Raw genomic sequence first — 133,689 nt, 5'->3', positions numbered from 1 at the left:
CTGTCTGCCATAACAGTATTTCCAAAATGCAGCTTTTAAAAATAACTGAAATACAAATAAAATAGTTAATAGTTATTATTGCCTGAATGAGCATGAAAACCACATAGAAAACACAACGTCAAGAAAGAACGAGCATAAAACAAGGAAACTTTGGCGTAAACCCCACATTGGTTGTTGTGAATAAATTTCTCCCATCTCATGAATGATGTCTGTCATGCATTTGCAGCTACGTGAGGAATTACAAGCAACAGTGCTCTAGTCTTGCACAAAAAAGATTTGCAATTAAAAACAATATTTGCAAACAAGACCATTATTATCGATCAACATCATTATTTTTGAGGATGCTGATGTCGTTGTCCTTGAGGGGATTTATCAACTACTTCCCCAGACATTCTCTATAGCGGTTCCCTGAACCCCTCATTCTCAGCAACTCTGAGGGTTGGCAGTCCTTCACAATGAAATTCCAAATAGTCCAATACATGCTCCCTGGAAGCCCGGGATGTAATTTCATGGAGAACCGCCACTGCTTGCACCAATGAATGCGTATTTTTGCTTCAATGGAGTTAAACTTTAGAAGGGCAGAATGTTTAAAAAATGGGTACATCCAGTGTAATATTTGCTTTAGCTTGTAGCTTATCACGGAACACCCGGTCATGTTACACAAACACAAGACATTTTACTGGGTGTCAAACGAGTGTCATTGATTTTTTTTACAAAGGTAAAGCATTGGATGGAGCCCCCCCACCCCACCCCGCCAAAAATAAAAACTGTTCCAACAAATGAAACAAATTAACGGAAATAGACATGAATGAAGATAGTTGTTTTAGTGTCATATTCCTGCCGTGTGTCTGGAGGATACAGAAAGATGGAGCGATACAAGGGCCTTTAAATGCCAGGAATGTGGGCCATTGTGTTGATCAGCTCCAGAGGATTTATGAACAAGCAGCCTGACCATGTAATGTGTCTGTGTGCTGTTTAGACAAGATATTAATCAGTGATAAAAGGAACAATGAATGGAAAAGGATATGGAGCGCTAGCCCCGAACTCGACAAATCCCCTCTGCTCCACCGTTACACAAACAACACAAAATAGATGTTATTTACATGAAGAAAAAACTAACAAAAACATGTTCCATGTGACATCACATTAGAAAGAATGACTTCACATGTTTTAAAATGTAAAGAATAGATGAATGCAGTTTTGTGCTACTAATACAAACAGTATTTCTGCAGTAGCATTCCTCACATGTTAATAAAACATCACCCACTCAGTCTCCTCAGTCTCAGTCTGACGGTGTGTCCCGATCTTAGATGGTCTCGCTATCATTCTCATTCAGGGAGAGGCTCCAGTCATTTTCTGGCCTATAGTTCCTGCTATTGTTCTTCGTCTGCATTATAAGATGCTTGTCTTGACCCCCCATTGCTTGTTACTTTGGAAATGACCTTGTCTATTAGGCTGATTGCAGTAGAAAAACCCCTCCCTGTGTGTGTCTCTGTCTCCTCACCTCTCCCATCCCCTTCCGGTCACTTCTCCCGTCCATCCATTAGTGCCTGTCCTTGTGTTGGCTGTGTATTTGCATTGTCTGCCTTCATGAATAATGTCTCCCAGAAGAATTCATCCTGTCGGCTCATGACTTTGTTGTCATTTTTCACTCGCAGTACAAAGTACTTGATTTGCTGTGGCGACCCCTCACGGGACAAGCCGAAAGTACAGTAGTAGTAGTAGTAGTAGTTAAACTCATGATCATATTGTTATTTCCATCTGAATCCAAGATCTGGTGGATTATGTGCTGCTCAAGCAGGAAGGTAATACATAAGACAAATACAGAGGTTGAAGGGAATAGGATTCTGGATTGATCCACTAGTGACTGCAGTATTTCATCTTGCGGCTCTGATGGAGTGGGTCCTTGAAAATCAGCAGTGCAGCCAGTTCACCTCATACAGAGTTCAGGACAGCTGTGTTGTCCTGTGCACTTTTGTTTCACATGTCAGCAGTTTTGGTTTAATTTATCTTTCTATTAAACATTTGATTGAAATTGAACACATTTTTGTTTGCTCTCATTTAAAGAGCAGCTTACGGATGTAACATTAATCAGCTGTTTAGCTGCAAAGCTGATAAAATTGACTGCTGAAAAAAAAAATCAACAACCACTCACAAACATGAAATGAGAATGACCGACATTTGCTATGAATCAAGAGCCCACAAAACGTGATTTTAGTTCGCTTATCATTTTTTATTACCACCAAAAAAAAAAAAGAGTCCTTTTATTCCAACACAGACTTATCCTGCCATCAGTCTGAGATCGCTGCAGGGTGGTCCAGACGGCCTGTGCTGCACGTACCAGGCTGAACGCTTCAGGGTGGAGGGTGGCGAGACGTGGACTGTGTCCATTACCGGCAGTTCCTGCCAATCCTTGTGCGACATCTCCTGCACACACATCTGAGCCCATCTGAGCCCAGACGACAAAGAAACGTTTTTTCTTCCATATGTCATGTTTGGCTAGAGGCAAACAATTAACATGTGATGATTGCGAAATGTTATAGCGTGTTGTTGAGCAGTCCTTTCAGAGCCGCATCCCTGCTGAAATCAGCAGCCTCTTTTTTTTTGGCTGCCAGGCGTATATCACCATTGTCAAGACAAAGCAACACAAAATTCCTGCAAAATTCCAGAGTGACCAGAGAGAACTTCAAAAGATGGATGAATTAATAGTCAGAGATGATGATGTGCCTCAAAGAAATGAGGAGAGGAGCTGTCGGAATGAAATCATGATCCATTTCCTGGAGAGGCTGCTGGTTCTTTGTTTTCACTGAGCTCCCGTGTTGTGCACCAGACCAGAGTTTAAATTTGTTCTGCAGCACATTCTCACCCTTTCATGCTCATGACATCAGCGTCAGTATTTTATGACGCCAATCTTCGAAGCAATCTCTCCTCTTACCTCTCCATCACCCCCCCAAACGTACTTATTCAGCTTCAAAGGGTGCCCGTGGCTCCAGTTGGATGGCCACTAGCTTCTCATTTCCCCTCATGGTCTCCAGGCATTCTACGGCGGCGTACTCCATCAGGGCTGAGCAGACCCCAGGGAGTCTACCAGAAGCCTCAGCCAGGCGCTCACCGCCACTTCCTGCTCATTTAAGAGAGCCCTCAGAATGGAGCACCATTGTCCAGGCTGTTATCTGATGGCCACACACAACATGCAGACAAAGCTAAGAACCTGGAGCACCCCACCCCCTACACACACACACACACACACACACACACACGCACTCACACACTCACACACTCACACACTCACACACACACTTATTGGATGTTCATAAGAGGGATCAGAAATTACGTACATTAGATGTCAGTGATGGAGCAGAATAAATAAAAGGTATCAATCTTATAGAGTTTGGTTTACTTTAAAGTATAAATTAAGCTAAATGTTTTATATAAACAGTCATTTTGATTGTGTACAAATGAAAAACTAACAAACAAAATGTCTTGACATACGAATATAATTTGTTCCTGGACTGAGCTCGTAACAATTTGAGCTCACTTATTATTGAGCTCACTTATTATAAAGGATATTCACAGATACAGCGGAAATGACTGAACAAGTGAAGCGTGCTTGGAGCTCTCGCCACGCCCGCCATCTAGCGCCAGAATCTGGAAGCGTGCTCACACGCTCGGATCTCAAATTTATACTCGCAAAGTCGAATCTTCAAGCAAAATATTGCTTGCAGGCTGGTTCGTATCTCGGAACGTTTGTATGTCAAGGTATTAGTGTACTATAAAAATATAAAACAAAAAAGTACATTAAATTTGACCCACATATACATATGTACGTTCAGTTTTGACAGATATTTGTGAACTTTTTCCAAGAGTATATACATTTTTTTTATTTTAACTGGATAAATACAACGTGTGTTGACCATTTCTTGCCTTCAGCGTTCACCAGCGGAGTCGGTTCGACTTGAGCTCCGCGAGATACGATGACAAACATTGTTTGCTTAATTCTGGCAAAGTTTTATGCCGGATGCCATTCCTGATGCAACGCAACCCTCCAGGCTTGGGACCATCTCAGGGGAGACACTACCCGAGCTGCATTCCTGCATTAGTTCTATTACAGGTAAAAAAATAAAAATAAAAATAATTCATCGATTTAATCTCTACAGAGAAAGTCTCTGAAAACTAAATGATCATCTCTAAACAAAGATGGGGGAGGCTCTAATGCTTCCACTTGTGTCACACACACACACACACAAACGTGTTCTCAGGTGCACACAGAGAGCAGTAAGGCAGGTTCTTATAGAGACACCATTGTGTGTGTGGCATCAAAGGGAGATTTGTTCAAGGAGCTTTGGTGTGCTGTGATATCACTGTTTGGTTTGTGGGGGGGGGCGTTCAACTTGCTCCCTGCTCCAATTTCATAGACCTCAAACCTGACTGAACATGTCTCCAGCAACAGAGGGGCCACATTTAGACTGGTTTAAAGTGATCTCCTCCTTCCTTAAAATCAGAATGTGAAATTGCCAATGTTCGCCTTCTGCAGAGATGTAATCATGAAGAGAAGGAGGTCTTCAGTCCATCTGTTGACTTGCTTTCTCATCAACAGCTCCCTCCAGTGGATAAAAGAAAGGCCAGAATTTGGGTCCCACGTAATGGAAAGAATAGCTGATCAAATCTATAGCGTTAATATTCTCTGCAAGTAATTTAGTTTTCTATTTCACAGTGGAGAGGTGAAACACTGATGGATTACCATATGTTGCAATAATATGCTCAATTAAAAAAACAGACATTGAAGAAATTCACCATCAATATATCTGAGGTCAAATTACTGATGTTTTTAAAATTTATTCTTTACACTTATTTGCATGTTTTGCATTTTTATTATATTGTGTGCATCTATATTATTGAGGTAAAATAAAATCATATTTTATATATTATTCTTTTCATCTCTTTTTTGGCAGAGAAATTCTAGAAGCTGAAATAATGTAGTAAAATTACTTGAGAAAGTTTTTAAAACATGTTTTTGACTATTGTCTAAGAAATAATAACATAACATTAGCATATTCTAAATAACATGCCAGAATTGAGTCATTAAAAGCACAAATGAAAACACGAGATGACAGAAAATGAAAGCTCATAAAACAACTGACAAACACTCAAACTGTATCACCCGTCTAACGCTCCCCTACTTTCTCCCTTCTTTTTGAAGATCAAGCAATGGCAAAAAGTTGAATAATTCTGCGTCTTTGATCTGCACACACAAGTGAGAGTTCATTTCCATTTTTGATTTTTTTTTTTTCCCCCTCCTTTCTGTAAGAGTGCCAGCATCAAGATTTACCTTGGTGTGCAAATGTGCTGGAATAGGTTAAAAGGAAATCTTGCTGCTCTTTCAAAGCGCAAGTGCAGATGTTGTGAAGTTAATTAAAAATTTAGCAATTCGTTTCTCCCGTCCCAATTTAGTCTGCATCAAATGGAGGAAAACAGATGGAAAAATTACTTAGAACAGAGGTCTGTGCTGCCTGTCTTTTACCACGTATGGCAACGTCAATAAGGAGGGACACTTAAGTAGTGTAAAAAAAAATTTAAAACACCAATACTTCATAGTCTATGATAATAAAAAGAAATTCAACACTGTAACCCTCTGGGTCTATTATTAATAGAGAAACATTTCATTAAAAGTAAAATTGCGATCATAATGCATCGTTTCTGTTCATTGAATTGTCTCATTTCAGCCTGTGACGTTCCTAAACTATCGGATTAGTCCACTTATCTGTGCTCCTGAAAAACAAACCGCCTTCCTCGTTTTAGGAGACAACTCCAGTCTTCCAATAACAGTAACCCGACTTCATCCATGTTTACTGAAATTGCATCACTATGTTGACATAGGCCTCGCATCTTCTACCAACTCTTCAATCTCCTCCCAAATAATTGCGGCATCCACAGAAAGGATGTCAAGTCTCGAGATGCTGCCCACCCCTCTCCACTCCCCCCTGTGTGGTTACTGCTCCAGGAGGGGGGGGGGGGTCTGTGCAGGTGTTGCAGCTACATTCGTACATAATTCCTTTCTGTGCAAGCAGTGCTCAGAGTTAGCCTCTGTGTGCTGCCCCCCCCCCCCCTCCCCCAGTGGGACCCCCTCCTCCGCTGAGTGATATTGCAACCGGCAGCCGTGCTCCTCTGATCTGCGTGCACTGGGCTCCCTCCTGGTCCTGGGTGAATAGCGCTTGACTTGTTCAATTTGTTTAGAAGCTGCGTTTCGATGCTTTGAAGCCACGCATTTTAGAATAAATCATAACCTGTCTCCTTGCTCACAACTGCTTTGAAACACAACATCTGCTTTGGAGTCCCCCCTGCTTTAAAAATAGTTAAACATCATCAATAGATTGACTCCTTATAATTTTCTTTGATAAAGAACTGCACACATGCAGGACGATAAATGTTACCCACATTTTAGTTTTACCCCCCCAAGGCCAAGGTGCCCAGACAAGATCAATCTTCATCAATCCTCTTCATCAAGCTTCAGTGCGAGCTTCCTGAAGTTCTCTCAGCATGTTCTGACAACAACCAGACATGTGTGTGTAAAATTGGGTTACCCTCCACGGTAGCCTACTTAGGAAGTGTCATGGTTGTGGGGCATGTTGCCGGGCCGTGTTGTTTACTCTTTCATCACACTCTTCAGGTTCCCTGTTTGTTGGTTTGTTTTGCAAAGCAAAGCCTTCTGTTCAGCTGTGGGAAAAGTGTGGAACCCTAATCCCAGAGAGCCGCCTGATGGTGACACTGATAAGCTTGGCCTGTCACTATCCGTTTGTCTGAATGGCATTGATGCTCCAGCTGGATCTCTAGAGGAGAGGAGGAACTACACGCCGAGGATCCAGGTGTGTTTGCTCCTCCTGAAAGGAGAAGTGCACTCCATTTGAGTTTGCTCAGTTAAGTTTGCATCACTTCATATCTATAAGATGCAGTGAATAAAAGGAAATATTCAACATTTTGACAGGAAATGTAGCTGCTCAATGCGCTTTATTAAAGATCAAACTCTCATGAACCGCCATCCATCAGTTAGAAACCTCTCACAAGGCATTAAAAATTCTTTTTGCAGGTTGGAAGGGAAAATAACAATCCCAAAGATTATTTTTTTTCTCCAAAAGGCGAGCATTTGATCAGTAGTCATCAATTAAATTACTGAGGTGCAAATTACACCACAAGGATCAGATGAAAGAGCCTCTGTGTCATATTCTCCCCTCCCCTCCTCCTCCTCCTCCTCCTCAGAGCTCGGTTCACAGCACTCACAAACAGCAGGCTGATCCTTGGCATGGCGGCTGCGGGGCGACACTTCCCCTCAGGTTAGAATGGCTGACCTGACTGAGGGGCTTAGCAGACAGCAGCGTCACAAACCTACCTTTGCAGATGAGTCGCCTGCTCTGGCTGCGAGGCCCTCCACTGCACATGCAGCCCTTGTTCCTCCAGGTTTTGAGGACATGACATTTTAGGCTCCTTTCCTAATACTACTGCAGGTCCTACACGAGAATACTTTTTATTTTTACACAGTAATTCAGTTTAAATAAGGTTAAACATGGTCATAGCAAGGCACAACAGAAGCCATTCGTTTGCTCACATGTGATCTTTCCTTTCTGGGATACAGTAGTTTAGATGCCATTATCCCTGTGACAGGTGCCCCCCCCCCCCTCCCCCCTGCTCTGAACAAAGCAACATTTACCTTTGTTCATCTTTGTCTAAATGGATTTGGCTGCGCTTTATGATTGATCGTCCCATTGTTTCCTTCTTCTTGTGTCTCTGCATCTTCTTTTTTTATTATTCATTTTATGTGGCATTGTACAGACAAGCAATTGTAGGGAATTCGCCTTTTTAGGGAATTTACATAGCAAACACTATGAATAAACAATTTCTTTTTCCTGGTAAATTAGTTATCATTAATGTTAGATGCTGTGTTGGGGTTTATGAATGAACATAAGCACCGTCACACTCAGATGTAGCACAACAGTGGATGCTTGCAGCACAAACAGGAAATTCACTGTCAGTAAGTACATTGATTTACTATGAAGCATCTGCTGTTATTGAGGAATGTGTTGCAAAAACGAATCCTTTAAATGAGAAAATCATTTCAAATAATGTCGTGCAAACAACGATTTTGGCGCCTCTCTCCCGCAGTGTCACTTTTATTAACCCCGTGATTGGCTCCACAGCTTCAGGAAACGTCACCACAAGACTCTTTTCAGATCAGGCGCATTTCATAGGTGGATACCTTCAAAGCATGTTACATCCTGTCTGAGCTGATGAAATGATGATGAAGCAGCATGAAAGCGACATTTGCCAGATAGACTGTATTCGCCTGTATCACTCCAGACTTCCTGTATTACGCTCCTTTGATTAAACATGAAACGCAGCCTCTGCACACACTTTCATTCCATGACAAGTGTTTTAGCTTCAGTCCTGAAACATAAGTTAACTGAATATATCGGGTTTGACTGACATTCAGTTAGCCAAGGCAATCTTCGTGTTTTTTTTTAACTCTATTGTACAGTAAAACTCACTTTGCTTCAGTTGCTATGTGTGATTTTAGTAGACTAGATTTGTAATGTTATGAGAATCTTGTTTTATTTCATGTAACATCGGCAAAAAAGGAATGAAGGCAGTGATTCTTTTTTAGTCTGATTCATTCATATTTATTGCTCTCTCTCTCTCTCTCTCTCCCCCCTTTCGTCTCTGAGAGTATGGGTGCATGTCAAGTGATTGTTCAATTGAAATATTGATGTGGAGTATCAAAGCGTGGCATAGCACTCCTGTGTTTCCAGAACTAACCACGAAGCGCTTTGATCAGATACTCCTGTGATCTGACTTCTGAAGTTGTTAAGAGAGCTGGGAAACAAAATGCAAACAAACTTCAAGTGCTCTTGGTATTGATAAAAGTTTTCTTCGACAAGTGGAGATGTGTGTTCTCTGCTGGCGTCTGCCCTAGACTGGAGATTTTGGGGTTTTCTAACATGCTGATGGACAAGAGATGAGGGAATTGTGATTTTCCTCTTCTCACACGCCGAGCCATGCAAGCGGTAGCACGGGGGTGGGAATCATCCATCCTTGCCGCTGTGACATCAAGAAATAAGGATAGACTATTCCAATTCTGTCATTTATGCTCGTTTTCTATTCGTCGGATTATGTGTTACAAGAATTATCACTTAATTTATTTGCAGGCAAGGTGCCTCAATTAAATTAATCTTGAATGAAATGAAATTTGAGCACAAATAAATCCATTGCACTTTCTTTTCAGAACACTGTGTATTTGTCACTTTTCGTTTGTCCATGTTATATGTTCACTGTGGTGTGCACAGCCCTCTACGGCAGTAAGCAGGTAATAATGTTGTGCCCTTAAACAACATAATCACCGGTCACAATAAAACTAATAAAATATGAATAGGCTAGTCTGCCAAGAGGGCAGGTGACGGTCACAATCACTATAAGAATAAAATTGCATAGAACTCTAACAGTGACTGACGTTATGTACGTTGTCACTGTTGAGCACGAATGCAGACAAGGTATAAGAAGAAAAAAAAATTGAATGAAATGAATATAAGTAATTATTGCCTCTCGTTAACTGAAGGCAATCAACACACCGACTTAATTTAAATATGAGCTATGTACAGCTTGAATTCATCACTGAATAGATAGATAAAGATAGGATTAAATTAGAATCATAATTCATCCCACAGGGGGGGGGGGAAATTCCCCAGTTAGAGCCGCATAGAACACAAGTCAATCAATATGCAACAATAAATAGCAGCAATAGTATAAAAATAGGAATATGAACTGAGATCATTCTGATGTTAAGCTTCTGAATGGGCAACTGAAACAAGGCCATGATTGGAGTTAAAAGTTTGATTGATTGATGTGATTTTTGTGTATTCCCCAGTGTCTGAGCGAGGCACATCAGAGGCTGCAAACACAAGTCTTTTCAGTATTTGTGTCAAATTGATCCGTTTTCAATGATCTCTCTCTCTCTCTCTCTGAAACTCCCTCTCAAATACTCACAGACTGACAGACTCATTTCCTTAGGAAAGAGGGGGGGGGGGGGGGGGGGGTCAAATTGATGCGCTGTAAAGTCCAGCTGTTGGCGGTGCTCCTCATCCTAAAGCAACTGTGTGTCATGGTAATTATAGCCCAGCTTGTCCTGCCTGGATAGCTGAATGGTTCAAGAGTGAGGCCCTACGGTTAGCAGCAGGCTTTTACATGCTGTCTGTCTCATCCATTAGGCCACATTTGTCAAATGAGGGCCATTGAGTCAATACAGTGCTGTAAAATTGGCTTTTTGACATGGCCACCAGTACAAAGGCTGCTCCTCCATTGCTGCCCCCTTTGAGTGCAGATGGTCAAGACAGCTGGGACAATTTAGTGATCTGAGACTTCTAAACTGCCCCCGAGGCATGATAATAACAGCTTGAACAGCCGCTTCCATATTCTGTGGGGAACAGAAGCAAAAAAAAAAGAAAAAGGCAACAACAAAAAATCTCCCACGATCACAAGAGCCATGTTGAGTTTCAACGCCTGTTGTCTCTGTGCTGGATGTCCCTGCTGTTTGTTGTTTCAATTTGTTGGTAGGAAGCCATTCAGAGCAGTCGGCAGTGAATGACAGAGCGGGCCTTGATTAGCAGCAATCTGGCCAGCTGTTTAATGAACGCAGGGACCTCTTTCTCTGGAAACGAGTTTTCCCTTGAACACTGTGGAAGCCGTATCCAGGTCTATTTAAATGAGGTAACATGGGGAAGGTAAGCACCACCACATGAGCATTGTTTTCACAGTTCAAAGTGAGGAGAGGGTACTTTGCACTTCAAAGCCACTCATCTGGGAGGCAGTACAGTGGGGGTGGGGTGGCGTGGGGGGAGAGGGGACAGGAAGTAAGAATCAGGGTAATTAACAACTTCTGCTCCGTAATAAACCACAGACTGAGTATACCTCAAGATGCAACTCTTATTTCCACGTCCTCTGTGCTCTTTTCCTTTAGTACTGTTTTATTTAATCCTAAATGATCACTTTGAGTTGAAATTTCACTGTTTTATTTCATGCTTTTAGAGTTCTATTTCATCTATTATGTTTATCACATACCAGCCATTGAATTTATTTATTTCCTTTTTTTTTTATCTATGCATTTCATTTATTTCTGTTTTGACCTGCAGATTTTTAGCCTTTGGGATTTTTTTTGTACTTCAAGGTATTATGATAATTAACCTGCAGCTTCACATTGCATCATCATTTTTATAGAGTAATATTCTTGTCAAAATAATTGATCAATCCAATAAAAAAAAAATTCCATTGCATAGTTTTATGTCCGCATAAGAAATCAGAATCGAAACCTGTAGCTGCATGTCATTAGGAATCTGGGGAAAATGTTTCCATTTTTCTATCTTAATTAAAACGGTGTGCTTTACTTTTACACCAATATTGTATAAGAACAATAACAATATATATACATATATAATTAATATATTAAGTCTAACTATCACAATGTGAGCGAGATATAAGAAATGTAATTGTTTAAATAATTTGGAAGGATTAGAAATTTCCAATTTTAGCTGGCTCCTCCTTGGGGTGTGTTTATTTAAGGATCACAGTGTGTGAAACAGTGAGAAGAATGTAAGTGAGGAACTAGGTATTTACATGAGAAACGGGTTCCCAGCCTGGATTTAAACTCTTAACATTGTAATGGTGAAGAGATTTACAGAATGAGATTAAGCCCCAATTTGCATTTAATAGAGCAGATCTGAAGCGGCCTCTACTTGACCTCTGAAATGTGAGAATGTCACACAGGGTAGTCTATTTGACATGTCACCTACCGGTGAGAACTCCGAGGCTTTGATTGAGCTTTATCAATTAGCTTTGTCAGGGAAATATTTTTGATTGCCTTCATGGAGTGTGAGCAGGCCGCAGAGCTGCCGCTGCTTCAAGGAATAACATCCGGAGAAACTGTTTTGAGTCTGAATTAAATCCTACATGTGTATTCATCTCTGTTTTATGATCATCATCTTCTGGATGAGAAATGATCAGTTTTACATATAGAATTATGCACTCGAATTTAATTTAGAATATCTGAATCACTTCTTCGGGTCGAGAGCAATCTCTAACAAAGAAAGGAATCATAATTCATCCAACTTTGTTACATAAAATTATGCTAAATCTATGATACCACATAAATATTTGCTTTTCTGCTCTCCTTGATGTGAGAGTCAATTATTCTTGGAAATCATGTTTTTCTCTTAATATTTGTTGACTATAGAAACAAACAAAAAATTGTCCATCTTTTAATTTTACACAGCATCCCTGGTTGTTGCCAAAAATAAAAACCCATGTATTTACTGTTTTTTTATTACTTAAATTCCCACCGCGGCAGCGAGGCAGTATGCAAATCATGACAAAGATGGCTTTTTATTTTTCATTTTAACAGACTCAGCATTTTGCTCTTGAGTTGCGGTCCCTAAATGTAGATCCTGTTAATTTGCTGAGGCAATAAATGTCCACTTTCAGATGTTCCTGATCTTGTGAAACACTTTAATTTCGTGGAGATACAATAAATACATGAAACTTATCGTTGCTTTTTTTTTTTTTTCAGAACAATTAGAGGAGGAGTCAAATTCTTGCGGTCAGCATTTGGTTGAAATTGAGTGAAATGATGAGAATCCCACCCATTCACCTATAACGCCTCCTCCTCCTCTCCACCCACATCAGCTCTCTATTGACTGGCTGCTGCGCATCACACTGGAGACCCCGTTGAGAGGATCTTTTCTCTCTATAAAGAGAAGATGCAGCCCGGGCGCCTTTGAGATGGTCGCTCGGATTACCAGCGCGCCTCCTTGCCTCTTAGCAGACTGACGTCCTTCAGCACCAAATCGCTGCCGAGTGGACCGAGACGCGTTAGAATAACACGGGATTTTCCACGGTACCGGAGTCATCCGACACCCGAATGTGATCGTTTTGTTTTGCTCTCCGAGCTGCGGGACAGACTTTGTGCGTGGACGCATCAAACGCAGATTGGTCGCAGGTGCGTGGAGAAGGCGCGCGCGAGGACAGATGGCTGCGTTGGCTATTCAAAGGGCTGACAACTTTTTGCACACCTTTTTACAGGTTTGTTGTTGTATTTTCTTTCTTTCTTTCTTTCTCTCTTTTTCCAACATGGCGTGCAGGACAACTTCTGATCTTAAAACCAAACTTCAGATAAAACGCTTCTCGTGCTTAATGAATGAATGAATGAATGCAATCTAACTTTTTATTTCCAAACTCAAATGGCAGAGTTAAAACTATATCATGTAATTGAATGCCTGCTTAGAAACGACTCAATAATTTGAAACACTTAAAGTATCTTTTTTTTATTGTACTTTTGTTAAAAGTAAGAGGTGATGAACATTTCTATCTTATGTGGTCCAAGTCATCAAGTGTGTGTGTGTGTGTGTGTGTGTGTGTGTGTGTGTGTGTGTGTGTGTGTGTGTGTGTGGCCTCAGGATCGGACGCCCAGCTCCTCTCCAGAGGGAGCACCCAACGCCCTCTCCTTCCTGGCCACCACCTGCAGTCAGGCCTGGCAGGTTGGAGGAGCTATGGGCTCAGAAGGCTCCCAGTTCCCCTACGAGGGCACCGTCAGCTCCACGTCGGGAATGTTTCAGCTCTGGAGCAATGACATGGCACCAAGCACGGCCCTCAGCACGCATCAGATGACCTTCACGGTGCCCAAGGTGCAGTTTCCCGGACACATGCAGGCTGGCCTGGGTCACCATCATCATCATCATTATCACCACCCTCACCCCCACCCCCACCATGAGCTGCCTCTCACCCCGCCGGCCGAAACGCCCTCATCCTACTCCTTCGAACTCTCCCCGGTGAAGGTGCTGTCCTCACAGCCTCAGGCCAATGGCTCCTATTATTCTCAGCACAACGTGGGACAAAACTTTCCCAGCTTCCTTCAGAACTCCACAGCCAGGCACCACCTGCCTACAGGCCATGTGGAGGACGGGCAGCAGTGGTGGAGCCTGCCCCAAACCAACGCCACCCCTTCCAGCCACCCCTTCTCCCTAAGCAGGCAGCTTGTCCTGGGGCACCAGCCGCAGATAGCTGCTCTTCTCCAGGGCACCTCCAAGGGCCTGCTGAGCTCCACGCGCCGCTGCCGCCGCTGCAAGTGCCCGAACTGTCAGGCGAGCGGCGGAGGGTTAGAGTTCGGAAAGAAGAGACTGCATATCTGCCACATCCCAGAGTGTGGCAAAGTGTACAAGAAGACCTCGCACCTGAAGGCGCATTTGCGATGGCATGCAGGAGAGAGGCCCTTCATCTGTAACTGGCTCTTCTGCGGTAAAAGCTTCACTCGCTCAGACGAGCTGCAGAGGCACCTCCGCACGCACACCGGCGAGAAACGCTTCGGCTGCCAGCAGTGCGGGAAGAGGTTCATGAGGAGCGACCACCTCTCCAAACACGTCAAGACCCATCAGACCAGAAAGAGCCGATCTGCAGGGCAGCCATCGCAGAGCATGGATTCGCTTCTCGCCACGATCAAAAGAGAGTAAAGTCTGTGGCCCGCTGCTAAACAAAATAATGATGAATGGGCAGACGGCGTGATGTACACCAATGGGCGGAGGCAAATATGTTAAAGCCCTACGCTTGGGTTTTTAGTAGTCCAGTAAAAATATATTGACTTTCTGTTCAAACTTTTGTGTTATTTGAGACGAGGCACCTTTAAGAATACTTGAAGCCTTTTTTTTTTTTTTTTTTGGTGATGCTGTTGGAGTTTTGCTGAATTCATTTTAAGGACTTGTTTAAATTTCAACTGATCAATTAATCAGATTTTTTTTTTTTTAAATTTCCAGCATTTCGTTTTTGTAAATATTTCATCCATGTCAAAAATACGGCTGACGAGGTTTCCATTTGAACGTGTTGTTCATGCTGTCGTGTTCAAGAGAAATATTTTCCTTTTTTAAACGGCTCAATTTGGTTCTTATATATTATGTCTAAATGAAGGAAGTGATCTTTCTTTTGGAGTGTGAGCGTTTGATCAACAAATATCTCACCTGCTCTTAAACGGCATCGCTGCGGCAGATTAGCAAACACTGTAATTGTTAAGTCCTTTTGTAAATGATGTATAAATATAGTGAAGTGATGGCCGCATGTAAATTTGAATAAACATTGCCATTGCTGAAACGTTTTAACGGTTTGTGTTAATGTTATTTTCCTGCATTGTGACGGCGGGCAGCGGTGACCCTCAGCGGCTCATCCTGCGTATGCGTGAATATCCGACACCCTGCTGCTCCAAGAGATCTGACATATTTAAATGATGGCTTTAACCACATTTAGGATACAAAGGCTGCTCATTGTGCTGCTGGTCTAGAGGAAGAAGACCCGAAAGAGAATCCGACATGGTGGGCTGTTGAAAGATTTTCCACACCTCAAAGTAAATATAGTCCATCCATTGATGGGGCAGTTTGCCTCGCCTGCTGCAATCAAGTTCACAGTCATGTGGTTTTTAATGAGTGTTTTCTTTCTCTCAGTGGAGCGAACCGAGTCAACAGATGCAACAGAAGGCACTGGAGAGGAATTCCCTGTGAATGGGACCCCTGTTGTTGAGACCCCCTCAGTGGTGACAGGAACTCCCTTTGATTTTGCACCCTTGTGAAAGTTAATACCCCCCCCCCCCCCCCCCAGTCTCCATATATCACAGCCGTGTTACGATCGGTCCAGTTTTCCTGCCTAGAATGGGGCTTTATTCAGCGGCCAGCCAGCCAGATGTCTGCCCATCCAGGGGTTTCTTCTCTTTTGTTTTTATCTTGTTTGAATGTTCTCCAAACCACGGCAAGCAAAATTCACCTGACGCTCTCTGAGGGCTCCACGGTAAAAAAGAATACGTGGGCTGGGTTAATTAAATTAACAAGGAATGAAAACAGGTCATGGAAAGGTGTGATTAATATTGTTACAGGTGGTCACAAAGCACAGAATGACTTTAATCAAGCTGAATATCATGCAGAGAATAGATGGTGAAACACAAAAACTGCCTTCAGTTTTAAAAAGTCTCTTTAATTTGATATAATACAACATTTTCTACTCGGGCAAACATGGCCTCTCAATTTACTTCATTTAATTTAATTTATTGTTTATAGGTCTGATTTCTGAGCAGGTTTTTCTTCACTGCAAGCAGAACCTTGAGAACCGATGCTCTTCGGTGGGCGGCATGGTGGCGCAGTGGATTGCGCTGTTGCCTCACAGCAAGGCGGTCACAGGTTCAAATCCAATTTGAGGCCTTACTGTGAGGAGTTTGCGTGTTCTGTCATGTTCATGTCCTTCGGCTTCTTCCCGCCACCAAATACATGCAAATTATAAGAGATTTTGGATTAGGAGAATGAATGAATGATCTTTAGTGAAGCTGTTGGGATCCAACTGAAAGTGAAAGCCTTGTGGTGACCTCTAGTGGTCACAAGGAAGAACAGTCAGCCCCTTCAGCTCTCCCTTTTTTTTTCATATATTGTAGCCGCAACAACCCAGACAGTAACACAGATACATCTACGATTGTCTCTTAAGATTAGTGCCACCATTGGGGACGTTTGAATTGTGAGCTGCTGATTTTGGCACAGAGGGAACGTGCAGGTTCTTAAGCATCGCCCTGTTTATCCTTCATTTTAGCCACCTGGAACAATTTATGAACATACATGAGTCATTCTTTATCCTTCAATGGACATGTAGTGTCATGGCGGTTTATGGTACAGTATTCAATCCATGAGGGCAAAAGCTAACAGAGGTTATAGAAATGGTGCACATCAGCCTCAACGTGACACCAGTGGACTAATAAAACAGTTCTTATTATAACCGATGCATTTTTTAAGACGTGGGCCCGAAAGTGCCCGACCTCAGCTTGGAAAGAAAGATCTATGTAAATTAGCATTGCAACAGCCAGTCACTAATGCTTCATGCAACAGTTTGGGTCAGCTCAGCAGTCCCTTTGAACGCACCTACTACATCCAGCAACTCCTCTGGAGTTACCCAAAATGTATTCTGAAATGACGTCAATACCCACGGAGACCCTCCAGGGGGGGTTTCATCAAACATTTTTTTGTGTGTCTAGCATCAAACAGAAGGGCCCAGTCAAACGGCATAGGAGAGCACACAAGAACTCCCAGCACTGTGGCGAGAAAGAAAGTTTTCACGTCCATTTGAAATTGAAGTGAGGTAAGTCTTTGTGGCATGTTCACATCAAGTGCTTTCCCCATTCTCCTCGACATGAACAAGCGAACTCAGTCGACAGCAGGGGAATGACAAAATGTAGGTGGCATCCTCACGATGGGGCATCAGAATGGGTACGAGGGGAGCTTCTGCTGCTCCTTGCACACACTCATGCACTCTCAGGACAAGCATCCGGACAAACATTCGCTCAGGCACACGCGTAACTCCAGTGACCGCCCCAAATAAGAATGAATATTTCTGCAGCAACCAAATTCCTGTTGTCCCGTGAAAGAGAGCTGCACGGCAGACAAACGCTCTTAATCACGTGAGAAGCAGACACGGAGTGTTCTTATTGCACCCCAGGAACATCCCACTGGGTGCTGTTCACGCACACTCAATGCAGCAAAGGCTAGCCCCCCCCACTGAAAGACTTTCTAAAGATGGGAGCAAAGTCGTAGCTGCAGCCCATAATTCCTTCATATGGAATTTCTTCAGGTTCCTTGATTATGCCCCTCAAAAGACAAAGACAAATCAGGTGAGCATGCAGCCTTGAATAAAGAAGCTGTTGCCGAGTCTTCTGGTCTCCGCAGCTGTCTCATGAGCTGCTGTCCTCCTGACTCAGGAAACAGTCAGTGTCAGAGTTCATAGGTCGTCCTCAGCGAGCTGAGTCAGGTTGCTGGGGCGGCGTCCAGCCAAAGGGCCTGACACTGGAGCCTGGATCCCAGCGTCTGCAGTCTGGCCCCTTCGACAGCCCTCTCCTGCCCTCTGCTGCAAAGAAAGGGAACATTCGTTTCAATTGTACATTTTGCACTGCCGCCACACTACCGATAAAACCTGGAGTTCAGTTTTTGTACTAGAGAAGAATAGAACAATCTTAATTTATCGGCTCAGTCTCAAAGTGCATCGGCTTAATTTCCGCCCATTTATCCACGTACAGGAAACAATTATCTGCCCTGATTGGCATCTTCCTGATTTCCTCAGCTTGCTTCCGGTTTTGTTTTTGTGCCAGGATATCCAAGCTGAACAAACACAGAATGAGGCAGAGAGCTGCATACGCTGGCCTGTTTGATGTCAGGGGGGGGGGGGGGGGTGTTCTTACTGCTGATTGGCTATGGACAAACTTCAAAATAAGGACGCACAGGCCTCAAAAAGCTATATCTTGTGCAGACGTGTGTATTTTTCTTCCTTGTGTTCACTTGAGTGAAACAAGGAGAGCTTTAGAATTTCCCTCAGAAATATCTGAATGTTATTTGGTTCCTTTCTCATCCGAGAGGGGGAGAAATAACTCTTTTTATGACAGAACAATCTTTTTGCTGCTCGTTAAAAAAAGGCACAACTTTTTAAAGGTTTTCTTTTTCATTGTCATTACGGAGAACTGTGGAATTATTATGAGGTGTTTACCTTCTCATTGTTCATTTTTGTATTATTATTATTCATGTTTGCAGTGTTGACATTGAATAATGGCTACCAGACTGACCCAGGAGCAAAGCACGCACAGAGCCTTGTCTCTAAATGTGTCCATACACACTACCTGTGCACTTTGTTTGGTTGGTTTGCACAGCCCATTTGACACAGCTTGACAGTTTGGCTGATCAGTGAAGCCCAGGTGGACATGCGATGGAGACACAGTGCGGGAGTCGGCGGGGCGTGGCTGGACGACAGTGGGCTGCAGACGCAAACGACAGGAGTGACTATTAACTATTTAGTTGATACACACAAAAGTATTTCCCATGTTTAGGATTCCATTCTTTAACAAGTCAGTCGACAAAAGCAAACCTACATCCCGCAGTGCGGACGCTTCGCCGGGCCCATGCCCCTGGCCTTGGCTGGGCAGGTAGAGTGTGGGTAGGGATGTGTTGTGGGAGTGAAGGGAGGGCAATTTATGCCTGTCAATAGAGGCGGAGGAGTGGGGCCGAAGGGCAGTGGCAGCAGAGAGGGGGGGCCTCATGCTGCGGCCCAGGCTGTTAGACTTGCTCTCTCTCCGCTGGTACTCAATAGGCGACTGTAAGGCTGGAAGACGAAGAAGAGCACAGACCGTTTTCACTGATACATCAGGCAGCATATCACATCATTTACGTTCAGCATTCGTTTTCAAGTAGCTTTCTATTTATCATTTATCATTATTTATATTTAAGACATTTTATAAATTGCAATTTATCACAGCCTGAATTATCTGTAACCACAAAGAGAGCAGTTTTCTGGGTGACCCCAAACGTTTGAACGATAGTATATACTGCTCATATACACAGTAAATTGCACAAGTGGGGTATTTTTATATTTGTGTTACAAGAACATGATAATCTAGAATTAAAACTAAAAACTAAAAAAGAGAAAGGTGAAAAATGAGAAATGACAGTAAATCATATATTAATATAAACTATAGATTTTTTTAAATTACAAGATCCCAAGTAAAAACAATAATTTATATTGTTTCTTATCCTTTTGATTCCTACTGCAGCTGTTTTTGGAGGGAATGGAAGTCCGTAAGACAAAAATACAGTGTCAAAAACAGCTGTTTACAATGTATTTGTGCTGACAACAGTAAATAAATATCAACTTTGGCAAGCTGAAGCTTGATCTATACATAAATCGGGGGGGTATATGGGATTGTCTTCAGCGCATGGCTGGGGGCTCACCGTTGAGGAAGTTACGCTGGGATTCCAAGATCTGAACAACATCATTGATCCAGGCCCTGCAGATCTCAGGGGAGGAAGCCTGCATCTGGAACCGCACCACATTCCCGTCAGGGTTACGTGATGTCAGCACAAAGCGTGCATCATCGCCGTCCACGCTGGGCTCCACCCCGAGGCAGCTCACCTGGAACATAGCACATCTGACTAGCATCTGTGAGGAGCCCAGCCTCCTGAGCTGCTTGTTTAATACTTCACTGACACATGCAAACCCTCTAAAAATAATATCCCTGCAGTGGGATTATATAACATTGTCTGATTTATGCAGGAATTAGAGCAGCTGGCTCATGACCTGAGATTATGTTATGATGTTGTATTTTGTAAAACACCATGTAGAGGCTCAGCGGTCGCCCACCTTGATGCTGCTCTTAAAGATGTACCCAGGTAGCGAAAAGCCTTTCTTCCTGTCAATCGGCTCGCTAAAGATGACGAGCTGCTCAAAAAGAAAGACCCGCCTCTCCTTTGCTCGTGACAGGAAGCTGCTCTCCTGCTCGGCGACAGTGAACGTGTCTTGCTGGAGCAGTTTGCCCTGGGCTGTGATCTTCCCCTGGTACCACGGGCGAGGGCAGACAAAGCGAACAGAGGATGTTGGTGCGTCGCATAGTTTTCATGAGCTGCAATACTTAGTATGGGAAATGTTCTGAAGGCTGTGAAGGATGGTCTAAATTCCCGAGAAATACCTCAAAGCCTTGGAGTCTGCCCACGTTCATCATGTCATTGCAACATTTTGGCACAAAGCACATCACTTCTACAGCTTTCTGTTTAAAAGACAAAAGTTGGCTTGTTAAAAGAAATGCAATAAAACCCGCAGCCAGCACACACGCACAAACAAACTCATTGATGAATCTTCAAATTCTTTGCACATATATGAGGACACCAACCTCTAACTCCTCTGTGTCCATCCCAGCTTTGGTGTAATACTTCAGGAAGTCCTGCTCAAATAAACACAGCATGGTCACCGGAGCAGGTTACGACAGAAACCCTAGACCCACCCCGCTAACCCTACGCCACCCAACTCCCAGCCGGACTCGAACCCAGCGCCTCCGGACACAGTGGGAGTCAATACCGCTACCAACTACACCACCGTGCTGGTGAGGAAACTTGAGGTATTACCAAAGTCATACCTGTCAAATAATAAGTTGAGTGTTGTTATGTTGCGCTTTTTCCTGATGTTCTGTGTGGAGTGGATGTGAGGAGACAGTCAGCTGGTCCAGTTTGGTGTGTTTTTCTGTTTATTTTGTGTGTTTAAAATAAAACCGCTTGTATTTTTCATACGTCGGACTGGATTCCAGTGCCTCTGGCCTAAAGTCAAAAGTGCGACGGTGAAAAGTAGCCGGGGTAAACAATACAGCCAGCGTGTCTGCCGTTTTTATATAGAGAGGGCCTCACGTGTGTGTGTGTGTGTGTGTGTGTGTGTGTTTGAAAGCAGAAAGGAAATCCATGCTTCACCTTGAGCAGCAGCTGGTACTTCATGATCCTCTGCACAGGTTTGATGAGCAGGTCATTGAGCTGCAGTCTGTGGCCCAGCTGCTGCCGAAGCTCCTGATGTCGGGCGCAGCAGCACAACACACGTCAACATGACAACAAACAGCTCCTAATACAATCACCGCTAATATCACAATATTTCAGAGGGATGCGGTTTGTCCATTTGTCTAATTTTTACCTGCTAACGAAACGGAATCGATTACCATGTGAATAATATATGGCACAATTGTGGCTGCGTGTAATATATGTAGCACGGGGGCAGTTAGTCGTGCTACGTGGCAATAAGCTACAGGCCTGGGTGTTGCAAACAAGGTGTCATGGGTAAGTGTTTTTCAATAAGTAAATACAACCTGAAGAACTTTTAGCCTTCTATTTAATAATTAAAGAAAACAAAAATTTGTTCTCATTTGTGGGTTTGAACTTTTGCCACTTGACTTGTGAAACTTTTTATTTTTCGCTACTTTTTTGTGATTTTACTGGCTAAATATAAACTAAATATTAACTGATTGGTTAGTTTTAAAAAGCATACAAATCAATGAATTACTCACCTCAAAGTAAGTCTCGATATATTCTGATACGATATGCTCCGACTTGGGTTTGTTCTGACAGTATACAACGTACATGTGCAGACGTCTCTCCTGCATCACAAGACAAACAAGCATCTCATTATAAGATCATTTAGCTGAACCTCTGATACAAAAAATACTTTAACCCTTTATTGCCAAATGTATCATAAAGTCTGGAAAATCTGCATTTTCCATGAAAAACATCCGGATTTTGCAAAAGACACAATAAATTAGAGCACTTATATAAAAATGTTTGGGGTTTTTTTTTTTGACAAGCTTGTCAGAAGGTTCCATTAAGACTTTATTTTCCAAAAGAATTTGAGTGTTCCGAAGATTAATTCATGTTGCGGGTTGTAAAGGGTTAATGTGTAAGAAAATGTGATATTTATCTTGCTGCAAACAAATCAAAATGCTCTGAAAAGAAGCAAAACAACCAACATCAATGTGCAGCATTTCAACAAAATGAGACAATAGTCTAATCCCGTCTGCCCTTTGAAGATAAAGCTGTCTGGTTCGTGCCTGCTCTTCTGTGACTAATTGGTGTGGCTGTGCAGATGTGGCGATCCTGAGGGCCCTAATGGAGCTTCATGAGCATCAGGTAATGGTTAATTTACCCAGCCTACAACTAGACCCTTTTAGAGCCATGCTGCTATAAGTGTGCGCCTAGCAACAGGCTGCAGCTTGGTAACCTGGAGACCAGTGCGCTGCTCCACCTGAATATGGACATGATGTTACATCACTGAAGACAGCTGCATCCATCTGTCTACCAGCATTCAGTATGTTCAGTATGTCCATATCTTTACATTGTGTATGTTTCATGTGTAAAAGTGAGCACACATCTCAGTGACACACCCCTTGTTTAAAAAAAAACTGATTGGGCCTTCTGCTTGTCATTCGGTCCATGTTCCCAATCTACTGGATTTAGTTGTGAGTTTCTTTACTCCCCCATAGGCTTTTAAAGTCGACTATCCAGTGGAGCGAGCCTTATCGAGTTGTTTAAAAAGTTACAGACAGAGCGTGCCTGAGTGAATAAGGTGAAATTACATCAATCTAATTTCAGCATAAGCCCTGTGATCCTTTGCCGATTATTTTCTATAACAATATACTAAAGTGTGACTCCGTCTGTCATGTCTTACTTTGCTTCTTACTTCAGCCTAGATGCGTGGGGAGAAGGCAGTCGTCTTTTTGAGCCTTTTTATGCCTCGTCTATGTCTCATTGTCTTTTCTGAGTGTTGTTTCCCTGGTGTTTCCTCGCACGTCCTGCTCGGTCTGGAAATGAGCCAATGTGTTGTGTTGCATGCAGTGAGTGTTTGCCTTGTTTGAACGCAGCCCGGACTGAGACGCATCGGTAACAAGGAAGTGGAAGGAGAAACACTCACAGTTGAGAGAGGAGATGAGTACGATATAGGATGAAAATGTTTAACGTGTTAGCCATTAAGTGTGTGTGTGCGTGTGTGTGTTTACACGATTGTCATACTTACATGCTTGATGAAGAGCTGAGCCAGTTTCTCTGGTTCCACCAAACACTTCTCCAGCTCTCCCAGGAAGTAGCTACAGAGGCAACCCCCCCAAATCGCACACACACGTGCACACAACCCACCGCCCACACACACACACACACACACACGCACACACAAGGTCAGTCTTGTCTGGTGACCGTTTGTTCCTTTCTCCTCCACTCAGCCATGCACACAGCAGTCTGCAAATCACTGTTAGATTTTTGCCTTGAATACAACAGGAGCAAACATGAAACTATCCACGAGTGAAAGTCAAATATATTTGCAAAATAAGAGTCTTACTCCTTGTGCCAGTCAAATATTTGGTGAATGTTCCCAAAAACAATCTTGTTTTTTCCCTTCATGTCCTCCGGTGCGCTTCTGGAGTTCATTGTGCTCAAGTAGCCCTGAAAGGAAACGACAGCGCTGCTCATCACACCCAGAAAAGCTACAGCCCATGACAGCGATCTCACCAGCGTCAAGATTTTACTAACTGTCAGTTGGCAAATATTCTTCTTAAGTTGCCAGCTATTTAAGGCACATGAAGATGGATTACCTAACATCTCTCGAGCGTAATAATTCATAGTCTGTTTAAGGTTGTAGACAGGGGGCGGAGCCTAACAACTACATGGTGAAAGTAGACGAACTGTACGACTAAGGATTCTGGGGTCTCTCTGAAAAAACTGGGTGGACGGCTGGCGCTCCCAGATTGTGTGTTGATTGCATGTTGTTCACTGGTAAACTGGGAGATGTACCTCGACTATGAGCCCCAGGTCGGCCACATAGTGCTTCTCCGTCTCAATAAGTTCCTTCAGCACATACCTGCAAAGATAGAAATTAGGAAAATAAGTGTTGTTTTCACGCACGCTGCAGAAATCTCGGTAAGACTGCATTTGAAAAGGTCCCATTTTCCTCACAGTTCTCCAGGAAGAGTTTCCAGATCATCATTTTATTAAATGTTTCCAGGAAACAATTGTATGATTTATCAGCGGGGAAATGGAGTTTGACTGGTAGACATTAAATCAATATAGTTAATTAGCATAACTAACTGAGAAAGATGATGCCAAACAGGCAACAAGTGAGTGCAAAATACAGATGAGCATAAGATTGTTCAAATATGACGACACAAGGACTCCAATAAAAGTCATTCAGATTTGCATGAATGGGCCTCTAATATTTAGCTCAATCAAAAAGAGCTCATATCCCTATAAAGCTATGCATGATCATAGATCGAAAAACACCAGGGGCCTCATGTAGCACGACTTGCGTGGATTTCCTACTGAAACACGGCATGAGGCCCCAGAGAAACACAAAAACACACTCTCCATTGTAAATAAGGATCCCAGGAAGATCACGCTCAGTCCCCGGGACTGAAACTAAACCAGCCAAATTAAAGTGAGCAAACTTTAATCTTGTTAATCACGTGTGTGGATTTACCAAGAAACGTCAAATGTCTTGTGTTTCTGGGAAATTATTGAATTAGCCGACATCCGCTGAAATGTGATGAAACGCTGGCTGACGTTTTAAAACTTCTTTGGAAAAGAACAGACATTTGTGCTTCCCAAATGATGATGACAAGAGTTGACTTTACTAAATGATGCTGGTAGCGTCTAGCGTCGCCACAAGGACAGCATTTCAGTTTGTCAAATACTAAAGCAATGCCTGCAGGACGATTCATGTAATGAGAGCTGCTCTGCAGCGTTCACCAAACACACTCTGTAGCACATGTAATACAATACACTTCACATGCTAAACCAGCTGTGTGCATGTTAAAATCGTTAATAGCAGCATGATAAGATGTAGATTTTGGGGTAAATATTCACGGTTGACTGTCCTCACTCTTCAGCTGTGCTCTATTATAATGTTCTTTGAATCAGGAGACACTTATTGACGGAATATTTTGCGGCATAGTGCTGCCGTGAGATTGGATCTGCTCAAACACGTACATGCTTTTCTCTAAGGCACTTCCCCGCTCCTCCTCTGAGTCAGCCACAGCTGACCATTGGCTAGAGGTGTCGTCCATCAAGACAGATCCGCCATCATCTGGCAGAATACTGGAGGACTGGGTGTCCTGAGGGTACCGAGGCAGACAGACAGACAGACAGACAGACAGAGAGAGACACTTTTTATCAGAAGACCATTGCCAGTAATTTGAATGATTCCAGGAATAAATTAAAAGGTAAACGAAAAAGCAGTGGAGGGACAATAACGATGGAGGCTGTCAACAAGGCAGAGGAGAGTGAGAGACATTCAAGGAAAGAAGATTGAATTATAAGAGCAGATTCAGATAATGACCGATAATGATCCATGTTGTGTGGATGAGCCACAGATGGATGGAGAGAGAGAGAAATTAAAAGATGGGAACATATTGAAAGGGAGCGACAGGCACCATCGGAAAGTTAAAAATAGTTAAAAATAATGATCGAGCGGCTCCTGGAGTTGCAGAAAGAGGAATACAGTTATTGCAAAGAAGCTGAAAATGGCATAGCATTACTGATTCTGATTCTGAAATGATATTTTCTTGTTTTGCCACCCAAAACACAAACATAAATACATCACACAGCATCGTCTTCCTATCTGCAGCGCCACCACAGCAATGCCGTGCTGCCTTGCCAGCTGCAAAAAAGAGTCCCATTCAGGGTCCAAGGTTTGACTAATGTAATTGATTGTATTCATGTGTTATATCATGGCCTCCTTTTCATGCTTGTTCCTAGAATTGATATAATTTCCTGTGGGGGTCCTGGTGCAAACACAGAGGCATTGTGCAACCTGCAACAAAGCCTGCAAAGAAGAGAATCATCAGCTACTCAAATCCGCATATCTGCATGTGACTCACGATTGGACAACCGAGTTCTGGCCTAAACATTTTTATTACCTTTCTATGGTTGTAAATTGAGTATGTGTAATCTCTCTGTCCCACTCTGTCTATACTTAAAACATATTTGTCTCTGTTTTTAGCCATGATTTCATCCTTTTCAAAGAAGGTCTTTTTCTTTCCTGACTGTGCACTCAAATAGGGCAGCTGTCTGTCTTCACCTAAATCCTTGTGTTCCATTGTCTTAGTCAAGCAGAACATGTCCACCTCAAACATACACAAACCTGCACACTCGCTACAGACACGCTAAACCTCCTGCGCTCTCTTGGCAGGCAGCTGTGCAGTAAAGAAATAAATAGATAGATCAGATCGGTAGACCGGTACATAAATAAATGGAAAGGCACAGTATATTCGCGTTCATCCTCTGGCTTACTTCAACTTCTTCTCCTCCCATCCTCATGATAACATTTGCTGTGTCTACAAGCTTTCAATGCTGTCACACTGTTGAATGGAAAGGGTGGAAAACAAGAGACAAAGCAAAGGAGAGAGACAGGAATGAATGGAGAGACTCCACAAATACCCCCCCCCCCCCCCGCTCCGCAACTCATCTACCACACTAGGAGTCCTCCAACCGACAGGTCTCCCTAGCTCCCTGATCCCTTCCAGATGTGCTGTGGCAAAGCCCACAGGAAAAAAATCCCCATGTCTCCCTCTGTTTTGTTTTTCCACTCCGAAGCCAAGAAGAAGAAAACAGGCTGACAACAGCTTGAGTAAAAGCTGGGATCTTGCAGCCGTGCAGTGTACTTAAAAAGTTATATCGATCCCAAAATACGAAAAACTGTGGGCCTCAAAAATAGTCCTGAACATCCCGTTTCAAGCAAAACGTTCTTAAACCTAAAAGAATCTTGAAAAGAAAAAAATGTAAAGAAAAGACTAAAGGGCTTTACAGAAGGAAAAGTGAATGTTTACGTTGTTGTGTTTACTATTCAAGCAGCAAAATGCTCCTCGTCTGTGATTGGATTAGCAGCTTTGTATTTATTTCTAACTGGGGAACAGGTTTTGCCCTGATCATTTTTGGGGGTTTGAACACAGCATTTGAAACAGGACATATTATGAATAGCTCAATTTTCCCATGTTTCTACATGACTATTTAGGTGGGTTTTGGTTATCATCAACACAAAAACAGAGAAATAAACCATCTAGTCAATCCTGCGTAGTTTTGTAATCAAGTACAGAAACGCTTCTGGAAGAAATCTCTCTTACTGTGATGTCACAGTAGGAGAAAGTGCACAAGATGTGTGTGCTCTCCCTCTGTCTGCGCTTCGCAAGCCCCCCCCCCCCCCCCCCCCCCTTCAGACAGACAAGAGGGATGCTGTCCTGCAGCATCTGTTTGCTATTTTGACCAAAGACTGTCAGAGATATTTCATATAAGTGCCTGGGAACTGCATTAACTTGTGGAAAAAGGGTAGAATATGTCTCCTTTAAAACTAAATGTATGGATGTAATGTGATGTCTTCGACACTGATCATGACACATGATACTGGAGTTTCCTGCAGTGAGAGCAGCCCGTAGAACGGGTCCAACTGTTCTTCATCATATAAAGCACTCAGAAGGAGCTCAAATGCTGATGGCTGCCATTTAACAGCAAGTTAAGCAATACAAGTTAAGCTGTGATTGTTTGATCGTGCAAACTGACCTGAATGTTTTGCGCCGACTTGCAGCCGATCAGCGAGTCGGTTATGTCGCTTGGGGACTGCAGCGTAGCTGGCGACAGGTCCTCGGGGCTGGCGAGGCCATCTTTCCACTCCTGGAACACACAGACACAGGAACGCATACACAGTTTCAGAATAACACAATATACCAGCAAACGTGATGCAAAATGCCTCTCGCCTGCCCTTGCATTCGAGTGCACAGCATCAAGCAAACAAGGACACAGAATCTGGTGACACGAGTTCCTGCATCGTGAGCCTGCAGCGCTGCTGTCATAACACTTTGTGCCCCATGGATCAAACCTGTGCTGCTTATGATACTCTTGATAGACCCAATATAAACAAGCCACAGGCAGGACGCTGGCTTTAGTTTGTGTTTTTATGAGCGTGAAGCCTTGGCTGTTTAGTTTAGAACCGGTTTACATGGAGGCCTTGTGATGGTTAGCACCAGTTCCATGTAATATGTTTACTTTAGAGGTGTTTCCATCTCTTTTGTGTAAAAAGGGAATGGAAGTGCAAAGCATCGTGCAATGTTTTGTTTGATTAGTTCATGTGACCCAAAAAAAAAGAGAGAAAACTTTAATACATTCTAGCTGCAGCATTTTACATCTCACCAGTTCTCCGTGAGTGATGGGTAAAATGGTGAGAGACTCCTCAGGCCTTGGGGGGCTTCCCACATCCTGGCTATGGCTATAGGATGGAAGGGGTGTAGGCTTCCCCTCAAGCCTGCGGACCTGGCGCTCTCCTTTGGCTGTTCCCCCGGCGCTGAGTTTGCGGACAGGGTTGGTGAGCCACTTCTTCAAGGTGCTCACCGAGCGCCTGGAGCCGGGGGAGCTGGGAGCTGAGCTGCTCGATGCCTGCGGGGGCAGCGACACCACAGAGGTGGAGATGCTGCCCTCGCTGCCTGCTGCCGAGTATGAGTCTGGAGAGAGGAACCAGAGATGGATAGAGGGCAAAAGGTTAATGGTCAGTGGTCTGAGTGTACAAAATAATGGAGGGCAACAACTTAGCAATAACAGTTCGCAAGGAAGCATAAGCTGACGCTCCACATTCACACTTTAGTGGTCAAGGAATCCATTCATCTAAGGACAAAACAGAGCAAAAGGAGCTTTTCTGTCAGCGGAAAAGAACGCCTGATTGACAAGTAAATTGGGGCAATGACTGGCGATGGAGTATTTGAGGTCAGGAGATGTGTCAACACCACGAGAGAAGAGAAGTAAGGAGAGAAATGAAACAGTGACTGGACATATAAATAGCCTTCTTCTACTTCAAACACAGCTGTGCAGCTGTGGGCAGCACCATAAAGGACACACTGTTCTTTTAATGTCAAGCGGGCCATGGTTTTCGTAGAGGAGCTGAGTAGCCAATCATATGACCAGCAGATAACCAATGTGAAAGAAAATACTCCAGACCACTTGCAGGCTGGCTGCTGAACAGTGATGTCAGGAGGACATGGGAAGTGGGCTTTGAAGGGGGAGGGGACTTCTGACCTGGGGCCGGACATCCACTTTAATTCCTTTGTATAGGAGGAAGACCGTTGCTTGGGACTGTTTGTTTTTTCTGTCTTGTCCTCTACCCGCATCCTGTCTCCTCCAGCGAATACTACCACCCCTTCCTCCTGCCTCCCCGAACTCTTCCTCTAGTTGTGTGTCTGCAGTGTTTAATGCAAATTCAGTTAAGTCGTGCTTCAAATCCAGCCTTTGCTCTCGAGCCGACCTCTGACCCTTGAGCGCGGCTTTGTTACAGATGAGGAAACGCTCTCTCGTGCTTCCAGCCCATTAAAGAGGAATATGGGATGAATATATTCACATATATTCTTTGTATAGAAGATGTCAGAAAGGTGCCGTCTGTTTTCTGTATCCATCCCGTATGTAATCGGTTCATATGTTTTCTGACTGACACAGTTTGATTTTGTTTGAATACAGCTTTGAAGAAAAATTAGGTGGGAATTAAGATATGCATCTTTTTACCAGAGGACAACACACTGTCCTCCGTTTGGTGTTCTTAATGTGAGGCACAGAGGAAGCTATCAAAGCAGCAGTCCGACCCCCACACCGCTGACACCGCTTGGCTAATTTTGTGCGTGCACCTTCTTCAAAGGCAGAGCCGGAAATAAATCCGCAATCCCGTTAATTCATCCTGAAAACAATTTAGCTTTTTCCACCACGTTATTCATTCAGACATTTTTACAATCCTCGCCACTGTGCCGGTCGATGAAAATTACGCTTGTAAGGTGTTTGCGTTCTCTTCAGTGCACAAGCCTGTCACTGTGTGTGTGAGAATGACTGAACCGAAGCAGCATCACAATACTGCTCGTGCAAGTTTGGGTAAACCGCTTCGTAGATGCAAGCAATAATGTATGTGTGCATCTTATCCTGATGTCTCGACCCCCTCGTCTATCGATCTCAGCTCTCTGCGCTCGAAAGAGTGGGATGTGACATGGAGATGGGGGTGGGGGGGGACAGGAGGAGACAAGAAGCCAGGAAGAAAAGACACTGCTAAAGGTCATGGAACCCTGAGTTCAATCATTTGCCTTCTCTTAAATGTCTCAGCTTTAGACAACAGGATATCAAGAACTGTCTGAATGTCATTGCATTTATGGCTGGTGCTGTTAAAATACCTGAGGCAAATCATGAGTCATTTATAAAGGTCCCCAACCAAAGAGAAGAGGGAGGGTGTAAAAATGATGCTGAGTTCATGTAATAACGCCTGACCTCTACCAAGGGCCAGGCCTGGAGGCGAGTGCTTCCCATTCTCTGGTCAGGTTCAGACAGACCAGCGTTTTAGGGGTCACAGCACAGAGACCCAGTGAGACACATCAGCTGAGGTAGCTGATGGGGAAGAGAGGCTGACATGCTCTCTGTGTCTGCTGGGAAATTAAAGTAAGCTGAGACAACAGTAGAGCAGCATCAGAATGAGCATAAACTGTGCTGAGTGTGCAAACTTTACTGCTTTTATAATGAAGATCATTGCAGACACATTTTTCAAGAATTACTATTTAATAAAAAGAAAAAAGGCGTTCAAGAGCAACATGCCATCGCTCTCCCTGCTCAATACATGAGTGAGGCACACCATTACTTTGGGAGTGGAAATCTGATTTAAACCCATTTTTCCCACGCTCCCCTGTCTTGATGAATTCTGAGAATGCCCGGTGACAATCAAATTGAAAAAAAAAAAAGGGGGGGGGGGGTGCAGAGGCAGCAAACAAGAAAAAGTTCAAATTAAAGCAACTCGATTACTATTTTCTGTGCTTGTGGCAAATAACAATAGAAATCTGTGGTGGTCAATGAATGCTTTCACTATTCACCGGCTGAGCAGCAGACTCAAACTAATTTTATTCTTTCTATGATGATGCAAAGAAAATCTTATTGCTCTAAATCAAGCTTTTGAGTCCATGACTAGTATAATCATCGAAGTGCCCTAAAACAGGTAAATGCAGGAAACGGTCAGCGTGCAGAGAAAGCGGCTACAGCTACAGTACATTAAAATATTCAGAGAAGATGTTTTATTTTGCACAGCGTTACCAGTCATGCAAAAAACAGAAACATCTGCTGTAATATTCTCATTTTTGTTGGATCATTGATAAGAGGTTGAATATTAAAAACTAATCGGTACATTTCTGAAAACCAGAGAGGAAAAGAAAAGCACGTTCGACTGTAGAAATAGACAGTGTGTTGATCCACTAAAACAAAAACTTCTGTGAAACTTCCCATTATTGATCTGTTGGTAAGTGAATGCTGCTGAGCCAACAATTCAGGCTGAGAGTGCTCGCTGTAATGGAGCAAACTTGTTTCGCAGCCGCTCTCTGGAGCGCTCTGTAAATCTTTCTGCCTCATGGGAGATAGATAGACATGCAGATGCCAAGGCGTTGGTGTAAAAACAAAAGGCAGAAGCATATCGTGTCCGGGTCTGCGTCCAGATGGGTGACTCCCGTGCTGGTCCGTGATCAGGCCTCCCTGTGTTTGTCAGAACAAATAACACATTGCACATCAGAGCCAGACAACCTGCTAGTCTCCAGTGCCAATCATGTCAAATGTGCATGTGAGACTTGTAGACGTGCCAGTCAATGCCAACACCAAGCATTGGTGGTCAACACACAGGCACCAGGTACCTGAATGAGTCACTGGAAACAGCACCAATCAGATCCCCTCTGGACCTCTGTTTTTTATTGCCCTCCCCCACCTTACACTCTCCAGGCCGGGCTATGCATTGTATATTGCATTTCACCTACTCAGAGGAAATGGACACTTCCCATCAACTAGCAGGACCTCATCTACACTTTGGCATTCAGACGTGCACTCTGAAAGACCTGAGACGACGAGGCACTTAGTACCTGAAGCTTATGGCCGGAAGGCCGCTAATGTCCTCTGACGAACCTCTGCAGGAATACTGTGCAAAGCTGTGTGAAATTAAATATCCATGATGCATCTGTGTGGTGAAAATGAAAAGACAATTGTCAGACCATTTGAAACACCCCACATTATGTCTTCATCCTTTCGTCCCTCAGCTGCCTTGTATGTATTTTGTTGCTCCTGTTTCTTCTGTCCTCCCTCTCCTCCTACTCTTCATCTTTACTCTTTCCCCACTAACAGCATGCCCACTTTGTCGCCCCCCTCCTCTCTGATATATTTGCTTGCTGCACTGCAGTGCTTTAAAAACTTTGGCTTGGTCCTGCTCTGGGATCAGGTCAAACAGCTCCCTCCCTCCCTGATGCAATGTCTTTATCTGCCCCAAAGCTGCTGAGACCAGTGAAGCTCAACATGAAAAACCACGAGGCAGAGAAGACAAACAGGAAAAGGAACACGAGAAGGAAGAAGATAAGCTGTAAGTATCCTTGAGAGCACGTAAGCAGGAAGTGTATGCATAGAGACACGGACACGCTGTCATTGTGTTATATAGTAACAAATCTACGTGCAGTTTTTTGGGGGTCATGGATTGCAGTCAGACCTACAGTTGCAGAGACGTGCTGTCCTCCTCGTGACCTGGTTTCTGCAGACACGCAGGTACGCAGACTTCGAGACATCATGCACAGAGAAGGATGAGCTTAGGATCACACACAAACAAGTCGCTCTCCCGCCGCCAGCGCTCACACACACAGGCTCTGAGAGAGGTGACGTACTTGTCATCAACGTAAATCATCAAATCAATGTCAGTGTCAGAAAAACAGTGAGTGAGTAGATGACACTGGCGTTTATCCCGTTGTCTGTGGAACAATGAGGAAGAGTGATTCAAAAAAAAAACCTGTGATAAACGGATTTAAACAGTACTCAAGTCATTGTTCATCAAAAAAGCAGGTCAAAATGAGTATCATGATGGATCTTGTATGGTAAAAGATATGCATTTATGTCACGGTGGCTGCTGCTGGTCAAGCTATGGCAGTCACCATCTCATCTGAGGTTCTGAATTTCATCCCACTTCATTAAAAGAAAAGGATGGCTCAGCAGGAGAAGACAAGAGCAATCGCACTAAAACTGTTGCTGCGGTATTCTGGCCGTGCCAGACTGGAACCATGTCCGTGGTCGGTTGGTCAGAAAACCCCAGACAATTGTCTCGAGCCATTCTAAGAGAGATTTACAAATTTCCTGCACCATCTCGCTCTAATTTTTTTTAATGTTGGGACCTGAACACACACACACACAGATTAAAATTCAGGGTATTAAGGTTCCAGTGCATCAAAAAAACGGCAGCTGGGTCCCTAAGGCTCAAACGATCACGCTCTTCCGTCAGGTTTGCTTGTACGAGGCAACGATACGAGGTCGAGGTCTCATTAGACATTCTAAACGAACGTCTGTTCACAAGAATTTCACACATTATGATGTATTTTTGACCTTTGAGTTGTTGTTGACTTTGTAATAATGGTTGAACAGTTAGAGTTACTTTAGTTTGAGGCACAAAAGACTACTTTATCTGACATGCTGCGATTAAGAAGAGGCCAGCAGAGAACAAAACATCATGCCTTTGGATAAAGCAAGCTCTAAAAATAGCTGATCCATTATGCACCTTGATGTGCCTTTCATTAGAAAGACCTGCCTGGCAAATGCCCATAAACCAAATAAACAACACAGGTTTTCAATTAGGTGTAATTGTGAAGCCCAACCAGATTTGTCTTTTTAAAGATCCATTCAAGGGGCAATAGAAGAATATTTGACAAGACTTATTTTAATCATCATATATGAGAACGCTTTCAGCTCTGCCCTCTCGCTGGTTTTTCATGCTATATAAATAGAAGGTTGTTGTTTTTTTAACTGTAAGTTGTCGAGGTTATTGTATCAGATGTGAATTGTCAGTCAGAATTCTTTGATGCATGATTCCAAACAGCAGATGCTTTCACGAAGAAAATCAGCATTTTGCACATTCTGACAAAATGGTTCTCCGTTTGGGGAGAAGTTTAAATGGTGTGGAAAAACAGAAATAAAACAGAATCTCTTCCTGCTGCTCTGATGTAAAGATCTGCGGGTACAGTTACTGTCACTGAAACTTGATTGGCCTTTCAGACACATACTTTCATTCCTTTTCACTGCTCTTCCACCCCCACCCCCCAGTCTGACTCCTCCATACAGTCTAATCACCATAGAAACTAAAACCAGAATGAGAGACAGTAAAGGACACAAAAGATCAGGAAAAAACATGAATTTAGCATACATACACACACACACACACACATACACACATAAATGTAATTAACTTCACTCTCATGTCGACATTTGCACAATAATGCACCGCTGAATGTTTTCATGCCTTGTGGTCATTTGGGAAATAATTCTGTGTAGAAAAGAGGCCTTTGAACAGCTACTTTCAAATTCAAGGAACTATCTGCACATCAGCTTTTGTCTTCTCTCCGATCAAATCCTGCATTTGGGGCAGGCAAGAGTTCTCCACCAGGCTATCAAGAGGCTGCCTTATAAATACTCAAAAACCCACCTGCGTTGTGTGAAGGTCTGCCTGTAAATTATTGGTCCATACTAGCAGAGCAGAGTGTAAGTACCGACGGTAGGCAAACCTATAAAGTATTAATACTGCCATCTCTTTTTCTTTCTTTTAAAAAAGACAAATTTATTGAAAAAGAAAATATGGCACATCAAAATCAGAAAAGTAATAATTCAAGAAATACAAATCTGACAAATATCAAAACTGTTTAGTCACAAAATGAAAAATAAATAAAAATCCAGATCCATACTTAGACTTTAGAGAATACTGCCATCTCTGAAAACTATATTGTGTATTTGTTTTCTGATGCAATACAAACATATTCAAAGCTTGAACATTTAGCAATCGGGACCAATCAGAGCAGCGCTGAACACCATTGTAGGACGCTACCTCATGAGAGGCAGCACGGTGCTATGAAAAGAGCAGGAACGGCCGAAAACATCGAGGTCACGAAAATAAAAGCATATAAATGTCAAACACATTAACTATTTAGTACATCCCAAATCGATTAAATCAACCAGGAGTAATGAGAATGTTCAACAGGGACCTGCTGACATAGAAGAGGAGAATAAATGAGTTTACGCAGGACTTCAGGGAATGGGAATGTTTTCTCTTATCATTTGCTCTCCACTGGATTTTCCAGGAAAAAAGCGGTACAATGCTCCGAGCTACACGAAGGCAGTATCACTCCAAAGCTGTCCATGGTGCAAGGCTACCTTGAACATATGACGACTTCACCATTACAACCACTGTTTGAGCTGTAAAGTTGATCAAATAATTCTCAGATAGAGGAGGTGCAGAACCACCATGTTCTGTTCATCTGATCTGTAATCAAAGCTCAAGCCCACTTCTGCTGCACTAAACCATCAACGACCCCGATAGAAAGACGAAAGGTTTTACCACTATTGGATAAGAATGATAAAAATAAAATAAGACAATTTACTAAGTTTTGGTAAGGTGAGAACAAATGTAATAGGAAATCAAAAAATGTCCACATGGGGCAAAAGTAGAGGTAGAATCACAATGGAAAGTGTTTCCTCCCCCCTCTGCGCTGTAGGAGAATTCTTTCTAAACAAGGTATGGAATGTACTCCTGTGTTTCATAATTTGTTCCCTCATTCTTCTCCTCTGTTCATTTACAAACAGGAAACTGAGGAAAAGGAAAACGGAGGGAAAGAGTGGCAGCGTGAGGAAGAGAAGTGCCCCGAAAATATGTTGGGGCAGAGCAGTTAAGTGAAGCAAAAACAGGAACGTTTTAATGAACAAGCGTGACATGAATGAAGTGAGAAAAAGAGATGGTTAAAATAGTGGAATGGGCAAAAGACCTCTGAATGGCTGTATGCCTGCCCATCTGGCAGAGAATGAGGAGGAGGAGGAAGCAAGCTGAGAGTACCCCAGGATTCCAACCTGGCAAATCATGTAAGATCCAGATTACCCCCTTCTCCAGTGGGAAAACTGGGAGCACCAGCTTTCTATAAGTCTCTTTATCCTTTCTCCCACCTCCCATCTGTCGCTACTCTCTTCTCTCCCTGTCAATTTTGTGCAACACATGTAAAAGGGAAGCTATATGGATGAGATCAGTGCCACAGCAGAGAGGAGACAGGGGCTGGGGGTGGGAGGGTCAGTGGAGAGGATGAGGTGGAGGGTGGGGGGGTGCAAAGTTTAAAAATATCTCTGCAGCCAAATGCAAGGCTGGGTCACAGCAGTCCAGCAGCATCCCTTCAATTTAAGCTATTCCTGTTGCTTTTTCCATAATGCCTGAAGTCTGCCTTATAAGCAGATGATAAAGAAACTAAACATAAAAAAGACCTGCTGTTTCTGTCACAGCAATTTTCCCTTATGTTTGCCAGAGGTTTTGCTTTCTGTCAAAGGCACACTCGACTCGTTATCAGATTTAGTCATCGGGCCTTGGGGGTCACACGCTAGTGAAGTATGTGCCTGTGCGTGTGTGTTTTATTTATTTAAATAAAAAATACTGTTCAAGTGCCCCGATCAATAACCAGAAATCTATGACCAATGATGAACGTCATGATCAAGTGATCAAGCATTTTGTCTTAAATCACTTCGAAATTGCAGCAAAAAGGCTGTTTGTCGAGGCTAAACATGAGACAATCACATCATTGATTAACCCTCTTTTTTCTTTGGACTGTTGTTCAGTCAAAACATCCCAAGCAGATGATGAGATTTCTTTGAGTCTTGGTAACATGGATGGACCATTTTCAATATAAAAAAACCAACATACACAAAAAAGATTGTTACTGGTAACATTAATTAATTACTAACTCATCTTTCAATCAAAGTTAGAATGAGATTTTTAAAAAAAAATGAATGTGGTCATCATAGCATCATGTAAAATTAAAAATACATTATTGCCCCCACCGAAGACATAATGAAATGTCTGCAAGATTATTACAAAAAGTAAGATCAGATTTTCTTCTAGATTTTTGAAAAAGAATTACATTTATAGGACATACACAAAATTCATTATTATGAGATATCTAATTAAAATACTACCGAACCTTCAAAAGGTTGCATGTGTGTCTCTATATGAAGGACACATAGAAAAACAGTGTAGTGTGTGTGTGTGTGTGTGGGTGTGTGTGTGTAGGTGTGCGTGTGCGTGTGGGTGTGTATGTGTGTGGGTGTGTGTGTGTGTCATTGCTGGTGGGGATCTTTGTCCTAACTCTTTGCATGCACGAGCTAACATTATTCACAACACACAACACACAACACAGAAGGGAACACATATGAACAACGCATGCACAAAGCAGTGCGTCATCATTTACCCCCAATTGCTGGAGCGTAAAGAAGAGAATGTCAATAATATATTATAGTTCATATTGTCAAATACATAGAAAATGCATGAAACATTGTTTGTTTTGAACAACATGCTTTATTGTTGTGATGCTTTTCCATTCAACAGCAAAGCTGGTTAATTATTGTTTCTCAAACTCTTTTTGTAGCAGTATGACAAATCAAACTAATTCTATTAGCCTTTATTTTGATATTTAAGCTGCTCAAATGGATTTTTTTTTTACCAGATTTTCATTCAGGTTCTATGTTTTAGGCCACATAGAAATACTGTGCATTTGCCTTACTCATTCTGATGAGTCAATTCAATGAAAATCTGTAAGAAGCTACAGATCCCAAACATATTCCTTTCCTTATGACCTGACTGCTTTGTGTAAGTATGATCTCACCACGTACTTTTATTGCTTATGTCTCTCTGACGGTTTTAAATGTGCATCAGATTTACCACTGGGTGAATCCCGAGTATCGCTATGTGTGTGGGAGGCTGTGCTGCAGAAAATATATGTGGAAATGATTGTGTGCGCTACAGCATAAAGCATGTTTAATATTACCATTTATGTATCGGGAAAACAATGCGTATGTCATCACCGTACACATCTTATATGAATTCCTTCCTAAGAAGTATAGAACGGAAAATGTCTTCTTCTTCATCTTTTTGAAAGAGATTTAACATTTAAAAAGATACTATCTTATACTTGTTTAGCATTTACACCTTTCGCTTACACATTTAAGACATTTCCCAAAATGCAGCCCTCCTCTCAGATGTGAGTCAGCAAAATCATGGGTTGTATTTCCACCCTCTGGTACTATGCAAGCAATTGACGGAGGACAATACCTAATAGTAGCACACTGTCTATTTTTAAATGGTTTGTCAACAGCATGTGTCAGAAGCCCCCTCGATCAATGATCCCAGCCCTCCCCTATGCTCCAGACGACAACAACACCCTGTGCTCCTTTGCACATTATCATGCCTTTGGATGCTTCTTTTTTGTGTTTATGTGACAGGATGCGCATGTACAAAACAGCAACAAAAAGCTATTTGTTCGTTTATCTTTTTTTCAGCATAAAGGTTACGAAACATGACGGGTGACTATCATTTAGTCACTTAATCGACAGAAACATTACCTTCGTCATTTACTTACTATTTTCTTCATAGATGCTTGTCAGCGCGAGCATGTGAAGGCGGGCATAAGCTGGGCATGCACATGGTGTGACATAACGGCATACAGTAGTGTGTGACATCATGCAGCAAACAAGTTAGTGTTGTTATGCCTAAGTAGGAAACGAATCATGCAGTACACTATAATTTAGCTTTGCGTCAGAGGAGTGGCTCTTTATAATCAATGAACAGTGTAGCTGCAGGCTCTGCAGCTGAGACTGACCGCAGGGAGGAAATTATTTTTCTGCCGATGCCAAACTGCTGCCACCAGTTCATTACTCTGTTTGACCCTGACCGCATCAGTTTACCAACAACAGTCACAGTTCCTACATCGTCTATTGTCCAACATCAACATACAATATTTGATTATTTTGCATACTCTAGCAGGAATATTGTCTCTAGGCCACCAAAAGTGCTGATGACCTCAGCTGGCGCGTTCAGAAATGCATTGTTCAGTGTTATTTTATTTTTTTCTGTGAATAGCACAACAAAAGCCGGATATCACAGTTTAGCTTTTGCTCTCTTTGGACAATTTCCTGACGCAGAAAGATGCAGTAAAAACTCACAGATACCAGATAAAATACCATGACATAACCAGTGTCAGCTGGTTTTTAACTTTAAATAGCACTTTCTCCTTCGTCTGACATGACATGACGTAGTAACGCTATACGCAGTGCATCTCCGGTAGAGGAAGTACAGCGCACACTCCAAGTTGCTCTGCAGGCGAAACTCAGTTTCCAATAAAACTAAAAGTGGTGAAATATGTACCGCTGTGTGTAGATTTCATTGACTAAATATAATACCATAATACTTTCATCTTTTGTTCTTTTGTTATTTGTGAAATAAGAAAATCAGCGATCTTGAAGCATAAAACACCCCGAGCGTTTTCCAAGTTTTTCATTCTGAACTGTTAAAAACGACTAGCTTCCCCTCCTTCAATGAGCAGCAGCCGCCACAGACGGACTCCAAGCCAAAACAAACATGGGAGAGGGAGGGACTTCCCCTTCTACTTTGTCCAATCGACGAGCGCCCCTTTCAGCCATGTGACGCTGCATCGAAAGTTCGCTTCGCGAAGAAATCACAGTGTGAAAGCAGACCTTTCAACTAATTATAAATGCAACAGTTTGCTCCCAATCGAACCGAGTCCTCTTGGTGCACCAAACCAGCAGTAGCAGCATAGAAATGCACATTTCATGCTGTGTGAGAAGGTTCAATAGAGAGCACTACTTCAAATGAATAGTCAAGTCATCGTGATTCACTACGGCAGCTTCATAATGTTGCATCCCCAGAGGGGGTAGAGCGCTTATATTTCTCCTACTCTTATTGCAAACTGAGATCAAAAGGTTTTCTTTTCCACTTCTAACGGCGCAAATACCTCATCTCGCCGTCTTGGACCAAAAGGATCCTACCGATACAGCCTGTTTCAAGAATTCCAGAAATGTTCAGTCTTTGGAATGATGCTCTTCTTTTAATAGTCTGAAATGTTTCATTTCTCCCAATTCCTCATATGTTTACACATTTTGATCTAAGTGTGTGTGTGTTTGGTACGATAACGTGGTAGAGGAGCAGAAGGGAGCTGCAGGCTATGGAAAAGGAGAATATCCATTACATAAGAGATTAAACTTGAGGAATCTGAGGTATGTCTCCAACAGCGCTGGTCAGGAATATGAAAGCCTACTTCAAGCGCCCCCCCCCGTGAATGGAGCCTCAGTGGGTACGTCCACTGTTTTTCCCTTTGATGTGGGCTTGCATAAGGGAACAGGCATCCAGCTTGGCACTGTAGTACAAGCTCATAATGTACACTTGTTGTTTCGACTCTACAGTCACAGAAACACGGACAGAGAGGAAAGCAAAAATGATGGAACAGAAACAACGATATGACACGCGACTTTTCAGGATCTCGGCGAGATGTTGCTACGACACCCGAGTATTGACTGCGCTCTTACTCAACCACACTATTCTAATGTGCCACTGCTATTGCTGCTGCACTTCATTACACCAAGCAGGGTAGCTTGAGGGGGGCACAGAGAGGGAGAAGGGGGACGATGACTGCTGTTTTGTTTGTCTCTCTCAGCTTGCCCCCCCCCGTGGGGTTCATCCATCCACGTGGTGACGCACACTCGTCATAATGATGACACTTTCCAAACACACTTTTACACACTCTTTTGCTTCTGGATTCTAATGGCAGAATATGCGCCGCATGCCCCCCCCCCCCTGTCCTACTTCTCAATGTGCAGCCATCTGCAGGAATTATGTTTTTTTGTTCTCCCGCTCTGATGTGTGTGGGACACGCATCTGTTGCTTTAGCTGCAGGCGGAGAAAAACCAGGATTCTGATGCTTAAGCCATTAAACTGTGCTCACGGGGATGGAAAGGAAGATAAGGGAGAGGTAGGCAGACATCTAAGAGGACATGGAGACGAGGACTCGGTGAAGGTGGACGTATTAAATAATTGTTTTGTGTCGATCAAAAACAATATGAAGCCAACAGCCCTCGAAGGACTTTTGAAAGTACACAATCAACCTCAGGGCAAAGGTGACAAACTCAGTGTGTGTGTGTGTGGGGGGGGGGGGGGGGGGTCACTGACCTCTGACTCGGGCATAGCAGCAGCCACACTTGGCCAGGACTTTGCGGAACAAGTGTTGGCAGCCACAGCCTCGGTGATGGCGATGGTGATGGCGGCCCCCTTTCATGCTGTTGAACCATGAGCAGAGGTGGGCATGGCCCGGCACTCACCCCCCCCCCCACCCCAGCCCCAGCCCCAAGCCACCCCTGCCCCTTTCTGCTACCCTCAAGTCACCCTCTTCCACCCTTACAACAAGTAGAGGCACTTGTCAACGTATATATCCCCAAGAAGCAGTCAGATGATCCCCCCCTCCTCTGACAGAATTAAAGCCCATACAGCCACACTGGGAAGAAGGGAAAGTGTCCACAAAACCAGCAGCAGCAGCAAAAAAAAGAAATCCACACACGCCTGGGTTTTGTTCCCCCCCTCCGGTCCAGGAAAGCATCCCAGCGAGCTTATCGTGATAGTGAATGTGTTCTCATCCCTGTCGTCTCAGCTTTCGCTCTGTTTTCTTTCTGGTGCTCAGCGCTCTGCCTCTGTGAACTGCCTGGTCAAATGACTCACTGGGAGATGGCTTGGGGGGGGAGAGAGAGAGAAGGAGAAGGAGAGAGAGGAATAGGGGAGGAGTGAGAAGGGTGGAGTTTGCAGCTCTCGTTGCTGGCTGTTCCAGGAGAACATTCTCACTCCCCTAATTTTCTCTCTTCTCAGCTGTTTCTATTTATTTTTCCCCTCCTGTTTGTTTTCTCACCCGTCTGCTCTCTCTCTCTCTCAGATGAGAGCTGACCCTGGAAATAACACCCAGGTCTGTCGTGATACATGATGCTATTTAGAGAGGGGAGGCCATGCTGGGTTGGTGTCCTGTGTTCCACAAGCAGTGTCATCACGGCGGTCTGTAAGTGTGTTTCACTTTAAAGAGCGGCGTGTTCACTTTATGGATCACAGACCCGTTTCCTGGCAGGGGCAGCTTCGGCTTTAACTTCTGTGCTCGTTTATTATCAAGGGGCCAACATCATGACTGCCCCCCCCCCCGCCCCCTTGTGTTTCCATGGAGCAGTCTCAGATTTCACAATGATGGCAGAGTGGCATTCTTGTCTAGTGTGTGTGTGTGTGTGTCATCGAGCCAAATAATTCCTTGTAGCACGTCTTGGCTCAGTCGAACCACTTTCTGGTAAAATGGACTAAACTCCCGAGAGATTAAATAAAAGGTAACTGGAGTTCTTATTTTTAGCCTGAAGTTTTTTTTATTTTTTTTCACCTTTGTATCCCCACAGCCTGGAGAGAATGATGAAACGCATTGATCCGCTGAGCGACGGACTGATAATAGCACAGATAAAATCATCACTGTCTGCATGTCCTTTCCATCCATCCTCGTATAGATGAGTCGATCGTCTCGTTCACAGCCGTTTTATCCACAATCAAATGCAGCGTGTGCTCCAGACACGTCTCATCAACTCATGGGGCAATAGACCATCGCAGGACAGTTGGAGTGAAATTCTCCACGCTTTGAGCCCCAAGCAATAATCTCTTGACTAACAAGCAGCAATTCCCAGGCCTGACGCTGCCGGGCCTGTGACTCAGTATGTGAGCTCATTTCACTTTTGCAGCACACATCATACCAACATTCCATTTGCACAAGTGAGACTTCAACACACTGGAAATTACAAGCTGGAAAACCTGATCATTTCAGGTTACTCTTTGGGTACGTCGTCGAAAATCAGCGAAGTTAGAGTATCGGCTGGCGCTGAACAAATATCTGTGTGTATCTTGGAGCGCTTCATCCCTGAGGTGTGTTGTCAGGTGCTTCAATGGTTGTCAAGCCTGTCTCCAGCATCCACATTACTGCAGTGACAGGGTGTTGGTAGTTACATTAGACTTTACTGTTTATTTTCCTTCCCTTTCATACAGGGCAAACTAAAGCAGCCATGACATGAAAGAGTTCTGGCCTGTACCACGCGATACTCGCACTCACTGTTACAGATAACGATGCTCATCTTTTTTAGCCTCCTGTCATCTCCTCATTCTTTTGTTAATAATGGTTGACTTAAGAATGTGATTGGGAGGGGAATATTGATCAGGGGCTTCTGATTGTCTCCACTTCTATATGCCTGCCAAAAACTCTCTAAGTTTAGGATCCAGAAGGCTTTATAAAGAATAAAATAAATTCCATGTCAGGAATGGGAAGACAATGCATGTACACAAACACATAAAACTCAAAGAAGATAGTCGAGAACTATGCTCTACTGATGCATTTAAAATGAACGAACGGAATTCAGGAAATCCTTTCATGTGCTCTTAAATTAAGTTAATCCTTTTAAGAGGATACCAGCTTGTGTTCTTCCAGCAGGGGGCGTTTTTATTTGTTGCATAAGTTTAATAGGTGCATTGAAGGTTGTCAATGCCGATTCAAAGTAGGATCATTTTGTTTTATTCTGCTTTCATTGGTCAATACTTCATGCATTAACGAGAGCAGATATTCAGGATATGAATATTTCACTGAGGAACCAACATGATTATACACAGACTCATCAAATCTGACCTTCAAGGATTTTAGCCTGTAAGGTAAATACTTATCCCTGTTAGTATTATCAGAGAGGAATTAAGCATCAGAGTATCTAAACACTAAAACTAGCTCAGGAGACGTGCACGGCCCTGTCAACAGAAATATGAAACACAAATTCTTCCCCTGGCTCAGAGGGGAAAGCGGTCGATGTGAGGTGAGGCGCGTATCAACACCCATTTATCTTCCTCTTTTTATCTGCACCCTCGCGCCGTGCCTCCTACTCCGTCTCCCACTCAAGACACATACACAAAGATGATTCCCCTGAGACACATGTGCCTCTGCATGTGTTAAAGAACAGGATCTGGATGGTCAAACGATGCAGGATGAATAAAATCTGTGGCCGTGCATTCACACTGGACTGGATGCAAATGCTCGTGTGAGGGTTAGTGCATTAGCAGATGGGTTGTGTGTTTTGGCCTGAGCCGAGCCAACCCGAAGACGGTCGGTCACACTGATCGCGGGTCTGCAGGAGCCTATCCCAGCTTGCTATGGGCAAGAGGCAGGGTACACCCCGGACAAGACGCCAGCTCATCGCGGAGACACGAGAAAGACCAACACACGCGCTCACACTCACACATTCCACCTAAGCTGGGAGAAAAGCGTAGAACCAGGAGAAATCCCACGCAGAAACGAGAGGAACATACAAACTCTGCACAGGAAGGAATCAAACCCTAAACCTTCTTACTGTGAGGCGACAGCGCTAACCAGTGCGCCAGAGTTCTGCACCAGTTGATTCAAAAATGGAGAAACTTCCCGATGTTTTATTGTAGCAACCCTCCCATAAAAACGTCACACAGAATGCAGTTCTTATAATATGCATGCACTGAAATACTCAAATATGCATAGTAGCTAGAACCAGCAGGACATTCTGTCGGATATTTGCAGTACATTGCCAGTCCCCCCCCCCCCTATTGATAGCCTCTCCTCACCCCATCAGCCAGCTGAAATCTTGCCAAAATATGTTCACTTAGATTAAATTGGTCTTCCTTTTCCCCTCTCTTGATTTTTCTCCCATAGTTCCTCTCTCTCTCTCTCTTCCTTCCACCATCTCTCAGCTGAGCGCCAATTACGGAAAAACAGCTTTCTGGAGAAGGAGGTGTGAGGGGGAGGCTTTTGGTTTTGGCTGAGGTCCCATCACGAAGCAGAAGTCACAGAATGAATGTCTTGTTCTCTCCTCTCCTGCTCGTCTGCGGAGAATGGCTGTTTTTGTCCAATTAGACTAAACAACACTACCGGCATACAACAGGGAGACAGAAAAGGTGTGTTGCTCTGTGTGCAACAGCAACAGTTCATGATCACACCTACTTTTACACGTCCCCTGACTTTTTCTGACAGACCACAACAACCGTACAACAGCAGCTCTTCTGTCTCTCCCACAGGTTCCATCCATCTTCTTATGTTTGTTGAATCTTGCTCAGAAAGCCACATGTGAGCACAGAGACAGTTAAAGAAATGGAATTCAGTCACAAAGGGAGTGGCACTGCTTCTTTATCTGTGAGGAATAATTGCAGATACTACTATTTTGTTTTTTAAAGGGGGATATTCTGTTCTGAATCATGCTACAAGTTCTAAAATACAAGCTAATAAAGATGCAGATCAGTGTCCAGTTTGGTTGAGCGTTGCTGCAAGTTGTTTCAGAGTACCTAAGTACTTAAGACTGTTTATGTGGCTCCAGGGAATAATGAGCCGCAGGTGGAAGCCCCGGTGAATCTAATCAGACAATCAATGGAGGGAAAACTCAGAGGAGGCCTGAAAGAAGAAGACAAGTGGGTTAAAAAAAAAAGAGATGCTTAACGGAGGTCTGTGCTCTCCGGGTGCTTTACTAGTCTTCATCTCATGCTCCTTCATCTTTACTTCTGTCTTTCTAACCAGATATTGTGTTTCATACAAACACAAAACTCCACACTAACATGTGTTTTCCGTTGCAAATGACTACATTCAGATGTAAATAAAAGCATGCATGGTGTGTTCACACATGAGGAGTGACTCCATGTGTGCTTCGGTGGGCCAAATACAATTTTAACAGGGTCAGTCCAGCTTCTTGTTGATGTGGCCGCATGAAATTTACCTTGAAAGAGAGCGTGTAGAATGAGAGCATGAACTAAATGACTGGGAGTCTGAGGGGGCAAAGAGACGAAGAGAAAACACAGATCAGATTTGAGAGAAATACGATCAGCAGCTCTGCATGCTTGGAGGAAAAGCCAGGTTTAAAATACCTCTGCCGGAGACATCGCTTTGAAGAATAGTAAAGGAAGAAATATGTAGAGATTGGAGAAGACAACGAGGGAGACAAAGTGAAGACGGTCCAAGAAAAAGATGTCAAACAAGCATCAGTGAGTGTGTCTGAAAAAGGATGAAAGCTGGAATTGGAAAAATGGGAATAACTGGTGGGGGAAACGGGGTTTAAATTCATTGAGGTTGACACTGTCCTCTGATTCCTGGGAAGCCACTATAAGGCGTCTTGTTTCCAACATTTAGCCGATGGCTGTGTGAAGCATCTATTTATCTCCCATCTCCTCCACTGACACAGCAACAGATGGAAACGACACGACGGCCTCTGAAAGTCATACCACGACACAATCACGTCTCCTGCTGAATGAAACTGTTATGAGATTCATCACCAAAAGAAACCTCTCAAAACTATTTAAAGCATGACAAATAGGAAAGAATACGCTTTTAGCATAAATAGTTGCAACTCTTTAAGCTACAAGCAGAATATTTTAATTGAGCTAATAGTGTAATACCTATCAATAGATGATATTTCTACAATTGATATTCTCTAAAATATAGAGTTACACCGAAAAGGCTGGGTTTTTTTTTAGTTCCTAATATTTTCAGGTGTTGCTAAAATAGCTTTTTTCAATTAGACAAAATAATTTCTCATAATATTTCAACATGGTTGCATCATGTTAAAAGCAGCTAAACTAAAATGCTCCTCTTTCCTTTGCGCTCCAGCCTACTATTGCACCTTTTTGGTGTGACTGACCTTTTCTAGCTTGTGTTTCAATGATGTTCCTTCCTGTGTTTTACATCAAATTGAGCTACACAAAAACAGTTGAGCAAAGACACTTGTCTGGGGGGGGAGCAATGTTCCTTTTGATCATCACCTTTACACATCATGCCAGGATAAAGCATTTATTTTCCCTGATAAGCATCGCTGACTGCTTCCTCTGGACTCACACACACACCATTTCTCATGTATGCCATGAACAGTTGTGCATGTCAGATAGCCTAGCGGTCAAGCTGCATAGTGCGTACCGCCAGATCCCCATGTATACACATGCTCTCTCTGTAACTTAAACCCAGATCGAGCGACAAAGCTGCTTTTGTTTCATTCCACTGAAGGAAAATATCCATGCACGCAATCCTTTCACAGCAAAATAAGAATAAGTGTAACCAAACCGTGTTGGGTCAGGGAGGGAGGGAGGGAGGTAGCCGAACATGTTTTCTAGACCCATCTGGAACGCGTTGCATGTGTATACACAAACAGTGTGCACACGAGATCCTTCTCTCACACACATGCTTATGTATGATACATCACAGTAAAGGTCTTTTCTGCTAGCAGTTGATACACGTGGTGGAGTCTAATACGAGAAAACAGCCAAAGTTCATTTCCAATCTGGTGCTTTTCCTGAAGTTATTACTGCAAAAAATGGCCACTACCAGATATTGCCACATGGGACTACAGCCTGCAGGTGAGAAATCATCTCTGTATGCGTGTCAACAAGTAGCAAAGACTGGAGCAAGGCGTTTCTCAAAGACTTGAGCAATGAGGGGCTGATTTAAGCGCAGCTGGTGTGAAATCTGAGACAAGAGTGAAAACTGCGTCAGGAGGTTTGCGTTTCGGTGAGTGTTTAAGTTCTGACTGGTTTGATGAGGGCCAGTGTTTGGACTTCCATTGTAGATATGGCGTCACGAAAGGTCCGTCACGCTCAGTGCAGCCCTTTCAGGTCTTACCTGTTCGTTCTCTCCACTCTGGGTTTTCGGCCAGGGTGGCCCGACGCTCCCACGCCGCACCCTCTGGCTCCCACTGGCTCTGCGTTGGCCCCTTGTCCTCTTGGCTTGATGGGAGGTCCACCTCTTCCCCCTCCGAGAGCGACACAAACAGAGATGTACTTGTCAGCAGCAGAGCTGTGCTCTCCAGAAGGAACTGATGGAAAGCTTGGGCATGATGAGTGAACCATCATTGCATAGGCTGATTCTTTTCTAATCTCTACATTGCTTTTAGATTTTTTTCCCCGCTTTTATAAACTGAGTCAAAATGCAAATCAAATTATTAGATAAGAACTTTTGAGAAAGTACATTTAAGCACAGCAGCAACCAGTGTATACTTTAATAGAAGCAAGCAAAGCTACCAGTAGAAAGTAGAAAGATGAAAGGCGGGGGGGGGGGGAATTGTAAAGTAAAGAAAATTGCCCCGTTGCGCTACAAGCCAATTGACCTGCATAAGTTGTGATCTAATCGCCACTAATCTGTTTCCTGTTCTTCTGACATATCCGAGATGAAGCGCTGATCTGAGTGATCCCTCCATTCTGCTAGTCTGACTCGACTATTTTAGGTTAATGACATAAAACAAACTTTGTATGCAGCAAAGTCATGAGTTGGTCATCGTGCCCTTCGGCCACAAACAACATCTCCATTTGTCTGTCTGTGGCTTTCAATTTGAGTGTGTGGTGTTATGCGTTCATATAAACAGCCCCTAAAAACGCAAACAGATCCACAACTCACCCCCTGCTGATTGGGCACGGCCACAGAGGTAAGCATGTCAGCCATGGCCCCCAACATCTGGTCAGTGCGCCCCTGATTCATCCTACCCCAGTGCCCAGCGACTGCCCTGAAAGGATTTCCCGTTGCCGGTTGTGGCCTTTGATCCCCGGCTCTGACACAGTCTTTCCCTGCGCGTGTCTTCGCCGTGTCCTGTCCGTCCGTTCTCTGCTCCTCCGGCTCCTCGCTCAGTCTGCACTGTGCCACCGTTTGGAGCTGAGGCACCACGGCCCGTCTTCTACCCAGACGCACAGGAAACCTCGTGCACATGAATAATTAATCCCAGAGGGGAGGGGTGTCTCTGTTTGGACCTGGAAACATGAGCTCGGACAATAGCATGGGCGCTCTTCCCTTTTTGTCCCTCTGTTGGCTACCTGGATTGAGACACAGGTGTGCTGATTTGAGGCGTCTCTATGCGACGTTCTACTTGGGCCCTCCTGTTTGGAGTCAGCGGTCCTCCTTAATAAGGAAGCTTTTGTGGACGTATGTCTCTGTGTGGTTGATCCTCTCATGTCCTTCTGTCTAAATATAGGACCGGTGAGGCATGACTTGAGGACTAAACGCAGCACGTTGAAATCCTCATTTCCTATTCTCCATTGGCTATGTAGGAGCCATCCCCCTCATCCAAACCTCTCCTCCTTGGATTACTCTTTCTCCTCTGCCCCCCCCTTTGACTTTACTATAGCTGGATTATTTTCCCTTCTCAATCCCTATGTATTCTATAGCTCTCGCTCATGTTCTTTATTTGAACTGTTCGGGAATCTGAAACAGTCCATTCATCTTTGCCCAAGTCTCAGGCAGTGACACATGGATCGTGTGAACTCGAGCGGCGGGGCAGCCCCAAATAAGGTATGAGCACACAGCCCACGACGCGCAGCCGTCTCAAAGACCGTCACTGATGGCACACACACACACACACTCCTTACACTGCTTCAGCTGCGCAACTGCTGATTAACTGACCAAGTATCCTTAGTTTTTGGATGCTTGGAAGATTATTTTTTTAAAGCCAAAGTGAAAGGTCAGGTTTTAAGAGTGTCTGATCAGGTGCTCTTCAGAATGAATGTCAATGCCACCCCATAAAGAAAATTAAGATGCTAATTTGTGACTATTTTTCATCTCTGTGTATGAATATGTCTTCAAAAAAACAAACAAACATGCTTTTGCAGCTTATTATGAATATGCACTTTGCATATTTCAAAGAAACAGTAGGCATTTATAGTTGCTGTACAAGAACCAATACAATAAACAATTTTTTTAAAGGCATTAGCCAACAAAAATACAATAACAACATGCCTTCATCTCTGATACTATGTTTAAGTCAAACAAGCACAGTTGAGACTGATGGGAATGTCAAACGTTCTGCTGGTATTTGGTCAGAAACCCAACAATTATGAGTTTACGGCACATCGTTCCATAATAAAAAAAAATAGAAACATCAAAGTCGTTGCATTTCATCCTAAGAGGAAGTTGAATTTCTGAATCTCATTCAATGGTGATTTACGCAGCGGGCATCTTAGACTCTTGTAAAAAAAAAAAAAAACTTTTTTAAGCCCAGAATCTTAAGGTCTTGCCAAGACGATAGAGGTCGTCTCATCTACAAGAAGATGGATGGAAATACAATGACTACTATTATAAACACACATCTTAGAATTAAAAAAAAATATTGAACAAGCAAAATACAAATTACTGAACAAGTGAAACAATAAAAATGTTTATCAAAAATATTAGATCATATTTTGATTTTTAAAGTGTAATAGAATACTTGTATGCTTCTATAAAGGGTGTAACAACTGGTCCGTAGCGTTATGAAGTCCTATTAATCTCCCTCTTTCAAATCTACCATGAAGGGTTTGCACTTATTTCCTTTCCTCTCTGCAGCTTTCTCTCTTTCTTGCTGATGTATTCTTAGGATGCTCTGCGAGTGAGGGAGTTAATTAACAGGTGCAGCTTTATATCAGGGCTTCATACATTAAGTCATTGTCATCAGAGAGAACAGATGCTGCAAATGCTAAATGTGGAGCTAACTGCAGCTCCCATTGCTCTCAGTAACCACAGTGTTCAAATTCAGCTGGCTTTGGGCTTGAAATGCTCAGAAGTCCTGATATGCATGATCCATATCACTGCAGGGACATTTGTCTCTCTCCCTCCCCTTCTCAGTCGTCTCTCAGCTATAGATTGTTTGGGTGCTTGTCTTACGCAGCACTAACTTAGACCCTAGTCGGTTTCCTCGAAGTGCACCATAAAAATAAAAACATTTTTCACAAGCTATTATCCTCTTTTTGCCTTTCCTGAACAGTTCTAGCACTTTCCTCCGTGCTTCCTACCATTCACCCGATCCCTTGAGGTTTTCAGACGCTTTCCATTGAGCAACAGAGTCGGGTGGATTCTGACTTTTAGCCAAACAGCTGGCAATGAGATAACAGATGCTCTTAGAGTCTGGGCAAAGTGCTGGAAAGACCGGTCTTGGAGAGACGGCCAACAATCTAATATTAGTTGAGCACACGGCTGTCTTTAGAATCAGTCACTTAGCTGCTGTACTGTGTTCATTGCTTCCCAAGGCCCTATCCAAGCCCTTCAGCTCTACCACTGACCTCCGCTGGGCACGCTGGCGTCTGGGGAAAAGCTGGACTGCGTTTTGCAGTGAAGAGCAAATGTCTCTGTTTGGAAGTTGCAGGATAGGGGGAAAATAGCCCTGACCCTAAAAGGAAAGTTTAAGTAGCGTCATGAGGTGGGAATCAGGAGAGAATTATTTCTTCAGCTCATACATTTTAGTAGTAACCTTTTTTTTTTTTTTATCTGTTGGATTTTCTTGGAGATGGCAGCTCTGGCTTCACAGATAAACACAGACGTGATGTTAAAGGATGCTGTGCTGCCCTCGTCTGGTAAAGCAGTCAGGCCCATTCTTGCATATCTAATGGGTGTAGGAAGCCGCTCACACTGCCACACCACACCCTGCCCTACCAAACTGACTTCCCTTTCCTCTGTATTTCTTCCGATCAACCTCATTTCTCTTCTGGCCTTTCACAGGCTGTACATTTCTCCTCCCACCATGTCTTTTCTTTCACCTCTTCCTGTGCTTCCTTTCAGCACAGAGTTAAGGTCCAGCCCAGGCCGCTGTGTCTAAACATAGCATGTTTTCACGTAATGATTCGGTGTGCTGTTATCGTTCTAATCTCAGTCCTCTACAATAATGGGATTATTTTTAGAGAATAAAAAAATAAACAATAACAATAACAGTGCTGATAAACACCAAGATGTAGTTTATTGTAAGTTCCAGGGAATGTCACCTCATGAAGGTATAACGGGCACCTTAGACTTGAGCCGTCTAAATATATTCTTGAATCACATGGGGCTCGTTTCCAAGCAGTGCGTTACCCACTAGGCAAACTGTTGCATAACAAAGGCTACGGTCAAGTGAACAAAGTGTCAGGTGGATCGATCAAGCCAGGGTTAACCTATTTACAAACACCTTTCCTAAGTGATTGAGACTGATGCTGTAAATAAACATCGTGTTATTTCTGTCCACATTTAAGCATGCAGGCGTACAATAAGCTGTTTGTGTGTGTGTGTGTTCAGGTCTTGAACATGGACGTCTGTGTTGTCGATATGTTTAATGCATGTGTCGTCCCTGTCATGTGAGTAATAGCCGCCAACGATCTCTTGCCTACAGTGGCCCCACGGTTAGTTTTGGCGTCCCAGACAATTGCATTTGCATGGGAAAACAGGCCCGTCACGCGCCAGGGCCCTGTGGAATTATTCATGCAGGACATCAGTAAGTCACAGTCTTCGTGATTCAGTTGCAGTATTGATGTGGACAACGAGAGGGGTTTGCTCCAACTGCAAAGAGCTGTGGAGGGACAGATAGGAATAGAGCTGTGGAAACGAGCGAGGGAGAAAGAAGAAAGAGAATCCGCTTTCTCAGCAGAATGTGAGGAGAGCAAGGTCGGCTGCTCTTCCATTCTCCTAATCCTTAAATCTTCTTTAATCAGGATGAGAGGGCGCGAGAGCATGTTGCCTGACTTAGGACAGGAGAGTCTATGTCGGGACCTTGGTGAGGGACACTAACTGGCCAGCAGGAGCGATGAAAGGATGTGAAGCCCCTCCGCTGCAGTCAGTTTGGGAGATTTAAACTTGCATTTCAACCGAGGGCCATCGGGAGGGCTGGAGATCCAGTCTATGAGGATATGGTTTAACCACCAAAGGCAAGAGAAAGAGAAGAGGTGTTTCGACCTATGGCTGAACTGTTTTAGGGTGAGACTTTCTATTATTATTTGTTGTAGCTGGAAAAGGCTGCATGTTTGTATATTTTCAATCCACAAGTCAGAGACGCAATAGATTGCAGCTCGTGTTGAGGGTTCAGAGAAAGAAACTCTAGCAGATTGTCCAACAGGAAGTGTAGTCCACAATGGAAGAGCTAAAGTAGGAGCTTGCTGTGTTTTTCCATGAGCCAAAAGGGAGATGTTTAAATACGACAGAATCTTGATTCTTCTGCCTGAACAAAAGCTGAAATGTTTTTTTTGACATGTTTCTCCTGGTTTGTTTCTGGGATTAAAGCAGTTACAGTATTTCTGTCATTTGATGGGAGTTTACACAAACATTGCCATTATTCTAATAACTTGGAATTGTAGTTTTAAAAGAGTGTGTTCCTGTGGCCTGTGTGGATATGGTGCAGTGATGTGTGCAGGACCCCAGGCAGCTCGAAAGCTGAAACAGTAAATCATTCAATGAAACGCAATCAAGCTCTCCTTATTTTCTGCAGCTGCTTCCAAAACAAAGTTTAAGAAAGAAAAAAAAAGTCTCATCACTGGTTTCAAAATAGACTTCATGCAAACGTCATGTATGTGTCCATTACTTTGTGTCAGGGTTTTTTATACCATGTAGTGTGTCATGGTTAACATTAAACTCCCAGATGACACTTCTGGAAATGTGCAGTTTCTTGCAACAATTACGTTATTACATATATCAATGGGTCTTTTGTTTTTTTCAAAACAGTTAGACGGTAGTTGGTGAACAAATAGTTAACTGGGCTATCTTATGAAACACAGACTTACAGTTCACCCACTCTGACAGGGAAGCTTCTTATCCTCTTTAGTATGTCTTATATATGAGGCCCATTATGGGCCACAGATCTATTTCATGCCAATGTGAAAGCCTGGGAGCGTTTGTATTTGTATTTGAACTGCTGTAAGAAGCAGACTATGAGGAGAAATATAACATCTACGGTATGTCCCAAAAACAATATTCAGTTGTAATGAACCTACTGGAAACACGTATATCAACAAATGTCTTACATGTCAGGGATATTTTTCACAAGTCCAACATTCTTCTGTTTCAGACTTGAATGTCTGAGTTCATTTGAGCTGCTTTTAGTATTAAGGTTATTTAAATGAAAAGAACTCTGTCTGGAGCTATTTTTAATTTAAATAAAACCAGTGTTACAGGATTTGCCTCGCCTCATGTCCACAAAGATTCATTATACTAAGTCAAGCCTTCAACGACACTGTTTTTTGGTGCACGATAGCAACACTTGACTCTTCTCTATCTCTATTCAACACCCAAGTGCGATCCCAGGCAGAAGGGGTTGCAATGGCCGTCGCAAATTATGACCCCCACCTCGGCGCAGGTCCGTCTGAGGACTCAGACGTCCTCCTGGATGAATCCGACTGTGGCAGTTTGCTTTCTGATGACTCAATGCTTCCTGACTACGATGAAGATGAAATTAAAGTGGAACCGGCCAAAACGCTGTACGAGGCCTGCACTAGGAATGACCCCACATCCCTGCGGAGGACACTGGAGAGAGGCATCGATAAAGACGAGGCCATGGAGCTGGACGTCAACGGCAGGGTGAGACGGATTTATTGCTTCTTTAATCAGTCTCTGACACACACACCAAAAAAGAAACACTTTTACAAGACTATTTGATCTATTTCTTCCTGTCAGAATGGACTGATGGTAGCTGTGGCCAAAGGATTCATAGACATCATCACGCTGCTTCACACGTGTCCATTAATAGACATCAATCATCAAGATTCTGATGGCAACACCGCCCTCATGATCGCCGCTCAGGCAGGCATGTCGGATGACTTCACAGCACTAAAATTCAGGGTCTGTGGCCTCTACGCCAGTCTTGCCATATTCACATCATTGTATCTCTTCTTTAATCAGGATTCATCACCATTCTTAACCACATTATTAACCACTATTCTGGTGTGGACACCGAAGTCAGGGATCCTCGTGGCTTCACAGCCCTCATCAAAGCTGGCCTGCAGGGCCGAGAAGAGTGTGTGTCTGCCTTGATCATGCATGGTATGTTGACACGACTTTAGGAACTGCTTTCATCATCACAGACCAGTCATGGCACATCTTTAAATGTACATGAGGAACCCACATTTGCAGTTATACGCCTTGTTAAGTATGTGGGCAGCTCACACATGTATCTGTTCTGTCTGTAACCCACAGGGATTAGATCTGTTTTAACTATTTAACAGGGAGGCCTTTATAAGAATGCTACAATAAATAAATAGAAAACGCCCACATGTTATGTTCATTTATGTCAGAGACAGATTTAAAACGTCTGCATTTAGTTGTATGTTCGGGCAAATCTCGTCATGTGTGAAAACCAAATATACGTCCAGGACTTGTGGGATTTCTTGGGAAGACTTCTTTTGATTCAAATAAACGTTTCAGGTCGAGATATGCTCCATAACCTAATTATTAAATTATCTCCAAAGGTGACCACAAGGTGGCGTCGTTTGCTAATTTGAAGGGTCAATTAATCCCCCCATCCCTCGTCATGACATGATTATCAAGTTGTTACCTTTTCCTGTGCAGGTGCGGATATTAATGCGATAGATCTGGCCCAAAGGAGAGGTCTGAAGGATTGGATCCTTAGGACGGGGGGGTTTGAGACTTTCAAGCGACTACGCCGCCTGCAGGCTCATCCCGTTGCAGAGCAGTTCTGTGAAAGCTATGTCCCAGAGTGGCCTGAACTGAAACACCTGGTAGCAAAGGCCAACACCTCCAAAACAACCAGCCAGAAGCTGAGGCAGCGCATAAGAGACAGTCTGTCATTCAGTTTCCCTCAAGACCCCCAGGACAATGGGGTTATGGACCATATGGTAAGGATGACCACAAGCATCCATAGCCCCCTAATAGCCACCGGCTGCCACCCACTCTGTCCCAGCAGCCCCCCGAGGATTGGGAAAAGAAGGCTCGCTGTCCCTGAACTGCTTGAAAAGTACAGCAGCAAAGAGTTGGAGGAGAGCACAGTGTCCCACAGTGAAGGCTCCATCACCTCAGCTACTCCTACTCCTGCCGAGGCAGTCTTTGTTTCCCTGGCCTCCCGCTGCCGGGATTCAGAGCGCAGGGAATGCACGGCATCAGGTGGCACTAGGAGTTTTATTCCTCGCAACATTGCACATAGAAACAGCATTTTCCCCTCAGGCGGTGTTCCTAAAATTGAAGTGACAAAATCCCGTGAACCCACTCCGAAGAAGGAAAAGAAGAAGAAAAGACAGCGAGGCTACCTGGAGCCTCCGGTCTGGAAGTACAGGGAGGTGAGGGAAGAGAAGAAGAGAGAGAAGAAACAAGAGCAGGAAAAAGAAAAAGAGTTCCAGAAGAAATATAAAGGGGCCAAACATTCACCGAGCAAAAGATGAAACTTTGAAGATGTTATTTTCTTCAGGGAATTTCACTGCGTCAGCATCGTGCAGGATAACTTTTGGATTCTGCCGTTTCTGAAGCCGCCATTAATAGAAAATAAATAGAAGCACATTTGTAAATGAGGAATAGATCAAACCTAATTTTACCAGCCTGTGTAATATGAACAACGACAGAGTTGTGTGCCATTGTAGAATTCAAATACCAGATAGCCAAAGCAAAATAACTTTGTATCCTTTTTTATTATAAATCCATCTTTTTTTTTATATAATCCCAATTTTTAACTGAGCCTCAAAATTATAATTCCTTTGTGAAAGTCAAAGGGAATTAATTGAACCAATCAAATCAGTTTCCTGGTTGAGTTATACCACATAGAGCTCCTTATTGTACACGGCGTTACTCAGGAGTTTTGGTAATAATAAGTTGGGACAATTTATTTTGAATGTCTATCAAGAGAAGCAGAAAAATGAGTGTGGATTGCACTAGAATCTAAATGTTCTGTGTATAGATCAAAATGATAAAGACATCAACACAAACTTGTGCAGACACAACAGCAAAGTATGTTTTACTATTCTACGAAATATATTGCATCACGTGTTTGTTTTTTTTATGTGTGTGAAAGAACAGTTCATACAAAAACTGGAGGATCATTCTTGTGGTTCTTGGTCCTCAAATTACAGAAAGAGACTCAGGTTTGTTTTTTAATAGCTTGTCAAAATGTATGTTTGTACGCAAGGTCAGAATAAATTTACTGGTATTTGAAATGAAGAATTTTTTTTATGTTCCTTTGTATGATCGTTTCAGTAGCAACACGTTGTGATGTTATATTTTCAGGATTGTGGTTCACTTCCTCTTCTCAGTAAAAAAGAAAACCCTTCAGACATCACTCAAACTGGAGATGCATATTCTGATATTGTTGAAACACAAGGAGTGTAGATTTTAAATAAGGCCTCGTCACATGACCTTATGTGCTGCTGCGCTTCATGTTGTCCTCTGCAGAAATATGAATAATTCATCATTTTTAAGTGAGAGTAAAACAAGTCTTTATTTTATTTATTTTAGAAGCTGACATTATTGCAGAATATCTGGTAAAGCAATATCACATTTCCAGCAGATTACACAATAAATGCAGACTTCCCGGTAAATCCCTTCAGGGAGTGTATAATGAAATGTATCTGAGTCACCAGGAGAGAGAAATGAGAACTGATTAAAAACAAAAAACCGTTTGTGCTTTTTTTCTCCGTGATAGTTGATGTGAGAGTTTCCAGCTGTTTACTCAGCCGTTTCCAGCTGTTTATTCAGCCGTCGGCCAAAAAAATGAGAGATTATAGAGCCTGAAAATGACAAGAGGAATTTATATTAGAGACATGAAGATATCGCTCTCATGCTCTGCTGAATGAACTCTTACAGAATCTGTTCAGCATCCCAGGGACAACCGTATTTGTCATCTACAACAGACACACGGACGAACAGAGTTCATTCAGTTCATTACCTGCGCCAAAGAGGTTAGGTTCCTGCCAGCATCTGTCTGTCTGTCTGTCTCTGTTAGCAGCATAACTCAAAAACTTACAGATGGATCTGGATGACATTTTCAGGGACTGTTGGGAATGTTACCATGGGAACAGATGATTCAATTTTAGTGATCATCCAGAAGAGATCCTGGATTCTGGTTCTCTTTGAAATTTTCGTGAACACAGTCATGTAAGGCCGTGGGCCTCTATCTTACCACCGAATTTCAACCGGACATGAAGTATTCATCATGTCGTTACAAGTTTATCTTTTGAACCATAGAATTATTGCATCTGCAGCCTTGATTTTTAGCACATTCTTTTTCTTCTAAAAATGTTTATAGGGGATCTTCAAGTTAGTCCCCACTGATAAAGCGCCGTAGTATAAAAGCCACCACTGGCCTCTGAAATGATGGGAAACAAGACTATAGATGAAATTAGAGGCACTTCTTTTTTGTTTTTCAAGTCAGATAAATGTTATTGTGTCATGGAGGAGTCTTTGAAAGTGCATTCCTGACAGCGCAGTGCAGTGCAGACATCAGTCCACAAGGGAAAGAGGAAAAAAGAGAGGTTTAGTGGGCAACAGGAAAACCGCTATGAGCGCGCATTCCAGGCTGCGTCTGTGTACGGGACATTTTGGGGGTGGGACAAAACTCTGAAGTATTTTAAAGTATGTAATCTCGCCTTTGGATCGGGACAATTGACCACCAAAAAAAAAAGCATGCTCTTACTTTAGCCCAATGGGAGTGGACTAACAGAAAGCGCCGAGCCGGGAAGGAAGCTGCTGTGGTCGGATGGATCGTGGCGCGTTATCAGCGCTGATTTGGGCTGAGATGAGATAGGGCACAGCCCGCGGCCAGTCCTGCGGGAAGTGCGTTGTTTTTTCACTTGTTCTAGATTTAGATACCTCGTTATTCCAGGGAGGGAGTAGTTTAATCTTTCTTTTCTTTTTTTTCTTTTTTTTGACCAAAGAAAGCGAACGTTTCCCAAAAGGGACGGCCGGTTGTCACCGAGGCAGGAGAGGATGTGAGCTCTCTGGATGACAATCAGCGATCGATCCGCCCGGACAGCGATAACCTTCCGCCGTCAAATGGAGCCAGCGGGGATATAAATCCAGCTTTATTCGATATACCGAGCTTTCAAGCGACTCTTGATATGGGAGAGGAGCGGCGACTGTTCAGATAAAAGGCAGATCAGAAAACAGGTAAGAAAAACGGAGCTTGCTGGAACTGCCTGGGTTTCGATCGTGATGTGTTGAGTGACACGTCACCTTTGACCCCCACGTGTTTCCAGATGTGAGGCAACAAGTGTGAGGAAGTGCTCTACCTGAGCCAGGTGACAGAACTCTGTCCAAATTTAAACCTTTTTTGTGTGTGTGTGTGTGTGTGTGTGCAACGTTGTAGTCATGGTGACCATAACAAATTAATGTCACATTTATTCAATTGGAAATGGAAATAAATTTAAAGCACCTACGGGTTTTTAAGGAACTTTACTACATTGAAGTATTTATACTTACTTGCGTGTGAATCTTCTGACTTCTTTTCCTCCGCATTCTCCTGGCAAATAGCGAGGGAGCTGCCATTTTATTCCTCTGCATTTGCATTTGTTACAGGTATGGCTAGAAATGGATGAATGCATTGATAAATCCAATCAAATGGCCAATATTTTCTCATCACAGATAATCACGGTTATCAAAACCTATTTTAAGTGTTCTGCAGCAGAAATAAACACAGTGTTAAAGTATACATAAACATATGATTAAAAAAGGCTAGTATAAGGAATTAGAACCATGGATGATTAAAACTACAAATAAAAGACAATGATAAAATCTTAAAATAGCAACTCCAAGACTTTAGTGCAATAAAGTACAGTATAATCCAGTCAAGGAAAGAAGTATACCTAAAAACACGAGAGAGAGAAAACGAGCGAGAAAATCTTTAAAGGCCTCTTCGTTAGTGATTCAAGAGATATCACTGCTCTAAAAAACTAAAATTGTCTGACAGCTCCTTCCGCAGTTGTGAATATCCTAACAGTAAAGGCTCATCCCTCTTAAAACATGGAAGGGGAACAGTCAGGTTCCGACCTGAAGCTGTGCATAATTAAAAGCTTTAAATAAACAATAACTACAGTAAATAAATAAAGGGGCAGCACATTTGGAGCCATTACAACTATTATCTTGTAAGGCGTGAATCATAGTTTGGGTGTTGTTAAAGTTGAACATCAATCATAATCTGGTACCTGCTTTAATTTAACTGATAGTTGGCAAAGTTAGAATTTAATATGCTCCCCGGCAGTCATGAAACCTGACTAATGAATCCCCTGGACTCATTCATAAAGGAAATGCCAATACTCCTGAGTCTGATTGCCTTTGTGGTTTCGGTCTCTTCTTTGTTTCATTTTTTTCTGCTCCAACAGGAGTATATACTTATATCTAAACTCTCTACCAGTCTCTCAGAACTGAAGAAGCCTCTTGGATGAGAGGCGAAACGTCTTCGATCCACCCTGAACAAGTCCAGTCGACTCTTCTTTTTTGCTCATCGTGATTTACCGTGACCTGGATGACTCAGAACCTACACAGGCATAGAGGGGGAAAGTTCATACCTGATGAAATATGCAGAAGTTGGATATTTTCTGCTTATTTTGATTTGTGCATTGTATGAATTTAAAACCCAGCTAGCTTTAAAACCTATTTCTTGTCCCTGTATAGTTTTCCCCGCTCCATTCAGAGGAGGTATTTAATCTTTATGTGTGTAGTTTATGATGATGATGTCTCATGGGCTCATTCTAGATGGGTGTTGTTGGTCTATTATATAAGTTGTGTGTCACTCATACATACCCAAATCTCATTGTATTTTCCATTTTGATCTATTTGTTCCTTTAGCTGTTTGGATGCAAAGATGAGCATGCGTGCACATACCTTTTCTTTCCTGCAGTTATTGTTGGTATACGTGTGAGAACATGCTGGCAGCAGCTGAGCCGCAAAAGCCTAACAAACTTAGCTTTGCTTGTGAAAAGATAGAATCAGTCTGTCGCTGCAACCAGCAGAGTCACAATCTGTGGTTCACGGATTTGGGGTTTTCCCACTTAAATAATGCACAGAACAAAAGGCTAAGTCATCAAAAGAGTTGCGTGCAATTTAGTTGAGCCATTTCAACAACATCACAACAGCTTTAATTTTGTTAAACACTTAAAGTTACTTTGCAGAGACATTAATAGGACTTTTTGGTATAATGAGGCCCCAGTGGGGGGGGGGGGGGGGGCTGAAGGAGGTATGTGCTTTGTCATGCCCCCACCATCTACCACTGCAGCCACACAGTCATCCAGATGGAATGAGAGATCTGCCTCCCTGTAGATGAGAGGAAGAGATGACGATGGATCTTTTCCCCTTGGGTCACACGGGTGTAGTTTAGGACAAAATGGAAACAAACAGGAGAGAGAGCTCAGAGAGGAAATGTTTGGAGTCTAAAGTCAGGATACCCATGATGGAGGGTGTGATTACCACTCTCTCCTGTGCCGGGACAAGTGAATGATAAAACAAAACTTATAACTGCAGATTCATGCACAAGTTTATTCAGTCGGGGGTATTAATATTGGGTATTCCTCCACGGGACCCACGGATTGGCAAATGCTGACTTGTAGCCTGCATGATACAGGAAGTTTGCCGTTCTTTTTAATAAAAAATGACTTGTGGTTTTTTTAGTGACTTGTCATTGTTAAAATGGGGCCTTCCAGTGATCCCACGTGAGAGGAAAGTAGATATCTTTTCAGACTGGGGGAACAGATCAGAGGTTTCATAATTGATTCGAAGTTTCGATAAGCGTGGAATTTTCTGCTCAAAACATGCTCTTGTTTGTCATTTCCGAGACAAACGTCTATATTCTCCAAAGAGATGAAAGCGAAGCAGACACTGGACTGACTAATCATGCTACTCATGGAAAACACCTTCGTTCCTGTGCTGTGTCTTCAGTGACATGTAGTTTGAGTGATAAGAATACTTCTAGCCATGTGCTTCATAACTGAAGGAGGATATCCGTAGTTTTGTGCTGACAAGTTTGAGTTCTTCTGGCAGATGTGTGCAGCTAGAAATAAGGTAGGATAACCATTTCTATAATTATAAGAACATTTTATGATAATATATACAATATTATAAAGCATTTTTCCATATTGTGTTACATTTTGTTTGGGCTACATAAAGGCTATATAGAATTTCCCAATCTCATATTTTCCTGTGATATAAATTATTATGAAGTGTTTTCACTTTTGCCGATGTCTGACTGGTGTGAGCTGTTCCTCTTCAGTGTGCTACAGGCCAATGGGCATGTAGCAGCCGCTAAGAAGTTCCAAGTACTCGATTATTGTATGACATTATTGACTTTATTATCCTGTTTTAAGGGATTTTTAAACGAGGTTGTGTTGAGCTAACTAATGGCAAAAAATGGTTTGGAATCTAAATCCTGCAGACAACAAAACAAAATCAGGGCTTAAGGCTTATTTAAGGTTAAACAGTTGCATGAGGTTTCTTTACTGCATTGTGTGTACAGGCTACAATACAATAATAATATAATATAGCAACACATAAAACAGAATTTGTAACAATATATTTTTATGTTGTATTATTGCACCCATTTGGCCTTTTATTTAAAGAAATAAATGACATTTAGTCCTCTTATAGTATTTTACTTCCAGTAAAACAACGTTACACTCACCTCAGTGCAGATAACTTGCAGCTGGAATGTGCTTCAGTAATGAGAAAGGCTGAATTGTGCATGGCGGCCCTCCTGCTTGCGTGACCCTCAGCAATGCAGCCCCAAACAATGGGCAGACCCGCGTCTCGCCGGCCAGCCGGGTGGGGCCGCTCAATAGCAGGAAGCGTAGCCATCAATATTTACTCTGCGAGCGGGGCAGTGGAGGAGTCGACAGGCTGGGAGCCTGGGTATAGCACTCAAAGTCTCAGCACACATACACAAACACTCTGGAGTGCTGTTAGGGCCTCCTTCCCCTCGGCCCCCCGTATTCCCACCCGATGCAATTATAACACAGGCAGACAGGCTGGGCCCTGGGACTGTTGTTTTTGACCTCATTGCTTCCTCAGCTAAAGAGCTTGGTCTTTAACTTCTGCTCAATTCCTTACAGACAACACTGTTATGTTAAAGTCTGTACGTGCCGATCAATCAGTAGATAAAATGTCAGAAAAGTGGCTAGTTTAATGTCCCACGGTGAGCCGCGCGGTCCTCATTACGACAGTCCCTCGTGAAGAGGCAGCGCGAATTGCATCGGCTTCATTTGGATATGTTGTTTTTGTTTGTTTTCTATTTCACAGAGATGGGAAGCTCTGCCGTGATCACGCTGCTGCTAGCCGGGGCGCATCTGTCAATCTCTGCTATCCAGGCCGGTGAGTTCAATGTCAGATGAGGAAAACATGTGAACACTTTGATTGATGCGATCAAAGATCCATTAAAAGAATGTTGAAGCTTACACTATATCAGAAGACTCTGACACAAAGAAGTCACGAGTCTTCCGCCTGTCGTGCCACGTTTTCACTCTTCAGCTCGTATTGACGCGGTGGATCAGTCTCACGGTTCTTAGCAAGCCTCTAGTGAAAAACAGCAGGCAGCTCTTTCCAACATGCTCAGACAGGCAGAGCGAATGCCACCTTCTGCATGCAGAGCCAAAGTAAATGCGTGACTGGCGAAGTATTGATGGGCCAAACCTCAGGTAAAAAAAAAAAAAAGGCTCAAGGAATAGTAGCCTTACATTTGATCAAAAGCATATCTTACTTGTGTCTGGGTCCCTCTGCCTCCCAGTGGTAAAAAGAAAATGTTATGAAACTTGATTTTGAGTCGCTCGTTAATTTGTGATAGGATTTGTGATTCTTGTTTCATACACAATGTGAATATTTAATACACAATTTGCATAACTCAGTCAGACGCACTCTGTAGTTTATGACAAACCAAAAAATACCTCTCCTGGTAAACCACAGAGCTGCCAGGAGATTCTGCACACATACGTCTGTCTGTTACCGCGTTAGGAAGCCAGGGTTTCTATACTAGCACAGTTTATCATGATGAACTGCTTGTCTGTGGTTAATGGTTGTAAAAAAAAAAACATATTTATAATGTGACGTATTTAACTTTTCCCAAATGAATCACCCTTGATATGTTTTAATGATCAGTTTGCAATGATTTGTGAAGATACATGCACGCGCCTATTTATTTTGTGTTCTTCCTTGTACCCCAGACTCCAAAGATGATGGGAAGTTGCTGTGCACATGCGAGAATGAGAAGGGCACATGCGTGAATCGAACCTGCAGGGGCGACATCTGCTTCTACACCTGGCTGCACAGCAATGAGGAGAGGGGCTGTTTCTCCGCAGCCAATTACAGGGAGCAGTGCTACACCTCCTTTGTTGGTTTCTTTGTCTCCTGCTGCAAAGAGAATCATTGCAATGCCTTCACCACGCCGCCGACGCATATCAGTCAGTACCCAAAGCTGTTGTTTCACCATCTGATTCGTATTCGTATCACATCTGTTCATCTTTAAGCGCCATCCTGGTACTGAGTCTATTTATAGATTGCAGTTTAGTCCTGTCAGGCTCAGCCCACAGTATTTTGTACTGGTGGGATTGAAAGCTCACTTTCAGGTAGCAGCTAGTTCCCTCTTGTGGTCACAAAGAGTACGTGCATGCTGTGTGGCTTCCATTTTTGGGCCTCACGATGCCGTGGCTGTCAGGTTACTGAGAGTTTGCCTTAGACTAAAAGCAATAACAATGTAAAGTCTGTGCACATCCACGTATTGATATGCTCTCAGCTCGTTTCCAAACTATTAACGTGTGTTTTGCCTGAACGCTTCTGTGTGTGTCCAGATGGAGAAACAACAACAACACCCCCAGAGCCCAGCAGTCCAGAACTGTGGATTACGGTTTCTCTACTGCTGCTTATCACGATTGCCAGTGTGACTGGCTTAGGGCTGTTCCTACGCTTTAGACATACGCAATGCAGACTGAGAAATCCTGAAGACCACGATGCCACCATGCTCAAGGTCCCTAACGGAGACGACCCCACATATGGCGTAAGAGGCATTCAATATATATGACTCAGCACTGTCGCTTTATGCAAGATGGTTGTGTTTATATTTTTCTTCCTCTTTGCTCTTTTGCAGGATATCTTTGATGAGTTCTGTACGTCAGGGAGTGGGACAGGATTGCCTTATCTGGTCCAAAGGACTATGGCCAGACAGATTTCACTTGTCGAGTGTGTTGGTCAGTCTCCTTCCTCACTTCTGCTGCTCTTCCTCCACTCGGTTAATTTCCTGGAGTGTAATTATGTCTCTCTATTTCCAGGTAAAGGCAGGTATGGGGAGGTGTGGAGGGGAACCTGGATGGGGGAGAGTGTAGCTGTCAAGATCTTCTCCTCGAGGGATGAGCAGTCCTGGTTCAGAGAGACAGAGATCTACAATACAGTGCAGCTGCGGCATGACAACATACTGGGTACGGCATCAGAGTTTTCTCTATAAACTATTCCACCGCTACATTTGGTGAAAGTGTAGCATCACTTCAAACAACGTTGAAACCTGAAATCTCTTATTCCGGCTTTAGGATTCATAGCCTCTGACATGACGTCCAAGAATTCCAGCACCCAGCTGTGGCTCGTCACCCACTTCCACGAGCTGGGCTCGCTTTATGACTTCCTCCAGTACAACAGCTTGGAGCCTGAGGCCTGCTTGAGGATGTGCCTGTCTGTAGCCTGCGGCTTGGTCCATCTACACACCGAAATAGTCAGCTCCCAGGAAAAACCGGCTATCGCCCACCGAGATCTGAAGAGTCGGAACATCCTGGTTAAGCGGAACCGACAGTGCTGCATTGCTGACCTGGGTGAGGGCTTTTTCGCTTCACTAGAAGTTTCCATGGCTACAGTAATTACCCCCCCCCCCCGAGGCGGGGTTCATGCAATCACCGGTGTTGGTTTGTCTTGTTTGTCTTTTAGCAACTTACCTCAAAACGTTGCAGATGGATCTTGATGACATTTTCAGGAAGTGTTGGGAATGTTACCAGGAACTAATGATTAACTTTTGGTGATGATCCAGAAGAGATCCTGGATTATGGATCACTTTGAAATGTCCGTTAACATTTTAGTCAGTGGAGCAATCAACTCCGATTCACGTTTACTTTTCACGGTTGGTGTAACAAAAAGACACCAAGAACAATTTAGAAGCTTTTGGTGATGATCCAGATCACCATGTGGACGGTGTAAATCCAATTAGGAGCTATCTGGGGGAATGAGCTGCTCGGCGGAGGTCTGCGCTCTCTGAGTGCTTTTCTAGTTGATATATTGAGACAAACAGCAATTTAATACAGATCTTGATCGTTTCATATCCTTGCTCTATGTCTCATTTCAAGGCTTGGCTGTCATTCACTCCCAGTCTCACGACTACCTCGACGTGGGCAACAACCCTCGCGTCGGGACCAAACGCTACATGGCCCCCGAGGTGCTGGATGAGACTATTCGCATGGATATCTTTGAATCCTACAAGCAAACCGATATCTGGGCACTAGGCCTGGTCTTCTGGGAAATTACCCGCAGGACTACAGTCAATGGTAAGATGACAACGTCCCATTTAAATTCTGTGCTTTCGTTCATTCGCAGAAATAGTTTTTGTTTGAAGCTGTTCAAATTAATCCGTGGATCTTTTACACGTTGTTCTGTTGCCCATCCACTCAGACACGTCATGTTGAAATTCACTTTCTTTGTCATGTCTGCCCGGATCTGGTTGAGTATGCAGTCGGTCCCATGTCTCTCAGCACTCCAGTGTTTTTCTAGTCTGTGTCTGTCTCTCCTATCCTCTCTCTCCTGATTAGCACCACAGTAATTATAAACAGTCTTATCTGGTGTCAGCACTCGCTGATGCATAGTCCAGATGCCTGTGTGCACAGCCTGTAGCTGCGAGCACATGCATTGGACCGTGCACACAAACACGTTTAGCTCAGATGGATGGAATTTCATAACTATGCCTTTGCATGTGTTCACACACTACATATACGTTCATCAGGCCTTGCAGAGCTCCGTCCTACTGCTGTCTTTCAGGGAATTCTTATCTCTCCCTGCTTTGTTGTTTAGCCTTGCAAAACCCCAACTATAGACTATCTCTCCACCTGAGCTATTTCAGGCCTTATATGTTCTTAAATGTTTTCCATTGATGAGGCTGACAATAAGTTGTTGTTTTTTAAACAATAATTAAATGAAACATTACAGATTTGCACTTGATTGATCACAACAACTGTTGTTGCCCAGGTCAGCTGTTGGCTGTTGCTCCTCTGCTCGACTGAGGATGAAGCTTCACACTGAGATTTATTTGTTTCGTTTTTCTTTTGTAGGAATTGTGGAAGAATACCATCCTCCCTTTTTTGACCTGGTGCCTTTAGATCCCAGCTTTGAGGAGATGAAGAAGGTGGTGTGTGTGGACCATCAGAGGCCTGTCCTGCACAACAGGCTCTATTCCCATCCGGTAGGGACTTTTGATGACATAAGGAACACAAACACATCCACACACATGAGCAGACACGAAGTGTAATTATATGTCTCAGAACTGCAAAAAAGATTTTCACAACTTCTCACCTAGGTGATCTAGTCAGACCCCAGGTTGTGTCCCAGCATCATTCTTCTTCCCGGAAGTGAACACTTTCCAACTGCCCTGTGATTCCTTAGCGTCCCGTTTCCATAGACCCATTGCAGATTGTGCCTGCCTTGCCCCCCTGCACTCTCCCATGACCTCCTAGTACTCACTCCCTCTTGGACTTTGAAACAGTTATCATGTTTGGCCAAAGCAGAATAGATGACATCCTGTCCGGAATTTGCAGTTGCTTGCCCAGTTCCTCTTCACATTGCCAGTTGCTGGAAGTGGTGAGGACCCTGGATTGCCCAGGGTTGGAGGTGGGACTTATTTCCAGGACTGTGAATATCTATGGGTTATGGTGACCTTTGTTGGTGTTAATGGCCGAGGTCACACGCAGCAACAGCTGTAAGAAATCAGCTGTGGTTCCAGCATTGGAAATCATTCCAAAGAGCTTTTTATCCAGCTTCTTCCAGACCTAAGAGGGCAACAGGATGCCCTGCTTTTTCTACAGATGTGCAAAGTTAAATCTTTAGCACCCACAAATTCTCCAATTCACATCTTTTCAAGATAACACATAAACAGTCACGTTTGATTGTACCATAACGATTTAGAAATGAGTCAGGGCAGGGTGCATTGTCTATAACAATGATGTTATATCATATATTAAAAACAACAGCGACGCATTGGCCATGTGGTGCTTGACATCGCTCTATATCTGTTTGTAGATCCTGTCAACGATCGTGAAGATCATGAAGGAGTGTTGGTACCAGAGCCCACAAGCCCGCCTCACCGCCCTGCGGGTGAGGAAGACGCTTTCCAAGCTGGACCATGACAGTGACTTCAGCATTGAAAAACTCAAACAAGATGTGTAGAATGAGGACCATAAAGAAACTTGGACAAAAACTTGTACATGCCAAGAAGGGCTTTTATACCACTTTCCTGCGAGGTGCCAATGATTAGTAGATGTTTATTAACTCACACAGTCGCTGCTTTATATTAAAATCATCTGTTTTTGAGCAGTAGCTTTCCGCTCACACACAAGACTTTCCCCATTTATAATAGCCTGATTTTCACTGGTCCATTTCTTTTGCTTCAAAACGACAAGGCCTCAAAAAAGAAAGCTATTAAGCTCAAGGCATTTTGTTGTTGTTGTTGTTTCATTCACCTGATGAAGGCTTTCAGATGTTTCTACAGCAGGATAACGCACTGAACAATGAACAGCCTGTTCTGCACATGAAAGGCATGAATTATTTTTGTCCCCATTGCCGTGCAGAAAGGAGCACCTATTACTCGTCTCATTGAAGATTAATTTCTGTATAATGTCACATACATCTCACTTCATGAACAAAGTTACAAAGAATACAATGGCTTTGATTTCACGATGAATACAGGAAATGCGTACGTTCAATCATGCTCTCACCAGTATGTTATTTGTTTTGTAAACATATTTAACTTGTATAGAATGCTCATTTTATTATTTGCATGCAGACATATGGAGATATGTAGTTGTACATACCATTGCCTTAGTTCAGCATTGGGCTTATTGTAAATATATATATATTTCCACTATTCTACAATGAGACACATTTTATATAATAATTTTTTATGAAGCAACTTTTTCTAATTATTTTTCCACTTTTCTGTAGGTCCAAAATGTACTTTCGCCACTAATATGGCCATGCAGTAAAGGAAGCAGTGATGTGCTATTGTATATGTTGAATAAAGGATTGTACGTTTCAACAACGTGCGCTCCAGAAGCTTTTTTAGCCCACTGAAGTTTGCAACTCTCTCAAAGACCTGTAGATGCCGACAGACCACACAAAACGGTGAGAGATTCACGGCACTATCAGTTCTACAGACGTGTTATTATTACTAAAACTATATATTCACATTTTGTGAAGTTATATGGTGAAAACTGAATGTAGAAAATATGAATACATTAATTCAAGGCGAGCCTGATTTAATGCAACTTCTTAACTTTAATATTATTTTCATCACATTGTTCTTCGTAATTTTTCATGCAATAATTTCTAAAAAAAATACATTTCAAATAACTTTCTATCTGATGTGTTTTAAATTGTACTTACAATGATGCAAACATTCAGGTCTCTCCAATGTCAAGTGTAAAAAAATTAAAAATAAAGCTCAAAATCCAAACTACAACACGAACCAATATTAATTTATTTTACCTTTAGTCCTCGTAGCTACAGTGTAGGGTTAAGTATCACCCATATTTTTGCTTTATAATCATTATTATGTACCAGTGTGAGCAACGTTCCCTCTCAAGTCGCTCGTGCGTAATTACGCACAGCTGATGCGGTCTTCGCGCAGCGAAAATCTACGTTGCGCACAAAAAAAATCCAACCTAAATTGAAAATAACATAAGCACGTAAACATTCATTCCGTGCTATTTCCCACTGAGTCAGTGAGTGTCCGGTGACTGGCTGCTCCGGCTAATGATGAGATTCACATGTTTTTATGCATCTAATAGACGCCATTGTAATCGGAGTTCCAGGACTCTCTCGGGACCACAGTACACACATCCTTTGATTGTTCATTTTACCTGTTTTTTTATTGTGTACTTTGAGATTTGCTTTCAAAGGTAAAGTGCGTTTAAAATAAAATGTATTATTATAATGTTGCTCAAAGTTGTCCGAGGGACTGCTCGGGGAGTTTGTGTGTTTGCTCAGACGCATGAACAATTAGAGGGAGCATTGAGTGTGAGTATGTTTTCCATCTGCACAGTTGTTGAAGCAACTCCAGATAGATAATACTCCCTCAAAGCCCCAGTCTGTCGTCTGTCTGGGCAGTCAGATGATGGTTATTTTTAACACTGGGGGGGGGGGTTGTTCAAGTATCAGAGAGACAAAACTCCCTGTCTGTGAGTAGAGGGGCCCATCTTACTTCTCCCTCTGTGTATTCTTTTTCGCAGTGGGATCAGTCCAAATAAAGACAGGTGGATTTGTTTAACAGGCGATGTGCAGTCAAGCCATGTTGCGAAAAATTGCATATGGTCGCTAATGAACAGATACAAAGCCACAGAGGAGATTCTGCAGACACGATTAGGCTCGAGGGTAGATCGGTTAGAGTCCTAGCAAGAGGACAGGAGATGACAGGAAGCACAGATCAGGTCCCCGAGTTCAAGTCCCAAATGCACCAGGCTAAAATCTGAGACACCGCTTCCTGGTCTGTATTCTGAGGCATTGGCAGCTGGATGCGTTAATGGGACAGGCTGCATCTGCAAGCTGAAAGAAAAACCTGAAACCCTCATTGATCTTCATTAAAATGCATTTCATGATCTTGTTTGTGATTATTTCACATTCTGTCTGAATCTGCCCTCAGAAATCTGATACTGCAGCGGATTTGATAATTGTTTTGTTTGTTTGCTTGCTTTTACAGAGCCCTGCAACAAACTGGCGACTTATCCAGAGCGTACCCAGCCTTCAGCCATCTTAGTCTTTTGATAACTGAGATGGATGAATACAAACATTTATTCATTCACTCATTTTCTTGAAAACTCAAGGTAAATTGGTCCCAGATTTTGATGGCGGAACTACTGATGCGTTTATAGAGCAGAGATGAAAATGGATTTGTTAGGTAAAGTCACTGATTAATAATTGTGTGCTCCTTGAGATGAGACTCAGAAGACGCCGTTTCGTGGAGCTTTAAAACCAGAACTATCTTTGATCCTTCCCTAAGAAGCTGTTGCCCAGACAGGCATCGCTTTTGCAGAAGGTCACATCAGAGACCTCTCCCTTCGACGTGCACGCGCGCACCCCTTTGAACGGGTCACGCGCCGGGCTGGCTGCTATAGATCTGCTGGCGGTGGCGCGCGTGCGTGCGTGAGTGCGTGCGGGTGGGCTGTGGTTGCGCTGCAGGTCTGTTCGCGTTGGTAGCGACACACTCCGGACGCGTTTCCTCGCTGAGACATGGGGATTCGGGGAAGATGTCTCTGAAGCGGGTCGCCCCCGCGCTGCTGGCCCTGCTGGGGCTGGCGGCGGCCGGTAACGGTGAGTCTCACCGCGAACGCTTCTCCGGCTTTTGTCTCTCTCTCTCTCTCTCTCGGTGTGTTTTCTTGGGCAGGACAGCGCCTGTTTGTCGCTCCCTCGTCATGGCGCTCCGCGTCGGGGATTTGGCTAACCGTGCCGAGCTAGCGCTGACCTCAAAACGACGAGCGCCGTTACTGCGCGAACAAAAAGCTCCTCTCGTGTGTTTGTTTGTGGCTGATTTTCACCGACCGACGACTCCCCGCCGTCTCCGTTGTCTCTACCGAGCTCGTTGGGAAGTCGCGGATCCACAGACGGGACCGCTTGTGTCGAGGCGCCAGCTAACGCTGGCTAGCCAGGTGGAAAATGAAACGACTCTAAAGTTTAATGTGGATAGATGAAAGTGCTAATTTAAGACTTTAATAACAATGTGTCACCGTGTGTTTGGAATAATCTACACTCTGCTGTTGCTGCTGAAGTTTTCTGGTACATTCCGGTGTGGGCTTATCGCTGTGAGGATAGCAGGCTGGTTAAACCCGTTCATGCTGTCGATCCGGGGGGGGGGGGGGTCACGATCTGGGCCGAGCCCACTCCGATGTAAACACAGGCAGCTTCTCCTTTGTTTTGCATTTGTAAAGGTTGAATAGGGCGCTGGGGTGCCTCCAGCAGAAAGTGAATGCTGCAGCGTATTCAAAGGTCCCAGACTGGAGTCAAAGTCGGAGTGTGGGTTCCTTGTGATTTAAATGAGGGGTCCATTGAGGTTGTGTGGCTGCGTCCACTCCAGTCCTCTCTGCTGGGCCGCTTGATTCCACAACACGCGTTGGGATCCGACCATATGTTGCACTAAACCTGTGTTGTGGTAACATAGACGTTCACTTGAGGCACAAATGGTTTGTTGTACGCCCATCCAAGGCGTTTGGCCCGTTGGGATCTCTGTATTTTAATGCTCTTTTGACTTGTTATATTTCTGTGCCAAACCAAATAACCTTTTTGTCTTCTATTAACATTATGATGCTTGAAACAGTTATGCTGGAATATGTGCATTATATACTGTTGATTGACCCCCCCCCCCCCCCCACAGGGGAACAAACTCGCACCTTTAGTGGGTGGCAGGGTTACTTCGACATTAACAGCGATGTTGGATAGTTGGATAGGAGCGTGAGGTTTGTGTGTGACTCAAACAGACTGGGGCTGTGCTCTTCCAGCTGGCCTGGTCTGTTGTGCAAGGGGACCCACCAGTCTGTCAGGAGCCATGGTTCCATGCTGGGTAATGGATTACACCGTGCAAGGACTGGAACCGTTCAAATCTCTAAAAGTAGTTTCTGCCCCCGGGGCCAGCGTAATTTGTTTTTCTGAGACGAGTGTTTGATGCGTCGTTCACGTGTTCCAACCTCACCAGGAATTGAAGTCGCTGGTATTCTAGTCCTTCCGTGCCTGAGTGATGCAGTCTTCCTGGGTGCTTTAAACACAATAGCAATGTGATATATGCTTGGGCACCTTCAACCACACAGCCGCGAGCTAGGGCGCGTCCCTGTCTTCCTCCCGCCCCCACCATTCTCTATCTCGATCATAAATGTCCTGGTACTTTATCAGGATTTAATCTGTACTTTGATATCTGTGGTCCCACTTCTGCCTTCTCGTCACTTGAATGTGCTATTTTTCCTCCTACATCAAAGCGAGGCCTTTGGTTAAATAAAGTCCTTCAAGTACTACATCAAGAGAATCCTGTACTACCCTTTAGTAGCCAGTCTTCATACTATCAAGGCTGTATCAGTCTTGTCATTTCATGAGGCGCTTCCTGTGCAGAATGAAAGAGAGGGCAGTCTGACAACAAAAAAGGTCTTGCTTGGGTTCAAAGGTATGTATTGGTTGAGAGACCAGCGTTGGGATGGGGACGGTAATATTTACAGCAGGCTTAAGGGACAGCATTTTATTTTGCATCCCTTAAATTGAATGTTGAGGCCTGTTGTTGATGTTTTAGTACATAAATTGTGCTAAAATTAAGTTGCATGTATGATGTGTGCAATTTCTCCCTGCCCCAGGCGCTTCCTCGCTGTAGACCTTTTAGTTTATTTCCTCACATTTTCTACAATATGGCACCGAGTCAGTCAAGGTCAGGTCAAATAATGTCTGGGGTGGTCGCCCCCCCCCCCTAATAGCCAGTGCTGTTAATGACCTCGGTTGGCCCAGAGCCTTAATTGCTGCTGCAGACCGTGTAGCCTCCGACTGACCCAGCGCCGCCATTACTGATGTTGGACAACAAGGGATTATTACTGCTTTAGAGCCAGCAATTTCACCTTTAGTTGTCTACTTTGTCCTGTGAAGTTACTCCAGACGTGTGTAAACATATCATGTGCTGTTAGAAACAAAATTATCCTACACTGTGTTGTTTATTCACAAAATATTCAGCTGTAAATAGCATCTATTTGTAATAAAAACAAATGGCTAAAATGATTAGAAGCAATAGATATTACAAGTGTTTGTCCTAAATAAGACAATGAAGGCCATATTTACAGACGACTGCAGTTTCTCTTAAAATAATGAACATCTGTAGTTTGCAAGGCACCATTCTGCTGCTATAAGCTGTAGAAAATGTAATGTATAGCCAGAATGCATCTTCTGGCACTATTCCTGAGGAATATTTGCACGTTCCTCACGGGCCAAGCGTGCCAGTTTTACAATATCCCTGATTTAGCGTCCCTCTTTAGGTTTTATACAGGATTTGCTGCTTCTCTAGCATATTCCAGGATTTTTTTCTAAACTGAATCCTTAGTGAACTGAGATATGCTTGGCGTCAGTGTCCCTTTGGAATGTGCAGTAATGCCCAAGCTTCAGCTTCCTCACAGATGCCAAGATGTTTTTCTTAAAGGATTTCCTGATACATTGGAAAACATCTTATCCTCTAGGTAGGTTCTCAGTGCAAGAGGAAGCGAATGAGCCCAGAGCACCACTGAGCCACGGCCATGTTTACTATGTGGGGTGTGCATTTCTGCCCGTTTCATTTCTCCTCCTCCAGATATACACTTGATCCAAAGAGCTGGGATCTCTGTTTTGTTTCATAGTTTCACAGAACAGGACCCAAAAGCTTCGAGGATTTAATGGTTCTGACTTGTATTTGAAGACCTCATCTGACATGTGACTCCGTAGTATAGTTTGACCTGACAATTGAACAATTATCCTGACAATATACTTCCACTGTGCACAGTTTCTGGTTTTTATTTTATTGTATTTTATTTGAAATCGGAAGATTTAGACATGAATGTTGCAAGTCTATTTGGGGTTTCTGTGTATTTCATTTATCAATGTTTATTTTGGCTTTAGAAGATGCAAAATATCAAATTTAATTATCTGTTTTTGCTCAGCAGCATTATCTATAGTCTGATGTTTTTGTTTCAACGTCACTTGTATTCTACATAGCAGATGCATTCATGGATGAATGCACCGGTGTCATAAAGTGTGCCTCCAGTGAGTGCTGCTTGCTTCCGGTATGGATTTATCCAGCTTTGTGATCAGAGCTGGCTAACCTTTTGAACAGCTGTAGACAGAGGATTAGTAATTATTAAGTCTGTGGTTTGCTAATGATTGTTAGTGTATTAAAACTGCAGTCACGTGCCAGATGCTGAGGCTCGTAGTACTGCAACATGCTTTCCCATAATGGAAGTGATGCCGGCCAGTTTGGGAATTTGATGAGCATTCCAGGGCGAGCCTGTGCTCACATTTGTGTGCATTTGAACACACCCGTGGAGGTCGACGACCAGACAGACCGGATGGGATGTAGCCACGAGGCTGGTGGTTGGTCCAGACAGAAGCAGCCTCGGCCCCAGAGACTTCACTTTAGCATCAGAGCAGTAATCTGACCCTGAGATGCAGACAAAGGTAATGACTTTCCTTCTTCCCAGAGCATTGATTAGGACACGTGTGTGTGTGTGTGTGTGTGCGTGCGCGCTCGCATTCACTCTTTCTGGTGGCGTCTGCTTGTCTTGATCAGCTCAGCCTGGAATCTGTATGGATCTAATTTAAGCCAGTGCATTTTGGTAATGGTGTTCTGCTCCCCGTGCACACTCACAAATCCAGTGACTCCGCCTGCATCATGTGGCCTGGTAGTTTGTGTAACCGCCACCTTTTGTCAAGTACACTTGACGTTCTCTTTATTTCCAACAGACGTCATTATTTTTGCAAGAAAATAAATAAATGAAGCCGACCCCTGTTTTTACAGGTTTGCCCCACGAGTCTGTCAGAACAACACGTGAGTGAACTGTTATGCTCTGAGAACATGGTCATCAGGGATAAAGCGTGACGGTGTTTGGGATGGGGCAAGGCAACAATGTTTTACTAAGCCCTTTCTCGCTGTCTGCAGTTTCCTGTCTCAACACGAACGGAATGATAGGAACTTCTCACACTAGCAGCTCAAAGGAATCCCTCTGCACTGTTTACTCCATGCTTTCTTCTACAGTAGTCCCCCCCCCCCCCCCCCCCCCTAAGTCAAAGTCTAGACTGGGCTTTAATGATGGCTGCAGCTGGTCACTTAGGCAGAGCGCTGTTACCGTCTGCCTGCCCCCCACCCGACATATTGTCCTGCGCAATTCGGGGACCGGTCCCCATCCTGTCTGGTCGAGGGCAGCCCCCCCCCCCTCAGATTTTGAGGTTGTCTCACTCTCGGCCTGTCCCCTGTGTCCCACCATCCCCCTCTGCTCCATGCAGAAGTGCGCTCCCCCCATTCCGCTCTGCTCTTTGTGGCTGCAGGGCCAGTCCAATCTGTCCTCCATGTTGCTTTAATCTCCACACAAAGGACCAGTGTAAAGACCACCAATTATGTGGATACAAGAGCACTTTACTAAAACGACATACACAACTACACATGCTCGTGTGTTTAGGCTCGGCATTATCCCCTCAGGTTTGGTTTTGTAACACTTGTACACTGGTTACAATGTGATGCAAACAAATTCTGGCAGACCAGAAGTTCTTTCTTGGACATTGTTTTGATTTAGTTGTGCTTTCTCCTGTGACATGGAATTCACCACAGCCAACGAGACATTGTTGGAATAGTGGCTTCCATCATATACATTTTGGTGTTTGATATTTGTCAGCTGGTAGAAATCTTTACATTTTAATGCAGAGACCTCCTGGTTGGATTCTGTCCTAACTGGCAATGTTGTGAAACTTTAAAGCATTTTAAGTACCGTAATTCCTTTCTGCCTCTTTTGTACCGAAAATTAACCGAACCGAGCGCCTCAAAAAACTGGACTGAACCGAAATACCATTTTAATGTACCGTCGCACCACTAGTGTTGAGGCGTGTCGCTGTGGAAGCTTATGGTAGGGTCACAAGGTGGTCTTTAATGAGGGCTTTCTTGCCACAGACCAAACTCTTGGTTGACCACAAACCATCCCTGATAGATTAGAGAGGGAACCGTGTGTTTCAGCCGTGTTTAGCTTCTTATCTGCGTTTCTGTTGGTATGTCTTTGGACCGTCTGTCTTGCCACACACGGAGTCTTCGTGTGGGATGCGCCTGTTCATGTCAGGTCACGGTGTTCCTGTCAGATCGCTGTTAATTTATTGCTGTATATACTGTATTTATATGTGGGAAGTTTCTCAAAGAAAAAATAAACGTCTAGTGAGGACGGTTTGGACTCACCATCTGGTGGGTTTTTAAAAAGTCACTGCTTGCATTGAGAATGGATTTGTTCAAAAGGCTTCTGCCTGGACTGGATTCAGTCGATTGATGCTTTTAACGTAACCGGTAATAAACGTCTACCAAAGACGGGTAGGACTGTCCAAATGTGATGATGTTTTGTTTCCACTTATTGTCCAGCTTTCTAACTTACATCTGTTACTTCTCTCATCTGTTTGTAATTTAGCTGAACTATTTTGCACCATTATGTTGCAGATTAGAATGCTGTTGCGCAAAGCTTGTTTTTCCTCTCTTCATTCAGTCCAGCTGCTTTACCTCTGCGTAATCCGCAGGAAATTCCATCTATATGCAAAGTTAATGGAATTTGGACGAACTTCGTCAAGAGTTCCTGCCACTTTCCCCGCTCACCTCCTGCAGAGTGATGCATGCAAACACAAAACAGATAAGAAATGTTACTGAAAGTGCTTCATGTTTCCAGTAACACTCAGCAAACAATCATAGATATGTGGAAAAAATATCTTCCCCACTGGACCCTACCTCCCAGAAATTGTCTTAATCATTCCTGTGACACAGCGGGTTGTGGTTTTTACCATTGGGGTGTTAAATGCTGATTACCCAGTCTGTATTTTAGTCCTGCATTAACTACGGTAGTCTTATCTTATGAGTACTATGTTCAGGAACGGGCTAAAACATGCTGACACCTTATGATAGATAGTACACCAACAGGAAAGGTCAGTGAGCTGGACTGAAAGAAACCCCTGAGATAAAATCATTGGGAGCTTGCCACTCTGGAATCTTCTTTTCCTCTGGACCAGACATGATCAATGGTCCGGCTGATTCTGAGCCGCTTCCTTTTGCAGGTGAATTGGGATTTGAAATTTCTCTCTGCTTTGATTCTTCCTGTGTGTACTTCCTAAGTAGCCTTTGTTGTCCATTAAAGCTCCGGGCCCACCACGTCTCACTCTCATCCCTGTTGTCAGTCAGCTTGAATTTTACCCGCGGGGGTTCATTCAAGTTTAGCCACTCTCTCGTTTTTTTTCTTCTTCCCAATGTTAGAATGTTTTCCTCAGTTCCACAACTACCGAGCCATGCCTGGTTCAGCTTTGTGCTCTGGTCACAGAAAACCTTGGAAGAACGCTTTTGTGTTGATCTTACTCTTAATGAGAAGCAAGTCTTATGACTCGAAATCACATTTCTCTCCGAATCTAAGAAGGGTACTTTGTCTCCTGGTTCTCTTTGAGAATAGTTTCATTCCTGCACACTGGCCTCAATTTTGAGCGTGTAGATGGGCCAGCATAGTCTTATTATGTAAGTGGCATTTGTTCCATTGTGTCGCCTTTTAATAGGTCCCCCAGCAGGATTGTGCCGCGTTCAATGAAACTCTTGTCTCTTTAGTTTGAACAGGGACAGTTCCCTGTATCAGTGTGAGACCTACAAGGGAAAGGAATGGAGCAGAACGCTGCGTTGGGGATTTAGCAGGAGCCCTCTCCCCGCGTTGGGTTTCACTTGGTCTCCCCCGCTGTGCAGGTCTGTCTCCACTCTGCATGTTTGGGTTCATCTGCAGTGACGGATCTGATTTCAGGGCTGTTGCTCTTTGTTAGTCACAAAATGCCCTCAATTGAATGGGAAACCGTGCTCCTTACAGGCCATTGAAACGGTTAGGTCGCCACCTACTGGACAAAAGGGAAAGCCGCAGTCGATAAGTTTAACCTGGTAGTGCTGTCTGATGAATTTGTATTAATTCGCTTCTCTTGTGTCCTCCAGCGCTACGCTGTAACTGCACAAACTGTGAGAAGACGGGCTACGTGTGCGAAACGGACGGTGCCTGCATGACCTCCACGTATTTCATCCAGGGGAAGGAGCAACACTTACGGATCTGTATCGACCAGGACGGGTTGCTTCCTCCTGGACAACCCTTCTACTGCCTGAGTGCTGGAGGATTCCTCAACACTCATTGCTGCTATGAAAATTACTGCAACAGTATTGATCTGAAAGTCCCTGGTGAGGCGCAACCATCAGTTACCAGATTTGAAGGAATTCAACAACAGTAATGTTTTGTTATGTTAAAGTCAAAGTTACAAGTTGTGGTTTTCCACCTGTTCCCTTTTGCCCCCTTAGTCCCAACCAAGGAGGGGCACTGGTCAGGCTCGGGCGGCTCTTGGGGACCAGTGGAGCTGGTGGCAGTCATCGCCGGCCCGGTGTTCCTTCTCTGTGTGCTGCTGATGGTCGGCGTGTTCCTATTCCAGTATCACCAGAGGGCATACAGCCACAGGCAGAGGCTGGAAGTAGAAGACCCGTCCTGCGAGCATTTCACATTGCCAGTTGCTGGAAGTGGTGAGGACCCTGGATTGCCCAGGGTTGGAGGTGGGACTTATTTCCAGGACTGTGAATATCTATGGGTTATGGTGACCTTTGTTGGTGTTAATGGCCGAGGTCACACGCAGCAACAACTGTAAGAAATCAGCTGTGGTTCCAGCATTGGAAATCATTCCAAAGAGCTTTTTATCCAGCTTCTTCCAGACCTAAGAGGGCAACAGGATGCCCTGCTTTTTCTACAGATGTGCAAAGTTAAATCTTTAGCACCCACAAATTCTCCAATTCACATCTTTTCAAGATAACACATAAACAGTCACGTTTGATTGTACCATAACGATTTAGAAATGAGTCAGGGCAGGGTGCATTGTCTATAACAATGATGTTATATCATATATTAAAAACAACAGCGACGCATTGGCCACGTGGCGCTTGACATCGCTCTATATCTGTTTGTAGATCCTGTCAACGATCGTGAAGATCATGAAGGAGTGTTGGTACCAGAGCCCACAAGCCCGCCTCACCGCCCTGCGGGTGAGGAAGACGCTTTCCAAGCTGGACCATGACAGTGACTTCAGCATTGAAAAACTCAAACAAGATGTGTAGAATGAGGACCATAAAGAAACTTGGACAAAAACTTGTACATGCCAAGAAGGGCTTTTATACCACTTTCCTGCGAGGTGCCAATGATTAGTAGATGTTTATTAACTCACACAGTTGCTGCTTTATATTAAAATCATCTGTTTTTGAGCAGTAGCTTTCCGCTCACACACAAGACTTTCCCCATTTATAATAGCCTGATTTTCACTGGTCCATTTCTTTTGCTTCAAAACGACAAGGCCTCAAAAAAGAAAGCTATTAAGCTCAAGGCATTTTGTTGTTGTTGTTGTTTCATTCACCTGATGAAGGCTTTCAGATGTTTCTACAGCAGGATAACGCACTGAACAATGAACAGCCTGTTCTGCACATGAAAGGCATGAATTATTTTTGTCCCCATTGCCGTGCAGAAAGGAGCACCTATTACTCGTCTCATTGAAGATTAATTTCTGTATAATGTCACATACATCTCACTTCATGAACAAAGTTACAAAGAATACAATGGCTTTGATTTCACGATGAATACAGGAAATGCGTACGTTCAATCATGCTCTCACCAGTATGTTATTTGTTTTGTAAACATATTTAACTTGTATAGAATGCTCATTTTATTATTTGCATGCAGACATATGGAGATATGTAGTTGTACATACCATTGCCTTAGTTCAGCATTGGGCTTATTGTAAATATATATATTTTTCCACTATTCAACGATGAGACACATTTTATATAATAATTTTTTATGAAGCAACTTTTTCTAATTATTTTTCCACTTTTCTGTAGGTCCAAAATGTACTTTCGCCACTAATATGGCCATGCAGTAAAGGAAGCAGTGATGTGCTATTGTATATGTTGAATAAAGGATTGTACGTTTCAACAACGTGCGCTCCAGAAGCTTTTTTAGCCCACTGAAGTTTGCAACTCTCTCAAAGACCTGTAGATGCCGACAGACCACACAAAACGGTGAGAGATTCACGGCACTAACAGTTCTACAGACGTGTTATTATTTAGCTGAAACCATCTTAAAATTAAGCAACTACAACTAAAACTATATATTCACATTTTGTGAAGTTATATGGTGAAAACTGAATGTAGAAAATATGAAAACATTAATTCAAAGCAAGCCTCATTTAATGCAACTTCGTAACTTTAATATTATTTTCATGACATTGTTCTTCGTAATTTTTCATGCAATAATTTCTAAAAAAAAATACATTTCAAATAACTTTCTATCTGATGTGTTTTAAATTGTACTTACAATGATGCAAACATTCAGGTCTCTCCAATGTCAAGTGTAAAAAAATTAAAAATAAAGCTCAAAATCCAAACTACAACATGAACCAATGTTAATTTAGTTTACCTTTAGTCCTCGTAGCTACAGTGTAGGGTTAAGTATCACCCATATTTTTGCTTTATAATCATTATTATGTACCAGTGTGAGCAACGCTCCCTCTAAAGTGGCTCGTGCGTAATTACGCACAGCTGATACGGTCTTCGCGCAGCGAAAATCTACGTTGCGCACAAACAAAATCCAACCTAAATTGAAAATAGCATAAACACGTAAACATTAATTCTGTTCTATTTTCCACTGAGTCAGTGAGTGTCCGGTGACTGGCTGCTCCGGCTAATGATGAGATTCACATGTTTTTACGCAGCTAATAGACGCCATTGTGATCAGAGTTCCAGGACTCTCTCGGGACCACAGTACACACATCCTTTGATTGTTCATTTTACCTGTTTTTTATTGTGTACTTTGAGGTTTGCTTTCAAATGTAAAGTGCGGTTAAAATAAAATGTATTATTATGATGTTGCTCAAAGTTGTCCGAGGGACTGCTCGGGGAGTTTGTGTGTTTGCTCAGACGCATGAACAATTAGAGGGAGCATTGAGTGTGAGTATGTTTTCCATCTGCACAGTTGTTGAAGCAACTCCAGATAGATAATACTCCCTCAAAGCCCCAGTCTGTCTGGGCAGTCAGATGATGGTTATTTTTAACACTGGGGGGGGGGGGGGGTTGTTCAAGTATCAGAGAGACAAAACTCCCTGTCTGTGAGTACAGGAGCCCATCTTACTTCTCCCTCTGTGTATTCTTTTTCACAGTGGGATCAGTCCAAATAAAGACAGGTGGATTTGTTTAACAGGCAATGTGCAGTCAAGCCATGTTGCGATAAATTACATATGGTCGCTAATGAACAGATACAAAGCCACAGAGGAGATTCTGCAGACACGATTAGGCTCGAGGGTAGATCGGTTAGAGTCCTAGCAAGAGGACAGGTGATGACAGGAAGCACAGATCAGGTCCCCGAGTTCAAGTCCCAAATGCACCAGGCTAAAATCTGAGACACCGCTTCCTGGTCTGTATTCTGGGGCATTGGCAGCTGGATGCGTTAATGGGACAGGCTGCATCTGCAAGCTGAAAGAAAAACCTGAAACCCTCATTGATCTTCATTAAAATGCATTTCATGATCTTGTTTGTGATTATTTCACATTCTGTCTGAATCTGCCCTCAGAAATCTGATACTGCAGCGGATTTGATCATTGTTTTGTTTGTTTGCTTGCTTTTACAGAGCCCTGCAACAAACTGGCGACTTATCCAGAGCGTACCCAGCCTTCAGCCATCTTAGTCTTTTGATAACTGAGATGGATGAATACAAACATTTATTCATTCACTCATTTTCTTGAAAACTCAAGGTAAATTGGTCCCACATTTTAATGGCGGAACTACTGATGCGTTTACAGAGCAGAGATGAGAATGGATTTGTTAGGTAAAGTCACTGATTATTCATTGTGTGCTCCTTGAGATGAGACTCAGAAGACGCCGTTTCGTGGAGCTTTAAAACCAGAACTATCTTTGATCCTTCCCTAAGAAGCTGTTGCCCAGACAGGCATCGCTTTCGCAGAAGGTCACATCAGAGACCTCTCCCTTCGACGTGCACGCGCGCACCCCTTTGAACGGGTCACGCGCCGGGCTGGCTGCTATAGATCTGCTGGCGGTGGCGCGCGTGCGTGCGTGCGTGCGTGCGGGTGGGCTGTGGTTGCGCTGCAGGTCTGTTCGCGTTGGTAGCGACACACTCCGGACGCGTTTCCTCGCTGAGACATGGGGATTCGGGGAAGATGTCTCTGAAGCGGGTCGCCCCCGCGCTGCTGGCCCTGCTGGGGCTGGCGGCGGCCGGTAACGGTGAGTCTCACCGCGAACGCTTCTCCGGCTTTTGTCTCTCTCTCTCTCTCTGTGTGTTTTCTTGGGCAGGACAGCGCCTGTTTGTCGCTCCCTCGTCATGGCGCTCCGCGTCGGGGATTTGGCTAACCGTGCCGAGCTAGCGCTGACCTCAAACCGACGAGCGCCGTTACTGCGCGAACAAAAAGCTCCTCTCGTGTGTTTGTTTGTGGCTGATTTTCACCGACCGACGACTCCCCGCCGTCTTCGTTGTCTCTACCGAGCTCGCTGGGAAGTCGCGGATCCACAGACGGGACCGCTTGTGTCGAGGCGCCAGCTAACGCTGGCTAGCCAGGTGGAAAATGAAACGACTCTAAAGTTTAATGTGGATAGATGAAAGTGCTAATTTAAGACTTTAATAACAATGTGTCACCGTGTGTTTGGAATAATCTACACTCTGCTGTTGCTGCTGAAGTTTTCTGGTACATTCCGGTGTGGGCTTATCGCTGTGAGGATAGCAGGCTGGTTAAACCCGTTCATGCTGTCGGTCCGGGGGGGGGGGGGGGGTCACGATCTGGGCCGAGCCCACTCCGATGTAAACACAGGCAGCTTCTCCTTTGTTTTGCATTTGTAAAGGTTGAATAGGGCGCTGGGGTGCCTCCAGCAGAAAGTGAATGCTGCAGCGTATTCAAAGGTCCCAGACTGGAGTCAAAGTCGGAGTGTGGGTTCCTTGTGATTTAAATGAGGGGTCCATTGAGGTTGTGTGGCTGCGTCCACTCCAGTCCTCTCTGCTGGGCCGCTTGATTCCACAACACACGTTGGGATCCGACCATATGTTGCACTAAACCTGTGTTGTGGTAACATAGACGTTCACTTGAGGCACAAATGGTTTGTTGTACGCCCATCCAAGGCGTTTGCCCCGTTGGGATCTCTGTATTTTAATGCTCTTTTGACTTGTTATATTTCTGTGCCAAACCAAATAACCTTTTTGTCTTCTATTAACATTATGATGCTTGAAACAGTTACGCTGGAATATGTGCATTATATACTGTTGATTGACCCCCCCCCCCCCACAGGGGAACAAACTCGCACCTTTAGTGGGTGGCAGGGTTACTTCGACATTAACAGCGATGTTGGATAGTTGGATAGGAGCGTGAGGTTTGTGTGTGACTCAAACAGACTGGGGCTGTGCTCTTCCAGCTGGCCTGGTCTGTTGTGCAAGGGGACCCACCAGTCTGTCAGGAGCCATGGTTCCATGCTGGGTAATGGATTACACCGTGCAAGGACTGGAACCGTTCAAATCTCTAAAAGTAGTTTCTGCCCCCGGGGCCAGCGTAATTTGTTTTTCTGAGACGAGTGTTTGATGCGTCGTTCACGTGTTCCAACCTCACCAGGAGTTGAAGTCGCTGGTATTCTAGTCCTTCCGTGCCTGAGTGATGCAGTCTTCCTGGGTGCTTTAAACACAATATCAATGTGATATATGCTTGGGCACCTTCAACCACACAGCCGCGAGCTAGGGCGCGTCCCTGTCTTCCTCCCGCCCCCACCATTCTCTATCTCGATCATAAATGTCCTGGTACTTTATCAGGATTTAATCTGTACTTTGATATCTGTGGTCCCACTTCTGCCTTCTCGTCACTTGAATGTGCTGTTTTTCCTCCTACATTAAAGCGAGGCCTTTGGTTAAATAAAGTCCTTCAAGTACTACATCAAGAGAATCCTGTACTACCCTTTAGTAGCCAGTCTTCATACTATCAAGGCTGTATCAGTCTTGTCATTTCATGAGGCGCTTCCTGTGCAGAATGAAAGAGAGGGCAGTCTGACAACAAAAAAGGTCTTGCTTGGGTTCAAAGGTATGTATTGGTTGAGAGACCAGCGTTGGGATGGGGACGGTAATATTTACAGCAGGCTTAGGGGGGAGCATTTTATTTTGCATCCCTTAAATTGAATGTTGAGGCCTGTTGTTGATGTTTTAGTACATAAATTGTGATCAAATTAAGTTGCATGTATGATGTGTGCAATTTCTCCCTGCCCCAGGCGCTTCCTCGCTGTAGACCTTTTAGTTTATTTCCTCACATTTTCTACAATATGGCACCGAGTCAGTCAAGGTCAGGTCAAATAATGTCTGGGGTGGTCGCCCCCCCCCCCCCTAATAGCCAGTGCTGTTAATGACCTCGGTTGGCCCAGAGCCTTAATTGCTGCTGCAGACCGTGTAGCCTCCGACTGACCCAGCGCCGCCATTACTGATGTTGGACAACAAGGGATTATTACTGCTTTAGAGCCAGCAATTTCACCTTTAGTTGTCTACTTTGTCCTGTGAAGTTACTCCAGACATGTGTAAATACATCATGTGCTGTTAGAAACAAAATTATCCTACACTGTGTGGTTTATTTACAAAATATTCAGCTGTAAATAGCATCTATTTGTAATAAAAACAAATGGCTAAAATGATTAAAAGCAATAGATATTACAAGTGTTTGTCCTAAATAAGACAATGAAGGCCATATTTACAGACGACGGCAGTTTCTCTTAAAATAATGAACATCTGTAGTTTGCAAGGCACCATTTTGCTGCTATAAGCTGTAGAAAATGTAATGTATAGCCAGAATGCATCTTCTGGCACTATTCCTGAGGAATATTTGCACGTTCCTCACGGGCCAAGCGTGCCAGTTTTACAATATCCCTGATTTAGCGTCCCTCTTTAGGTTTTATACAGGATTTGCTGCTTCTCTAGCATATTCCAGGATTTTTTTCTAAACTGAATCCTTAGTGAACTGAGATATGCTTGGCGTCAGTGTCCCTTTGGAATGTGCAGTAATGCCCAAGCTTCAGCTTCCTCACAGATGCCAAGATGTTTTTCTTAAAGGATTTCCTGATACATTGGAAAACATCTTATCCTCTAGGTAGGTTCTCAGTGCAAGAGGAAGCGAATGAGCCCAGAGCATCACTGAGCCACGGCCATGTTTACTATGTGGGGTGTGCATTTCTGCCCGTTTCATTTCTCCTCCTCCAGATATTTTATTGTATTTTATTTGAAATCTGACGATTTTGACATGAATGTTGCAAGTCTATTTGGGGTTTCTGTGTATTTCATTTATCAATGTTTATTTTGGCTTTAGAAGATGCAAAATATCAAATTTAATTATCTGTTTTTGCTCAGCAGCATTATCTATAGTCTGATGTTTTTGTTTCAACGTCACTTATATTCTACATAGCAGATGCATTCATGGATGAATGCACCGGTGTCATAAAGTGTGCCCCCAGTGAGTGCTGCTTGCTTCCGGTATGGATTTATCCAGCTTTGTGATCAGAGCTGGCTAACCTTTTGAACAGCTGTAGACAGAGGATTAGTAATTATTAAGTCTGTGGTTTGCTAATGATTGTTAGTGTATTAAAACTGCAGTCACGTGCCAGATGCTGAGGCTCGTAGTACTGCAACATGCTTTCCCATAATGGAAGTGATGCCAGCCAGTTTGGGAATTTGATGAGCATTCCAGGGCGAGCCTGTGCTCACATTTGTGTGCATTTGAACACACCCGTGGAGGTCGACGACCAGACAGACCGGATGGGATGTAGCCACGAGGCTGGTGGTTGGTCCAGACAGAAGCAGCCTCGGCCCCAGAGACTTCACTTTAGCATCAGAGCAGTAATCTGACCCTGAGATGCAGACAAAGGTAATGACTTTCCTTCTTCCCAGAGCATTGATTAGGACACGTGTGTGTGTGTGTGTGTGTGTGTGTGTGTGTGTGTGCGTGCGTGCGCGCTCGCATTCACTCTTTCTGGTGGCGTCTGCTTGTCTTGATCAGCTCAGCCTGGAATCTGTATGGATCTAATTTAAGCCAGTGCATTTTGGTAATGGTGTTCTGCTCCCCGTGCACACTCACAAATCCAGTGACTCCGCCTGCATCATGTAGCCTGGTAGTTTGTGTAACCGCCACCTTTTGTCAAGTACACTTGACGTTCTCTTTATTTCCAACAGACGTCATTATTTTTGCAGGAAAATAAATAAATGAAGCCGACCCCTGTCTTTACAGGTTTGCCCCACGAGTCTGTCAGAACAACACGTGAGTGAACTGTTACGCTCTGAGAACATGGTCATCAGGGATAAAGCGTGACGGTGTTTGGGATGGGGCAAGGCAACAATGTTTTACTAAGCCCTTTCTCGCTGTCTGCAGTTTCCTGTCTCAACACGAACGGAATGATAGGAACTTCTCACACTAGCAGCTCAAAGGAATCCCTCTGCACTGTTTACTCCATGCTTTCTTCTACAGTAGTCCCCCCCCCCCCCCCCCCCCCTAAGTCAAAGTCTAGACTGGGCTTTAATGATGGCTGCAGCTGGTCACTTAGGCAGAGCGCTGTTACCGTCTGCCTGCCCCCCACCCGACATATTGTCCTGCGCAATTCGGGGACCGGTCCCCATCCTGTCTGGTCGAGGGCAGCCCCCCCCCCCCTCAGATTTTGAGGTTGTCTCACTCTCGGCCTGTCCCCTGTGTCCCACCATCCCCCTCTGCTCCATGCAGAAGTGCGCTCCCCCCATTCCGCTCTGCTCTTTGTGGCTGCAGGGCCAGTCCAATCTGTCCTCCATGTTGCTTTAATCTCCACACAAAGGACCAGTGTAAAGACCACCAATTATGTGGATACAAGAGCACTTTACTAAAACGACATACACAACTACACATGCTCGTGTGTTTAGGCTCGGCATTATCCCCTCAGGTTTGGTTTTGTAACACTTGTACACTGGTTACAATGTGATGCAAACAAATTCTGGCAGACCAGAAGTTCTTTCTTGGACATTGTTTTGATTTAGTTGTGCTTTCTCCTGTGACATGGAATTCACCACAGCCAACGAGACATTGTTGGAATAGTGGCTTCCGTCATATACATTTTGGTGTTTGATATTTGTCAGCTGGTAGAAATCTTTACATTTTAATGCAGAGACCTCCTGGTTGGATTCTGTCCTAACTGGCAATGTTGTGAAACTTTAAAGCATTTTAAGTACCGTAATTCCTTTCTGCCTCTTTTGTACCGAAAATTAACCGAACCGAGCGCCTCAAAAAACTGGACTGAACCGAAATACCATTTTAATGTACCGTCGCACCACTAGTGTTGAGGCGTGTCGCTGTGGAAGCTTATGGTAGAGTCACAAGGTGGTCTTTAATGAGGGCTTTCTTGCCACAGACCAAACTCTTGGTTGACCACAAACCATCCCTGATAGATTAGAGAGGGAACCGTGTGTTTCAGCCGTGTTTAGCTTCTTATCTGCGTTTCTGTCGGTATGTCTTTGGACCGTCTGTCTTGCCACACACGGAGTCTTCGTGTGGGATGCGCCTGTTCATGTCAGGTCACGGTGTTCCTGTCAGATCGCTGTTAATTTATTGCTGTATATACTGTATTTATATGTGGGAAGTTTCTCAAAGAAAAAATAAACGTCTAGTGAGGACGGTTTGGACTCACCATCTGGTGGGTTTTTAAAAAGTCACTGCTTGCATTGAGAATGGATTTGTTCAAAAGGCTTCTGCCTGGACTGGATTCAGTCGATTGATGCTTTTAACGTAACCGGTAATAAACGTCTACCAAAGACGGGTAGGACTGTCCAAATGTGATGATGTTTTGTTTCCACTTATTGTCCAGCTTTCTAACTTACATCTGTTACTTCTCTCATCTGTTTGTAATTTAGCTGAACTATTTTGCACCATTATGTTGCAGATTAGAATGCTGTTGCGCAAAGCTTGTTTTTCCTCTCTTCATTCAGTCCAGCTGCTTTACCTCTGCGTAATCCGCAGGAAATTCCATCTATATGCAAAGTTAATGGAATTTGGACGAACTTCGTCAAGAGTTCCTGCCACTTTCCCCGCTCACCTCCTGCAGAGTGATGCATGCAAACACAAAACAGATAAGAAATGTTACTGAAAGTGCTTCATGTTTCCAGTAACACTCAGCAAACAATCATAGATATGTGGAAAAAATATCTTCCCCACTGGACCCTACCTCCCAGAAATTGTCTTAATCATTCCTGTGACACAGCGGGTTGTGGTTTTTACCATTGGGGTGTTAAATGCTGATTACCCAGTCTGTATTTTAGTCCTGCATTAACTACGGTAGTCTTATCTTATGAGTACTTTGTTCAGGAACGGGCTAAAACATGCTGACGCCTTATGATAGATAGTACACCAACAGGAAAGGTCAGTGAGCTGGACTGAAAGAAACCCCTGAGATAAAATCATTGGGAGCTTGCCACTCTGGAATCTTCTTTTCCTCTGGACCAGACATGATCAATGGTCCGGCTGATTCTGAGCCGCTTCCTTTTGCAGGTGAATTGGGATTTGAAATTTCTCTCTGCTTTGATTCTTCCTGTGTGTACTTCCTAAGTAGCCTTTGTTGTCCATTAAAGCTCCGGGCCCACCACGTCTCACTCTCATCCCTGTTGTCAGTCAGCTTGAATTTTACCCGCGGGGGTTCATTCAAGTTTAGCCACTCTCTCGTTTTTTTTCTTCTTCCCAATGTTAGAATGTTTTCCTCAGTTCCACAACTACCGAGCCATGCCTGGTTCAGCTTTGTGCTCTGGTCACAGAAAACCTTGGAAGAACGCTTTTGTGTTGATCTTACTCTTAATGAGAAGCAAGTCTTATGACTCGAAATCACATTTCTCTCCAAATCTAAGAAGGGTACTTTGTCTCTTGGTTCTCTTTGAGAATAGTTTCATTCCTGCACACTGGCCTCAATTTTGAGCGTGTAGATGGGCCAGCATAGTTTTATTATGTAAGTGGCATTTGTTCCATTGTGTCGCCTTTTAATAGGTCCCCCAGCAGGATTGTGCCGCGTTCAATGAAACTCTTGTCTCTTTAGTTTGAACAGGGACAGTTCCCTGTATCAGTGTGAGACCTACAAGGGAAAGGAATGGAGCAGAACGCTGCGTTGGGGATTTAGCAGGAGCCCTCTCCCCGCGTCGGGTTTCACTTGGTCTCCCCCGCTGTGCAGGTCTGTCTCCACTCTGCATGTTTGGGTTCATCTGCAGTGACGGATCTGATTTCAGGGCTGCTGCTCTTTGTTAGTCACAAAATGCCCTCAATTGAATGGGAAACCGTGCTCCTTACAGGCCATTGAAACGGTTAGGTCGCCACCTACTGGACAAAAGGGAAAGCCGCAGTCGATAAGTTTAACCTGGTAGTGCTGTCTGATGAATTTGTATTAATTCGCTTCTCTTGTGTCCTCCAGCGCTACGCTGTAACTGCACAAACTGTGAGAAGACGGGCTACGTGTGCGAAACGGACGGTGCCTGCATGACCTCCACGTATTTCATCCAGGGGAAGGAGCAACACGTACGGATCTGTATCGACCAGGACAGGTTGCTTCCTCCTGGACAACCCTTCTACTGCCTGAGTGCTGAAGGATTCCTCAACACTCATTGCTGCTATGAAAATTACTGCAACAGTATTGATCTGAAAGTCTCTGGTGAGGCGCAACCATCAGTTACCAGATTTGAAGGAATTCAACAACAGTAATGTTTTGTTATGTTAAAGTCAAAGTTACAAGTTGTGGTTTTTCACCTGTTCCCTTTTGCCCCCTTAGTCCCAACCAAGGAGGGGCACTGGTCAGGCTCGGGCGGCTCTTGGGGACCAGTGGAGCTGGTGGCAGTCATCGCCGGCCCGGTGTTCCTTCTCTGTGTGCTGCTGATGGTCGGCGTGTTCCTATTCCAGTATCACCAGAGGGCATACAGCCACAGGCAGAGGCTGGAAGTAGAAGACCCGTCCTGCGAGCATCTATATCTGGCCAAGGACAAGACCCTGCAGGACCTCATCTATGACATGTCCACATCCGGATCAGGCTCTGGTCAGTACCAGTCGCTAAACCACGTGACGTGGTGTAAAAGAAAAGCATGTGCTTTGTTAAATACCTCTATGAACTGTTTTTGTCAGCAAGACAAATTAGCAGGACCTACTTTTATGTTGTTCTATAAATATGCCTTGATTAATTATTCAGCTAAAGCACTGACCCAGAATCTGCTGAGGATACTTGGAGCGTTCCACACCTGCACATGGGAGTTAGCCGTCGGGGTTTTCTCGCAGAAAGCGCTTCATGTCGCGTAATCAATGCTGCGAACGGGTTCGTTTTAGCCCAGATCATGAGTAATCAAGGAGGATTGATGATTGAAATGTCTCCAAACTCACCAAAACTTCAATCCCCTTGTTAAAGTTTTGTGCACGAGCCACACGCGTATAACGGGCTGCTCACATTCAAGATGGTGCCTCCTTATACCCGACTTTATAATGTTTTTCTTGCAGAAGGCTGCATGAGTGATATTTAACTAATAATAGGACTTCTGCACACACCTTCAAGTCTATGGAGGATGCCTTTAAACATTCTGTCTACTGCCCCCTGCAGGTTTGCCCTTGTTCGTCCAGCGGACGGTGGCTAGAACCATCGTGCTGCAGGAGATAATAGGAAAAGGCCGCTTTGGTGAGGTGTGGAGAGGGAAATGGAGGGGAGGAGACGTGGCAGTGAAAATCTTTTCGTCTCGAGAAGAGCGCTCCTGGTTCAGAGAGGCTGAAATCTACCAGACAATAATGCTGCGCCATGAAAACATCCTCGGATTCATTGCTGCAGACAATAAAGGTGAGGATTTTGAATACAGTTGCAATTGAGGCTGCATTTTCAATGTCAAACTACATACCAAAAGAATAAGTGCTTTCAAAATGGAAGGAAAAGGAGGAGGAGAGGTGGATAGGATCCACATCTGCCTCGTTGCTGTTTAGAAACGGTTTCGGTTTAGCTTTACTCTTGAATTGTCCCCCGTGTGACGCACGCCGTCCGTCTTTCAGACAACGGCACGTGGACTCAGCTGTGGCTGGTGTCGGACTACCACGAGCACGGCTCTCTGTTCGACTACCTGAACCGATACTCTGTCACCATTGAGGGCATGATCAAACTGGCTCTGTCTGCCGCCAGCGGCCTGGCGCATCTACACATGGAGATCCTCGGCACTCAGGGTGAGAAATGCTTCACCCCAATTAAACAAACAAATAACCCCCCCTGCAGGAAGGGGGGGGGCGCGTCACACCGTAGTTATTTACCTTCAGCGACGTCTTGGTGTGTAGTTGATGTTGTGTTGTCCGTTCTCCAGGTAAACCAGGCATTGCTCACCGGGACCTCAAGTCTAAAAATATCCTGGTTAAGAAAAATGGCATGTGTGCCATAGCTGACCTCGGCCTGGCGGTCCGCCACGAGTCCACCACAGACACAATCGACATCGCCCCGAACCAACGCGTCGGCACGAAGAGGTAAAAGCCCCCCCCCCCCCACCTGGCTCTCTGTCTGCAGCGATGTGTGCTGTGTTTGACTTGCTGTTGATGAATGCTCGACATCTTGCTTTTTGTTTTTTGGTCACCATCTCTAGGTACATGGCTCCAGAAGTCCTGGACGAAAGCATCAACATGAAACACTTTGATTCCTTCAAGTGTGCTGATATCTACGCGTTGGGCCTCGTGTACTGGGAGATTGCACGTCGCTGCAACGCAGGAGGTGAGACCACGAATGATGCCTGATGAGAATGAATCGTTCTGACGCTGTTGGGGGGGTGCATGAGACAGGGATTGAGAGGGCTTCCTGTTTGCTGCAGGTATCCACGAGGAGTATCAGCTGCCCTACTACGACCTTGTGCCCTCTGACCCATCCATAGAGGAAATGAGGAAGGTGGTGCGTGACCAGAAGCTGAGGCCCAATGTGCCCAACTGGTGGCAGAGCTACGAGGTGCGTCTAAATATACTCGGCGACAGCTTTACTGGAGCTTTTCTAAAGTTAGTCGGCTCTGCAGGAAGGCCGGCGGGCGTTCTTTACGCGCCTCCTGCAGCATGAGCTGGTTTGAGTAGGGGAGTGCTGGAAAACGGGTTTCTGAGCTCTCATGAATTTAATGAATTGTTTTATTTCATTGGTCCGACCTTGCATCCTATAAAATCCTGTAAAATGTCCAACGGTTCGCTCTCACTCAGGCCTGATTCCCTGCTGTCGGTGAAAGAGCTTTTCGTCTGTGGCTTGATTGACGCATTCTCCAGATGTATTTTTTGTGTGTGTGTCTCACCCGTGTTTGTGTCCCGTGCAGTCCCTGCGAGTGATGGGTAAGATCATGAGGGAGTGCTGGTATGCAAACGGGGCAGCCAGGCTGACGGCCCTGCGTATCAAGAAGACCCTGTCTCAGCTCAGCGTGGAGGAGGACATCAAGATGTGAGCGGGCGAGCAGCATAAAAAGCGCTGGAGAGAGAGAGAGAGACCCGCCTCCTGTAGGAAGCAAACTGTAAAGACGGAGTGCAACTGAAAACCCTGCCAGTTTTAACGCCACGTCGTGGCGAGGCCTACCTCACCTTTTTAGCCAAAACTACTGAGTCTCCCTCCCCCCCCCCCCCCCGCTTCCCTTTGTTCCTCGTGTCCCTGTTCTCTTTGACCCCCATTTCTCCATGGGCCACAACACTCCGCTACTACCACTGTTAGTATCACGCGTCACCCTTTTTTTATTTTTTTTCCATGTCCCATGGCAGGAATTATTACTGTTTTACAGTGACAGGAATTTTATCTTTGATCTTTATTACCTCTCTTTAGCCAAGTCTATGAAAGGCGTCTGAACTACTAGCATGTTTCTAAAAGCCGAAGATGTCCTCTGGTATAAGGCTGTACTTTATTAGACAAAAACCAATAATGGGACATTTTAAGCATGAACAGAAAGATTCCATTTCGCAATCCCTCACTTGAAAACCCTGAACAGAAATTAGTTGCACTCGACTGTAGCTTCCTCATGAAGTGTGAGACCTGCAGTTATCGCGTAACAGATGTGGTCCAGTCCTTAGTGTTAGTCGAACTGTGGCAGGGATAATGTCTGGGATGGTTTTACTTCTATTTATTTGTTGATAGTTTTTATTTCATATCGTTGAACACTGTGAGATGGGATGTGACAACAAGCCGTTCGAGTCTTCTCTGTCTGAGACTGTAAAAGGTGCGTCCCTTTAAGATGAGATGGATGCAGCCAGAAACCCTTTGGGCTGCAGGCGATAAGATCATGCATGCTGAGCAAATAATGGCAATGATTTCTTTTTAATTTAAATCTATATTTTTTTGTTTTGTCTAGACATTATGGTAGCTGTTTTCTTTTGGCATTAGACACTACTGATGATGGGTACATGTGATTTGTACATACATTTGTTTTTACTTTTTTGCCTCAAATACCAGTGTGACATTTAAACTGATTTATTACTTTTGCTTGAATGGTACTTTCAGAAGTCTGTGTTTTGTTTTTTTTAATCTGTCTGCATGGACTCCAACTGTGCCAGGAAATAGACTGTGTCATCTGCTGGAATTAGTTTTTAACTTTTAACTTCTTTTATGACAGTTTGGTGGTACTACTGATCCCAAATAATGTTGCTGCAACTTCTGCTTTTTTTTTTTAAATGGATAATTATTGAATGATTTGAGTTATTTTCTCAGTTTTGTGCAAATCTGTTTCTACATTTCCACTGGGGTAACAGACGAGCTGTTCGCTTTGACACTGGAATATTTAGGAGCCGCCTGTATCCTTGTTAAATACTGCCAGCAGCTATTTATTCAGATGTAATGACGACTGAGACGCAGAAAAATACTTTTGTCACCACTGGGCTCTACACTGTTATGTCAACACTTGATCTCAAATCCATGAATCCTGGATTTCTGTTTTGTATCAAACACTGGGTCCTCTTCACTGAGGTCGATGAACTTAACTGTCTTTCCCTCTTCAGATTTGTTGCTTTCTTTCTTCCTTTTTGTTCAGGTCTTGGTTTTTGTACCCCAGAAATGTCGCTGCTACTGATAACCTGGATAGAAGTAGAGCAGACAGATTGGAGAAGGAATGCTGGGGGTGGGAAAGGATTGGGTTTGTAAATGGGGGGGGGGGGGGGGGGAGGGGGTCAAAAACACACTCCTGTTTGTGTTTGGTTGTTGCCGTGGGGATGTGACCGTCAGACATCCTGTTCATAAGTAATACTTCAAATCACGTTGTGGAAATCTTTTCAAAATTAACTGAAAAATGTATATAGGTGATACACAATAAAGACCTCTTTCTTATCTCTTTTTTTCTTTAACTGCTGCAGTCGTTCCGTGTGTCAGATCTGTCACATAGCCTCCAGCGTTCAGCACGGAACAGTTTGCCTCAAGTAGACATCTTTCTGGGTAATTTCTACGACTTCGTGGAACAAAGTTTATCTGAGGAGACATCAGCAGGAAGAATTGGTAAAATCACGTGGAAAAATAAAATCTGCTTGTTTTTAACCTAGAACAAGAGTCAATGCTTAAATTAAATCTGTTTTTTTATGGTCCACTCAGATGTTTTTAATCTGATGTCCATGTGGTTCCACGCTTCCTGTCCATGACCAGCTGTAATCTCATAAAAAAAAAGACTTCCAAGGGCAGGACTGAACCCTGGTGCTCAGTACAAACGCTGCTTTAGTTGAGGCCTAAAAAAAAAGACAACAAATGGGCTCATATTTGAAACGCATTTTATTTTCCTTTACAAGAAACCAAAGCTGACAAAAAAAAGATGACGGGGGAGAGGGAGCAGGAAAGCTGCGTATAAAGAGATGCAATCTCTGGCGTACTGAGAAAAAATCTGTACAATTCAAAATAAAATTCATACAAAACATGCCACATACAATAAAAATGATTATATTTATTCATATTCCCTAAAGTATCTCTGCTGTACAGATGCAACATCTTTTCAAAAAGGTGAGGTTAAAAAAAACCTTCAATTTGAGCAAATTCTTATTAAATTATAGGATATGCAGAGAATTTAAATTAAGATTCAGAGGTTACTTTTTTTTTATATTCAGGCTAAAAATCCAGTGAGCGGCATGTGTTTTCATGATCTCCCTGTGACATAAGAACAGATAATAGATCACTGCTTCAAATACTTGATCAATATCAACCACTTTAGAGATGTTCTCCGTTATACAATGAGAGTGCAATTCAATACCAGGTTAAGTATGGGATTAACTTTGAGTATTACGTAACATACATTAGGCCAAGTAACCATTTCACAAGGTTTACCAACACATTCACTTCTATAGGGAAGATTTAAAAATAAAGCACTAACAATATTCTAGAAAGTTCGAGATTTTCCATTCAGGAGTATATTAATCCAATTGTGATTGATAAAGGGATAGGTTTTGGTAATCAACAAGCAGTAGCATAAATAATGAACACAAACAAAAATAATAATACATAAATACAAATGCTATGCACCATAGTACTGCTTTACGCAAGTGATTTTCATGTCTAATTAATGACCTCCACATGAATCCAAACAGTTTCATAATCACGTCGGCTTCTCGTCGCCATTGATTGGAGAAGACCAAACATTTCCTTATAACTATTTTTAACAAACTCATTTGAGAGAGCTTATAGCATAAAAACACTAATAGAAAAACAGATAAATGCAAAACACTCTGGTTCATATACATAAAGATATTAGTTTGCCATTTTACATATATTTATATTTATTTACAGCTTTTATCTTATGTTAAAATGATATCCAGTGGTTGATTTCTTTTTTCTTCAAATGTTATTTCTCTAGACTTTTGACTTTGATTACAAAGGAGCTTGATAAAGAGCCGCTGTCCCCATAATGCATATAATATATACACATTTTGTACAACTTTGCATTTTTTTTTTTTTTTCAATCATGTGAGGTCTTAGGTTAGGGAGGAAACAAAATAGAATGGGAAAGGGGGGAAGTTTCCAGAAAGCTCCCTTTAAAGAGTTTTTCATTCATCTTACATAGAAAAGAAAACAAATGCCCTTTCCTCCCCCCCTAATTAAGTCTTTCCCTGCCATTAGTTCAGCCTCGAGAGGACAGTACCAGCACTAGAAAAGCACACTACAGGGAAGTAGAAACACTGCAGGCTGTACTCAGGCAGAGGAAGGACTTATAGTACAGTAAAGTTATCAACAGTCCACGAAATAATACAAAGAGGAAGAGGCGAGATTCAAAGTTGTAAAATTGGGTTTGGAAAGATCAAGTTGTTGGGGATAAAAAATAAAAAAAACATTTAATGGGACAGTAGTCGTGCGGCCACCGGCTGCTTTTCAACAAGTGGAACTCATTCCGTTTGCAGCAGCGAGCGTTGTGTACTGACTTCATAGTCGTCTCCATCCTGTGATCCTAGAGCCGCTCTCACTTACACCGGCTTTCAGCGACTTCTAGCAGGTGGACGTTATTGTGCTTTCACACAGCTGATAGCATGATCCGAAATACATAAATTAACATAAAAAAAGAGAAAAAGCTACATTAATATTCCATGATGATTTGGTGGCATAGAGGGCACCCGCTAAGCTTCTGATTGTGATTTTAATACAATATCTTATCAAAACTGTCATATATTTCCTCTGTATAAACAATTCATGAATAATAATTATGTTGGCTCATTATTGTAAATCATCACCAGCATAGAGTCGATGGAGCAAACCTGCTGCTTAATGGTTCCCTGCTTGTCCGAGAAGGCTAAGCCCATAAAAACACTCCCCCGCCCGCCCCCCCCCGCCCCGTTCCACAGTAGCAGTTAACAGTTTTTATACAAAGCAGTCACTTCCCGTTGAATCAATGAGGTAGACTGGGTCCAACTAACCCACCTTGGGACTCCCACACAGTCGCAACATCTGGAGCCTCTGGAGCCAGAGAGCTTAGCTTTTATGCTAAATTGCATCTTTTGTTTTTCCATCGATCACACGCAGTTCTTACACAAAAGCCACGTCAGGATTGTCTAGCTAGCCAAATAACAGCGTTGTCTTCATTGATGACTTGATGGGGAAAGTGCCCTTCGGAGGGGAGGGGGGGGGGGGTATGGTCAACGTGGGACAGGAAATAGGTCCAAACATAGAAATGCATCATTAGTTCATTCTTAGTATTTTAAAATGGCTTTTTGTCGACGCTCCAGGCGAGTGTTGATATCAGAGGGTCAGAATCATTTGGTAGTTTTTGAGGATTGTATTCAAGCCACTTTAAGCTTGTTGAGAACAGTCTAGGGGGGGAGGGGGGAGGGGGTCGGCTGAGGAGGGAGGAGGCTCACTAGTCCAAACATGAAAGTTACTCCCATCACACTGCTGCTGACGGAGGTGGTCGGTTGCTTAAATTGATTAATGCTCTTCAAACCTTTGGCTACGGGTATCAACGGTTGAGTCTTTCGATGACGGAGGCCTGCCTTCCTCCACGACATTCCCAACAGCTTATACACTGGCTATGTAGGATTCAAAGGCTTTGGCGCGAGATGGCACCAATGAGAGGGGAATTCTGTCATTTCCTCTGGTTAGTTCATCCACTTTCTGCAATTCCAGGCTCCGCAATGGCAAGGGATCTTGTGCTGGTCGTCCTCGAAATCGAACTGGTAGTCGTAGGTTAGCTGCAATTGGAGAATGGAGACAGCGTGAACTTCAGATTAGAGACATAAACCTATACGTAGTACCGGTCTGCCTTCTAAAGCGCTGCACCTCTTCTCCTTTGGGGATTCTGCGGCTGGAAATGATGATAATCTTGTCCTCTTTGTCAAACGTCACAACTTCAGCAACGCAGTTCGGAGCGCAGGAATGGTTGACGTAGCTGGAAAGAAGACAAGAATAGGTGCGGATAAAGAGGCCTGATGGAGCTAAAGATGTCCAACGGGGCTTATATATGTGTATCTCGACTTACCGAGCTGGACCACCGGTCAGAGTGGCATCAATCACCTGCTCATTATTGATGCGGAACATGTAGATACCGCGGTTCTAATTTAGAGAAACAAAAACAGGAGCCTGTAACCACTGAAGCGCTGTCCTCGTCTGTACTCGGGTAAGCTACTTAAAGTCAAAGGTTTAAAACCCAAAGCGCTTATTTGTATTCATTCCCCCCACCCCGCCTCCCATTTCAACCCAAACAACTGCTTTCCGTGCCGCCCCCCCCCCCCTCCAAGTCCCCGTGTTCAATGCCAAACCTGGAACTCGTAGATCTTCTCGCGGCCGTTGGCCACCTCGTTGCGGATGACCGTGCCGATGTACTCGATGACCATGGTGTGCTTCTCCAGATCCTTAGCAGCATATAGACCCAGGCCCTGAATCCGAGATCTCGCCAGATAGACATTATTCTTCCACTCGGTCTTCAGACGCCGATACTGGGATGACTTGGAGTGGACAAACTGCTTGCTGTATGGCGTGTTGAGTTCTCCCGTGAAGGTGCTCTGGTAGGCCTTCGACACGCTGGTGCTATTCAGAGTGTGAGGCCTTGATGTGGAAAAAATAAACGGAAAAGAAAGAGCTTCAAAACGGAAACTGCATCGACTGCGATTAGTGTCTGACAACGACGCTGTAATGTTCCAACGCATTTCTGTTTAGCGCAGAAAAGTATTTTCCACTGTGGACATTTTTAACTTACAGGATTACTTGGAAAAATATGTTTGTTCTTTAAAAAAAGAAACATTTATTTTATAAAATATAAATTGAGCACCTCCAAAAAGACCTGATGCTTCATGATCAGTCAGGTTTTCCGGGTTAATAATCAGCTGTGTTGTTTTAAGCTAGCTGCTTCACCTCTTGCACTGTGTGGGGACCTTGGGCTCGGATCGGGCGGAGCCGCTAGGATTGATCATCAGAGGCAGCTCCATCAGAGGATGACGGCCATATCGGAACTGGTAGTTCTGACAGCTTTCAACTCCAGGCAGCTGAAACACAACAAAGAGGAATGAATCATCAGAACCGTTTGATCAGAGTCCCTCTCAGCCACCGGGATCCAGTCTGAGTCAGACGTTCTCTCTACAGCAGGGGTGTCAAACTCATTTTCTCCAAGGGCCACATTAGCATTATGTTTGCCCTCCAAAGGCCAAATTAAACCGTAACATAGTAAAAATGTAACTAAATGTAATGTAATTTAATGTAAAATAAATGTAGCTACTCCTTAACATGCGGTTAAATAACTATTCTTTTTATTTAACTCTTTAGCCGCCACAGTAATTACAATAAAATATTCCGTTTTGACATCACCTTTTTTTTTTTAGAGAGATAAAGCCATACTGTAAATGAGAAAAATCATAAGTATGAACCACAGTTTGTGATGGGAATAAATTAACATCTAATAATGTGGAAAAGTTCCATTCAAATGCAATCATCACGCAGGAACAAAGATAATCAATACAAAATCAAAGAAAAACCAAAAAGCCACCACCTTGTCTTGTCATGGACATGCACAAACCAAAAAAAAACAAACTAAGTGGGCAAAATAAAGAACATTCCCCGAGTCAATGCCGCGGAAAAGACGTCACTTTCAGGATCAGCACTGGACAGCTCTATGTCTCAAAACTTTGATGAAACTTTCACAAAAAAAACACGAGCAGCATTTATTTTATATAATACTGGTACTGTGTTTTATATGTTGCAATACTGTGTATAATAACAATGTGCTCTAATATGTGGGGTTTTTTTTTTCATTTTTCTAAGATAGAAAATGCTTAATATGCAGAATCCTGCGATATATCGGAAAATCCCTGATAAATTAATGCATATGTTGGGCAAGAAAGAAACTCCATGACAGTGAAAAGTGAAGGGCGATATAGCGATATAGGGACGACACGTAGGAAACGATCGCACACATTTGTTCGGCTGCATTTCTTACCGACTCGGTGATCCGCATGACGGCGTGAACGGTGAGGCCGTACATCTCCTCTCCCTTGAGATGCTCCGTGAACAGCTTCAACATGCAAGACTCGTCTCTGAGTTTAGCCACCTGCTGGACAACCCGGTCCCAGATACCTGAAGAAAGAGACGGCGGATGTTTACGAGCGGCGCCAACGCGGCGGTGACATCGAGTGGGAGCAGGCGAGACATTTATTCTCACCGTCTGGAGTCATGTCAGAAAACTGCAACTCCTCCATGCCTTGCTCCAGAACGCGCACCTCGAACAAGGGCCGGCCGTCATCCTCGCTGATGCGGCAGCGGTAGCGGCAACGCTTATTGGGTCGGCGGGTGCTCCAGTAAATGCGTGTGGCCTCGTAGCCGGCGGGGAAGATGGACGTGGGCGAATGGAAGTTTGCCATCTGGGAAGGCAGCAGCTGGCCAACGGCGTGAAAGATGAGGCCGCCGACACGGAACAAGTGGACGCGGTCCCCTCGCTGCAAGATGCTGGCGATCTGCTTCACCTCATCGCGCTCGATGTAGACGCGGCGTAAGACGGCGAACGCGCTGAGCTCGTCTTCGCTGGGGCCCTTCAGCTTGTGCTGCGTGCACAGCATGGTCTTGTCCTTGAAGAACATGCAGCGTGCGCGGATGGCGCAGGCAAAGTGGTAGACGTTGGGGCAGCGGATTCTGTTGCAGCTGTTGGTGGCGCCCGTTTTCTGGCAGCACGCACAAAGAGTCCGCAACCCGCGCCGCAGGGCTACCTCCACGTTGATGAGAGCGCCCCCTTGCGTCTCGTACACCTCCGTGGACCACAGGGCGCAGTTCAGGTGCACCCACAGGTCCACGTCGATGTTGAGCAACCGCGCGGGTCCGTCGGTGGCGCCGTCGCCTTCCTCGTGGCAGAAGCAGCACTTGCGTTTATCCCGAGGGAGCTTGTCTGGCCGGAGAGTGATTCGCAGCCGTTCCATTAATTCGGAAACCTCCCGGCTGGTCTCCTTCTTAGAACCGCCCTTACGTATGGAGATGACAATCTGAAGACGTTTCCAGCGAATCCCTTTCCACTTTTTTATTTTAGGATGCGCCACCTCGTCGGGAGAGAGGGGCCTGCGCTGCTTGACGGTCTTAGGGGACTCGGCATTGGTGGCAGAATCTTCATGGCGTTGAGCCAGACCGCCAACCAAGTCCTCCTCCTTAGCAGGAGGACTCACACGAGCCTCGGTAAGAGCAGCGGACTCCGGTACCGCAGGGGCCGACGCTTGATCCATGACTGAATCTGCAGCAGCAACATCAGACTCTGTGACGTCAGTCAGCGGAGCAGCGTCAGTAGGTTGACCGATATCCTGCTGTTCAGCCTCCATCTTGATCTGGACATCGGTGGGGCTGGATGGAGGTTCAGCATCACCAGATAAAGCTGGGCCAGAGACCTCAGGGTGCAGAGGGGCTGGCGATGGGGGAGGAGATTCCTCCACTGGTAGGCTCGGTAGGTGACGCACATCCAAGTCGTTCACGTTGGTCGTGTAGCAATGCAGGACCGCCGCCTCCTCCGTTTCTGGGAACTCCTTAGAGACAAACACACGGGTCAGAGCTATGGGCTTCATAAAGTTCTTGTAAAGAGCGTAAAAGACTGACCTGTTTGATGAGTGCGAGAATGTCCACTTGTTTCTTCAAGGTGCAGCCGGGCAGAGTCACGTCAAATTGTTTGAGCCACTCGTCCTGCGTGAGGGAAGCTCCATCCTTGGCACACAGCACCCCTGGAACACAAGACCACCTTAGCAATAGTCCCGATATAGGAAGGAACACAAGACCACCTTGGCAATAGTCCTGATATACGAAGGAACACAAGACCACCTTAGCAATAGTCCTGATATACGAAGAAACACAAGACCACCTTAGCAATAGTCCTGATATACGAAGAAACACAAGACCACCTTAGCAATAGTCCTGATATACGAAGGAACACAAGACCACCTTAGCAATAGTCCTGATATAGGAAGGAACACAAGACCACCTTAGCAATAGTCCCGATATACAGAGGAATGAGCTTCAAAGTTCCGCATGGTCCTCATTTAACGACGACTTGGGCTTTCCGAAATGTAAGAGTACATGTTTAGTAACAAGGAATCGCCGTTACGGCGAGCAGAATGCGCAGGCAGCAGAGTTATGAGTGAGTTCGTACATACGTACGGTATAAATGGCATACAAGTATGCAAACATACGCATTTTTCATTCATCGCTTCATGTTCATGTCCTCTTTATCCGTCTTCCGACGGTCGCTGGAGACTATCCCAGCCTCTCTATGGGCGAGAGGCGGGGTACCCCCCCGGAAGCGTCGCCAAGTTGTCAATCAACGGGGGGGTTTCGTTTAACAACGGGGTCTTAAGAACGCAACACAGTCTACTACGATCCCACAGACACTCCTAAATCCATCACGACTGGATCAAGCCCCATCATGAATACCTGACGGGTCGGGTCCCTTCCCCGGGCCGTCGACCCCCGGCGTCTCTGGGTTTTGGGGAGGGAAAGTCACTTCATAAGAACCTGGCATCCGTATGTTAAGCAGCTGGGCCATGGCCATCATCACGTGGTTCAGCTTCTGGACAAAGCAGTCAGTTCACGCCGTGATTAGCGTCGCAACGAAGCCGAGGAACGTTCAACCTGGGTGAAAGCGTTGTCATGGCTACCTTGGCTGCAGCAGAGGACAGCGTGAAGGTGACGGACACCTCGTTGCTCCTGGCCTTGTCCCAATGGTTAGATGTGGACACTTCCCTGCCATCGTCCGAATCAACTGGCCTGTTTTCTGGGAATGCTATGAAGGAAAGTGTGCCATTTTGCATTTTGGTCTGTATTTCAGAGAAATAAAAAATAGACTAAATGAGAACTACCTGGGATGGCAGTACGAGGTATCAGAGGGATGATTGGGGATATCGCTCGCTCCGTCTCCTCCTCTTTCGGCTCCCGTAGGTGAGGGAAACGGGGCGTTTCATCTCCGACAGTACTCTCGGGGGATGACGCCGGGATGATGCTTTCTGGGGCATCTTCGTCGTCGCTCTCCATCCTGTTAAAATTATATTCCCAACCATTCTAACCACTCAGGCCTACATATTTTGGGTTGACAAACAACTCAAGAGAATTCTCTCGTACCGAATGTCCTCATTCTGGTTGTGCGGCGGTGTGGGGAGAGCTGCTAGGATGTCGACGCTCTTCACCTCCTCTGTAACAGAAGCTACAGGGAAAAAGGAGAATGAATGCACAACTGCAGACTACATATATAACGGCGTTTGTAATCCCCCAGGTGTTTACCCATTGGCTCTTTCTGTCCCTTACAGATCTCCTCCCCAGGAGTCACTCCATTGAGCAACTTGTGCTGCACAGAAGGCGGAGGAGTCGGCGGCAGAGAGGATGGCGGTGTCGGCGGGTTGCTGAGGTTACTCTGGAAAGGCGCAGCGTGTCGTCAGAAAACAACTTGGATTTTGTTACAGCCTGTAAAGCTAAAAAACAGGATTTCAACTTAGTGACGATACCTTGGTGAGCAACTGAGTGTAATAGTCTGGGATATTGTCCAGCGCAGCATTTCCAAAGGACCCTTTGAGCGGGGCTTTCCCATTGGCCGGACTGCTTCCGAACGGGGAGAACAGATCCAGACTGGCAGCGATCGAAGGCTCCATCAGAGGAAGCAGAGAGAGACCCTGGAGGGCAAATCTCCGTGAGGTCAAGCCGCAGACATTAAAAGTGAGATCATCCCATTCTGCCACCCTCGTACCTGTTTGAGCTGCTTTATCAGGGCCTCTGCACCTTTCCCAACGTCGTCCTTCTTATTCTTCTTCCGTGCGTTTGGCCCCCGGTCTCCAGGCGCCTTATTGGGACGCTTTGGCTTTTGCACCGGAGCCCTTTTTGTTATCGACTGCAGATCCTGTCGGGGTTGGCAGAATGAATGAGGATTTATCAACACACGCACACAGACAACAACAAACGGGAGTAGAAGGAAGTAATGGCGCTGAAGAACTACGTGCCTCCATGTTGCGCGGCGTCCCTTGGAGCTTTTGCTCCAGCATTGCCAGTTTGGTGTTGATGTGACCGTTTATCTCGTTGTGAATGCCCTCTGAAGGCCTCTGAGCAGCAAGCTGGAGGTTTTTCGTTCTCAGGAGCTTCTGAAGCAGCTGCTGTCCAGTCTCAGTCCGGGGACTTTGAGTCTCGCCGTCTCCGGACACAATTCCAGCGTTGATCCCGCCCGCGTTGTTCCCAGATGTAACCAGAACTCCTGTCGTTTCTCGCTTTATGCAGCCCTGATGAGCCTCCGCTGCTCGGTCACACTGAACCTCTCCGGGTTCCTGCTTAATGTTCTGGAGGTTGATCTTACACAGGTCCGCTACTCTGGAACTATGTTGTGCATGAGTGGCATGGCTCTCGGTGACCGGCTGGAGAACATTCGTGCCCTTCTGCGGCCCATTAGGGATAAACGGCCCAGAGTGAGGTCTTTCATGGCCCGATGTCTGACTCTCCAGTTTCAGTCCTGGAGAATCAAGTGGGCTCTTGGCTCCGGGCGACCTGAGTGGAGATGCCTTTATTTGGGTGTAAGGACTCTCCCCGCCTCCAGCCCTGCCATCAGCTACGGAGGGCGAGGAGACGTGCGACGAATGGGGCGAGACCGGGTGGGCCGGGTTAACGCCGAAGGGACCTCTTGGAGAATACGCATGAGACGGAGAGCCTTGCATGCGTCCGGCCGTGGCCACCATTAGCGCTTGTTGGTTCTGGTTGGGAGTGGGCGGACACATTGCCATGGCTTGACTGAATGCGTGACGCTGTGGATCTCCAGGAGCGCTGCCTGAAGATTGGCACGGAGACATCGGCTTTGCCATGCGGCCATTGTCCACGGGAGAAGGTGGGACTGGCGCCTGATCCCTTGCGATGTGTTGAATCATCTCCCCTGCTTGTGCATGCTGTTGCCCAGGGACCAGCATCCCCGGCTGCATCTGAGGAGCCACGTTGGGCGGCTGAGCGCCTCCTGCTGCTCCTTGCTTCCTCATGGCCCCACACGGCACCTGCTGGCCTTCCATCCCTGGCATTCCGTTCCCGGCCTGCGGCGCCTGCCCTCCTGGCATGTGAGACCTTAGCTGGCTTTGTTGGCCTTGAGCCACGGACATCCGCAGCATCTGCCCCTGTTGGAGCTGCCTCTGGGCGATCATGGCCTGGATGTGCTGTATCTGCTGATTTGGTGGAAGATTGCGGAGCTGGGGATGTTGAGCGATGATCGCCTGGATATTGATAGGAGTCCGGATTGGTCCAGGTGGAAGTGCGGGCCTCTGCGCCATCATGCCTTGCTGCTGGGCCCTAATCATGCCCATCATCGCCTGCTGTTTTTGCTGCTGGGCCAGGAGCGCCTGCTGTTGGCTCATTAGAACTGGCTGTGGCTGGCCAGGATGGCTCTTGGCAATTATTTGCTGCTGAATGTTGGAATCTTGACTTGACTGCTGCATGGCGTTTTGAACCGTTTGCTGCTGCTGCGGTAAGAAATCAGCTGGTTTCCGTTCCTCTTCTACGGCCATCAAGTTGGGCTTGTCCACCCTGAGGGACGCTTGCCTCTGGAGCGCGAGTTGCTGCTGCTGAAACACAGCGGACTGCGTGTTTCCAATCAAACCCGTTTGTTGTTCAGGTAGCGACTGAGGATTTGACTGTTGCTGCTGGCACAGATAACCCTGGTTCTGGTTCTGGTTCTGGTTCTGATGCTGTAACTGCTGCCTTCCCAAGTCCGCTTGATGATCATTTGCAGAGCTTATTTGCGTCGCCTGATTGGGAACGGAGGGTCCACTCTGTTGTGGTGGTGTTCTTGAATCAGAGCTGAGAATCTCACCCTCTTTGGGGCCTGGGATTTGGCCGTCTGCAGCTCCGTGCGGCTGAGGCGTGGCGCTTCCAGCCGAAGGCGAGGATCTCATCTGCGGCGTGGAGGGCTGGGAGATCCCGCCCTGCTCTTGACTGGACTGACCGATCACCTGCGTTGGTTGTCTCTGCTGTGCCATCTGCTGCTGCTGCTGAAGGTGGACCAAATTCTTTGCAGCATTCTGCTGCTGTTGTGATGCGAGCATCCGCTGGGCCAGAATGTTCTGTTGTTGCGGAGTCAGTTGGATCTGAGGACCCCTGAGGCCAGGATGACCTGGAGATCCAACCATTCCCTGCTGACCCATCATAACTTGAGGCCTCTGTTGCTGAGGCAGTGCAACTGGCTGGTTCCCCATGATCCCTGGCTGAGCTGCCATCATGGCTTGGGCATGGTTAACGGGCTGCCCCCCCGCTACGCTCTGGGGAAGTGGAGCTACAGTCTGAACTCCAACCATTCCCTGTGGGACTTGCACCATGCCGTGTTGACTGGCCTGGCTGGTCGGCATTGCCTGTTGGGTATTGGCTGGTTGCTGAGCCATAAGTGGGTTCCCCATCATACCAGACTGCGGCTGAGCAATCAAGGCAGACGGTTGATTATTTGGGTGCGGCATTGGCTGCTGGCCCATCATTCCCTGCTGCTGCTGCTGCTGTTGGAGCTTTGTCATTTGGATCCTATGTTGAAGCTGTCTTTCTTGGAGAATTCTGGGATCTGCGCCTTGCATTCCAGGCCCCTGTGGGAAGAATCCTGCTGCAGCCCCAGGAGGCCCGGGGGCCCTCACACCGCTGGCACCGAGACTTGCAGGGAGCTGGGGTTGAGCTCCACCAATAAAGGGCTGACCGTGGGGCATCCTTACAGGCATTCCGCTTTGGCGGATCATGCCTTGGTGCTGTCCCATCGCCGGCGTTCCTTGTTGGCCCATCACAATCTGTCCGGGCATCTTGGGAAACATGTGTGGGGCTCCCCCCTGGGAGGAATGGGCTGGGGTAAGAAGACCTGAACCTTGCTGCTGATGCTGCTGCTGTTTGCTTCTGTACTCTGCGATGAGATTCGTGTGTTCCTTCTGCTGCTTGCGCACCTATAACAGAGTAATTATGAAGAGATATAAATTTGCTGAGATTCCATCAGTCGCCTGGAAAAGTCAGGAAAAAGTCCTCTCGACAACGACACACACCTGGTCGAGCTGCTTCTGAATTTTGCCCTGCTCTTCCGTAACCAGCTTCAGTTTCTCTGCATCGGTCTCAGAAAACTCCCTGCCAGCTTTCTTCGCCGTGCGCTGCTTAGCACACAATGCCTTGCGTGATTTGCGGTGAACTCCAATCTGTTCCTCCAAAAATTTCAACTGCATTTGAAGTAACTGCTGAGTATGCAGAAGCCATTCTTCATACTGATGCTGTTCTGCATCATCTGTTAAATAAAAGGGAAAAATTAATACATCTATTACACAGTATGTGGATAGAAATATGCCTCCAGAAGACAGCACTGGTAGAACCTACTGATGATTCCTTTTACAAACTGAGGAGGGTTGGGTCTCGACTGGGTTGGATCACTCGTTTCTCCCTCCTGAAGGCAAAAGTAAAGCATATTAAACAAGTCTAGACGTACACGAGAAATAAGCAAACCAGTTACTTCAGAAAAGCGATATTCAATACCTTAGGAGGTCCAGAAGCAAGCTGACCGGGATCTGTTCCTGGGGCAGAGGCCAGCCTCTGAGCGAGCAGAGAAACCTGTTGCCTGAAGAGAAAGTAAAACAGAAAATATCAAACTGTAATTATTCCTGCAGTGAACAGAAAAGGATATGCGCTGGTTCCAAAGCATTGTGCAACACTTTAGCAATTTATGATAAGATATTTCTTGATCTCCAAAGGCTACCTCTGCAAAATGTAGTTCAATCTTCTTAGAACATAATGAGGAATTCTACTAGCAAATATACAACTGGGGGATGCAGCAGAGACAATGGTTCGAACATTTAGAATTTCACTTACGGTACGCATACATTACTGGTGAAGTAAAACGAAAAAAACTGCCAAAGAACATCCGACGTTGCAAGGTGTAATACTGTATATCAAATACCCCACGGGCATGATGGAGAAATATACTTTTAAGTTAGGCGAATAATAATAAATTGATTGTGATCAATTTTTAAATATATTTCTCCCTTTCGTAGCACTTACAGTAAATGAGGTACACGTCTCCTGAAGTCGGTTTGTCTCAAATGAAAAAACAAACAAATATTCAGAGGGAGACGGAGTATTACCTATTAATGGCAGAAGGAGCCACCATTGGATCCTGCGTCAGCACTCTTTTGATACCCTTGAGTGCCATAATCTTTGCCTTGGCGATGGGATCCATGGTATCATCTGTTGCAAATTTGTCTAAGTCTGCAATATAAACAACAACAACACAAAATCTGATGTTGACCTATGAAAAGGACACAATCGCACGACGACGACATTGGAAAGCCCACAACAGTTACCTTTATCTGGGAAGAAGTTATTGGCCAGCGGTGACTGCTTGACCCCGGGCTGCGACTGTTGCTGACTGAGGTTTGTGTGGATTCCAGGTTGTCCCATTCTCATCATGGCTTGCTGCTGGGCCATGTTCATGTGAGGAGGAGGCGGCATTCCAGGTCCCATAAGTCTTTGCTGCTGCTGCTGCTGCTGCTGCAGTATGTGTGGAGCCCGAGGCACAACCCCCGGCTGAGCCATCATTCCTTGAGTTGGAGGACGATGGTGGTGTGGAAGCATCATCTGCCCAGGTGCTTGTGCGTTTGCCGGCTGACTTGGGAGACCAGGGAAATGAGGCACCCCGCCTCCTTGGTGGAGGGAACCGAGCTGCAACTGCTGCTGCTTCTGTTGTTCCTTCTTCTCGTGTTCCAGCAGATCTTGGATTAGAAGAGGCAGCTCGCCGTCTAAAGAGCTCTCTACCTTGGCCAAATCGACAGCAGGGGAGTGCTGCCCACCTACGTCGGGCAGCTCCAGTGAAACGTGAACAATGTTTGCATCTGGGCCGGCTGGAGGAAAGGCCAGTGGATTGGTTTGGCCTGGCAGGGGGTATTGATGCCCCCCCAGCCGAACAGAACTGAGTGAAGCAGACTTGTTTTCTGGCTGTATCGACTTTGTTGAAGGTGTGGTACCCCCAAGGAGCATCGACACGGCTTCTCCTATTTCATCCTTGACCGCAGACTGTCCACACTGCAGCTGAGAAGTCTCCTCCGTTTTGATCTTGAACGTAGCTGCAGTTTTTGCAGGGGGTGGCGGTAGTTTGGTAGAAGACCCCCCAGATGTGGCAGGGGCTATTGCAACGGACTTGTACCCTGGTTCCACCTTGAGGTTCTCTTCTACTTTAACAAGCACAGATCCAGACGAAGACGAAGGCGCTTCACTTTCTGCCTCAACCAACCGCAGCTGGTCCGAGAAGACATCCTTCGGGTCTCCTTGGTCCAGCTCGGGGTCAGTGTACGCCAGCAGGTCAAACTCGTCGCTGTTAAGCAAGTCATCTAGATGCGGATCATTCGTTTCAAGGTTGTCGAGGTTGCCCAAGTCATCGTCTCCTTTGTCAGGATCCAAGTCGAGAGCCAAATCATCCTCATCCACACCTCCGTCGCCTGGGGCATCCCCAAGAGCCTCGAGGTCAGGCTCTGGCAGTTCCTCGCTACTTTCTACTGCTGCAGGCTGGGCCCGTTGTGAAACCTGATGCTGCTCAGCCCGAGAAAGGTTTGGAGCGGAACTGGTTGCCTCGGGTCGAACGTGGGGCTGCTGTTGCAAAGGCCCTGTAGGCTGCTGAGGGATGACGACTGGCAGTCCACCCTGCTGTAAGCCCAGCTGTGAGGCGTCTGGTTGAATACCGCCAGCTTGAGCTATGGGGTGCTGCTGAACATTGCAGGGCGCCGCCATCTCTTGCTGAGGGACAAAAAGACGCGGTCTAGCCTGGGGTCCGCGTGGCATAAACTGGGGGCGTAGAGGTAGTCTCTGCGAGTTGTGTCTCAACTCGATGAACTGCGGTGGGGGTCCTTGCCCCATTGGCTGCATGGTCTCTCCTCCATGCACTGGCGTCATGGCGTTGGGGTTACCCATGCCTTCCGGAACCTGGATGTTGACCGCAGGGTTAACATTGTGCCTCAATCCCATAGCTTCCATGGCAGGCTGAGGGAACCTCCTTGATCCCTGTGCCTGACCTTGCCACTGGGGAGGGAATGGCGGACGTGGAAACATGCCCTGAGGTCTGGACGGCCCTGGTGGCCTGAAGGACAGAGCAACAAGAGAGAAGAAAGACTTCCATTTTTAAAATGTTTACAGTTCTACAGTTTAAAGATGTAATGGACGTGAGTAATTAGTGGAGCTGAATATTTTGGGGACCAGTTTTGGTTTTGGGCTCTTTCATGAAGAGCAAAAAAAAGAAGAATGAACTGGACTTGATCAAATTTGATCGAAGATGTTTCGCCTCTCATCCAAGTGGCTTCTTCAGTTCTGAGAGTTTAGATGTTTATACTCTTGTTGGAGCAGAAAACAAGGAAGGGGCCGACACCACCAAGGCAATCAGACTTTCATTTGCTAGGTTGTGTGTGTGTGCATTAGTCACAGTAAAGAATATTCTGTGAGGATTGGAAAATAGGGGGGTAAAGGCGTGCAAACTGGGGTACATAGCCGAGCTGAAAATGGCTGGCACTCAATGAGTTAAAATGAGTTATTATTTAATAGCGAACATGAATATGCTGTAATGAGGAGCTTACCTTAGTGCACTAGGATCCATGACAGCGGGAGTTCCTGTAAGCGGCGGGCGAACGAGCTTGGTCTCCAAGTCTCCTGCAGCCACCTTCCCCGTCACAGACGTCTGAGTTCCAGCAACACGATCCTAAAGTAAGCAAAGAGGGAAAAACAGAAACATGAATGCTTTATTTTCCGTAAGATAAATACTTTTAAATACATTTAAGGCTTTGCACCTCTTCCAGGGTGGGGGGTGTCTTCATTCATTCTCCTAGTTGCTACTTGAACACATCCAGACCTCATATTTAACACAGATATATGGAGGTCGCCGTGTACCTGTGGGTATGGCGGTGGTGCTCTGTGGGCCTTGTCATGTTGAAAGGCCCCCATCTCTCCTGCAGACCAGCCGGGGGGTGCACCGCCAGCAGCTGCAGCCTCCTTCTCCTGCCTAATGGAATTTCTCTGCATCTGTTGCCTGATTACGAATTCCCTCAGCCTCTGGCGCTAAATTAAAAAGAAATTAATAAAACAATGCCCCTAAGAGCAGCATAGAGTAATTGTGATTGGCAAATACTGAAATACCTGTCGGTGCTTCTCCAGCTCAGCCGGACTAAGGCCAACTAATGCCGGATCCTGCACTGCTGACATGTCAGGCATTTCTTGAGAGCCTGGCAAAGCCGCTTGTGGAGTCGGATCTGGAGGACGGATAGCCGGTTGCTCTTGAGATCCAGAACGAGGCGGAACTCTGGAGCAGAAACCGTCAGACACGATGGTCTGCTGAGGTTGTGGCTGACCCTGCTGTTGGGTTAGTTGGAAGCCTCCTGCGCTGGGGCTGCGGCTAAAATTGGGGGGTGCTGACAAGTTACCAGAGAGCGGATCCACCGCTGAGCTGTTGGTGGGATGGGGAGGAGGTGGCTGGTTGGGTTGCGGTGACCCTTTGTAACTCGCAGTTCCCTCTGCCGTAACGGAGGTGGGGCGAGGGGGTTTGTGAATAGCGGCAAAGGGGTCTCGAGACTGTGGTCTTGAGGGCGGCTGGGAACAAGGATCTGGGGATTGGAAACGAGGAGCAGCAGGAGAAAGAACAGAGTAAGCATCGTTGGACAGGCCACCGGGAGTGTGGGGTGACTGAGAGCTGCCCTGGGACTGTGGACTGGAGGACACTCGAGGGCAAAGCTCCTGTTGACCTACAGGATGTCTCTGGGATCCATGAGAGCAATTGTCCCCAGACTGTGGTCTCGGAGTTAGCTGTGGCTGAGGGTCAGGGAAAGGGTGGGAGGGAGAATGCCTGTAGCTTTCAGACGGGTGGCTCGGGGACGCTCCGGGATGGAGTGCGCCACCCTCCCCTTGGTGCATCCTTGGCGTCATAGGTGCCTTGAATAGACCGTCTCCAGACTCCAGCATCCCAGCAGGGGAGCCAGCGGAAAAGTCAGGTCTTCCAACCGTGGAAGAGCGTGGAGACGGTGCACTCCTATCAGTCCTGTACTGCCCTGCGCTTACAGGTGAGGAAGCCACCGCCGAGGGTGATGGAGAACCGTATTCTGAACGCCCCATCCCTTGCTGGTTTCTGAAAGGGTCTCCATAATGGGTATTGTGGGGTGGTGAGAAGATGGGCGACTCCCCGTGTCCAACACTTCTCGAGTGAGGACTTTCTGGAGGTCCCAGGGACTCCTGAGAGCCTTGCTGCGAATGCGGTAGGTGACTCTGTTGTTGCTGCAGCTGTGATCTGAAGTATGGGTCAACCTGCTGTGCCCGTCTGGGGGTTCCAGGAGTTCCTGGTTGCATGTCAAAGGGGCCAAGACTGGCTGGCCGTCCCTGAGGAGGACCCTGTGGGCCGGAAGCAGAATAACCTGAGGAAGAGACATGTATGTGGCTGGCCCCGGCGTGGGAGAAGGGCGTGGTTGGATGCGAGTAAGACTGGGGTGACTGAGGAGGAAACTTGGCCAAAGGATCAGTGCGGATGTCGGCTGACCCCGGGGTCTTTACAGGTCCATCTGAGAAGAAGACCGACGATGATCCTGAATCTGGAGGGAAGGGAAATGGGCTTCCTGCAGAGCTAGGCTGGGAAGAGACTGACGTGGAGCCCGACGGTGGAGGGATCTGGAGGTGTAGATTTGGCCGTTCTCCCTTCACAAGACCTGGTTCGGTCTTGACTGGCCTGCACACCTGACTCTCTGCCTGCTGTGGGAGAGAAAAAAATAAATGAATGGGGGACACTAACAATCCGAAGCACACATGATGAAAGCCGTTCATTAACCCTTACAAAAAGAACGCTCATGCTTTAGCATACCCTCTGTGCCTTGTTGATCCTCTGAGCTGCTCGGTTATCTTTGGCCTTTTGCTATAAAAAGAAGTGAAATATCAAGCCATGCATAATAAAGAACTTCAAACTAAAAACAGACAAGTTTAAGAGTAATTGTTTTTTAGATATAGATAACTGGTTCTGACCAGCTGTCATTCGTAATATGAAAATGACGACCAATAATTTCACTGAAACAGGACAAGCCCAAGTTTCTCAGTGAGGTTTTCATAATTAATAAACACCAGGCAGTCAAATAACTGAATAACAGCTCTCTGCATGGAAGTGAGGCGACCATTCGGTAGTAAGGAGAATATATTCAAATACAGAGCCAAAGAAGGAAAACATGGCACCACTGTTACAAAATATACAACTGTGGGGGGAAACGAGTAAATAAATATAGATCAATTATTTCCTAAAAAGTGAAAGTTAACCTACCAGATATGGAACCTTGTCAGTCGCTGACACCTTCCTCCAGATTTTCATGATTTGCTTACAACGATTAGCCCAGTCTGTGACCAAAAGGACGATAAGCATCTGCTTAATATCTAAAAATAAAAACAAACAACCGATGTGTATGTTGGTGTTGCTTTTCCCACTGACCTGGATAGTCCTTTTTGAGAGTAGGAAAGTTTGTGTTGGCATAGAGAACCGGGGAAATGGTTGACAGTTCTCCCAGTTCCTCATCCTTCTCCCAGCGTTGGAGGCTGCGCTGGTTGTAGGAGAGCCCGTCGCCCTCCGCCTCAGTGGGAGTTGGCGGGGAGGAGGGGGTTGCTGGAGTTGAAGGAGTTGCCCAAGGGCTCTCCTCGCCCCCATCTGGACTGAACAGTCCTCCTCGGTCCCTTTACATCAAACGAGAGGGGCGAGATTGCAAAAGGCTATTTTACATTGGGGAAAAACTAGCTTTGTATCAGAAATACATGCCGACGTCTTTTGGAAATTAAAATGCAGAAGGGAATCCTACCGCATTTCAAAAAAGGGCGACTGAGAAAGCCCAGGAAAGGGATCCATCATTCCAGCAGAGGGCAGGGACCCTGAAAGAGATTGTCCATGACTGATTAGAGCTGAATTTGAAACTTATTTGTGAACATGGCTGTGGACTTCTAAAATGTAATGACATGATGACTTGCAAGAATACCGCTGTAAACACCTGAAAGGAGAGCTCTCTGTGGCGCAGCACTATGACTGAGTTCTCCCTTACTGCCCTCTAAGATGGGCTTCATGCCACCCAAAGGTGAACCATCTGACACTCCCAGAACCTTCCTGAAGAACTGCTCTGAGTCCTGACTCTCCACCCCCTGTGGAAGACCTGTGATAAAGGAAACATCATGTGAGACATGATGCTCATCTCACTTACTGAATGTAAAAAAAAAAATTTTACATTCTATTTACATCTACATTCTATTAAAAATAGCATCCTCTCAGGACAGCACCTTCACTTTTTTCTGCTTTAGGGTCATTAGGATCAGTTGATGCCTGGTCCTTGAGTGATGAGGATGGTGCAGGAGCTCCTAAAAAATGTGGGATTTTTAACAAAAGTGCAATTACCTTCAGACCATAATGATATATCAATAGCATCACTGCACAGACACGTACCTGCTGCACCTTCTCCCTGAGCTTCATCATCCCGTTCTTGCTTGAGAGGAAAGTTTTCTCTTACCACGTGATCCTTGGCATGAGCTATTAAGAGAAGCATGAATGTAACACATCATGTGCTAGCACCACTTTTCATGTGACGTTGAGAAGTTCGTCATTCTTACTCTCTGCGGCAGCAGGTTTGTGTCCCGATGATGCTGGAAATGAAGGCCTTGCAAGGCATGGGCCTGGCTTCTGTCCTGGTAGCATCATCGCAGCTTTCTTGCTCAAGTCTATTAGAGTCTTCCCAAAAAAAGCCTCCTGCAGTGAATCGAAAACAATCGAGATATTAACATACACCTGATTGCATACTCTCAAAAATGTCTAAGCATGGGGGCAGAGAGAGATGACAAACCTGGAGGTAAGATGGAAACATGTCCTCGAGTTTACTTTTCTTACGGCCTCGACGTTTCTTAGCCTGCTCCTCCCCCTCTACTGGTTTAGGATCCATGATATTATCCGTATCAGGGTGGGCTCCTACGTGATTGTACACATACAAACTTGAGACTCACATACTTACAATATCAACAAATAATTGCCGTGCCACCTTTAGTAACTGAAGGACTAGCAGCCTGTCCAACGCTTCTATGTTGGCAGCCCCACTGCATTAAAACAAGAGCCTTAATTCAAAAGAAAACAAGAGATCTTCTTTATGATGGGCTCAATGTGTAAATCTTCCCATGATGAAGAACTGGAAAATGGCTGATCAATTTATTTGCCATCCCATTTAGCCACCATAACATTAAATTAAGAGCCACAGAATTCTTTAATCGGAATCTGCATGCATGGGATGAAATGACAGTCGTCAATCTGCTGTGGCCGACCTTCGTAAATAGTTCTTTCTATTGGATGTCCGTCTAACGAAGTCTCTCCAGCCAATTGGGCAAAAAACTCTTTCTTCAGCCGTGTGTGACACTTCCTTTGTCGAACCATGAAGCCTCCGATTCCTAGAAAGATTTTGGAAACGAAATATTTGTAGATATCACACACATCTATGTGGATGTTATAAATGAATCTAAGAGATTCTAGCTAATTTACCAGGTCTGTAAGGTTTTCGCTTTCTTTTTTTGCAATCCTCCGTCTCCTCTGCTCCACCTTTGAGACCTTCACAGTCAGCCATGCCTTCAATTCCCTCTGTGCCGGCATCTCTCTCGGGGCTCCCTGTGCTATCCATCTTGGGTTCGCAATCCATGGGCTCCCCTATAGATTGAGGAAGAACAGGTAATAAAAAGAACCAAATAGACCTCAAAATTCCTTAACGCGCTCCTGGATGAACCGGAAGTGTATCAACCTTTGCCTTCCTCCCCATCAACATAGCCGTCCCTCAGATCTAATCCGTCGTGTCCTCCTTCACAACATATCGTGCCAAGGCGAGAGCGACGCTGCCGCCTCTTGTGCAGAGGAGACATGGAGATGCTGCGAAGCAGGGACATGCCCGACTCGGTCAACCACACACCCTCCAAGCGGTAGAACTGGGGTTCTGTTAAGTGAGATGTTAAAATCCGTTTAGCTTACTGTAACACAAACGGAAGAGGATCACACAGAGTAACAATCAGTATCAAGCAAATTCCACTAACCAGGCTCTTTGATCTTTATTGAAGCCATAATGGCCGACTCAACTACAGATGTAGAAAACAACACCAATATTAGTACAAAGAAGAAAACGGCAAGTGAATCTCTGAACTCTACGTCTTCGGTAAGCTCCATGGACTTACCCACAGGTTTCGGAACATATGGAGTGCAGGAGGTGCACGCGAAGCCTTCATCAGAAGCCTGTTCCACCTCATCCTCGGTGTATAGACTCTCACAGACAGCATGAACCCATCTGGACATGGAAATATATTGATATGCGTACCTTTTTCTTTTTTATTAAGCCAATTGCATTGCAAATCAAAGATATTACAAAATTATTGATGACACAAAAATATGTAAATAATCCATTCCCCACTTGTCATGTAGTTCTAATGAGCAGCACCCACCGATCGCAGTACTGACACTGCAGCAACAGCTCCTCCTCCATGAAGTTCTCTTTGCACACTGGACAAGTGACCAGACTGGCACAGGGGCCGCAGTGGGTGTAGTTGTTTTGCCACTCGCAGTGGAAACCCGGTGAGCTGCAGCCACACTGCACACAGCACACACACCTGCACAAACGTAAAGTGCAACATTAGGATAAGATACAGAGGACTATTTGAGCAATATTAACTATTTTCCTATTGCTACGTGACCAAGAAACCTGGAGACGGGCCTCTGACAGTGTTTTTCCATAAACATGCAAATTTACAGGTGCTCATTTACATATGACCCCATTCGAAGCTACGAGGCTGAACCGAGCATCGCGCTACGCGTTTCATTTTCATTACCATTTGCATTTCCAGCCCCCTTTCGGAACGTTGTGCAAGGGCGGGTCCAAACAGTAAGTGTGATAGCTGACGTCACAGTCGTCGCACAGCAGCAGACGGGACGGGTCCGAGGCCTTTCCACACACCTCACACACAATGCACTCCAAACAGCGCCAACCCTTACGGAGCATCGTCTTGGTGATCTGCGGACGATATAAAAGGTTTATTCCATCTGGATTAACACAATGCCGTCACTGGAAAAAGAGAAAATCAATGGAAAATGATGCGCTCACTTTGCTGTTCACACAGTAAGGATGGTAACACTGGGCGCACTGAGCGCAAGCCAACAGCTGCCCTTCTGCACCCTTTCCAAAACTGCCGCACACTACGCACATATCCTAAAACAGATGAGAGAAGGTGAGACAGTAAAAGAATGTTTGCATTGCATTTGAATAGGGTGACTAGGTTTCTTCAAAGAGCAAATAGTTCAAGGTAAATACAATAGCTGTACCTGGAGCAGGACAAATTTATCAGTGTTTGAGAAAAGAACGACTGTGTTCTGCATAGTGTCATCTTCCTCGTCTTCTTCCTCCTTAGTGATTCCAGTGTCTGCGGTCATGCTAAGCTGTGGAAAAGAGAATTCATCAAAACGTGTAATTAAAGGATAGATGGTGGAATAAAGTGACAATTATTATTTTATTTTCCAATTACACATTAGAAAAGTCAGAGAATACGAAAGCTTACCAAGAAGGCATCAATGCAGGAGGCCATGGCTTTTAGGCGTGACCTCCCACCTCGCCCTCTTCCTCCCCCTCCCCCTCGAGGTCTACGCTTCCCAGGAAAACTATTGCTTCGCCCCTACAATCGGACAAAAAAACATTACAATGTAATCTCATATTATGAGAATGCAGCAATGGCATATTAAAATCATCTCAACACTCACAGGTACATTTCTATCTCTCCTTCGGACAGACTTGTACATGGTGACCTCACCTGCTTGATCCGTGAGCGGCCTGGGGATCCTCTGCGTTTCACCTTCTCTCTGTCACTACCGAGAGGCTCGAAGGGAAGCGAGTCGTCCGTCTCCGTGAGCAGGATGTCCACGTGGGAGCGACCAGCAGCTACCAGGTCCAGTTCCATAGAGAGGTGAGGATCGGATTCACCTGGAGAGCCCAGAGAGCCACAGCTGCTCTCGTCACCATGGCTCATGTTGGACATCTCATCCAGGAGCAATTCCGGTTTAATTTCCTGCTCCTGCAATTCCTGCTTTATGTCGACAATGTGCTCCTCTTCTTTCAACGGCTCGTCATCCTCTTCCTCCTCATCGTCCTCGGAGTGCAGTAATAACCCCGCCTCCATGTCCTCAGCAGAGGGGACCTCGTGTGATAAAGAACGAGGAATGGGAGAACGGCGGTGCCGGCTTGGGCTTTTCTGTTCGCTGTGGTTCGTTTTGTCAACACAGGGAGATAACTGTGGTGGAATTGTACTGAATGGTTTGGTGATTGGCACACCACACGAGCCGCTGCTTAACGCCACTGACGCTTCTTGTTCCAGCAAAGACGCGATCTCCTTCTTCTCGTCTCTCTCCACGTCATTATTTTCAGGACCCTGTTGTGACATTGGTGGTTCTAGTTTTGGGTTGTTCGGCTGTGTGTCTGCCACGTGGTCCTGGGAGGGGGTGGCTCGGTTCACCTGGCTGGCAGCCTTCTCATCACGAGCAGGCAGACAACAGGGCCCTTGTTCTGTTGTTGCGCCGTCTGAATTTGACAGTAAGGAATGCATGATTGTTAGTTTTAACATTTACAAATCATTACCTTCATTATTATTAGATATTACAAATAAAGCACATATTTGTGTTCAGTCTCAAATATGTATGTACACAAGGTCTTCTGTGTTTACCCGTAGACTCAAGTGGAGCAGCAGGCACCTCTGAAGTGTATATTATCCTCTGCCTAATGTCTGTTGTCTCAACAGCAGCAGACTCCTCCCCTATAAACAGAAGCAATTAAGTTAGATCGGCTCATACTGGATAAAAACAAGTTACATTCTTTTTCTACTCAAAGCTCATGACTGGTAGTTTTTTTTCAGCCTGCCCAAATAAGACTTACCCGAGTGCACGGGCGTTTCTTTGTCAGACGTGGCATCAACCTGACCCGTTTCTTTTGTGCATCTCTGTCCCGGTGTCACCGCTGATAGCTCTGTGCACTCATCTGTCACAATGTCTGCATCAGTCTGGATTGTCATCTCCACCAAATCCGTATGCCGTTCAGTCTCCTCAGACACCTCTCTGGTTTGCATACGTGCTGGGTAAGGTTGAGTGACAGGCTGCTGCTCCTTACAAAGCAGGCAAATGCACTTAGCTTCCAGAAGCTCCCCAGGTAGAGCGCACTCGCTGTGAACCCATCTAAGGCAATACAGAGATCATTAAGAACATTAGTACAATACGAATTACGACAGCTACTTCCGATCAACGCTATTGTGCTTAAGCCCGAGAAACTCGCCTTTGGCACAAGCTGCAGCACTGCAGAGTGACCGATGGGTTGGCAGCCTTGTTGCAAACACTACACGTAGAGCTGCGATGGCGCTGGCAGGCCTCACACACAGTGTAGTTGTCAAACCACTGGGCTGAGCCTGGCGTAACCAGTCCACGGACACCACACTCCGCACACACACGGCACCTCTGATAGAGTGTAGATGGCAGGGGATAAATGTTTTTAAAATTATGGTCACCGAAGAACATGAAAAAACATTTGGGGGGGGGGCTTTTTAAAATGTCTTGATACACTAAAACATTTAACCTCGCTTTCACAATATGTTAGTAAAGTAAGGGCATCAATTATAAAGAGAGAAATGAACCTTACTCTGCACTTCCATGGGTCGGAGGGAAGAGAATCCATGGCAGGCTGGAGACAGAAGGTATGGTAGCCCTTATCACAGGCATCACATACCAACATTTTGGAGTCTTCTCCAGGTTGTCTTAGAAAGTAAGAATAAATATTTAAATCAGGAAATTACAATGGGCAAATTGTGTTTATATTCTATGCAAATCTTTTTTTTCTATATTATTGGCAGGGCATCTTAACACACAGGTACAGTTTAACGCAGAAGTTTGGACCTACCTGCATGTCTGGCACACTTTACACTCTGGGCACTGCCATCCTGCCCGCTGGATAGGCGTGGCACCAATCTCCAGGCAAGCTGCATGATAATGTTGGCCACAACCCGTACAGAATAGCAAGTCTGTGAGCTCCCCCGCTGAGTCGCACACTGCACACCAAGCCTCTTCGCCTGCTATGAAGAAGATCCAAAACACAATAACTGTCAACCGGAAATAAAATAAAAAATAAACGCAGGAGCATTGTTACTTTAGTTCTTCTAAGGGCAACATGAAGGGGAAAGACACCATTTTCCTTCCTGATGGTGTGCTTACCCAACTCCTCTGCCTTGTCTATGTGCTCTGGACAGAGGAGGAACAACTGCTTCATGGACTGGAAGGATCCACTTGCTGCAGAGCAGGGGAAGTGGTAAAACCGTGAACAGCCCTCAGCATGGCATCGAATGGTTGCACCCAGCCTTTTGCAGTATTCGCAAAGCTGAAACAAATCAATGGTAACAAGTAAGATTTCGTTTTTTTTTTTTTTTAAATGTGTTGATCTCTTTATTTCCACTCAACAGCACTTAATCTAACTTTAGGAACATCACACTTACCCGCTGTGTCCCTGAGATAACGGCCTTATCCACGTCCTCCAGCTCCTCATTCTCCAATCGCTTCACTCCCTCTGACCAAACTGCACACCAGTAATGAACCCAACAACCCCCTATAAATAATAAAACAGATTTCAAGCCAAACATCCAATTTCACATTTGTCTACCGTATTTCTAGGAGGTGAAAGAAATGCATTTATTACACACTAATGATATCTAATAGGATAGTCTTTTAGTTTAACCTGAGTCGTCAAAGAGTGCCGCCAGACAGGGAGAGTCAGAAAATCCAATGGAAGACAAGTCATCATTCCCAGGCTGAGGCAGTGGGGAAGCTGATGGCTCGAGGGTCTGCTGCTCGCAAGTTGGCCTTAAGTGCCTCAGCTCCCTCTGGCCATGCAGACTCCGCTCCACACAGTTACAAAGCCCACAAGCACGCTCGTTCTGTCTGTAGAGTACGAAACAAGCTCGATCAAATATGGACATTCAGTTTTCGGTGTGAGCAGCTTCTTGGGATTAAGACCACTACAGTGAGCATAATATCATTTCTGACCGAAACGGGAAGACATACACAGGTGTGCTGGAAGAGGCTGCAGTAGTACCAGCCACATCCTCTGCAGCAGGAAGGGCTTTGGACTCCTTGTGGGAGTCACGCTGCTTTGACGGGGCATTGTCATCAGCTACAGAAGGAAGAATGAAAAGAGCAGTAATTTTACATATTCTAGGGATAAATATGTGAAACTAATTCTACATCAATTTAATTACTATGTCAAAAAACAAAAGCCCATTAACAAAGTAGTTTTTTATTATTATTCTGAATATATTTTTGCTATGAATCTATTCTCTTAAACGTGTGTTATCTGATTTAAAGCATTAGTACATCCTGGTATAATTATTTTTAATGTTGAGACATGGGGATTTTTCTAATGAGAATGCATTACCTGTTGGTTCAGAGTCATTCTCTTCGCAGTTTGATTTCTGCTCGTCCATCCCCTGTACTGATTTTGACCTCCTTGACAGAGATCTGCAATTCAAGAATATAATCAGAAACAGAATTTTTATAGTAATAATAGTAATATATATTCAGCATGAAAATGCTGGGCCTTGCATTTGAAAACAGGCTTTGCTTTTAACATTATCTCCATTATTATTACTACATGAAAAACAGATATATCAATATATATAATTATTCTAACAAAAAAGAAAATCACTGAAGCCATGATATTTCAAGTTTCATCTCAAACATACCAACTTTGCGTTATAATGGTCCCCACATTTTGCTCATGAGCAAACATATGTTTGTTATCATTAAAAAAATCTGTAAAATCCACCTTTACTGTAAACTCCACACTCGTCTCTGACCCATCCAAATGCATTTATCACATTCAAAGCCAACATAGCAAACATTAAATTATAACTTTTACGTTCTTGCTTTAAATGGCTTCTTTAATCCAACAACGCACTAACGTGATCGACCTTCTCGCAAACTCATGCAAACAGCGCGAGTGTTGCAGGAGACGGACACCCGGAAAATGCTTTTAACAACTAAAGTTTATAATTACCGAGCAATACATAGTCAGAATCGATGATCCAGCTGCCCGAAAATCAACAAAACGATAAAACAAAAACGATGTTTCCTAAAAAAAACAACCATAAATCGGGGTACACAAAGAAAACACAACTTCCGTGTATCGAACTTCCTGTTGCAGCGGGAAGGCTTTTCGTGCAGAACCGCTGCCGCTCGCATCAGTTCCGCTCTGGGATCCACGCCAACACTAATAATGTAAATAAATCAAACAACGCTTGGACGGACCGCTTCGCCATTCTTCTAAGACATGAAGAACAACAGCAAGTCGTAGTTTTTTAAATGCTAAAAGCCAATCGAAAGACAATAATTTAACAAGAACAAATCAGCTTAGTTTTTATATGACACTAGATTTGCCTCGCCAATATTTACCATTTTGATCGCTAGAAAACAGGAAACAGAAATACTGTATGTGGGCTCAAAACACAAGACAGTGACTTTGAGATCCGATGTGTGCAGGAGCCTCGATTCGGTGTCATCACTTCCAAAAACAAAATACATCAGCACCCTACCGGAGGCATGCCCCAGTCTAACAGCATCTCCCACACTCGTATATTTGTAAATGGGCATTGTTCGCTCTCACTGAGGCATTTGAAAGAGCTCTTTTCATGTTGATAATTCATCGCTATACTTATAATAAAACATGTAACAGATACCACGACATAACGTTATGAGTATCTGTCAAAACTATCATGAAGCGTTCCGACTGCCTGACGGCTGAGTACTACAACGCCACAACCAATACTGCAAAGAATTACATTCAAAATACCCGCACCATTGATCAAAAGTTACACCGCAAGTATGCGGGATTGCATCAAAACGCTGTTGATCGAGTCGCATCAAAAGGCTTGCTAATGGCAGAAGGTGATTGAGGAGTTGACAAACACATTTATCAACGTAACGTTGAGGTCACATCTTCCTCCGAACACTGACAGCGAAGTCCCGCACCGAAAGCAAACCGGCGTCAAATCCAAATCATACCATACTTGATATATTTAAACAAATATAAAATGCCGATTCGATTTGCTTTGTCTCTAAAATTAAGATCGGAATGTTCAGAACAAAAGTGATGACATGGTGGTTTTAAGTTAACGCATTCAGATTATGGCTAGCCGAGTTATCGTGAAAAGTGTGAACGTAATAAATAAACCCTCACAGTGAATGCGTTTGCTCATATTTTTTTGATTTTATTCAACATCGATAGTGCTTGTTGCAACGATCAAGTGGAAATCTATTTTACGGTTAGATAAACGCGGCGCTGAGCACTATTCCTCAATGTAAACACCGACTTCAAAGGGTTGGTTCCGTCCAGCAAATAGCCTCTTACAAGTCAGTGACGACAGACTGATACGGAAAAGCTACTAAATGCCAATGGTGGCGTAGCATCAAAGTGTCCAGCGGAGGAATATCTGCGAGAGGTTTTCCCAATCTTATTCACAGGCGCTTGCAATTCTACAATTGCCAACTAGCTATACTGTGAATCACACCTTAGACGCTGCCAACATAGAGCCTATTTCAATCTAAAGTTGGCAACCAGGTTGCGCGGCTTGTTCTCCAGCAAGTAGACGCCCCCCATCTGGCCGAAGCTAACAGCTAAATGTTACCGATAGCAGAGCTATCATTAACCGGTCTAAGGTCAGGCTTTGCTGTGTCTTTAGGTATGCCTATTGCAAGAAGTTGTTGTTGTTTTTTAAAGCAACAAAGAAAATCGGCTCACCTCACAAAAACGATATCTTCTCCTCATACATTAGCAAAATCCAAAAAGCCACACAGCTTCCCAAAATGCTGATGGTCGCTTCATTTTATGTACCGGACTAACGCCGCAGCTAGCCGGCTGGAGGGAGAGTGGGGGAAGTGCACGTCGGCGGAAGGCAAGGCTTGTGCGGTGATGCTAACAAGCTCTTAGGCTAGGCTGGCTCATGCTAAGGTTAGCTAGCTAAGCTAACAGCGAAGTTTAGCTTTGTGGCGAGCGGTGGTATCAGGGAGTCTATTTAAGCACCGTGACAAGCCTTCAGCAGACTCTAAGAGCCCACACCGACATGCAAACAGTAAAAGAAAGAACTGCAGATATTGGCGAGTGATCAATGATTTATTTATCTGGAAGACTAAAAGTCGCAATAGTTGCAAGCCTCTACTCTGTTCCGGAATCTAGCTCTCGATGCGGTTAAGGCAAGTTTGGACGAAATGACGCATCCGAAAGTTACAATTTATAACAACCGCCCATATTTATTTATTTTTTTTAAGTTTTACCGGCTGCAGCTCAAACAGCTGCCCGTATTTGCAGCTCAACTGTGCATCGGCACTGTCTTTACGCTTGCACACGGTTGTTCATCAAGCGGCTAACCGTGTTAGCCAGCTGATAACTACGTCAAAAGCTAATTTATGCTAAATAATAAACAAAATAATGCTTTATTTGCATGGGCATGTAAACCGGGTTGAGCACAACAATTAACAAATCATCCTGAGTCGATCATTACGAGCGATCACACGATTTTAATCAGGAGAACGCGGACCGCTTGAGGTAGCGTTAGCTGATGGGAACCAGGGCAGCCATTTTTCTTTATGTTGTGATCAGAGCGTCTTTGTATTGACGCATGTTGATGGATGCGCTGTTTTAAAATCGATGGCCATCTAATTGAGGTCGAGCCTATTTCTAATTCTCTTTACAATTAACGTAATGAGTATTAAGCACCACTGAAATAGTTCAGTGCCTTCTCCGCTTGTGTTTGTGCACATTGTGAACAGAGTATCCGATCAATTCGGATAATCTTATAATCTGCCATTATCTGAAATGCACGGTCACTGTCTCTCCTCTGAGGTTCATTGAAAATCAGCGCAATAAAGTATTTTGTTTTAATCTGCCAAGAACATCAAAATCAGATGGATGACCCAGGCGTGATACGATCAATAAAGCTGTTCTACCTAAAAATAAGAATAAAAACCTTTAATTGTCAGTTTTGAGTTGAACTACACTTTGACATCGCTTCACTGTCAGATATTATGCAAAATTGCAAATAATAATAAAAAGTAGTGTGTCATTTCTGTCTTGCTGTGGAACTAAACACTGAACTGTTGCACATAGGTGTGATTAATGCTTTTATTTCTTTGCATGTTTATCGCCATCAGAAATAGTAAATGTCTTGGAAATAAAACAGAATCAATGTAGTACTCCAAATGTTTTATTACACAAAACAAAGAGTTGACATGAGGTATGTGAACCATGTTTTTGTAAAGTACTCTGCTTTTTGATGTCTTTCAGTATTTGGTCCATCTGATGACATTGATATGTATTTTTTTCTCATTGCCTGCATGCGGAGTGTTCCGCTTTGAAAATAGGTTATTCCTCGCCCCTTACAGGATTTACTTAACTCTCCATTCATCTTTAGCCAGATTGGATTAGATTTTTTTTGGAGGGGGCAATGACTGATTGGCCGACAGGTGTAAATAGAGGGTGGTATTAAGAAACCAGGCCTTTCCTATTGGCCAGTCGACAGAGTGGGTGCTTTCCCATCTGCCTCTTGTATCTCAAGGATAATCCCCTAGAAATAGCTTTATAGATGCTGACAGCAGGACAAAACCCAGAAGACAATAGTTTGAGCTGAGTGTGTGTGTTTTTTTTTTTTACAGTGACATCCTGTAAAGACCAATGCATAAAATAATGTACAAGTTTACTTTTAACGATTTTTGTTTTTATTTCGCACCAGTTGCATCATAACTCTATCTACTGTATTGTCAGTGCTATAAAATTGTAATAAAACAAAAAATGATTCAATTTTTATTATAGTTACAAAATTGTATTTTTACTTTCACTGCATACATCTGATTACCGATAAACAAGTATTACAAGACAAATCAAGGTTTGCAAAATAACAATTTATTCTCTGGTGTGGTTACAGTATAAGTATACAAGGACATTTACTCCACAAGGGGGTGTATAACCTTGCACTGATTATTGCCTTACACTTATAGAACATTTTAAAAATATTTGATTATAAATTAAAAATATCTTTTTTTTTTAATCTTACCTGTTACCACTGAATTCCTCTTATAAGATTATAGTTCTGACATAGGATACAGCAACATTTTATTCAAACGCTAAAGTGTGTAAAACATGTAAAAGATAAATTACTCGTGAGCTAAATTGATCAGTACTTACTGTAAAATGGGTCCTTTGATCCTAAGAAGCCGGACAACTCCCTCGAATTATCCAAGTGATAAAGTCTGTGAGTGACACGGTTAAGTGGTGGCACAGTGTGAGGAATATTAAGTACATCTTGGCTTTTCATTAACTTCTCAGCCTGTACACATTATACACAACTACGACTCTGGAAATGATCCCTTGCATACATCTCAGGTATTTCAGCACGAAGCTGTTCTGTTTTGCTATACAGGCAAAAATCATATCAGTTTAACAGGTGACAATAACCTCAAAGCAAAGGCAAAAGCAGCACTTAAATATTTTTATATTTTAAGACAAAGAGTGAAGACATACATGCAGTGGAATTATAATATTTAATCATTATAAAACTAAGACAGTACAAAAATAAGGAATAGTGGAAAAATATTCCCAATTATTAGAATACAAAGAATATAAAGAGCATAATTTTCAGAATATGACAGTCATTTTAGCATCAACTTTGTTTTTTTACATTAAACTGCTCAGTAGATTTATCCCATCAGACTCACTCATAATTTTTATCACATCAAATTACAATGAAAACAATGGTGAAAAGAAAAAGCAAGCCAGTGTTCCGGTTTTTTTAATTTATTGGAGAGCAGGACATGTTAGTGTCGTGCCATGCATCACAATTGTAACAATGTCAAGTGCGATATGTATGAAGGCTACAGTTTTACTTTAAGGGTGAAATGAGTTGGCGTCTAAAAAGACAGATCCAAATCTGTACAGTAATCTAGCATACCAGTGCACAGCTGACGTCTGTCTTTGCAGCGAGTACATTTTCATTTCCCTCCTCATAGGTTCAGCGACATTGTCTCGTTTGTTCAGAAGGCCCTTTTTCATATATCCACATCCTTTATCCTCTGGGGCCGACGTGCTCCAGAACAATGGCTCACTTTCTTTGGACGGCCGTTCTTTTGTCAACCCCCAAAGTACCTGGTTGAATGAAGACAGGAGTCGCAAAGGTCCAAATGCCCAGTGAGCAAGTTTGTGGTCCCTCACGAGGGCGTAGCTGGATGCTAGCACTCCATCCACAAACACAGTTCCAGCTTCGGTCAAGGGTGCATACACCCCCACACTCTCCTCTACTGAAACTGAGATGATTCGAGATGGAAGGACTTGACCTTCTGTGGTATGGATGAAAACACAGTCTCCCATTTTGGCTCTGCTCGCAAACTGAGCCTGGTGCTCACTGCCGTTGAGCCTGCACCGGGGCGCTAAAAAGACCAAGTGATGCGGCGTGACAGCCAATCTGTGGCCATCCTCTGTCTCCAGAGACAAAAAAGTAGACCGACTTTCTTGGTCCCGATGGAGAAACGAGATAACTCTGCTAAATACAACTTGGCCTGTCCCAGACAGGGCCATAACTCTTTCCCCAGGAGCTAGTGTCGACAAGCTCTTCTGCGCTCCTCCAGCGACAGTCACCCGGGCCCAGCCGGGGAAACAGCCACCTTTTTCCACTGCAACAGAGTGATCTGCAGAAAGATCAGCAGAATCCGATGATAAGCTTTGGACATAATGACACGCCATCTACTGCAGTGATTCCACAGCGGACTGTCCTTAAAAGAAAGCTCCCTCCTTACACTTACCCGCTTTTACCGAGCAGTGGATGTGATATTTGGACTCGTAGTGGACCCAGTCGAAGCCAGCTTCCACTGCCAGCTGGGCTAAAAGGCCATACTTGTCCGTTTCTCTGTCACCAGTGGTTATATCCACGGCCCGGCCTTCGTAGTGCAGAGAGCCAGCAGGATGGTGACCATCCTCATCCCAGGCCTCCGTCACACGTAAGTGCACCCCTGGCCATTGATTCATCACTGCGATAGCCAGTCTGTTCAAACAGTCCTTACATCTCTAGAAAGAGAATGAGACAGAGGGAAAGCAATCACTTAGGAACAGTGCTAACTAATACAACTTAAAATCACTCAATTTATTATCACAAACACAGTAGCAAAGCACATTTGCCAATTAGTAATAAAAAAAAACAAACATTTTCTCTCGAAGAGACAGTGTCTGATTTTACCTGTAAAATATTCCACCAAGTGAATATTTCTCATAATGATATTCAACTCAATTTGTGGGATCCTGAGCAAACATTCTTATTTAAATGTGTTTAAATAATCAATATAAGACAATGTATAACTTTCAGACTAATACTCGCAAATATAGTCACTTCAAAATCAGACCTGCTTCCAATAAGTTGGTATAAAGACGCCAATCAATAGTGACTTATCTTAACCTTTTTTTCAGTGGAAATCCATCAAGGTAGCATACCTCGACAGTATATACTCTACAGCTAGTATAGTATATACTGTACAATCTAATATATCACAGAACCTAAATAAAATAGAATCAATGTTTGAAAAGATAGAATCTTGATCAATAGTAAACTGGAGTCACTGAGAGCGTCTTTATGCATCTAATATAAGGTAATGATGATGATGAATATATTTATTAGATAGAATGCTAGAGCAGTACAAGTACAGTCAAACAGTAGTATGTATTACAGTACAAGTACAGTCAAACACATGTCCAAGAGGAGCATTTCAAAAAAGCCCTTGCGTTCTTGTTTCCGTTGAAAGTCCTTTGTTCATAACTCATCGACATTTAAAGGGGGGGGGGGTGTTGCTTGTAAAACAGAAACATTATTCCAATGTGTAATCTTGAAGGCTTCTACTTTAATTGTAATCTGTTTTTGAGGAGGGGAGAGTTGTGCGGTAGGTTTTTTTTTTCTAATATTCTGGGAATTTCTCATTTGTAACCGTATTTCATTGCTTGAAAATTGCGATTGTGAAAGCGTACAATAAGGATTGTTACTTTATTCGTAAGACAATAATTCTATCTTTAGCCTCTCCGGCTGCCGTGTTCCGTCAAGCCTGACTCGAGTGACACTGTAATCATTGACAAGTGCAGAAAGCATTGTGCATATAGTGAAAGGGTTGCAGACTCCAAACACATTGGTGAACAAACTGATTTCACAGCAACTCAAACAAGAGTACTTAGAGTATTTAAGCATTTTCCTCTGGCCATTCCGCCTCTATGCTGCAAAAGGCCACCTTAACTTTGCTCAAACATCACGGTACAAAGCTACTGTAACCAGTTTGGCACATTCCTTAGACTGTTTGATAGGAAGACAGAATAATCAAGGCCATTCTCTGGTTTTCCCGATTGTTTCTCACCTCAAAGACATTTGATCAGAAATGTTGGACGGTGACTTTTACACCCCCACAGGCTGTGATGTTACAGACTGGGCGAGCATTGTCACAAAATATCAAGCTGAAATATGCCGACGTCAGCAACTGAGGTGATACACTCCTTGTCCTGAACATGTGTCCTCTTGTGACTTCTGATGTGAGAGATAGCGAGGCCTATAAATGGCTGGGGAAAACAAACGCTATTTTGCAATTGAATGAAAAGAGGTTTGGGAAAGCGAGGGGGAAAATAAGGTGGGTATGAGCGGGAAAGAAAAAGTTGAGTGAGATGGAAGTAGTGTAGGAGAGGAGAGGGCCACGGTTGGTGCTAAAGAGAGAGGGCAGAGGGCAAGAATGTACGGGCATGGACTTGGGAATGTGACAGCAAGAGTGAGAAAGCAAGACGAACTGAAAACAAACTGGGTACATTTTTCTCACAATGCCATTGAAGAGAGGCGTTATATTGTCAGAACTACAATAGTCGCTTTTCCTACGGTGCCATTACTTCAGCAGGCGGGAATTTTGTATAGGCGACCCCCTCCCGAGTCTCCAAATGGCACACAAAGACTGTCTTTCACATCTGGGCAAAAGGGGCACATGCTCACACACACACACACACACACTCATACTGGGCATCAGCAGGGCACACACACACATACAGGCACACATTTCCATCAAATACAACTCACTCTGGGAAAGCACGAAAATACAGATTCATATCCTGAAAAAAAAACGACAGCCTGGTTTGTACCCCTCCTATATGATGACAGAAAGCCAAAACAGGGCAGTATCTGAATGTCAAGGAAAGCTTGTGGTCATATTCAGCAGTATGACATTCAAAATGTTGGGTGACGCGTGATGTCCATCTCCCTGCCTGGAGTTCAACATCCTCCTGGCCAACAATGCTCTTTTCTAGGTGTAAGATCTGAATTCGGATGCATATCCTCAATAACCATGAAGGAATTGGAGTTTAAGTGCCATGCCTGGACGTTTCCCCTGGCAAAGCGCACGAGGGCCTATCGCGGGAATGGTTTTATTTCCAATAGCAAAGGCTTTTAGTTAAAGATTAAAAGGAAGTGTTCATGAAATGGAAAGTAGTCTCTTAAAGGGCAGAGTTGAATTACATCCTGATCGTCTTATCTTGAGAAAAGGGAGGGCGAGTTTGGTTAAAATGTACACACTCTAGCGCGGAACCTTTGTGTGCTAAGAACCTGGCAAGGGCGGGTAGTGCAAAGTCCGGCAAACAATGAATTAGGTTACGAGACGGATTGGAAGGTGAAACGTCGGCTTGCAGGATATGAGTTATGAACTTGATGAACTTGCAGTCTGCTCCCCCAGCTCAATGCAGTTAATCAATCATCCAACCGGGCAGGGGGGGGGAGGGGGGGAGAGTCCAAGAGACACCAGTGGAGGCATTGTTTAGTGAAACATTTCATTGTGATTACCAGTCAACAGGAAACAAGTGATCCAGTGCATAACCAACAAAACCCCAAACACTCTCGTCTCACCTTCGTCATGAAGCGGTCTGCGTTGGTGTTCTCCTCATCCTTGAAGACGATGTCCGGGTTGTAGTTGCACACGAGTTCATTGAAGCGCTCAGAGTTGCGCGTGATCTTGCCCTCTGCTCTTCCGCTGGCACCGAGGTTGTTTTCGGAGAAGTTGGGGAAAAACTGCTTGTAGTGCATGGCTGTGAGCTTCCTGTGCCTGGGACGGACGCCGTACCCCGGGCCTGGGCCGCATCCCTGGACCAGCCACACGCAGGTCCACACAACAAGAAGGCCGAGCCGTGCCAGGCGGGCCCACCAGGACTGCTTCATTGGGGAGGGTCGGGGCTCCCAGTGGTCAAATGCTCACAGTGGCTACAGTAATACCCCCCAGGTCCAGGTGTGTGATCGGGTCAAATCGTGACCCATTCCAAATCATGTGGTATTAGAGGCGATGTTGATGAGAAACCCGTCCAAAATGTTAGGACATGTGGGAATTTGTTTTTTTTATTACTGCAAGTATCCTTTAAAAAAAAAACACCAGTGGTTAAAAAAAATAAAATATTCTGATTCTTGGTTTGTAGTATTTTTCCGGATCTCTCCAAAAACCTATGATCTACTTGTTGTTGGGCTCTGAAGTTTGGCAGAAGCGTTTTACAAATAAATTGCCATAATAAATGACTTCATCACCAATCAGCAGGCTGCGCTCCTCACTTGGAGCGAGAGGCATCTCCCCACGACCGCCGCAGGTACCCCTTGACGCAGGTGTTTTTCGTGGGTTGCTACTGACTTACCGCTGTCTTTCCACGCACTTACTCTGACGACACACACACGTACACGCACGCACGCACGCGCGCGCATACATACACAAAAAAAAGCCCCACTAACTCCCTGCAATTCCTGCGGACGGTCCCGGCGCGCTCTCGCCGTCTCTTTGCTCATCCAGAAACGTCACACTGGAGAATGTCTTTTTTTTTTTCCTTTTCCCCTTCGTCCACGTTCTTGCGTCGCGTTGCGGAGCTCCTGGCCACCTCACACGAGCCATCGGGTCTTATTAGCGTCCGGACACGATTGCCCTCCCTTCCTCTGCGCGCTCCCTGCGCAACAGCGCACGCCTCCAATTCAACCTTACAGGGAACATGTGATTAGACAACTTATGTTAACATAAGGCCCCCCACACCCACAAACCCCCCCCACTTCCACCACCTTAAATATTGCCTAAATAAAATCATGACGCTCAGTGCAACTTATCACACTCATTAAAGTTAAATCAATTACAAACACTCGTCCTTCAATGCTCTTTTAACAATTTAAATATTTTATCAGGCACGTGGTGAACATTTATATAGACTTGACTAAAAACAAATGTGCGCATCAACGCACAGAGAGAGCCGAGCAGCTGAAACCAGCGCCTCCATCTGGCTCATCCCACTGTGGGTGAACCGACACGTTCCTATTATTAGAGTTGAAGGTGAGGTTCTGAGGAGAAACACAAGAGTCCAGCCTTGACACCTGTCTCTGTGATTGGGAGGGCTAGCTTCCTGTGTTCAGGGAGCCAGCCTGACCTCCCCCCCCCTGACCCAGTGCACCCCAGACCTCTCTGCTGGGAACACCCTCTGGCCACATTATTTTTAATCCACTTCAGAACAATAGCTGGGACAGATAATGCCATAGTGGGAGCAGAAAAGAGAGGAATCATTGTGTCTTAGGGGTTTTGACATCTGTAATCACATGCGGAAGCTTAAATAAATGGAGAGTTAAAGGCCAAAAGCGTGTCACCATCCTATCAGTAGCTTCCTGGAACTCTTGAGGACTCCAATGTATCATCAGAATCAGAATCCCTTAATAACCCCACAGGGATTATATGTATCATGTC

General features: G+C 44.6%; 8 protein-coding genes across 8 annotated transcripts; 5 read left to right on the top strand and 3 right to left on the bottom strand.

Moving 5' to 3' along the window:
* The first annotated feature begins 13,059 nt into the window (after positions 1 to 13,059).
* sp5l (Sp5 transcription factor-like) lies at positions 13,060 to 14,537 on the top strand. The gene is made up of 2 exons (XM_068752118.1): positions 13,060 to 13,113; positions 13,488 to 14,537. The coding sequence occupies exons 1-2, from the start codon at positions 13,060 to 13,062 to the stop codon at positions 14,535 to 14,537; spliced, it is 1,104 nt and encodes a 367-aa protein (XP_068608219.1).
* A 3,283-nt stretch (positions 14,538 to 17,820) lies between these two features.
* On the bottom strand, positions 17,821 to 48,769 carry arhgef25a (Rho guanine nucleotide exchange factor (GEF) 25a). The gene is made up of 17 exons (XM_068752607.1): positions 48,674 to 48,769; positions 47,918 to 48,047; positions 28,554 to 28,861; positions 27,927 to 28,037; positions 25,362 to 25,486; positions 24,171 to 24,237; positions 23,719 to 23,822; positions 23,401 to 23,470; positions 21,902 to 21,991; positions 21,318 to 21,410; positions 20,750 to 20,800; positions 20,549 to 20,626; positions 20,224 to 20,415; positions 19,815 to 19,995; positions 18,959 to 19,188; positions 18,710 to 18,829; positions 17,821 to 17,946 (listed from the first exon to the last, which is right to left on the bottom strand). Exons 1-17 carry the CDS (start codon positions 48,767 to 48,769, stop codon positions 17,821 to 17,823), a joined length of 2,172 nt encoding a protein of 723 aa, XP_068608708.1.
* A 5,538-nt stretch (positions 48,770 to 54,307) lies between these two features.
* On the top strand, positions 54,308 to 56,382 carry ankrd33aa (ankyrin repeat domain 33Aa). The gene is made up of 4 exons (XM_068753062.1): positions 54,308 to 54,568; positions 54,665 to 54,794; positions 54,890 to 55,030; positions 55,556 to 56,382. The coding sequence occupies exons 1-4, from the start codon at positions 54,311 to 54,313 to the stop codon at positions 56,380 to 56,382; spliced, it is 1,356 nt and encodes a 451-aa protein (XP_068609163.1). The 5' UTR covers positions 54,308 to 54,310.
* Positions 56,383 to 63,213: 6,831 nt separating this feature from the next.
* On the top strand, positions 63,214 to 69,437 carry acvrl1 (activin A receptor like type 1). Its single transcript, XM_068749434.1, has 9 exons — positions 63,214 to 63,283; positions 64,129 to 64,365; positions 64,753 to 64,958; positions 65,049 to 65,148; positions 65,230 to 65,376; positions 65,485 to 65,760; positions 66,286 to 66,483; positions 67,261 to 67,391; positions 68,225 to 69,437. Exons 1-9 carry the CDS (start codon positions 63,214 to 63,216, stop codon positions 68,369 to 68,371), a joined length of 1,512 nt encoding a protein of 503 aa, XP_068605535.1. The 3' UTR covers positions 68,372 to 69,437.
* A 1,998-nt stretch (positions 69,438 to 71,435) lies between these two features.
* On the top strand, positions 71,436 to 80,899 carry LOC137908097 (activin receptor type-1B-like). Its single transcript, XM_068752471.1, has 4 exons — positions 71,436 to 71,509; positions 78,882 to 79,118; positions 79,236 to 79,451; positions 79,890 to 80,899. Exons 1-4 carry the CDS (start codon positions 71,446 to 71,448, stop codon positions 79,994 to 79,996), a joined length of 624 nt encoding a protein of 207 aa, XP_068608572.1. The 5' UTR covers positions 71,436 to 71,445; the 3' UTR covers positions 79,997 to 80,899.
* A 2,195-nt stretch (positions 80,900 to 83,094) lies between these two features.
* On the top strand, positions 83,095 to 95,077 carry LOC137908088 (activin receptor type-1B-like). The gene is made up of 9 exons (XM_068752459.1): positions 83,095 to 83,204; positions 90,396 to 90,632; positions 90,750 to 91,010; positions 91,563 to 91,793; positions 92,000 to 92,167; positions 92,302 to 92,458; positions 92,575 to 92,699; positions 92,797 to 92,927; positions 93,277 to 95,077. The coding sequence occupies exons 1-9, from the start codon at positions 83,141 to 83,143 to the stop codon at positions 93,400 to 93,402; spliced, it is 1,500 nt and encodes a 499-aa protein (XP_068608560.1). The 5' UTR covers positions 83,095 to 83,140; the 3' UTR covers positions 93,403 to 95,077.
* Positions 95,078 to 95,692: 615 nt separating this feature from the next.
* Positions 95,693 to 124,693, bottom strand: kmt2d (lysine (K)-specific methyltransferase 2D). Its single transcript, XM_068754297.1, has 55 exons — positions 124,682 to 124,693; positions 122,321 to 122,403; positions 121,951 to 122,059; positions 121,625 to 121,827; positions 121,386 to 121,495; positions 121,108 to 121,270; positions 120,797 to 120,968; positions 120,539 to 120,653; positions 120,179 to 120,357; positions 119,786 to 120,081; positions 119,577 to 119,666; positions 118,671 to 119,434; positions 118,422 to 118,535; positions 118,189 to 118,302; positions 117,971 to 118,075; positions 117,699 to 117,880; positions 117,315 to 117,479; positions 117,051 to 117,160; positions 116,913 to 116,954; positions 116,627 to 116,815; positions 116,374 to 116,535; positions 116,160 to 116,282; positions 115,691 to 115,812; positions 115,461 to 115,596; positions 115,297 to 115,380; positions 115,134 to 115,208; positions 114,851 to 115,009; positions 114,665 to 114,734; positions 114,304 to 114,542; positions 114,139 to 114,212; positions 113,692 to 113,742; positions 111,987 to 113,582; positions 111,741 to 111,908; positions 111,431 to 111,552; positions 109,175 to 110,940; positions 108,956 to 109,079; positions 108,351 to 108,432; positions 108,195 to 108,261; positions 107,873 to 108,105; positions 104,837 to 107,776; positions 104,587 to 104,736; positions 104,348 to 104,512; positions 104,127 to 104,256; positions 103,968 to 104,037; positions 103,709 to 103,881; positions 103,508 to 103,632; positions 103,284 to 103,419; positions 102,456 to 102,577; positions 101,047 to 102,385; positions 100,825 to 100,961; positions 99,747 to 99,877; positions 99,155 to 99,440; positions 98,875 to 98,948; positions 98,676 to 98,784; positions 95,693 to 98,587 (listed from the first exon to the last, which is right to left on the bottom strand). The coding sequence occupies exons 2-55, from the start codon at positions 122,367 to 122,369 to the stop codon at positions 98,495 to 98,497; spliced, it is 14,904 nt and encodes a 4,967-aa protein (XP_068610398.1). The 5' UTR covers positions 122,370 to 122,403; positions 124,682 to 124,693; the 3' UTR covers positions 95,693 to 98,494.
* A 2,938-nt stretch (positions 124,694 to 127,631) lies between these two features.
* Positions 127,632 to 132,146, bottom strand: dhh (desert hedgehog signaling molecule). Its single transcript, XM_068746066.1, has 3 exons — positions 131,838 to 132,146; positions 128,731 to 128,992; positions 127,632 to 128,616 (listed from the first exon to the last, which is right to left on the bottom strand). Exons 1-3 carry the CDS (start codon positions 132,144 to 132,146, stop codon positions 127,820 to 127,822), a joined length of 1,368 nt encoding a protein of 455 aa, XP_068602167.1. The 3' UTR covers positions 127,632 to 127,819.
* Between the last annotated feature and the right edge of the window lie 1,543 nt (positions 132,147 to 133,689).

Source organism: Brachionichthys hirsutus, chromosome 2 (assembly GCF_040956055.1).
Source record: "Brachionichthys hirsutus isolate HB-005 chromosome 2, CSIRO-AGI_Bhir_v1, whole genome shotgun sequence".
Classification (NCBI taxonomy): Eukaryota; Metazoa; Chordata; class Actinopteri; order Lophiiformes; family Brachionichthyidae; genus Brachionichthys; species Brachionichthys hirsutus.
The sequence above is the reverse complement of the archived record's forward strand: the minus strand, read 5'-3'. Positions and strand labels throughout refer to the sequence as shown.

Excerpts from the sequence above, each read along its gene's own strand:
- sp5l (XM_068752118.1), top strand. The coding sequence starts at position 13,060 with ATGGCTGCGTTGGCTATTCAAAGGGCTGACAACTTTTTGCACACCTTT. Across the intron at positions 13,114-13,487 it reads TTTTGCACACCTTTTTACAG|GATCGGACGCCCAGCTCCTC; the intron begins GTTTGTTGTTGT and ends GTGTGGCCTCAG.
- arhgef25a (XM_068752607.1), bottom strand. The coding sequence starts at position 48,769 with ATGAATCAGGGGCGCACTGACCAGATGTTGGGGGCCATGGCTGACATG. Across the intron at positions 28,862-47,917 it reads AGAGTGGAGAGAACGAACAG|ACTCATACTCGGCAGCAGGC; the intron begins GTAAGACCTGAA and ends TCCTCTCTCCAG. Across the intron at positions 23,823-24,170 it reads ACCTGGGGCTCATAGTCGAG|GGCTACTTGAGCACAATGAA; the intron begins GTACATCTCCCA and ends GTTTCCTTTCAG.
- ankrd33aa (XM_068753062.1), top strand. The coding sequence starts at position 54,311 with ATGGCCGTCGCAAATTATGACCCCCACCTCGGCGCAGGTCCGTCTGAG. Across the intron at positions 54,795-54,889 it reads CATGATCGCCGCTCAGGCAG|GATTCATCACCATTCTTAAC; the intron begins GCATGTCGGATG and ends TTCTTTAATCAG. Across the intron at positions 55,031-55,555 it reads GTCTGCCTTGATCATGCATG|GTGCGGATATTAATGCGATA; the intron begins GTATGTTGACAC and ends TTTCCTGTGCAG.
- acvrl1 (XM_068749434.1), top strand. The coding sequence starts at position 63,214 with ATGGGAAGCTCTGCCGTGATCACGCTGCTGCTAGCCGGGGCGCATCTG. Across the intron at positions 64,959-65,048 it reads GAGACGACCCCACATATGGC|GATATCTTTGATGAGTTCTG; the intron begins GTAAGAGGCATT and ends GCTCTTTTGCAG. Across the intron at positions 65,149-65,229 it reads TTCACTTGTCGAGTGTGTTG|GTAAAGGCAGGTATGGGGAG; the intron begins GTCAGTCTCCTT and ends CTCTATTTCCAG.
- LOC137908097 (XM_068752471.1), top strand. The coding sequence starts at position 71,446 with ATGTCTCTGAAGCGGGTCGCCCCCGCGCTGCTGGCCCTGCTGGGGCTG. Across the intron at positions 79,119-79,235 it reads TATTGATCTGAAAGTCCCTG|TCCCAACCAAGGAGGGGCAC; the intron begins GTGAGGCGCAAC and ends TTGCCCCCTTAG. Across the intron at positions 79,452-79,889 it reads ATTGCCAGTTGCTGGAAGTG|ATCCTGTCAACGATCGTGAA; the intron begins GTGAGGACCCTG and ends ATCTGTTTGTAG.
- LOC137908088 (XM_068752459.1), top strand. The coding sequence starts at position 83,141 with ATGTCTCTGAAGCGGGTCGCCCCCGCGCTGCTGGCCCTGCTGGGGCTG. Across the intron at positions 91,011-91,562 it reads CACATCCGGATCAGGCTCTG|GTTTGCCCTTGTTCGTCCAG; the intron begins GTCAGTACCAGT and ends TGCCCCCTGCAG. Across the intron at positions 92,168-92,301 it reads GGAGATCCTCGGCACTCAGG|GTAAACCAGGCATTGCTCAC; the intron begins GTGAGAAATGCT and ends TCCGTTCTCCAG.
- kmt2d (XM_068754297.1), bottom strand. The coding sequence starts at position 122,369 with ATGGACGAGCAGAAATCAAACTGCGAAGAGAATGACTCTGAACCAACA. Across the intron at positions 120,654-120,796 it reads AAAGTGTGCCAGACATGCAG|ACAACCTGGAGAAGACTCCA; the intron begins GTAGGTCCAAAC and ends TTACTTTCTAAG. Across the intron at positions 115,597-115,690 it reads TGTTTCCATCTTACCTCCAG|GAGGCTTTTTTTGGGAAGAC; the intron begins GTTTGTCATCTC and ends GATTCACTGCAG.
- dhh (XM_068746066.1), bottom strand. The coding sequence starts at position 132,146 with ATGAAGCAGTCCTGGTGGGCCCGCCTGGCACGGCTCGGCCTTCTTGTT. Across the intron at positions 128,993-131,837 it reads CAGACCGCTTCATGACGAAG|AGATGTAAGGACTGTTTGAA; the intron begins GTGAGACGAGAG and ends TTCTCTTTCTAG. Across the intron at positions 128,617-128,730 it reads CCACTGCTCGGTAAAAGCGG|ATCACTCTGTTGCAGTGGAA; the intron begins GTAAGTGTAAGG and ends ATCTTTCTGCAG.